This window comes from Nymphaea colorata, chromosome 1 (assembly GCF_008831285.2).
Source record: "Nymphaea colorata isolate Beijing-Zhang1983 chromosome 1, ASM883128v2, whole genome shotgun sequence".
Lineage (NCBI taxonomy): Eukaryota > Viridiplantae > Streptophyta > Magnoliopsida > Nymphaeales > Nymphaeaceae > Nymphaea > Nymphaea colorata.
This window is the reverse complement of record NC_045138.2, coordinates 27,110,681-27,221,421: the sequence shown is the minus strand read 5'-3', so window position 1 is coordinate 27,221,421 and position 110,741 is coordinate 27,110,681. Positions and strand designations below refer to the sequence as shown.

General features: G+C 39.7%; 10 protein-coding genes across 19 annotated transcripts; 2 read left to right on the top strand and 8 right to left on the bottom strand.

The window, feature by feature from the left end:
* Nucleotides 1–5,627: 5,627 nt before the first annotated feature.
* LOC116256044 (casein kinase 1-like protein 2) lies at nt 5,628–10,811 on the bottom strand. The gene is made up of 14 exons (XM_031632187.2): nt 10,293–10,811; nt 10,169–10,209; nt 8,576–8,645; nt 8,285–8,433; nt 8,104–8,199; nt 7,965–8,035; nt 7,759–7,820; nt 7,554–7,617; nt 7,380–7,464; nt 7,175–7,301; nt 6,935–7,017; nt 6,786–6,849; nt 6,417–6,556; nt 5,628–6,218 (listed from the first exon to the last, which is right to left on the bottom strand). Exons 1-14 carry the CDS (start codon nt 10,366–10,368, stop codon nt 5,925–5,927), a joined length of 1,422 nt encoding a protein of 473 aa, XP_031488047.1. The 5' UTR covers nt 10,369–10,811; the 3' UTR covers nt 5,628–5,924.
* Nucleotides 10,812–17,433: 6,622 nt separating this feature from the next.
* LOC116261349 (pentatricopeptide repeat-containing protein At5g01110) lies at nt 17,434–23,774 on the bottom strand. Of its 4 annotated transcripts, XM_050080623.1 has the most exons (4): nt 20,966–23,774; nt 20,377–20,464; nt 19,002–19,258; nt 17,434–17,875 (listed from the first exon to the last, which is right to left on the bottom strand). In XM_050080623.1, exon 1 carries the CDS (start codon nt 23,696–23,698, stop codon nt 21,389–21,391), a length of 2,310 nt encoding a protein of 769 aa, XP_049936580.1. In that variant the 5' UTR covers nt 23,699–23,774; the 3' UTR covers nt 17,434–17,875; nt 19,002–19,258; nt 20,377–20,464; nt 20,966–21,388. The 4 variants fall into 4 exon arrangements, with proteins under 4 accessions (XP_049936580.1, XP_031495939.1, XP_031495954.1 ...); XM_031640079.2 differs by having other exon boundaries at nt 19,002–20,464; XM_031640094.2 differs by lacking the exon at nt 19,002–19,258 and having other exon boundaries at nt 20,386–20,464.
* Nucleotides 23,775–24,574: 800 nt separating this feature from the next.
* LOC116246260 (probable magnesium transporter NIPA9) lies at nt 24,575–33,243 on the bottom strand. 2 transcript variants are annotated; one of them, XM_031618034.2, is made up of 10 exons: nt 32,955–33,082; nt 32,492–32,838; nt 31,717–31,815; nt 29,611–29,740; nt 28,846–28,934; nt 28,190–28,246; nt 28,029–28,087; nt 27,319–27,439; nt 25,883–26,031; nt 24,575–25,198 (listed from the first exon to the last, which is right to left on the bottom strand). In XM_031618034.2, the coding sequence occupies exons 3-10, from the start codon at nt 31,798–31,800 to the stop codon at nt 24,976–24,978; spliced, it is 912 nt and encodes a 303-aa protein (XP_031473894.1). In that variant the 5' UTR covers nt 31,801–31,815; nt 32,492–32,838; nt 32,955–33,082; the 3' UTR covers nt 24,575–24,975. The 2 variants fall into 2 exon arrangements, with proteins under 2 accessions (XP_031473894.1, XP_031473893.1); XM_031618033.2 differs by lacking the exon at nt 32,492–32,838 and having other exon boundaries at nt 32,955–33,243.
* Nucleotides 33,244–34,725: 1,482 nt separating this feature from the next.
* Nucleotides 34,726–40,387, top strand: LOC116246423 (cytochrome P450 711A1). The gene is made up of 5 exons (XM_031618291.2): nt 34,726–35,044; nt 37,294–37,446; nt 38,081–38,825; nt 39,085–39,180; nt 39,457–40,387. Exons 1-5 carry the CDS (start codon nt 34,779–34,781, stop codon nt 39,796–39,798), a joined length of 1,602 nt encoding a protein of 533 aa, XP_031474151.1. The 5' UTR covers nt 34,726–34,778; the 3' UTR covers nt 39,799–40,387.
* Nucleotides 40,388–40,516: 129 nt separating this feature from the next.
* On the bottom strand, nt 40,517–42,738 carry LOC116246424 (uncharacterized protein ycf20). Of its 5 annotated transcripts, none has more exons than XM_050075677.1 (3): nt 42,482–42,738; nt 41,219–41,287; nt 40,517–41,150 (listed from the first exon to the last, which is right to left on the bottom strand). In XM_050075677.1, exon 3 carries the CDS (start codon nt 41,136–41,138, stop codon nt 40,674–40,676), a length of 465 nt encoding a protein of 154 aa, XP_049931634.1. In that variant the 5' UTR covers nt 41,139–41,150; nt 41,219–41,287; nt 42,482–42,738; the 3' UTR covers nt 40,517–40,673. The 5 variants fall into 5 exon arrangements, with proteins under 5 accessions (XP_049931634.1, XP_049931635.1, XP_031474154.1 ...); XM_050075678.1 differs by having other exon boundaries at nt 42,495–42,738; XM_031618294.2 differs by having other exon boundaries at nt 40,517–41,154; nt 42,495–42,735.
* Nucleotides 42,739–45,330: 2,592 nt separating this feature from the next.
* LOC116246077 (protein IQ-DOMAIN 6-like) lies at nt 45,331–48,513 on the bottom strand. 2 transcript variants are annotated; one of them, XM_031617765.2, is made up of 5 exons: nt 48,258–48,513; nt 47,873–48,097; nt 47,139–47,366; nt 46,374–46,478; nt 45,331–46,263 (listed from the first exon to the last, which is right to left on the bottom strand). In XM_031617765.2, the coding sequence occupies exons 1-5, from the start codon at nt 48,321–48,323 to the stop codon at nt 45,589–45,591; spliced, it is 1,299 nt and encodes a 432-aa protein (XP_031473625.1). In that variant the 5' UTR covers nt 48,324–48,513; the 3' UTR covers nt 45,331–45,588. The 2 variants fall into 2 exon arrangements, with proteins under 2 accessions (XP_031473625.1, XP_031473626.1); XM_031617766.2 differs by having other exon boundaries at nt 47,873–48,094; nt 48,258–48,512.
* A 3,672-nt stretch (nt 48,514–52,185) lies between these two features.
* On the bottom strand, nt 52,186–56,566 carry LOC116246076 (IQ domain-containing protein IQM1-like). The gene is made up of 10 exons (XM_031617764.2): nt 56,328–56,566; nt 55,141–55,742; nt 54,928–55,042; nt 54,748–54,813; nt 54,511–54,599; nt 54,321–54,408; nt 54,080–54,226; nt 53,642–53,734; nt 53,358–53,459; nt 52,186–52,908 (listed from the first exon to the last, which is right to left on the bottom strand). The coding sequence occupies exons 2-10, from the start codon at nt 55,647–55,649 to the stop codon at nt 52,504–52,506; spliced, it is 1,614 nt and encodes a 537-aa protein (XP_031473624.1). The 5' UTR covers nt 55,650–55,742; nt 56,328–56,566; the 3' UTR covers nt 52,186–52,503.
* A 20,134-nt stretch (nt 56,567–76,700) lies between these two features.
* On the top strand, nt 76,701–89,482 carry LOC116245721 (uncharacterized). The gene is made up of 8 exons (XM_031617237.2): nt 76,701–77,348; nt 80,278–80,571; nt 81,661–82,505; nt 84,275–84,353; nt 86,110–86,209; nt 86,571–86,848; nt 87,843–88,699; nt 89,073–89,482. The coding sequence occupies exons 1-7, from the start codon at nt 77,331–77,333 to the stop codon at nt 88,677–88,679; spliced, it is 2,451 nt and encodes an 816-aa protein (XP_031473097.1). The 5' UTR covers nt 76,701–77,330; the 3' UTR covers nt 88,680–88,699; nt 89,073–89,482.
* A 30-nt stretch (nt 89,483–89,512) lies between these two features.
* LOC116265263 (BTB/POZ domain and ankyrin repeat-containing protein NPR1-like) lies at nt 89,513–95,656 on the bottom strand. Its single transcript, XM_031645820.2, has 4 exons — nt 94,305–95,656; nt 92,709–93,456; nt 91,343–91,507; nt 89,513–90,017 (listed from the first exon to the last, which is right to left on the bottom strand). The coding sequence occupies exons 1-4, from the start codon at nt 94,845–94,847 to the stop codon at nt 89,752–89,754; spliced, it is 1,722 nt and encodes a 573-aa protein (XP_031501680.1). The 5' UTR covers nt 94,848–95,656; the 3' UTR covers nt 89,513–89,751.
* A 12,241-nt stretch (nt 95,657–107,897) lies between these two features.
* LOC116265433 (glutaredoxin-C1-like) lies at nt 107,898–108,614 on the bottom strand. Its single transcript, XM_031646028.2, has one exon. The coding sequence runs from the start codon at nt 108,525–108,527 to the stop codon at nt 108,096–108,098; it is 432 nt and encodes a 143-aa protein (XP_031501888.1). The 5' UTR covers nt 108,528–108,614; the 3' UTR covers nt 107,898–108,095.
* Nucleotides 108,615–110,741: the final 2,127 nt, after the last annotated feature.

Below are 110,741 nucleotides of genomic sequence, written 5' to 3'. Positions count from 1 at the left end.
TATATATATATATATGATGCTGACAGATCCTTTTAATAAAAAAATAATGCTCCAAAGTCCAAAGTGAAAACACTTTTGAAGGCTGCTTAAGGGAGGATAGTTTGAAGCCGGCCTAGGGGATGAGGATGCAGGGGACCGAAGAATTAGCATCTACTGATGTGGGGAGCGTCAGTTATGCCTTTTTCATCGGTGGCACCTTCACGTTCCGGTAGTGCCACCGGCATTGATCATAGAAGCGGTTGACCAGTTCCTACTCTATATTTGTCTCCGTTCTTAACTAAAAGCCACAGAAATTGATTCTTAAATGCAAGTAAACAAAAAATTGTGATACTAATAATAATTATAAAAAAGAGATAATAATTATAATTAATAATATTATTATAATAGAAAGAGAGAGAGAGATGGAGAGAGAACAAAAGAGAAGAAATATTTCTTCCACCATTGCTGCACCATGAACAAGCATGGGTAGGCCCATTCCTCCACAACCAGTCACCCTCCACAACAACGCCATCATCATCGCACTCGTCCATGGCATCCTGACGGTGTCAGTCCTCTACACAACACTGGCCATCGTCTTCTTCCTATGCGGCCCTAGGCCCCGGAAATCATCATTGCCGCCACCATCTCCACCACCAAAATCATCATCATCGTCGGCAGCGGAGCCGAAATCATCGTCCCCACCACCACCACAGCCGTCGTCGTCATCATCCTCACCGAAAGCACCACCGCTGCCGCCTTCTCGGTCAATGGTCATCACACATGTCAAAGCCAACAAGGAACCCACCTTGAGGATTGGAGCCGATCATAAGGATGGTGCAGGTGGGAGGAGGAGGTTGATGATGAGCTTGAGCCAGAAGCTGACGCGGAGTTGGACGTTGAAGAAGGAGGCTCACAGGGCGAGGGGGAAGTCGGCGTCGACGACGTTCGACGAGGGAGATTTGATATGGAAGAAGCAGATAATATTGGGGGAGAGGTGCAGGGTGCCTCCCAGTGGTGGCGAGGATGAGGATGACGTTCCTGTGTATGATGAGCATGGCTTCAGGATCGCTCCATATCATCCCAGGACGCCAAGGTCTCTGCCTGTCTCACGTACAACTTCTGTCATTGACATGTCTGCTATCAATTTTTCATAGAAAACGAAGATCTCTCTCTCTCTCTATCTCTGCTCTTCGGTATATGTTTCCTAGTTGTAGGTTGTTTTAGAGGCTTGTGAAGGATTGACTGGTCGATTCCATTTTCATTTTGGTACCATGAAATTGGTTTTTGAGTCTTGATCTTTTGTTGGTTTTCTACTGAACACAAGAACATTCGGAATACGCAGATTGAAACTTTTATAGGAGTCATGCAAGTGTGTAGCTTCTCTAAAATAGCATGCCAGTGAATGAGTAACTTTTCATGATCGATTTTTTATTGAGGGTCGGGTGCAATGTGATCGAATAGAAAGTCCTCGATTTCCGTTTGTGATGTTCATGGTTGGTAATCGGAACAGTAGATATAATTTTTCAATCTGCAATGTTTCAAATGTCCTTAAATCTTCAGTTTCCATTAAAACCTAGCTTCCGCATTCGGATGAAGCCATCCGAGAGGGAATTTACAGGCTCAGCCTGTGAAGATGACATTTATGAGGTTAGAGTTTGCACGGAAGCCATTAAAGAAATATGATTTTTAAGGTGCCAACACGTGAAGAGAGGCAAAATCAGATTATATTGATATTCTCCATTCAAAATTTCCTATTGGAAAGATTTGAAGAGATTTGGATCGAGTACTCGTATATATTATGATCATAGGGCCTTCTTTTTTTCTTTGTGGTCTGATATAAACTTTGAAGTCGATTTCAAAGAATAAGGGGAAGCATAAGATCACAAATATCATATGCATTATGACTTGTTCCTGGCTCCTCTTCATGTCATTCATGACATCCAAAACGCTTTTAAGCTTATTTTTCATTTTTTCTATTTGGCTTGTTCATTAATCCTTTCAATTCTAATGCCGCTCACCTAAAGCTTCAACGATATGAAAAAAAATATTCGAAAATGACATACAATTCAATTGCTTCGTTGGGCCATTAATACAATTGGTTGGTATTCTCATCTGTCTGAGTAACGATACGATCAATGTTCTCTTATGATTTCTGATACGACCAATGTTCGGAGGGTTGAGAAACCAAATGATCAAGAGCAATTTTTTCACGCAGTAGTTTTTTTGGAGTTGAAAATGAAATGTGTGTTGAATTATAGTGGTCAATGTTTGATGACAAACCATTGAAGTTGTTTGATAGCTGAACCATAGGACAGAACAAACAAGACGTCATGTCTATCACACCATTGTTCAGTCCATTGTTTGACAATTTTAGGAATAAACATCATGTTCCTTATATCCAACGGTTGTTTTATTTGTATTGTCTATCTTATTCGGCCTGTCCGATGTTTGTTTCTTGGAGTCTCTTGTTTCATTATGAGAATATTCAAAAGAAGTGTGTGAATAGCCAAAATGAAGTAATAGTTTCTCTCTCTCTCTCTCTCTCTCTCTCTCTCTCTCTATATATATATATATATATATATATATATATAGAGAGAGAGAGAGAGAGAGAGAGAGAGAGAGAGAGAGAGAGAAGATCAACTCATGAAAAAAAACAACTTTTGCTATTTATACAAAAACAATTACATTGTTCATCAATCATCAACTTTTCATAATTGCAAGTACAAGTATAAACAACCTTCTAGCTACTTCATTATATTCTTAATAGTGGTCTCCCCATTTCTATACTCCTTTTTTCTATAATAGTACTATACAATGGCCATCAAGAGTCGACTCATCATTTCAGTTCGTCTTGTAAACTTGATTTGGCCCATGTATTTGCTTTCTGCAAACCATAAAAATTGAGCATTTTCATATTAATTTAATATTAAAAGGTGAAATATGGATAAAAGAAAGGGAAAAATAGCAAACCATCTAAAGTAGACCAACAATAATAGAAAGCGTATTGAACTGTCCTCGTTGAGCTCAAGCATGCTACAAATCAAGCAAAATATATAGCAAATGAGTGAGAGAGACACAAATCAAGCAAAATATATAGCAACTGAGTGAGAGCGATAGTGAAAAGAGATCATACTGTGAGTAAAATGAGTGATTTAGAGGAAAGCCCCACCACCATAGAAATCGAGCTAATGAGGAGATCAACTGAGAAACTGAGTGATGGATAGGAGAGAGAGCACATGAGAAGGGACTGCAGGAAGAGATGGAGAGGGCGAAGCTGAACCAAGAAAGTCGAGAGTTTCGATGAGATTGCAGAGAGAGAGAGAGAGAGAGAGAGAACTTGTGCGCAAGAAATCGAGGGTTTCGAGTGTGTTTTGACTTTTGAGCGGGTTTCGAAGCCGTTCCATGGTAAACCATGGAACACCATTTCATTTTATACTCATTGTTCTTTGTCCTAGCCGTCCCATGTGTTACGTTTCCGACATTTGAGTCGGCTTCCCATATACAGAACGTGGCTGTTTTGTTCTGTGGTGTTATTGCAGATTCAAACGACCTCTTGAGGAACATTGCCCCGGCGAAAGAACTAAATAGCCATATAACCGATCAAAGAGATACATGCTAATCGATGCATGAAATTGTCTCAGATTTGTGAAGATGAGAATCTCCGTCTCGTACGTGTGCCAAAGAAGCATTACAGCAAAATATAGATCTTCACTTTTTAATAGTCAAGCTAGATGATTAGTCATACCGCCAGATTACGCAAGAAGCGCATTTCAAATGCTGAACTGTTATGCTCCTGCGGCCTAAAAGGTCTTAATTTTTAACGTCCAACAGCTTAAAGTTAAGCTTTAGCCATTTCACCATCATTTGTACTGCCAAGTCTTACAACACCAAGAAGATGCTCCAGTAGCAAAGTCTTCGGATTCCCTTTTGCCATTTCACCATCATTTGTGGTACAGGGGGAGGAAAAAAAACTTCCGTAAAAAAACTACAAAGTCCCACCTATGATAATAATTTTCTTTTGTTAGTCATTTTTCTTTTGTTCTACCCTTTCTTGCTTGTCAGAAAGAAGGCGTTCGTCCTCTTTTACTTGGTAGGTATGAGGACGCACTTCAATGCAAAACTATTTCCAGTCTAAAGACCCCAGTCGACCAATGAGGAGCTCACTGGCTGATAATATCTGGTTTCCTCGCCCGCCTAGGTTCACTTTTTGTTAATTGACTATACTCCATGGGGATGATAACTGCACCGGTGGCCAAATTGTCATACATCTCGAGGTCTTAAATTTTCTGCATTCCAAAACTTTCAAGCTCACAAGGTACCACGCGGTCCCGTGCTGTACCAACAAGAAAATTTTGGCTTTCTTCACGGCGTCGTATCATAGAAAACCACATTGACATTTCCAAAGTTGTGACAAATTCCACACGTGCAACAGACAATCATTCATGCAGATCAAGAAACGAAAACGGAATCTGGGAAAATGGGTGACTCGTGATAAAGACAAGCTCACCAAGGGTCCGCTACCAAGATATTCTATCCATTCATGAGAGATTTCCGCGGTCAGGTTATTTTTCCCTAGCAGTACGCTTCAGGCAGGCTCGACCCAAAAGCAAACCATCAGTTAAAATATTGCTTGAGAAGCTAGAATAATAGTCAGACCGGTCAAAGCCATCTCTACGAACAAAGGGACACAGACAGCCCATCCACTACACGATATATGGATACTCGAATTAGCAATGGAAGCACGTTTTTAGATGCGGCCACGAAGGGCAACAAACAAGACAACACTTAAACGTACATGGAGTTAAAATGTGGCATTTCAGGTTTAAAACTATCAGCTCGGCTTCCAGGCAACAGTTCATTCAAGCAACATGGTTTAGCGAAAACACAAAGCACGTTGAATTTTCTTCTGTAGACCTACTTTCAAGAACTGACTGGGCTAAACTAGACCAGCAGGGTGGAAAAAGTGTGAGGAGATGTTTGGCACAAGCACTAACAGAGCATTCCTGTCTCATGAATCTTCCATCAATCTACCCTGTTTTTTAGGATCAAATTCATGAAACAGTAACAATGTGTTATTGCTGCAATAACACATTGATACTGTCTCATCAATCTACTAAAAAAAATGTGACATTCATGAAACGCTGGACCAAATGTTCCATGCATTTCTCTATCTTTTGGAGCAAATAAATGGGACAGTAACAAATGCGTTACACTGGCCAAATGACCCCTAAAGAACACACTGCTTTTCAGATCCAGATTAAATATACCTTGACCCAGTCCCCACTCCCCAATAGGGGAACATGTAAGCGCGGTTAGTTTAAGACTGAAAGAAACAAGAAAATGGCTATCGATCAATACTCCAAGTCGGTCCATGCACGAAATGCTCATCCATGAAGAGTGCACCTTACACAAGTCGGCACAACCAGGATCACACCAGCACACAGCTAAGCCGCCTGTTACATCCTTTTTTCTTAATACAGATCTTTTCCAAATGTTCGTTTGCATAATCTGCATTCAGATATAATCTAAAATAGTGAATACAACACATTAAGAGGTAGTTCATGATATTCAAATATCAAGAAAGACTACCTAAATTTTAATCGAATAAAATAGAAAAAGGTGGTCCAAGAACGTGCTAAAACCGGAGCTAGACTAGAAGCAGTAGAAATTATGACTAGTAACAACAGTATACATGCACAAGCTATCCTTGATTGGCTCACCAGACCTCTTTCCGTTTTACATCTTTATTGCATACCAGCCTAGAGAGCCGAATTAATTAATCCTGTGTTTATCTTCAAGCCACCCCCTCATCATAACCCACTCAGAATGAGAAGAAATTAAAGAAATTAAGAGAGAAAAAAAATACCACTCTGTGGGTATAGTACACCAGTAAGATTTACAATTTGCTTCTGCAGAGAGCTGAAAGTGCTGATGAGAAATGGATGCTAGAAGATCCTGTCCTCCGTATCGAAATTCAGACATTCAATGCCTTTGAGAGTTGACTCATAGTTCTTGATGTTAGATGGATTTCTGCCTGATGATGAACGCCTCTGTTCAGACGAACCAACAGGAGAGCTTCTCTGCCCACTCACTACCTTACGGAAAGCACCTGGACTTGCATCTGTGGCTCTAGGACGAGAAGAATCTACATCACTGCTTAAGAGTGCCTCTCGAGTACTTGAGATAGCAGCACGTCTTGAGGAGCCTCCTGACCTGCCTATGTAGGCAGAAGTGGCCAACTGCAAGTTAAAAATGAAAATGAAAAATACAGTTGGCCATAAGTAATACAAAAGACAACCTGATCGAGCACGTAACATGGCTACATCACCTCGATGCACATTAGTTAAAAAAAAGGGAAAAATTAGACAAAAATAAATATCTTTTCCATCGAGTCACGCTTAAGTAAAAAAGCATAGACATCACTCTCACAAACTTACCATATCTTTAGTCACCACGGCATCACTTGAAACAGGATTCTTCTGTTTCAGTAAGCTACCAGAGTTCACGGCAAGTCCTGACACTCGGCGACGAGAAGGGTCAAGCCCAGACCAACCTGCTGTTCTTCCCTCTTCACCACCTGATCAAGACAGAAAAAAAAGAAGGAAATATACTTAGATAATAATAGACCCATCAAACTCAATGCCCAATAATACACTATTATTGGAATACGGGATCTGGGCTTTGGCTATCAAAAATGGAAAGCAAAACTCATCATGCAAAAATGATTAATTGAAAAATGCCAACATGTTCAATTTAACGAAATAGACCGTCGAATTTCCTGTAGGAAGCATATCAATAATTTATACCAGATTGCTTATCAGCATTAATTGCACCAGGAGTCACTCCAGAGCTTGTCCCTGCACCTGGGCCCTGAAGTACAAGAATAGAACAATAATGTAAAATCTAACATCCATAATACAATGATAGTTGCTGTTCAAGCACAAGTTACACTTACGACAGCACGAGGAGGAGCACTGGCAATCTGCGATTGCTGATACTTGAGAATCGTCCAGTCAAAAACATAGTCAAACTGAAAACCTGCAATATCAGATGACAAAATAGAGGAATTCTTTGATCAACATATGTTCTTGTACTAAAATCCTGCAAGAATCAAGTACCAAAAGTTTAAGGCATCAGCCTTTCATGAAAAAGCAAATCAACAGTTCGGAAAGGAACAAAAGGTTATGCCATAAACCTTCACGGATAAATAGATCACGGAATATTCTTTTGAGATAAGAATAATCTGGCTTGTCATCAAATCGCAGTGAGCGGCAATAATGAAAATAGGAAGCAAATTCTGTAGGATAGCATCTGCACAGAGACTGAAAAGACAATCTAATTTTAATGCTTCATCTATTTTCTCAATATCCGACACTCAGCAAACGTTTTAGCACATATACCTCAATAGATGTAGAAACTTTTTTCTCGCTGATTTTCTCATATTTTTGCTTCTTAGTTCCTGCTTTAAGACCTTGCCATGGAAGACTGTAACCATACATGCAACAGAATTAGGTAATGTAAAAAGATATTCCCAGTTAAAGGTACCCAAAAAGAATTCTTTGAAGAAAACGCACCTCCCCCTCAAGAAATACATGAGGACATATCCCAGAGATTCAAGATCATCCCTTCTACTTTGTTCTTTGAAAGTCAAGACAGAAGAAAATGAATTAACACCATAGACAGTACAAAATATGTTTGGGATTTCATCTAACAGAAACAGTTAACAAATCAACACTTGGTTGATGAAATAGAGAAACCCATCCAAAAAGGTATGCTTACCAATTCCAAGATGGGTATTCATGCTTGCATATCTTGCTGTCCCAGTCAAGTTCTTATTCTCTCTACATTGACCAAAAGATTGAATCATGAGGCCACAGCAGAAACAGAAGAACAATTAGAGAATCAGCAAAGTTTTACAATAATTACTCATCCACCAAATTTCAGCATTAACATTGGAAATAGTTCCCAAACATTTATTAGCTTACCTGTAAGGGATATGTTGGTGTGTTGTAGGATCTCTATACTTCTTCGCAAGGCCAAAATCAATAATGTATACCTGACAGCAATAATGTGTTATTTCATCCATTTGAATAAGGAATTGCAGAAGTTTTCTTAATAGTCTACCTGATTGGCACGCCTTCCCAACCCCATAAGAAAATTGTCAGGCTTTATATCACGGTGAAGGAAACTCTTGGCATGGACAAATTCAATCCTGTTGATCTGTTTCACAAATAAAAAGTTAAAAAGCAACAATTGGTATAAAAGGAAAAGTTTTCAACTTTGAAAAATTAGACTGAAACCATACCATTTGATCAGCAAGCATCAAAACAGTCTTCAATGAAAGCTTTCTGCTACAAAAGTTGAAAAGATCTTCAAGGCTTGGTCCCAGTAGGTCCATCACGAGGACATTATAGTCGCCCTCAACTCCATACCATCTAACATTTGGGATTCCAGCTGAAGAAAAATAAAAACATTTCAGGCACAAACAAGTATAACTGAATGTGTGTGTGCAAGATATATATATATATATAGAGAGAGAGAGAGAGAGAAAGAGAGAGAGAGAGAGAGAGAGAGAGAGAGTAAATGTTTTTATTACTTCCTCCCTGAAGTATCCTGTACAATTTTGACTCATATAGCAGTTGAGGATGCTTTGTCTTAACATTTTCCTGTCAAAGAAACAAGACAGTTCCCATCAGCGATGTATCATCATTATGACATTAGGCTGTTAATCCAAGGTGCAGCTGATACTTGAAAAGCAGCTGCACCAAAAAGTTGTCATAATAAAAACCAAAAGTACCAAAGTGTGAAGCACTACCCCTAAAGTTCAGGAGAAACAAATTTTTCTAGTTCACTTGCAAACAAACACCATAGTGGCAGCAGCTCATGTTCATCAAAGTCTAGCAATCAATTTAAAAATGGAACCCAAATATGAGATGTTATTATCCAAGAGTTTTTCCCTTTAACAATTCAAAACCATCATTACGGTTAATGATTCTGATCTACAAATTTCTCAAGATACTATGACAAATATGTTGACTATGTTGGGAGAGTAAAAGCAGCTTCCCCAAGAAAATGACTACTTTTTCAACAAACACTTAGACACTTACAAAGGCAACATAGGCCACCAAACATATGAAAGACAAAGCTCTAGTCGGTTGTTCTCTTTCGGATGTTCAACCTCTCCCAAACACCATTAAATTACCTAATGCATGTAAACCTAATTATGCCAACGGCCAACCGTACGTATGCAATAACACTCAAAGCTAGCAGTTCATAAACAGTGCACATATTGGATAGTTGGAGTATAAGTCTCAAAGGGTGCAGAAGCACAAAGATGGTGATATAAAATCAGAGGCATCAAAAGTGTTATATATAATAATATGTACATTTCTAACATGGGAATAGCACCATTTGAACAAGCAAATTTCATGGAAGACCATGTGAATGTACATATTTCATAGAAGTAATCTTTATTTGCTTCCTAATTAAATTTGTGTTATTTACCATTCGAAGTCTTCTTATCAGTTTTATTGTGGCCATATAGAGAATCTGGTTCAGAAATCAGCGTACTCCATCATTCCTTTATCAGCTTGTTCCTCCAAGCAGGAACCACACTAACAAGCTCAATCCAATTTCAGCAATCAATATTAAGCGTTTACCCCATACACATTCTTCTCGGATACAGCCGTGGATAATATTCCTTTCTTTTAATGGGATCATTCAACAGAGTCAAGCACGACAATAATAATACGTCGTGATGGCAAAAAACGAAACAAACAAGGGTTTCTGCTGAAGGTAATACGTTGATTACTACAGAAACCTAACCTATTGCTCAAGCGAACCAATTCACCAACAAAAACAAGGAGTTGAAACGCTAATCAACTGTGCAATCGAGTAGTGTGCAGAGAACAAAAAATCGAATACTGATCAACGTCAAAACCAGGAAAAGGATAAATTTGTAACTTAAAAACTACACCAACTCATCATCAGATAACCAATAACCGCAAAAAAAAAAGAAGTATGAAGTAGAAGACCCACAAAATGGAAATAGATATTTCATACAAGGAAACACGAGAAGTACACAAAACGAGACATGCACATAACTCGCAACAAGAAAGGCAAAAAAAAAAAAAGGCATCCGACGTTACGCAAAAGACCAGACTAAAACATTCAATTAGCAAAAACCTACAAGCTTGATGGCGACTTCTTCATTGGTCTGGATATTCGTCCCTGGAACAAAGAAACACAAAATCAAACCCCTACACCCTTACAGCAAAATGGGAGAATCAAAGCAGAAGGTTAAAGATACAAACCTAAATAGATCTCTCCGAACGAGCCGCTTCCGATCTTTCGTCCAAGACGATACTTGTTTCCCACGCGAGGCTCCATCACGGTCCCCCAGCCAAGCGACGTCTCCTCGATCGAGAACCCAACCTTAGCCCCAACCCCAAACCCAAACCAACTCCAAAAACCTCAGGAAATGGGAGATATATACGTGTATCTCTACTTCTATATAGCAGCTGCCGAGACCCGCGATGAAGATGAAGCCCGAAGGACAACCACCGAACTTTCAGACCCCGACGAGGCCAAAAACCCTATCGGAGTGAATTTCCGCTGAAGTCGTGCCAAATGCGACTCGACCGGCGCCCATCGCCTGAGGATTGGAAGAACCACGCATTAAGAGGGACCACGAGGCGATTAAGGGCCGCAGATCAGGCCCCGAAATGGGGGATCTAGGGTTTCGCAAAGCCGACCGACCAGAGCGCCCGCCTTCGATCGAGTCGAGCGATGGAGGCAGGAGACGGGAAATAAAAAAAGGAGATGGTCACGATGATGGATGATGATGATGACCAATATGCATGATGATGGTTGAGTGGATGATGATGATGACACGGTTGTCTCCAACTCCCTCCCCGCCCCGCCCTCTCGAGAGTGAGAATCTTCCACACTTCGTTGGAATTTTTTCGGGGTGTCTTTACTTTTTTACTGCAAGTTCGCCCCTCTTCGCGGCAAGAATTACCAAAACGCTACCGCCGTTAGTTCCCGGTAATTTAGGACTCGCGGGAACGTGGAGACCGGGAGACGTGGGCCCCACGTAATAACCCCCCCCCCCCAGTCTTCGCATTTACGAAGAGAATTTTCTTTATTCCACTAAAAGGGACTGTGCTTTTAGTTTTTCTTCACTAGGAGCTCATATTTTTATTTATAATTTTTTGGTGCATAATTTTTTCAAAAGAAACTGTTCTGAATCTAGTCCCCGTCCCCGGCTTTTTCTCTGCTGAGTTTAAGTGGTATGTTGTTTGCGTTTCTTGTTTCTATTTTAAATGAAAAGAACTTCTAATCTGAATAAACCTGTTATAAGAATCCGTGTATGAGCTGTGCTTTTCATAAAAAGTATCAAAGAACACACATTTAATCAGCTTTTTCAACCCCCCATGATTCTTGGAAAATGTGATCCTTCATAAATTATGTATTCGCCTTTTAAAAGCTCAACACCATTTTCACGAAAAAGTTGGAAGCATCTTTATCTTTTTGTTCGACATAATTGACATGTAGTCCGAGTGGAGCAGATAAGAAAGGATAACTTCTTCTTCTTTTTTCGCAGTTCCGATTCTGGAATTACACACAAACATCCGGTCATTACTTGAATCCATGTCTTCTCATGTTCTTTCAAAGTACGGTTGGGATTTGGATCAGATCCGAGCCGAATTCGATAAACTGCGAAAAGGCAAACGGGTCGGATACTGAGAATTTGCTTAGGATCCACTCAGAATGATGTGTCACAGGCGTTCTCTTGACTTTGTCCCAGATCCAAATCCAAAGCAAAAGTTAGCGAAGCTTCAATACGATCATTATCTTGTGATTTGTGAAGATGTTTCACATCCGAGTCAATGAGCCGGATCTGGATCTCAGGATGGATAATCTGGATTTGGGTTAGGTTTGATTTGGATCCATTCGACCCGACCCGTTATGGTGGCCTGCTTTTTCATTATGTGGGTCAAAACTGAGTGGACCGAAAGTGAAGGAAGGTTTGGTAAAAAGTAATGATGAGCATGCTTCACCCCATCATGCGCGCCACCACCCATGGCCAAAGAAAGCGTGGGCCCCACCCTTGAACGAGATGTAACGATAAAAAAATTTTGGATCTTGGTGATTAGTAAGGGTCCAGATCCGATCCGAAATGTTGTCGAGTCATATTCTCTTGGCCGTTTTTGGAGATGGCGTTTCTTGGTTTCTTCAAGTTCGGATTCAATTCTTCATCGGATGTTAAATGTTAAAACTTTGAAAAAATATCCGATCTGAATTCCATCTTTATAGAATTTGGATTAAGGTCCGATCTACCACTTGCCAAATCTGATTGAACCGGATCTTCTTTGATATGAATATGAGTTGGAATTGGATCAGAATTCCGACTTGAAATTTTGAAATCAAAATCTGGATAGGATAAGGGGTGGATTATGAGTTTTTATGTTTAAGTGAGTCCAAACTATGTTGGGGTTTGGATTGGTGTTCAATTTCAGAGTATTTGAACCGCATACTAAATTTAAGTTGAATTGTGATTTGGATCGTTCTAGAACTACCGGCTCCAACTGAATATATACCCTCGAACTTCTTGATTCATTTATACCCTCTGTTATTTTTAGTGAGCAAAAAAGCCAAAGTTTCCACTCAATCTATCATCTCTTAGGTACACGGCTTGTGTTGGTGCTTCAAGATGCCGTTCTTGTCACGCTTCAACTTACATGTCAATAGTCCCCTCATTTGCAACATAAACAGTTGACCTTCAGGGAATCGAAGAAAAGATTCTCGCTGCGAGCTCCTATTCAATTCTGTTGGACCAATCCCGACCCCTTAAGCAGTGGTGGAGCTAGAAATTTTTCGTTACGAGATACTGTTATACAAATTCTCATTTTTGAAGGAGCACAACATATATAAATAAGTAAATAATTATAATAATTCTATATAAAAATATGTAAAAATAAATAAAAATTTTGTTGTTGACATAGGCAACTGCCTATGCCAGCCTAAATGTAGCTACCCTAGTGCCCTTAAGGATTACACCCAAAAAATAAGTTCGTATCTTTTTTTCCCAACTTCTTTTTCTCCTTTCTGTCGAGGAATTTGGGTTTGGTGGAGGTTCCTTGGGACATACAGAAATTGCGTCTCTCCTTGGTATCCTGCTTATAATGGTAACAGAACTGCTCATCTTTTCCAGGCTAATGTGATCCAAAATGAGATATGAAGATTCAAAGTCCGGCCTCTCTTCTCAGATTCTCAGGTTGGACTTCAAGTATGAGGACTTTTTGCTGCTTAACGTGGATTCAAATTCCATCGTATTGAAACCGGTGTTTGTTTATATCATTGTTGCAAAAGTTTTTACAGCAAGATTTTTCTCAGATAGTTTTCGACAAGGTTGTTTTTCTAAAAAAAAAATATTAGGAGAAATTTGAAAAGCTTTACAAAATGAAAAAAAACAAATAGATAGAAATTAAATAAAATCAACAACTAATAAGAAAACATAAATAAAACTAGATAAAATGGATGCTTTAATGAGATAAAAATGATGAAAAAAATTAGTTTAAGCTCAATTTTTTTAAATATCGCAAATTTTCTCTTTTTTTGTTTCATCGTTAATATTCTTATATTTTCAAAATATCATGACACTTAACTCTTTAAAACTTTTTCAATAGTTTGAATAAACATTCTTAACTTCCAAAACGATAAAATAAGTCCCAATTGAATTTCTCCTTTAAAAATATCGTAACTACCAAACGTTTGTTCTTTTTAACTTATATTTAGCTGATTAATAACTGGATTCTAGCCCACCTTGGGCATGTTTAGCTTTCTTAGGAAACTCATTCTCTTTATTTTTGGTTCTTTGAGCGCCAATTTTTCTCTTATCAAGTATTTGGTGGCTTGAATTTACAAGCGGAGCATTTGTGATAATAAGGGACTTAAAATTAAAGCATAATAAAGTGTTAATTTCATATTCTTGAAACAGTGGGGCCAATTGATTATCCATTGTCCGCTAAGGACCAAAGCATGAATTTTCTATATAAATCTATTCGTCGGCACATATATGAAACCTTTCTACTTCAAGTTCTATAAGAATTCCTCTCACACAAGGTTACATCTCTTCGAATTCTTAGGATTCCTTTATCATTTCTCATCCCGAGGGGCATAGCATAGTTAGTCAAAATGGTAGAACGGTGAAAGACCGGCTCATGGGCTCTATTTCCCTTCATTGCAAATGGTAGGTACACAAGCGCTTAATTGATAGGTGTTCTGCTTTCTACCCAGATCCCGAAAAAGCATTAGACCTTGGAAGCATGAGTAAAAAGGGAGAGGCTCCCTCCCTCCCCTCTTGTCACTTCTCAGATCTTGTGTAACTGCTTCGAAGTCTATAGATGTCAATAGTCACATCAATTACAATCCTCAAAGGTTCCCATTTAAATTGACTACATGCAGTTATCATTGTAAGGCTTTGCCACTCCTGCTTGGGCCAATTGTAGATAGGCAGCTGGTCGCTAGTTCAAATCTCAATGGTACCCTCTCCTCCCTCGAGGAAGCCTGTGCATGCACTCCTGCTTGGGCCAATTGTAGATAGGCAGCTGGTCGCTAGTTCAAATCTCAATGGCACCCTCTCCTCCCTCGAGGAAGCCCGTGCATGCCAAGACCATAGGCACGGAGGGAATAGCCTTGGGGGTTTTACACCCAGTTGTGCAGCAAACCTAACATGACCTAACTCTAGCTTCGGCCACCTGGTGTGATTTACCCCGGGTATGCCTGCAGCCTTGCGCCCACCCTTAATTCCGGGACAGACCATGTTATTGGTAGGTACAACTGTACTACTAGTATGTCAGTTTCCAATGTTTGTGTTGAACAAGACAAATATAGGCAGATCTCTTCTCATTGTTGTTTTGTTCTTTTTCCTTTCCTAATAATGCAAAGGTCCATCCCTGTGTCCCACCACTTCATGAGAAGTGCCATTCTGTTGTTCTTCAGCATTTGGGTGTGTTTGAAGGCATAAAATTAGCGACAAAATTAATATTATAGGCTTGCTAATATTCGCGTTCCAAATTTCAAATGCTAAATCATCTTAATCTGATCATGCATCGGATAATGCTAGATCTCCTTACTTCAATTATTCTCAAATGTGTCATCGGCGAGTTGAACAAGTTCACATTAAATCAAGTAGAGTTCATGTCTTCAAAATTGTTTACTATGCTTCATGTGAACTTTTTTAATGTATAAAGAAGAATATTTTTAGATTTATGTGATATGGATGGGTAACCCAACACGTGGATATAAGGCACGACACGCTCATAATTTGAGGGAATTTTTACCCAGAATTTTGTTGGGAAGATTTGTAGACACACGTCTAAAGTCTTGATGGTAATCCCAAAGATCACTAAGTTCAAAGTATTCTTAAAACTATGCTTCAATTTTCATGGTTACTTTAAGTGAGTAGGAAGGCTTGCAAACCAACCACCCAAAAGAAGACCTGAGGAGTGAAGACCCTCTTATTCCTTTTGCCTACAGGGTTCAGCGCTACGTCGCAATCTACACAAGAGATGGTACACTCGTCAACTCGAATATCATGATCCCACCTTTAATGGTCCAAGGGAGTAGTTACCATGGGCGAAATATCATTTTTCAAATTTTTTATATAAAACAAGTAAAATTTTTTAAAATATACTTGTAAATTAAAAAATAAATTGACGTAGAGTCAGGGCCCATGCGGGTCCTACCTTAGATCTGCCCCTTAAATAGTACTTATAAGAATTGAACAGATGATATGTACTCATCTGCTCGATCAGCTATGCTGCACCTTTTGACACTTAAAAGGTTCATATGTCTCGATATTTTGTCAAATCTGCATCTTGAGTGATACATTTTAACTCATTGGATGGACTAAAAAACAATTAAAGATTCAATACAAGCAGTAAAGAGCTATTAGATGTATATTGGTCATTAATTTTAAGCATTAATTAAACTCAAGTCATTGATAACCTTCAAAAACATGTTTTGGATAAACAAAGCAAAGAGTCGAGCAGATCCCCAAAAGAATTTTAGGGTATTTGATTAATTTTTTTTTGAAAGAACAAAGAAGGTTAATAGGACAAGTTCTTGAGGACAGGACATGTGGGTAGGGATACATAGGCTTTGAAAATGAGGAGATGGAATAAGAAAGAGAAGAAAAATTAAGTACATCGATGGAGACCAGCTGCAGCAGAATTGAAAGTCTTGCACGTCATAGGTGGTAAGCTACTATGAACAAGTCGACCTACCTCATTATTAAATTCAAGGTTACTGTACAAGTTGATGTGCAGTGTGCAGGCATATCCACGACCACCAGGCATCGAAACAGCCCTAGATCATGAGGGCAGGAAGAAAATGAGGCTTCCGTTCTCGCTCAAGCGGTAGGATTCTCTTCCTGCTTACCGGGAATGATATTGTAGTAGGGCAGGCGTGATTTTAGGCAAATTTCACACCAAACTTGGACTGCCAAAGCACTTTGCTAATGCAAAACAATAAAATTTATTTATTTTATTTTTTAAGGATTTATGTTTTATATTTTAAAAATCAGTTTAAAGTAATTCAAATCGTTGTTACTAGACGTGCATGCCTCATTTCATGAGCCCTTCTCTCTCTCTCTCTCTCTCTTTCATTTTTCAAAATTTATGCGGGCATATTGTTAAATATACTAGTTTTTTCTTAGCATTTTGTTTTTGACGGAGCTTACTTCCTCTCTTTCTATGAGATTTTAATTTTCAATCCATTGTGTCTCCAAGTAATTGGCTATAAAAAGGTTCGTAATCCTTGTAGTTTTCTTTTCTTATTTATTTCTTGATTCTCAATGTGCTCATCTATATAGTGCATTAGATAAGTAGCATAGCCCAGGTATATATATATATATATATCATTGAAGGATGATGGTGATGGTGAACCATTAACGGTGTATAAGTCTCACCCTTTCAATTTTTTCCCCGTTTGGTCAAGTTTGGAGGGCGGAAAAGTCCAGCAGCCAAACACAACCAAGAGTTGATATTTCAATTGGTGGGTCTCCTCTTGGTTGGCCTCCTATCTCTTCTCATTCCAAATCTTCATTAAATTCCATGCCCGCTAGCGTCCTGTCCTTATTGATTACCTATTAAATGGTGTTTGTCAAGAGCGGAGTAAGAAAGTTCTGGGCAAAAGGTATATAGGTGTAATTTAAAATTTTTAAAGAACATATAAAGTGAAAGAATGATATGCAATATGGTATATTTATCTCCGAGTTTTCTGTCACAAAGCCACTTCATTAAATGTTAAAATAGCAAAACAATATGAAGAATGTGATTTCTATGGCTTATTTAACGAATAATAACTTTTGAAGCACATTACTCTATGTTGTAATCAAGAACAGACAATGTATCAATATTTGAGTAGGATTAAAGAATCATGATCATGTTTTAGGAAACTATGTTGAATCTATTTATACCATTAAATCAACTGAAATTATTTTATAGTATCTTATAGAGCGCATGGGGAGCACGCCAAAGCTTGTGTAACAACGTTCAGTTCATACATATTTACATATACATGCCAACCAAGAACATCATCCACCTGACAAAGCGAAGAGGCAAGAGCATCATCCACCCGACAAAGCGAAGAGGCAAGAGCATCATCCACCTGACAAAGGGCAGAGCCAAAACTTCCAAATTTAGAACCAATCCTGAAGAACATGTGGGCAACAACCGTAGCCTATGGACGACTCCCTGATGGCAAAACCGGATCAAGCCTCTGTAGAGAAATGCTAAGACTGGCATGGCTACTGAAATCCTCCGAGTATGCCGAGTGCCCCATCTCCCGAATAACTGGAAAACCCTGAGGTCCATATACTGCCTCCCATCTGTGAAGAGCACCAAACCAATTGTACATCAGACCATGGTGAGATGCAATCTCCCAGTAGCTTTCTTCAACACCTTATCCATGTCTGTAAATGCCCCAAAATGCAAGAAGACATCCAACAAGCAAATTTTTCATGAAAACACAGATTTGAGTATTTGACATGTATCTTTAGTTCGATAAACTCTAGATTTAGGTACAAAGTTCGTTGTTTGTCAATTCTTTGCATTTAATTGAGGCTCTTAAGTAGGTGCCATAAATATTTGCACCTGAATCTGGTTGTCACAATAAAATTTGTGTTTCCACTTTGAGACTATTAGAAACTTAGGGTTCAATGCCCCTGAGTTTGCGGTGGGACACATGCGGTGTTTTGATGAAACTATTACATGGGATAAGCAACTAATCTTATCTACTCATTCATCGATCAGTATAATTGATCTTATAGGATGCCTATGAGTATGAACGAGCTACTCCATCATAATATAGCAGCACCAAGTAGCCAACATGAGCTCTATCTACCTGGCTAGAGGCCAGTTTGGACTGAAGACCTTGAAGTTGAGGGAGGTCAAGGACTCAATACCGTGTTTTCTGCATAAACTAGTATCGTTCTGAATGTGGGGCATGAACCAGTAAATTAACCTTGATCGCTGTTGGAAATGATCTAAGACAGAATAACATTCATCAAGAGAGAAACCTTTTTGAAGAAAAGAAAGAGAGAGAGAGGAAAGAGAAGAGTCAATGGCAGGTCCTCACTCTGGGCAGGGTGAAATTCCAGCTGGTATATGGCATTGGCATGCCCTCCATATAGGCAGCAGAGACATACCCTATAGGAAATGGCTGCTGCCCATCTCGGAGTCTGCCATGACTCCCAGTTCAAGTTCATTTCATGCCCCACCCACATAAGTTCCTACCTATGACCCCAACAACAGAAACCTTGCAGATTCTAGTGGGAGATTTTCAAAATCTCGATCAGTTATCACTTATCACTATCTACCAGGAAATCTTTGACCAAAAGAATGAATATATAAAAGAACAAAAGGAATAACCATCAACACATGTAAAATAACTCATTGTGATTTTTTCCAGCACAAGTCAAATGTATCATGGTGAAGTCACAGTATATTGCTTACCAAAAAAGCTCCTCGATACTTCTATCAGACATGTGAAACATAACCTGGGATTTTCAAATATTATCAAAGTGAAAAAAAAAAAATGACAACTTGTAACAACAAGCAGTGAATGATGACGAGCAATAATGTACAAATCTCCTTTTCTATTTAATTTCTCGTGCAACGCCATCACTTTGACAATTTAAAGAATCTTGCCACTGAAAAGACCTCAACAGTCTCCAGAAGCAGGCTGGCTTTCACACACTCCAGTTTGGTATCTAACAAGGCAGTCAAGAAGATTCGTCCTAGCTCTAAAATAGAATTTCATCTCATCTCAATATACTTAGTTAGTTACAATTCAAAATTGCTAGAATTACTGTACCGCCATAGATATCAAAAGAACTAAAAATTCCCCAAGTACCACAGAAAGAGGCCAAAGGACTCCAGATTGTGTCATGATACTTTAGAATCTTAGATAGCTAAATCTATGAAGCTTCAAGAGACAAAACAAGCATTTTCACAGTAACAGCTCCCCCACCCTGGGTTACTTTCTATGCCGTAACGGTATTAGTCTATTAGAACACAAGGACAAGAAACAATTTAAGAAGCTTCAATTAGCCAAAATGACCTTTTAACTCCACAAACTCCTCAACCTCGAGGTGGCAGAGAAACTGAGATAGGCAGTCTTTTCTTAATTAATTGCCCATACTCTTCTAATGTTATTATAAATTAGTAGAAAATTACTTAAATAATGATCCTATGCACCAGCATCCAAATGAACGTGCCCATGCATGTCTGCACATACCACCAGGGACACGGAGCCATAATTGATGTACTAGTAGTAAAGGACTGTATCTACAGGTATACAGGTCGAAAGGGCTAAATCATGAGACCACATTTGCATGTGTCTTGGTTGATTAAAAGAACTTAATCAACTAATTGATGCAAAAACGTTTTAAAACCCAGTGATTTGGCATGATTGTCCTTGGGTCCTGACTTGTGGCCTGACAACTTGGCGACTGGGCTGGGCCATGAGAGCTTTATTATATAGAAAATATGCAAATATATGTAGTATGCTTGTTATACATTTTATTACTAGTATAGTATATAACTATATATAATGTGCATCAGAGTATATTCACATGTAATATGGTGATTCTGGTAACCCTGTATATGTTTATTTTGTGTATTAGAGTATATAACATATAAATTGGTGATTATGTTGACTCTGCATATGAGCGTGTGAGAGACTTATATTCTGTTGGTCGATATAACCTGAGAAATTCCAACTGATAACAGGCAAAGAGTGAGAGTTTAATGGATGCAAAAGCATAACCCCACAAGGGAACAAGACAAAAGGTACGTGATAGAAATATAAGCTAGCACAGCAGGATACGGGCTATACTCAACAAAATCGTGAAGCAGTACTTTCAAGTGTCTCCATTCTGTGAATGAAAATCTTCTTTGCAAGGACTGCTGTTTCGCTGCAGGTAGAGTACCACATGTTAGTCAGTATCATAAATAGAAAATATCTTTTAACAAGAGCTCAATCTCCTCTAATGGTTGCATGGCATATCCAAGGAACATTAAGTTGAATAGAAACAGGTCAAGGATCAGTTCGTGGGAAAAGAAAGATCGGAAAATTGACAACCAAATAGGGAATCAATTCATAATTCAGAAGCTGCAAAAAGCGGATACACAATGCATAGCCGTAGATCGTATTTCAAAGAAAATTGCTGAAGTGCCATGGTTTACTGGACCATGAAAGAATTATGATGCTATCCTCATATATTGAAGAAATCATCGATTTGAAAATTCTGGGTACCAATCCAATAGAGAGCCTATTCATAACTAAGCAGCTACATATTTGTAGATTGTACTTGAAGGATAATGGTTCAAGTGCCATGCATTACTGGACCAAGAAACTTTATGATGCTAAAAACTTCATGTATTGTAAAAGTCATCCATTTGAAAATTCTGCGTACCTTTCACGAGGATCGGTCATGCAGTAGCTAACTCAGACAATTTCTCTTAAATGCTGTTACTCTTGTTACTGATAGTGGCTTCAGTCTATATATACTCCTACTCACAAGCTAGAACTTAGCTGCAATGATCCACATGCGCATAACTAGTTGATTCCTGTGCTTGAAAAGTTGGAAACATTTGGTTCCAGAATTCTCCAACATTTAGCAGCTGACTCATCCGACAGTCACTGTCCCCTACTAGAGTTACAACCTTGCAGGTTGCTAGTGGCAAGAATGAGACTGGTGAACGCTGATCATGATCTTTTTTCTGAATGCTCTGTTCTTTTGTATATTCAGTATAAATGTTTCTTAAAGGCAGGGAGTTTCCCCTGCAGTCTTGATTGAAAAGAACGTCAACACAAACAAAGGAAGAAAATGAAGAGGTCAGAACTGGTCTTCAACTAGGAATCCTTTCCTTAGCATCTCATCGTGAAGACGGAATGCCTTCTTCAAATTGTTTGAAGCAACATACCCATTCATCAAAAATGTATATGTTGATTTGTCCGGCATTATGCCTCTATCGGTCATTATTCTGAAGATAGACTCAGCTTCTTCCAGTATACCTTGAGTACAGAACCCATTCAAAAGCACATTATACGTAACAATGTCAGGATGTATCCCTCGACTGTCCATCATATGCACAAGAGCATAAGCATCTTGGACCTTTTCTTGTTTGCAATACGCATGAATTAGTGTATTATATGTTATCTTGTCCGGAATGATACCTTCTGCACTCATCTGCTTCAAAAGGTCTTCTGCCTTGTTCACACTTCCTGACCTGCAGTAGCCTTTAATAATAGAATTATATGTTACAATGTTAGGTTTAATACCTTTATTAATCATTTCATCCCATAAAAATAATGCATCAGTTATACTACCCTTGCTACACAATTCGTCAATCAAAATGCTATAGGTAATGTGATTGGGTGAGATGCCACACGAGATCATAGAATTTAAAAATTCTTCTGCCTTCTCGGTATCACCTTCCTTGCAAAACCCATCTATCAGAGTATTGTATGTCACAATATCAGGCTTGATATTCTGTTCCATCATTCTCTGGAACATATTCACAGCTTTTTCTATATACCCATTCTTGCAGTAACCATCTATAATGGTGGTAAATGTACAATAGTCCGGGACAATTCCTCTTTCAACCATCTCTGTAAGCAATTCGTCAGCTTCTTCTAGTCTTCTCTCCTTACAGAATCCATTCATGATTGCATTGTATGTAACACTATCTGGAAGAGCACCTCTTTGTACCATCTCGTTCCGGATATTTAGAGCCTCAGTAGTTTGACCTGTCTTGCAGAATCCATCAATCAACATCGTATAAATGACGCTGTCAGGAACCAAACCGGCGATCTTCATATCTTCAAAGTGCATTAATGCAGTATTAAGATCTCCTTTCCTAGAAAAGAAACCGATGAGTAAGCTGTAACTGACAATATCTGGTACAAGGCCATAAGATCTCATCTCCTTATATATTTCAGCAACTTCAATAGCATTGCCTCTCTCATAGCAGCCACTAATCAAAATATTGTATGTTGATGTGTTCGGAATCAATCCAGCTCTTAACACATCAGCTACAAGTTCTTTTGCCTTCACGTACTCCCCTTTTCGACAAAGTCCATTAACGAGAGAATTGTAGGTAACAATGTCAGGCCGCAATCCCTTGATGGAGAGGACATCCAGCAATCCAAATGCATCCTGAACAAGACCTTCACGACAGTGCGCGTCTACCAACGTATTATATGTTACAATATCTGGAGGAACTCCCTTGGTTTCCATTTCAGATACGAATTCCATAGCTTTCCCAATCATCCGATCCTTGCACAACGCGTTAACCATTATGTTAAACGTAAAAATGTTCATCCCCACTCTGCTATCAAGGACCTCTCTGTATACCTCCCACGCCATATCCACCCAATGTGCTTTCACTAAACTTCCCAAGAGGCTATTACAAGCATGAATTGATGGCGACACGCCTCTACTTCTCAGATTTCTAAATGCCTCCACTGCCTCCCTCAATTTCCTGGATTGGACGTAAGTCTTAACCAACAAATCGAACACCAATGGGTTCGACTGACAATGTTTGTAAGTACCTACCAAGCTTCCAACAATGGCAGGCCTCGTAACCCCTCGTCTCCGCACCATCCTCAGAATCAAAGCCTGTGCATCCGAGAGCCTTCGGCTCCGAACCAGGATATGAATCATGGCGCTCAAGGAATCCGAAGAGTGCCGGATACCCGACTGTTTCCCCAACCAATCTATGAATTTCTGTCCTAAACTCAAATCCCCACTGCACTTGTACAAAACGCCGACAACAACCGATGGGGTGAGATCAGAGACGCAGCATCGCATATAATTCCAAGCGCCATTCTCCAAGCCGCGGAAGACGTCGTCGATGACGCCGCGATCGGAGGTAGAGGCACCGGAACCATTCGCGGGAAAAGGTGGTCTTAGCGCCGTAGAGCGATGCGAACATGCTTCCGAGAGCTTGGAAACAGCTCCAGCAGGTTTCCCGCGTCGTAGCGAAGACTCTTGCAGCCTTTCGCCGGAAAAGACATCTGGGGACGCAAAATCACGAAGTCGTGCCCGGAACTCATACCTGAACCAACGCGGAACTCCAGACGGACGAGGCTTCCCGACCGTTGCCATGCCTACAACGCTCGCTAGGTTGCTTCTCCTATTCATCAGTTCTTTCCCCGCGGGAGGACTACATCGTGTCAGGGTCAATGCCACCGGGTTAGATTTAGGGCCTGTTTGGTTGGAAGGAAAGGGAGGGATTCAGCAATCCCTTTTATGTTTGGTTGGCTAATTAAAAAGGAGGGAAAGGAATGGAAAGAGAGAAAGTCTGTTTGGATGGGAGGGGAGGGAAAGGAAAGGAAAGGAAAAGATTGTATAGTGTAAATTCAATCCCTCCCAAATCGGACGGATTGGAAGGGAAAGGAAAGGGAGTAAGTACAAAAGTGTTGACTGCCCACAATACCCCTCCACGTTTTTTTTCTCCCTGCCTCTCAACCTTTTGACTATTGAGGGTATTATTATAAATTGTATTGTTTTCTTTCCATTCCATTCACTTTTATCCAAACAAGCTTTTATAATCACCTTTTTCCATTCCATTCCCTTCCCTTTCCCTTCCTTTCCCTCCATTTCCCTCCATCCCTTTCCCTCCAACCAAACAAGGCAGGGGCTACAGCCTGCCGCCCTGCGGTGGTTAGCGATGTCAAAATGTTCGGTTCCTGTTGAACGTATCCATGATCCGGAAACGAATATGGAATCATGGTTCGCAATATGCAGCGTATATTAATCTGTCACCCACTTTCAAAATCTAATAACATACACCCTCAAAAATAACGTCAATATAGGCCAAAGTTGCGAACATCTTTTTTTTTTTGTCTCATAAAAATCTTATTGATCGATGCTGCAAATATCGGTTTCTATCTCATCTCAAGAACATGAACGAAATACAACTAATTTTAGAACCATACACAACTCATCAAAATGATAACAGTACTCATACCAGCCAATAAGCATGCAATGCATCGATGGTTTCAGGCACTTTCAAAATGACAAAGGAAACAAATTGTTACAACTTTGTGCAAATGTTGGTCAATACATCATTAATCAGTTTATACAAGTCAATATGGTTCGATTGGTTCCACATGGGCCCATACTTGAAATATTTGAGAATCCATATATCAGTAGTCACTGTATTCCCAGCATCTTGTGGTGGGGGTCTGATGCAATGCATATTGGCCGATATCCACATCGTCATAACATTGATCCAGGTAATGATAAGAGCAGCAGAACTCGGGCTAATCCTTAAGTAAAAGGCCCCAAGTCGGGCTACACAAAATATACAATCCGGGATCTCATCTTACAATTTTCTGCCATTTGGTTACTTACAGAAAGAATTTCAATAACGACGGCACCAAGCGAACAATTATTTTCTTCCGGTATATCTTCTGTCAAGGCTTCGCTTTTGCAGGAGAGGCTTTCAAATGAAGCAATGGGTTTGTTGGAACAAGAGAAACAGGATTCGGCTCCCAACCATGAACAGAACCAGACTTTCTAAAGGAAGCATTCCTCTCAGTAGCTCCAGTGGGGAGACGTCGTCGCAATGATCTAGGCAGAAGAGAGCGTAGCCTTCTTGAACATACCAGCAAGACCACACCAACAATGATCAGCAACCTGTGTGCAGAAAATGCAATGCCGGCGAAATTTTAGGATGTTATAAGATGCAACGAATAAATAATACTGGATAAAAATAGACCTCCTGAAAAAAATTAAGAAGTATGCTCAAATACTTGGAAGGCTGGGCTCCATAAGTCTTGCATGTGAAGTCCTAGACATTAGATAAAAAGGAACCTATCATCAATATTGGTCTCCGTAAGCTTTTCTACTAGGGGCTTCCGCCGCAGCTCGCAACAATTTGTTTTTCTCTTAAAAATGCAGGAAAATTTAAATGATTCAAAACTTCAAATAGAAAAAATTATTTTAAGGAATAATAAGTTTTAGGAAACAATTTTTTTATAATATTTTTTTACTATCATATTATATATATATATATATATCACTGCTAACGTTTTAGAAAATATAAAATAAATCTCACATGTATCGACTGTCAGAAAAGCCAGTAATATCATATGACATATCAAAACATAGCCAATTCTAGTGAGTGGTGAGCAATCTAGGAATCTTCAGGAATCACATACACAGAAATATGCTTCTATAACCAGGAACACATAAATCATAATAAAGAAATTAATGTGATTAAACTAATCGAATACATGAAACAAGCAACAGGTGGTTCTATAGAAAGAACTGACACGAGGTGATATGGACTCCCAAAAAATGAATTGCAGAAATGTATACCATCCAACCAAAAGGACAGTGCGGGCCAATGATCCCGATGGCAACTTCTCCCCTAGTGCAAGCATACCAGCAAGTACGCCAGTTAAAATTGATGCCACAGCTGCACAAGTTGACACAACAATGGCCCTCCCATGCTTTAAGCCTCGAGTCTGCACAAGATGATCAGCATGCATTTCTAAGAAGAGGTGACAAGTACCATGAAATCAGCAGAAAGAGAAGGACAAAGGGTAATGGCAAGCTCTTAGCAGCATGAATGAGTTACTAAAAAGATGTGATAAATTAATTACTTCTCAGCCACTACGGTCTAGTATCAGACAATCAAATTTCTCATGAAATAGCCACTCTTTAATGGACCAAATTAGTGGTGGAAATTGGAAACAAATCAGCGGAACTTTAGTTGTGAAATTTGTTCTCATCTAGTGAACATGCTTCACAGTATATGCAGTGACCCGTAACAGACACTAAGAGATGTTAATTACTTCTCAGCCACTACGGTCTAGTATCAGACAATCAAATTTCTCATGAAATAGCCACTCTTTAATGGACCAAATTAGTGGTGGAAATTGGAAACAAATCAGCGGAACTTTAGTTGTGAAATTTGTTCTCATCTAGTGAACATGCTTCACAGTATATGCAGTGACCCGTAACAGACACTAAGAGATGTCCAAGGGGTATAAAAAGACTTACTGACAAGCTGGAACTGACAATCAAAACTTACGAGGAAAATAAATGGTGACACAACTATGTAAGATCTGTTATATTCCTGCTGAGCTAATACGAAAAGCACTTGGCTTCACTGTGCATGAACCTTCCTGGAAGACTTTATGAAATATCAGTTTACTACCAAGCGGCCAGCTGGACTTGATCGTGGAACACTAAAAGTATCTGTATATCACCAAGTTGGCAGCTAGACTTGATAGCAGACAGCAACACTGACATTAGTTGAACTGCCTTTTCGCAGCCTGCAAGAAAGGCAGTGGCAGATGCCTACTCCCTTCATTTTTATCTTCCAGTAATTATTCAAAAGCAGTTTGCAAACGCTTTCACACACATGCTTTGGGTGCTTCTACTGCAGGTTTCCATTTAGATTTTCCCTGGAAAAGCCAACACATGATAGGAATTGCTCACATTTCATAACTCAGGAACCACCCTTCTCCCACACCAGCTCCTATTCCTACACTTTTCCCCAACCCTAACCGTTTTCTTTTCCCCTTTTTCCTCAAACCTTAGCAACTCAAGAGATTTCATCAAAACCTAGCAATTCAATAGCCTTCAACCAGAAAAAAGGATACAAACTTTAAAATTATTCAATGGAGCAAGTTTAGACATCATCCACTTTTCAATTACATGAACTGCAGAAAATGCTAACATTTAATATTAAAATACAAAACCCCAGGGGGGGAACTGAACATTGAATGTCTGTATGTCAAAGGTACCTGATAGACAAATCCGATGGCACTGCAACACACACTGACAGAAATGCATAAAGGAATAAATATCCTTGAGAAACCTTGTTCTGTAAATATAAAACCCATCTTTGATATGACTGATGCCATCCTGCAAACAACACAACAAGGCAGCACAAATTACTATCAACCAAACATTCTCTGAAAAATTTAGATTGTAAACAGAAAAAGTTGAAAAGTAAAGATGTGGTAAAATTATGCTTTTACGCACGTAGGCTGCATTGCATTCTGCTATTCAAATATCGTAGGATTTACATAACCAAAATCAAACTGTCTACGTCTGAAAAAATTACTTGAGAATATAAATGAAAACAATGGAGTCTCTTGTGCCCATCCAAAAGTCATCCACATGAAAATTCAAAACTTCAAATGCATGATGCAAGGTGACAAGACAAGTACGATCCCTTGGGTAGTCTTATGTATTGCGGTTGCATATATGTAAGATCCAATTATGAAAAGCTAAACCACTTCTATTTTTTAGTTCAATTTGGTGTCTTTGTTGAACCAACCAATCAGAGATAGATATGAGCTGGATATCCAACAGCATATGATCCATATAGATCCTTAATATTGTCTAGAAGGAGGTAAACGAGGTCATGAACAACAATAGAGCAGAAAAGGATGATTGACATAAAGAGTAAATAGCTTATCCGGTGGAACAAAAGGGAACAAAGAGATACCCAAACAAAATTCCTGCTTCCAAACCAAATATGATCTCCTCCAGAACATCAGAGTGACCCTGTAAGTAAGTAATGTGTTTACCATGAGAACAGAAATTCCAGATAATAAGACGTGACGAACAGTAATATTAATTGCTTATCAGTATTATGAACAACATTACCAGCTCTTCATCTCGGCGCTGGCGCTTTCGTATATGAAGCCAACCATTTAGAAGGACCTAAGGCAATGAAAACCAAAATGGGCAAAACATGAAATATACAATGTAATACAGTAATACAGGGAGTATCAAAAGATAAGAAGACTGGAACACAGGAGAATTCCAGGTAACACAGCCACCATATGGAAGACAGCTATGCCAGCCAGATGAGGCAAATAAGAATTTTCTAAAAAGGAAGAAGAAATGGCAATCAAAACCAGTACAAGCTAAAATAGTGAGTGTTGATAATAAAGATCACTCTATAATCAGTACAAGCTAAAACCAGCAGTTACACCAGCCAACTGGATTGCAGTTCTAACTGAGCTTTCAAAGCTTGCAGAATCAAAAAAGCAAATTAATTCTTTAGAAATCCAAAACTAAAGACAAACAAGCAAAAGCCATGTTCAGAGGGCATCCTCCATTAAAGGAAAAGATGGTAGACTGTAATTAATTCACAAGAAAGGGAGCATTATAATAATACATTCCAAAGCTAAGCCATTCTACAGAAGATGAAATAAAAGAGAAGCAGATAAGAAAAATCCACCGCTAAAAATAATGAAGCATGATAAGCAACAAACATCATAGCAATTACATTATGTTGCATAGAGTTTGATACCTACAAACAAGATGGCAACAACAAAAACGAGCCACGGCAAACTGAAAAGAGATATGTTGGAAAGTTCTTGCTCCTCTCCTCCAATACCAACACCTATAAAAGAACAAAAACACTCAAGAAAATCAATAGGTCATAATTCCTTTTTTTTTCCAACTAAAATCATTGAAACTAACAACATAAGAATTATCACATTAATTCTTTATTTCTTTTCTTCCTCTTTCCCTATTTCATATACTGTTTGAAAGCTCACACTAGTGGCTGAACAGCAGCTAATATGAGTGATCGAACTAGTCATTGAACAGGTTTCATTTGGCAGTGGATGGGCTAGACCCGAAACCATATTGTCATATTCTACATCTAGATAGTAAACAGTGTAGAGAATTCCTTCATCAATGTCCAGTCATCAATAATTATATATTGATTGATTTCTTAAAAGTTGACCTCCAGGGTCAGGTCTTCATGATATTAGCTGAAAAAAAATTAAAGATGAAAAGACCAACAAGCAGATAACCAGTGACTGGCACATAGAGTTAACAGGGAAAAGGGTGTAATTGTTGAGATTGAAGGGACTATATCTTGGTTAGAGGTTAAATCCTACAGATAGAATATTTAAATTTAAACCAACATGGAACAGATTAAGAATTAGAAAGGATGGTCAATACTCAATAAATATTATAGGCAAGCATGCAAACCAGTTCTGCCGAACTCCAAATTATTTGAAATCTTAAGCGAACCAGAAAAATGAAGTTTTTCTCATAACTTACATTACCTATTGTGCCAAAGCCAGCCAACGTGATCCCCACCCAATCAAGAGGATCCATGATCTCTTTCAAATAAAAGTGCGAAAAAACACATAGAATCGCTAGTCCAGATCCAGAAACAGGTTGTATAATAGACACCTGAACAAAGAGGACATAAAAGTGTATTAATGCCTTGGAGTTAAAGCAATAGCAGTTGAAATGCCATTCTGCAGCTAACAACACCCTTTAACTGTACTCAGGACATCCTAAACAATGATTAAGAATCACAATCCTACAAAGACTAACACAAAAAAAAGACCATTATAGAACAAACACCTTTGAGTAAGACACCAAATCTGACATTTAGCAACAGTATAAAAGTATCTCACCATAGCAAGAAATAAAAAAATAATCCAGCTTGAATTTTTCATGGCAAGAAAAGCATAACAAGAGAAATTTACTAATGAAAATCCACAACATTTTTTGTTAAACAAATGAAACAATCGTAATGAATGCATTGAAGTGAAAAGGATGAATGAACAAATTTGATTGGTTTCTGAAGTTCCCATTGACTGTTCAAGGGGTCAAGCATTTTTCTCTCTCTTTTCTCAAATGGTCAAACCTACCATGACAACGATAACACCAATTTTGACATGGTAGAGCTTCTTTGCAAATTGTCTATCTGGCATGTTCAAAGTTTTGGATTTTTATGATTGGTTTTAAAGCTTTATTTGGAAGGCCAGCAAAACATGTATAGTCTTCTTAGACTAGAAAAGTAGACAAATGAAAAATACAAATTTTGGGACGGACAGATTAAATGAAAAGCAAGTAAAGAGAAACTAAAGAGACCTTTGACAAAAGAAAGTATGAATCTACATAATGTGGAAAAGATATCATTGTTGCTGGCAAACAAAAGAGCTCGAGAAAATGTGGAGATAGGAACAGCTCTTTAAAGGCTTGCCTAGAAGTGGTTCATTTGGTAAATGAGACAAGCTGTTGTTTAAGTTAACCAGTTTTATTTACTTAAAGAAACTACGTCAGTTTAACCATGGAAAAACCTTGATAAGCATGTGTGTTTTTGTTAGAAATATGAAAAAGCAAGTTTAATTACAAGTTTTGCAGTAGTAAATTTTGCTCTACAAGTTTTGCAGTAGTAAATTTTGCTCTCAGTAACTTTTCAAGAAGGTTTCTCTTAGAAGCCTTTGTGATTCTCTTATGATAATCTCGAGAATCCAGAAAATGTAAAAGATATAAGGAACAACCAAAAATATAAGGAATAACAGAAAGTTTTAATGAAATTATTAATTTTTTATTGATTTTCTCACAAAATATTGTCTAACAATCAAAACTGTTATTAAAATTGTAAAAGAAACAAAAAATTGAAAAACATAGACTTAAAATTTTTAAATACATATGAATATAGGAATTTTAAAGGAAAATACCCTGATATGATATCAACATGATCTTTACCTTTTGGCAATATTTTAATAATATTGCAACATTTCCTCAATATCATTGTTTTGCCCTTCTCCACCAATAAAATCATGATATTTTCAAAACATCACATTTAGGTAGCATTTAACATGGACATTTTAGAAACTATTCAAAATGAAAGGTCGTTGAAATATTATTCTTCAATCTAAACAAAGTTGTATTGTATGTGGTGCTATTAGCGCATTACAATTTTTTTCTGTATATACTGGATTTTAATGAAACTTCAGACAGAACATTAAATATATAACGTCCTTGAAACTGTGCTTCTCAGTTGGGGAAAAAGTGATTCATTTCCCACTCAAGGTTTTAGACGACCATGAAATAAATATATAATCTTCTAAGGTGATAAAGTTGTATCCACCATCAAAGATTCAAAATAACTTTTGCATGCTTGGAATGGACCACAAAATACTTGTTCCCATAACTAGAACCATATTCAAATTTCAAAGGCAAATCATTCTCAACTAACAGAATCACAAGATTTTACCAAAGCAGCTACAAAGAAATATGAAAAAGCTAGTAAAAAATCAACAGCACAAAATACAAACACAAAATTAACCCCAACGAACAGATGTCAAATAAGAGTAGAAAAGTAATAATAGCATGTTGACAATTTAATTGGTAAAGGTCGAATAACTCACAGGAGCTTGAGATAAAGCACTCAGCATCAATACTGCCCCGGCAATATCAATCATAAAGCCAGTAATCCATGTCTTGTTCGTCATGTATGCGCTTATCACCTGAAAAATTAAATTAATTTCAGATTAAAGAACATATCAAAACGGCTACAATAGCTCCAACTTAAGTCCTACACCTAACACTGTAAAATTAATAGTCATAGAGAAGTTTAAAGATCATTGTCCATTGATCAATTATAATCTCCAGGAGATGACTAAATCCAATCAGATCAGATTTAGTGTTGTGAACATTGATATGTATAGGTTTCGGCACCTTGTAGATGCAATGTGGGGCTAATATGAACCCCTTGAAAATCACCCAATAAGAGGTTGAATTGGCTCATATTGGCTGATAAAGGCCAATATATTGATAAAAAAAAATCTAAAACTTTAAGAAATTTTTAAAGGTCGATAGCGCCTGATAACAATGCACTTCGCCATTGTTCATTGTTTTCCAAGGTTCCAGTAAGAGCCGGAGACCTATATTTACAACATGTCGTATTACATCAGCAACTCGGCATTGCTGTTTTGGCGTCTGATTTAAGTCCAAAACAATAAAGAGTGAATTATGAACCCATTTGTTGACAATTGACATTGCACTTATCATCCAACAATAAAACTAGGAAGTAGGAAATAAGAAGTATAGGCCAGACGCAGTTTCTTTGATCATCAAGTGAAAATAAAACATAACATTCGAATTTCTAAAGAGATCTGCCTGCAAATTGGCCATGTAGAACACCTTTTAGTTTTTCAAGAGCACGGTGACAAGTCCCTTCGGTCATCAACCGAACAGAACATACTGTGGATCCAACAAGATGATGGCCGTTCCCAATCTCCAAAGAAGATTTTCCCGTGTGCCATTGCACTATCCCATCCGGTGGCAAACTTCCATCACCGACATGAGCGGATCCTTACAAATAGATACTATGCGAACACCATCCTCGGCGGAATCCAACAATAAGAGAAAAAATGTTCTCATAAGCAGTCAATAACATGAAGATCGCCAATTTCAAACCTAAAGCAGCTGATCAACGCCGAAGGGAAAAAGGGGATTCAAACACGTGATCATGCTAAGGTACAAAAAACCTGCCCCCGGATCAGTAAAAAAAAAAAAAAACAAAAAAAACAAAAACAAAGCAACTTGAGAAAGAATGAGAACGAAACAAAATGAAAAAAAAAAAAAAGACTTCCTAATCACAAACCTTCAATTTCAGCGAAAAAGGAGGCAGAAATTGGGTGCCCTTCTTCTGCAGCACCTTGCCGACGTTATTGCCGGCCGTGGCCACAATCGTCAGGAAGATGGCTTGCCACATGATAATGATGATTAACGATGTCAATGATAATGATGATGATGACTACGATGACGATGTAGATGATGACTATGGTGTGTGGCGATTCCTTCTCCTTTCTTTCTTTTCACCAGGGCCTGTTTTTGGCGCAAGGCTCCTGTCCCTTCCCCTCTGTCACACATATTCGCAACGGAGCGAAAAGACGGGAGGGTTTTAAAAAATGGGCCTACTTGCTTTTCTGATTCCCATCGAATCTATGTAGATCCGGTTTGGACTCTTTTCCCTCCCGCCTAGAATCGGTTCTTGAAGCAGTATCCTGTCGGACCTGAGGATCTGGTTCAGGTCATTGTCAAGGGTGATTGGTTTTCCTGAACCTCGTTTGCGAGAAACTGTGCAAATGGATCCGTCACAATCAATATTTGATCGGATGCTGAATCTCAGCTCCACTTTTCAATTAGGATTAATCTCATTAATCAAGAAAAAATGGAAGGCCCCCTCATTGTTAAGGTTTGAATTAAGGTATTGGATCGAGTAAAAGTATAACAGGCGATTAAAATAAAACCAATATCTTATTTGTCACCAAAAGATTGTTGATATAGAGTGTGGTTTGTAGACTTTCAAATTTCTATCAAATAAAAAACACCCACAAAATTTTCTTTTCCTTTTTCTTTTTCACAACTAAAATATGATCTAGGCGCCTAGTAAATTATGCGCTCTAAGTCTTAAAACTTTTTAAGATTCTTCAACTTGAAAGACTTAAACACTGTTATTGTTAAATGAAAACGATATATGAAGAAAGGTCTCCTGCGATAATAGAAAAATATGAGCACTTGCACGGATCGAATTTAATCATCTGATTTTGTCATTGGATACTTATGACAACTACCAATTCAAAAAGGAGAATTAATCGAAAAAGGCAGCTGACATTTTGAAAAAAAAAAAATAATACTTTGTTATGTTTACATTTGTGAATTATTTGACAATGTTGATAAGACAACTCACGTTAGTGCATGATAGTGCGTATGTTTTTTAGTACTCATATTTTGAGAGCCTCCCAAAGAGAAAGCATACAAGCAAAGGCTTTCAAAATATTGCATTAACATGGATGAAGAGACTTTTCAATGTTTAAATCTAGGGTTCTTGTCTTAATGCACTACTTATATCAAAAAGAGGCTCTCCAATCAAAGCCCATATCCTCAGCCAAGTAACAGAAATTTTTGGTAAATGTTGAATACAGACCAGCATAGATGCTCTCTCTCTCTCTCTCTCTCTCTAGTCTCTCTCTCTGACGCAGGCAAACGTATTCAAAGCATAATGGGCGTTGCACTGTTGAGCCAACAAAGGCATGGACGGCTCAAAATTGGACTAAAGTTTTCGAAGGGCCCCATGTTTGCACCTTTGTCTGCAAGTGCTACCCAGGTCATAGGGATCTTCGACCAGCATCTCCTTTGAATCGACTGCTGAACAGTACGGTAAGTGGAGTCTTTTATGGCTCTATTTTCAGCAGACAAATGCTTTCCATATGCATAAAACAATTGATCCTTAATCCTTAGGGGAATCTAAGCCAGAAAGGTTCCTTACTTCATTCTAGAGAGAAGGACAAGTAGAGAGAGAAAGTGCTAGTGGGTGTCCTCCCCTATTTAAGTATTGGCCTTCAAGAGTTTCCTTGCATCAGATTCTGCAGATCCACTCTCTTTTGATTCCTAACTTGGGAGTTGCTCTTAGTTGAGTGCGCTAATGGCAACCATGGGGTACTGTGTCTTGGTGACAGTTGTAGGTGCATGGTTAGGTTTGTTGATGGCCTTTGCTCAGTTTTCCTTTCTCTTCACTGGGCTGGCCTTGTTCATATGCACCCTCTTTGTTTACTTGTATGCTCCTTCATGGAGAGTAAGGCATGTCCCTGGTCCTCCTGCAACACCTATCCTTGGGCATCTGCCTTTACTTTCTAAACATGGCCTTGGTCTGTTCTGCCTCCTTAAGAAACAGTATGGACCCATATATAGGTATGGGAGTTCTTATTGCTTTTCCCTTTCATCGTTGATCTTTTAGCATTTGCTTTTTGGAGTTTTGAAGAGGAAATCATGTTTTAAATCCTTTATTTCTCGACAAGGTAAGAATTTCACAGATGTCATGTCATTAGCTCAAAGGAGAGTTACCGTCAGTGAAATTGCAGAACTTTTAATAAACAAATCTCTGTCAAAGTCAATTATCACTATGCAGTATGCACACATGCTTGGATCAAATATGTGCACAAAGCATCTTTAATTCTTATTGGTTCCAAATATTTATGTATATTTTATCAAAATGAATGGGGATTAACTGTGGTCAGCTTCACTAGAATTCCCTGGTTTGATTCCCTGATTGCCGCTTGCATCATGGCATCATTATGAGGTGCTATGTCTTCAACTTGAGCTTTTAAATGCAAATAAGTTAACGAAAACATTTTGATAGTAATCATGCTAATACTAAGCCATCTGCATGCATGCTCTTCAGGTATGGATCTTCATGTTTTATGCCAGTCCATCCTTCGGTTGAAATATGATAACATAAATACCTTCTTTCTATCCCTTCTTGTTGCATATTAAATATTATTGAATGAACTCATACTGTTATTCAGCAAATATATTTGACATGGGTGCACTCATTCTCATCCCTTATGCATTCATCTCATAAGATTTTAGAATTAGTGGATATAAAAGCTAGATTTTACCTAAGAATTTTTGCTAGCTGCAATTGGCTAAGAAACTAGGTGCTTGGGAGAAAGAAAAAGAATATCCTAAGGTAGATCTTTTGGTACAAGCGTTTCATTATTTGAGTAATACAAGTCATGGCATGCAGGTCACATACAAGTTCATAACAACACGCTCTTTGTGCTCATGCATTTGCAGGTCCATATGCTTCACTCTTTGCTAACTATAAACTGAGATTCACCAAAAGATTAATTCATTACATGAAGAATTCATACCGATCAGGATGACAAACTTAGGCATGCTGGTTTAACTGTTGTACCTGTGGTTGTTCTCCTGCAACAAAATTAAATTGTATCTGCATGCATACCATGACCTGTAAAGCACCTGTAACTTGCCCTCTAAGTGCCTCCTACTTTAGTTTGCAGAAGGGGTTAGGCGGTTGCTTACATGAATACTCAAACTTAGGGAAGATGAGATATCCCTGTCCATGAGCCTAAGGACAAGAGACCGACCACTTGCTGCAACTTTTAAATGCCATAATGTTTTATTTTCATTTCAAAGGAGAAACCAATTATCAGCAGTCATGCTGGCAGAGCTCCTAGTAAATTAGAAAAAGTGGAAAGCAGCTAAGTTGTTTGAAATTTCAAGCAGCACCTGGGCCAATTTCTGAATAATTCATCCCTTGGTGAAGCAAATGCTGTCCCACTGTTGATCCTTTGACTAGGTTCAACTTACCAATCACTGAAGTAGGGATCCTAGAGACATTGATTCAAAGAGGTAGGCCGAAAAAGCAGCCACTAGATGTCTACTACTTGAAGTTTTTGTACCTTTTTTGGTTCCGCTTCAATTTCTTTCCAGCAAATCAACTGGGCTATAGTGGAAGAAGCATGATTTCACTGACAGGCCGAAATGCCATGCTGCATTTTCTGATGCTTCCTCAAAGACAAGCTTTGCACAAACAGACAGCATAATTTCTAATTTTTTTTCAATTTAAATGCAAAAAAATGATTTTCAATAGAACTTATTTGTGTGCCTGCCTCTCTCTCTCTCTCTCTCTCCACACACACACACACACACTATATATATATATATATATATATATATATATATATATATATATATATATATATATATATATATATATATATATATATATATATATATATGTACGTCTATATGTATACATATTATACGCACACACACTGTGTGTGTGTGTGTGTAATCTCTCCATACATACCCTAAAACATGAAATCAGTTACTGGATCAAGTTCTAATGACTTGCTAATAAAAGTGTGCAAGTCATAAAGTTCAGAAAGTTGATTTCGAAATCCTTGTAATTTTCATATATAAGAAAAAAGATAACGGGTTTTTGGTCATGGGATATGTCTATATGTTTGTAGACATGCATCAATGTGTCTGCGTGGAGGGGGAGAAGAAAGAAGCGCACGCATAATTCACCTGGCACAGTCGCATACTATTAGGAAAGTTAGCGTTTATAGATGAAGTATCCTTCAGTCTAGAGAGCCGGAGTGATCTTAAAATAATATTGCCACTTTTTGCAGATTTCAATTGGGAAGGCAGCCGCTGATAATTGTGGCCAGTGCAGAACTGTGCAAAGAAGTTGGCATCAAGAAATTCAAATCCATGCCCAATCGAAGCATCCCCTCCCCACTTGCAACATCTCATCTGCATCTCAAGAGTCTCTTTCTTACCAGGTGTGACTTCAACGTGTACATATTCCTTTGACATGCACCATCTCTTGAGGCAATAAAGTATTTTCAAGATCGAGCAACTACGTTTGTCAGATTGCATGTTCGAGAATACCTGAGAAAACGGGTCGTTCTTTTAAGATCTGAGTAAATGAATCCAACGGAGAAAATTTCTCTCCTGTGCGCAGATTCTAAAATTGAAGATGCATTTTGAGAAAGTTGAGGACGCTCGACTTGATAGATCGATACCCCACTGGAAAAAGTTGGCCAATTGTGGTCCGACCACCCAGGACCACAATATTAATTTATCAGTTTTACTCGTTCTTTACATATATTACTTTTAAATCAGTACTTTTTACTTCGAAATCATTACAATTACGTCGTACGTTGCATTTACAGTCACTTCTTGAGACCATAGTTCCGACAGGTTAAAGCAAGATTTTGAATTTGATCTGCTTTTAGGATTTACCACTGTAGTTGATACCAAAGTCATGTTTTGAATTTTATGCAAGAACTGGGTTCTTGGGTTCCTTCAGATCAGTTATAAGCAGGGACGCAGTGTGGTTTATGGCTGAACGTTATGCACAAGTTTTTTAATTTCCCAGTGAACAATGCTTCAGTTTCAATATTTTTGGCCTAGGAATGCAAGATGGTCTACAATGAGAAGCGCGATAACCAGCATCTACCAACCCTCGCACATCGCAAGCTTAGCACCAGAGATGAACCACATTATACGAAATGCTGCACTCAGTTTCACCAACAGAGAAGATGAGGACATAGATTTCTCTGATTTCTCGCTCAAGCTGGCCAATGATGTTATTGGGAAAGCTGCATTTGGAGTAGATTTTGGTCTCACAAGCAACACCCCTGACGCTGAGAAAGAAATATCAGATTTCATAAACAAGCACATCTACTCCACCACATCACTCAAGATGAACTTGAATGCAACGTTTTCAGCCTTCTTAGGCCTTTTCCTTCCAATTATGCAATGGCCAGCCAAACGGATCCTCGAGAGGATTCCCGGGACAGCAGACTGGCAATACAGGTTAACTTACAGCTGCCTCAGTCAGCATTTGAATAACATTGTGAAGAAGAGATTAAGGAGCCAGAATTTGGAGCGCAAGGACTTCTTGTCAGTGCTCCTAAGCAACAGGAAGTTTGCAGATGATACAAAAGTGTTCACACCAGACTACATCAGTGGTCTTACTTATGAGCACCTCCTAGCTGGGACAACCACAACTGCGTTCACCTTGTCCGCTGTAGCATATCTGGTTGCAGCTCATCCAGAGGTGGAAAAGAAGTTGTTGGCTGAGATCGACTCGTTCGGGCCTCCTCATCGGGAGGCAGCTGCAGAGGATCTTCACAAGTTTCCTTACCTAGATCAGGTGAGAAGTCCAAACTCTCCTTCATTGTCTGCCCAACTCATGCACAATAGTCATACTTAGTTAATAAGGATGAAGCAAAAGTTTATCATTGAAAGCTGGTTTTTCAAATTATGTTCATTCATCTGGTGATGAGTCACGTGTAGGATAATTTGCTCTGTTTCCTCTCCTTTCCTTTATCTGTCTATGGTGAGTAATTTTCTGTATATGTGCAAGATTACGAGAATTCTCAATATACAACCATGTGAGTTTTGCCTTGCAGGTTGTAAAGGAGACCATGAGGTTTTATGTTGTCTCCCCACTTATTGCTAGAGAAACATTGGAAGAGGTGGAGATTGGGGGATATAGACTACCTAAGGTATGAACCAATGTCTGAAAATCCATTTTTCCGTAATGATTAATTCTGAAAATAGCGAAAAAAAGTCAAGAAAATCCAATTGTTATAAAATGTTAAATATTCATTGTGAAGCTTGGATTGCACTACTCTAGAGATCTCATATCATGGAGAATGAAACATGTTATAATTGCTCCTGATGACACTCTTCTGTAACTGTTGTTTAGGTGAGATGAAGGAAACAGCTATTCCTGATTGTGAAGTATGCTTCTTTGCTAAACTTTTCTATTAAAATTGCAGGGTACATGGATTTGGATGGCAATACATGTGCCGGCTCAAGATCCAGAAAACTTCCCAGAACCAGAAAAATTCAAGCCTGAGAGATTTAATCCTGGCTGTGAGGAGGAGAAGAAACGGCATCCATACGCACTCATTCCTTTTGGGCTTGGGCCACGGATGTGTGTTGGCTCCAGATTCACTACACAAGAGATAAAGCTTGCATTGATACATCTCTATCAGAGGTTTGTTTTCAGGCACTCCCCTAACATGGAAAACCCTCTGGAATTCGACTTTGGCATCATTATGAACTTCAAGTATGGAGTTAAGCTTCGAGCCATAAAGCGCTTCCCCACTCGAGTTTGAGAAACTGCAAGCAATGTTGTCAGTTCCTCTGGGATATGTACAGCAGGGAGACGTAGTCTCTTCAGTATGTAAATAATAAACTAAACTGGTATTAGCGCATGAATAACTAGAAAAAAATGTTTATGGATCTCTCTCTCTCTCTTTTTCAAAATAGTCAAGCAGAAGTTTCAATGCATTCTGCCTGGATCATTGACAAGAAATAAGAGAAGTTAGCACTTGCAAACAGTGAATACTTGGTCTCTCTGTCCAACAATCAACTACATGTCAGATCCCGCAATTATAATGTGTGGATAACAAAATTCAACATCAGCAACTAATGTGGTGAACAAAAGGCTCAATCGGTCTAAAATATTTTGCTGAAAGAAATTGACCCTATTGGCAAGTTTTTCAAAGGCACTATAGATTAATGTAAAACAAGAAAAAGCATAAAGAGGAAAGGCAAAGGACTGTGACTGGGAGCTCGGTGGCCTAGCTGCACAATCTTTTTGCCTTGATGACACGAATAGCAACAACTCCTTGACGCAGTGATTTTTGGTAAAAGTTGAAACAACTAAAGACAGGCACATAATGGCATAAACGTAGACAGCGAGATGACCAGAATATGAGCAATATAGACTACAATAAATATGAACATGACCGGACAAGCCACTCATACAGGACAAACCTTAACATGGAACATGATGGTGTCGAATGACGATCGACGAGAGAGAGAGAGAGAGAGAGAGAATCGACCATTCATTTACTAAGTGGAGTCATGTCTACATATATTCAAGTATAGAGCTGGAAACCAACAATGAAAATGCCGTCAAAGAAACCCACTTCGAGAGTGCTGGGAAGTGGGAAAGGCTAGCCTAGATAAACAAGACGGCAAATACTTAACTAGCCAGCTTGAAAGCATCAATAAAAAGGCCATAGGTGAAGCCCATTTTGAAGTTGTTGAGAAGAGCCACTGGAAAGGTGACTTTGGTTCGAGTATGATAGAACTTAGTAACATACTCAGTAAGGAGAACGCATATTACTGCAGCAATTACGTCATTCACTCCTAAAGCACCAAAAGACAGAGAAATTGTCTGTGCCACATAAAAGCCGCCCAACAATGAGATGCCCCCAAAAAGTGCCCTCCGAGGGCGGCTTCTGAAATAGTTTCTGGACAGTTCAGGGATAAAGCGGATGATATCAACCAACCGCCTTCGATCGCCATTATCCTGAACTGCTCTTACAATGAGACTTGGTCTTGGTCTTGGGGGAAAGCTTCTCCAGCTACCAAGCTGAGACTTCTGAATAGCTGCCAAGCCCAGAGCAGATCTTGAAGCAGCAACACTCAGAATGGATGATGCCATTCCAAGGGAGAACTGACTGCAGGATGTCAATCAGCGGACATGTTGAAGAGCTAATAAAAGCATGAGTAAATGATGAGCACCTGCTTGACTTTTTATCACACTTTCACATTGCTGATTTTACCGGTGAGATCTAGATTCTTGTCATATTGCTGCAAATATCATACAAACAGGAAACAAGTATGAGGAGGAAAATAACAAAAGAGTAAGGGAGGGAACGAAAGTCAAAAAGTATCGTGCATTTATATTGTAAAAGCGGAAAATCGGTTGCACCAAATAAATTGACGTGTTGCATCTAAACCTGGAACCATTACTTAATAACGGTAGGCAACACTTGTCTGTCCGGCAAAGGTTGAATACGAGGCTACATACAAGACAGTAGATTTCCTGAAGGTATCGCGCATTGTGTGTTCGATTAATCTGTCTCTACTGCCACTGGCATGGGAGTATTCACTTTGACGAAACTCACAAAACACTTGCTACTTATAGTGTTAAAGCGAATAATAACATAGCACACTCAATAACCTCTCCAGTTTATGAATTTGGAAGCTGTAAAGAGTTCAGATTGTAACAAAACCCGTTTGGCCGAAACACCCCAAAGCTATACTGTAACTAAGCCCTCGATGCAGCGCCATTATAATTAAGAAAGGATCTCACTTTTCGGTTTCTTAGTTACATATGGCTATAATCAAATATCGACCCCTTTCATCAACCTACGCACAATCAGTCTTCTATACACGAAACCAGTCATAGATCACACATGTGAATATGGAAGGAAAATCTCACCACATGGATCATCAGTTCAGCGACAAAAAAATGCTCCTAGTCTATGCGCAGCCTTTCTCACATGCATGTGGTCACATCAACACTTTCTCATTGAAAAAGAGAAGATAAAAATCACAAGCAAATGAACTACTATTCCACTGAGAACCAATTACACCTAAGTTTTGTGCCATCGCTCACGTTTACATGCAATGAATCATATGAATACTCTCATCGAAAAAGAGAAAAGAAGAGTCACGAAAAAAGAACCATTGTCATACAACAGCGAAAAAACCCTGTCAGCCACCTAAAAGAGGCAGTCCACCAGACTGACAGAGATGAAAAAAAGCAGAAAGAAAAATCTTCCCATTCAAGCATTTCCACAAACAATTGGCATGTCCATCAATCTTTTCAAGTGCTTTTACATCTAAGGTGCGAATTAAAAGCTGGGTCATCAAATTTTCTTTTGAATGAATTGAGTGGAGGAGAGACATCAATTACGCATTCATCAAAAGGGTGTCTAGCATTGTCGGTGGTGAACCTTAAGCAAAACAATAAATAAGCACGCAAAAAACTGGTAGTACCTTGGTGACATACTTAGTTGGAAGGAAGCACCAAAATTTGATTCCACAATTGGCTGGCCGTCACGCTTTTATCATTTCCCTCTTCTTCTGTCGGTCATATATCTCTAACCCGCCTATGCTGGGAGAATGGAGATTGGAGAGGAAGCGATGCCACAAATGGATCTGGACCACTCATTCTAGAAGGGGTGCAACCGGTCCGGTTTTTCCCGATAAAAGGAAACAGCGACAGGCTTTAGCTAATCCGGATCTGGATCCAAGCGTGAGACGGCCATTTTGTGTTCGCAGAGGCCAACGGCACATGATCAAGCTTTACGGATCTTATGTCAAATAGGTTCAGTTCATATGTGACCCGAGATCTTGATGACGGAGTTTGTGCTTGGAGCAGCCACGCTTGATCCAGACCCGGCACAGAATAAAACCGGAATGGTGATGAGGCAGGATGCCTTGATTTTTAGGGTAGGTGTGTGGGTTACTTTGGGGCTCGTTTGACAAATGAAACATTGCAATTTTTTCATGAATCTACTTACAATTTGAGATAGATTCATAAAAAACACTCTTTAAGGCGTTTCATAGATCTGCTTCAATTTTTTTTGTCATATTCATAAAATAATTACATATTGTTTCATTTGTCAAATGGACTCTCAGGATAGATTCATGTTATTGTTACCAAACAACCTCAAGGATTTGCATGTGGATATTGGTTTTGTCTAAGACTCATCATCCTCATAGTTCCGAAGTTAAGGGCCTGAAACAAAAATGTATCAGTTGTAAGATCAGCCATAGATGCAGGAATTTGCGAGGAAGCCCATGTCTAATTCATGAAAAACCAATCCATCTCTTGTGCAGGTAGAGATGTATAAATGAAGTCTCCGGGCAAGTGAACTGTGGAGTATGTATCTGGTTTCATGCATGACAAAATCATCCCTTAATATGCAATTACACAATCTACTTCAAGAATCTTCACCAATGCTTTCAGAAATTTGACTTATGTGGATGAAAAATCGGATAGGTCTCGTACATTCTGTTGTGCCACACGGTCTTTGTTGGCCCTTAAAATGATTGCATTTGGTTCATTGGATACTGCCAACATTTTCAACATTTCATAGTAAAAGCAATATTTCTTCCACCAAAACAACACCTCCTTTGTGCCTTAATAGTTGAGCTACGGACCTGTAAATAGGCAGGTCTGTAGTTTGATTCCCGTAGGCACTATATCTTTGTGTCTTAAGTAGTGGGTCACAATACAAAAGTTGAAGAGTGTGTCATTGTCATTGCTAACACCAACGCATCTTAGGACCCTAAAGGTAGGAAGAATGGAGAGGCCTTCAAACCTCTTTTCTAAATAGTGGGTTGTTAATCTCTTACACAGCTGAAAACCGGAAACAACACCCCCTCTTTATGTTGATTCCTGTACTTATTTATGAACCAATTTAGACTTGCTGATTTAGCAAAAAAATTTACAAGCGTATTTTTTCAAAGGTGTCTAAAATGGTTAACGATGACAATGATTCTAGCGCCAATCCTTACCTATGAGAAGGACATTACCATGTCAAGGTAGTCAAACAACTTAAGTTCACACGGTGAATTTTGATATGAAGGCAAGACTGCTAGTGCTAGTACCATCAATTTCCTTTTTTTTTTTTTGAATGGTGACTTTGACAAATCCCTAAGAGGGTTGGTGCAACTATTGAGGTTGAGGATGGTAGGCAGTCAGTTTCTATTTTGAACTCCTGCGGTGTCAGCCCACTCTACTGTAAAAGAGAGGGCACCAATATGCAAATAGTGCATAGAGGGATGCCTACCTCAAGGCACCACAAAGCAGCTATGGACCCTGGGGGGATGAAAGAGGGAGGGTGGGGGAGACAAGCTTTGGCCTTCACTCCAGTTGTGGGATTAACCTCTTACTCACCTAAATGGTGACTTTGGCAATTTGAAATCACCGGCTCAGTTATGAAGGCCGTCTGACCCACTATAATGAACAGTTAAAATAAAACAAGAGAACGAAGTATGTAATCAGACTAGATGATCGAAAATGTTTATCACCCTTTTTTTATTGGTTTTCTCTCAACTGTCTATAATCATAGAACAAACAACCGTAATGAATGGAGTAACTTTAGATAGCCAAAATCATCATTCAATTTTCTTCAATTACCATATCGTAGATTTTAATCTGATTTTGCATCGAACTATAGAGAGAGAGAGAGAGAGAGGTCCGATGTCTCACGGCAAGAAATAGCGACACTCACAACGCATACAAAAATTCTAGTACATACACGGCGCCATAATTCAAATCCTAATGTTCAATATGCGATTGCACATGCATACAAGAATCAGACATTGATTATCCTAGAGTGCGTGCCTTTCACGCGAATGCTTGACCCGTAAAATCCATGAACAATTACAAATCTTCTGTACAACTAAAGCCTCTTCGGTTCGGTTCACTTTAAAGGACAGAAAGCAGACTTCCGAAGTCAATGTTTAATCGGCACTTTTTACAAGAAATATGGTGTTAAAAATTGCAACGAGTTTTAGGAATTGGCCAACTTTGGGAGGAGCAATAGTTTGGAAGGTCTGTGGAGAAAGAAGCCGCTTTGTCAAAGTTCATTAAAGTAAAACCTCTATTCCCATTAGTCCGTTGGAGAATAAACCCAGCTTCAACTTCATAAAGGGACCTTGATAGAAGTTTGGATTTATGCACATTCAGGCTCAAGAAAGAAAAAGGGGGAAGGGACATCTTTAGATCCACCATTCAGTGTACACATCCTCAGAGAGAGAGAGAGAGAGAGAGAGAGAGAGAGAGAGAGAGAGAGAGAGAGAGAGAACAAGAAGAAGAAGAAAAGGAAGAAAAGTGAGAAGCATAAAATATTGCATTTATCTTCCAGAAAAAATATTAACAGAAACTGCATTTTGTAAGCCAACGTTCAGGTATGCTTTCAAGAAGCTGCCATTCCTACTAAAATTTAAAAACAACACAGCTCTCACGACAACCAACTGTAGTACAGGACAACAAGCTGTTGAATTTTGAGACAAACAAAAATCACACATCACGAGAAACACAACCACTATCCACAACTCAAACGAATCCCTTTAGTTTGCTTCATCAGGTTCTAGGACCAGCCAATATTTGTTGAATCTCCATCCACAGAAAGAAAAGATTTCTTATATTGCTGAAAATCCTCAGAGCCCTGTCTTCGTGTACGATTAGAGCATGACTTCTGCTTTGCTTTCATCGATTCTGTCAAATTCATGTAACTAGGCCTATTAATGCTGCTTTCTTCTGACCCTGCGGCAGTGTTACCTGAAATGGGAGTAGATGTGGTTGCTGGTGAAGAAGCAGAGCTTTCATCATATTGGAGTTCAGACCTTGGACTAGATAAAGGCCGAGCGCTTGAGCGGTGCCCATTGGATAAAGCAGCTGGAGGTCTAGCCGAAATCCTAGTAGTCATATTGTTCTTTTGAACAACAACTGATAGAGGCTCACTTTGCTTTGTAAGCTTTTCCATGTGAAGCTTCTGTTTTTCAAGATCCTCTTTGCTTTCATCATCATGCTTCAACAGTGCTCCAGACTGATCAATGTAGCTCCTAGAGCGAGGGGTATCAACAGAATCCGCAGGGCACTGTTCCATTAGCCTGCTTTCCCATGGCTTAGCAGCCATCCAACGTTCTAGCCAACTCCATTCCGATATCCCTTTGTCAGGTTCGTATTGAAGGTTGCACAGTGATAAATTTGATTTACAATTCATTTTAGCATTTGTAATGGAATTGGAATTTGATCTCCACGACTGCAAATGAGTAAAAGATAACTATGAGTTGTTGATCAGAGTATAGACTATAGAGAGAAAAAATCATTATAGTTGAGCCATTAGCCCAAGATTTGATCAAGGGATCAGACCTGCGAGTAAGCAAGAGTCCTTTCCCTCTTGACGGCCCCCTGTTGCCTCATGTGTAGCCTTGCTTTGACTTCCGCAAGGGTTCCCTGTCTGTCACACCATCCTTCCTGCAAGCAAGTAGGAAGCTCAGCTCAAGCCAATAAAACTAAGGTAGCATTTGGTTGACACCTTGAAAAAGTGATTTTTGTTAACATCTGGTTTGTGAAAACTACAGCAGGCATGAGAAAACTAGTTTTGAGTAAATAACATGAGAGGGGGTAGTTTTTCCGCTTGGCGTTCTCCGAGAACCAGGTTTTCTAAAACGCCATTCTCAGTCCATCCAAACAAACAGAAAACGGCGATTTGGAGGCAAAATGGCGTTTTACTTCTAAAACGCAGTTGTGGGCGTGCATCCAAACAGGTCCTAAAACAATTGATGGTAATGAAGACTGCCAAGCGGCTTCTTCAATAGTTTAGGTGCATTATACTGGCGTTTTAAATGTTCAACTGAAAACAGTCATCTAAGTGATCCACGTTCCAAAATTGACTCCCCCCTAATGTAGATAACATAATCCCTAGATCCTTTCCACAAACGCTAGTTGCTATTAGAGTGTCTGGTGCTTCTGCAATTTGGTTTTAACAGTAAAAGATATTTACATGATATACCAACATATTAGACAAATTGAAGCAGCAGTCTAGACCTCGACTAACAATGTTCAGATGCATTTATTGATTATGCGATCCAAACATTATAAAAAGGAAAGAGAAGAACAAAAGAAACATGGCACCTCTGCTTGTTTCAACGGATTGCTTTCTGTGCGGTGTTCATCCAACATCTTTTGTATGGCCTGTCCTTCGGATGACATCCTAACGTGCCTCGCCCTTATGCGTGCTTGTACCCTAACAAGTGCTTGCATGCACCTCAGAGTGACTGCTGCTTGCTTCCTCACTCGACGGCCTCTGAAAATTGCTTGGAGGCGAACAACAGCCCTCAGTGCTCTGAAGGCCCTTCTAGCCTGCACATGAGAAATCAAGATCCTTAAGCTCGCCTTAGTCATTTCCTTGCTTGCACTTGAAACACTATAAACGAACTACAATCACTTGCACATCATAATCCATTTCTTTTAGAGTTGGAATATTATCATTCAAAGTAAAATGTTACTCTGTGAAATAGAAAATGGACATGCAGTATTTCTGATCTATATGCACATATCTGAGACAGACGAGAGTAGAAAAGCCTCTAGTCAGTACTGACTACTGACCCAATTAAGTAAATGGAATAAACTGAGACAGAATCTCAGGGTCCAGACTAACTAGCCTATTTGTTTTATCTATTTTCTGGGTAATTTGGTGTAGACGTTGTGGAAGTACCATCTTGGTTATCATTAAGAAAAATCAGGCAAAAGGAAGAAAGGATGTTTTTTATCCTAAGCAGAAAAAGCCCCAAACCCTTAACTTGGAAGACAAATTTAAAGGAGTTAAACATGGAAGAGTTCAGAACGGATTTCAGGAACCACAATACCAGAAACCCCCGAAATGCAGTCTGTATGCGAATTGCTGCCCACTCTTCTCTCACCACCCTAAAATCCTTGGCCGGTGCACGAGCGATGGTTGCGATCACTGCATTGTAAACGTCTTCGGCCATGGTAGGCGAGCAATCGGACGCCTCAGAGGGCGCCCTTGAGGAGGGAGTCCGGTTCTTCCAAATCATCCATTTCCGACTCCCTCTGTTCCCCTGCTTCTCCTGCTTTAGCCACCCATTAGCAGAACCATTAAACAATCAAAATCCTCACACACAACAAAAAGGAAAGAAGAAACTAAAATGTAAGACAAACTATAAGAAACAAGCTCCTCAACAAAAATTTCTCCCCAAAACAGAGGACAAAAAGCCGAGAGAGAGAGAGTACCAGTTCCTCTTTTTCACGTTTCTTGCTACCGATCAAAGACTTGAGCCATTTCCCTGAAGCACCCATTTGGGAGAAAATACCGAAAAAGGAATTCCTTTTTCCTCCTCCCCTGCTTCTTCTAACTCTTCCTTAATTTCTCTGAAGATTTCTCAGAGTATGAAAATGAAGGCGTGGGCGGAATGTTGGTTAATTTTTTGAGCGCCGACGGATATAGAAGGATGGGTCGGACGGATAGCCGTTTGAAGTTTGAACTTCAAATGGGAGGAAAAAAGGTTTGCTTTTGGCTCGCCCAAGGCGACGTGCTTCAAACGTACCCTCCTTATTGCCCGCCCTTCACGAAATATTTACGCAAATGTCGTCCGCATTAATTCAATGCGAGAAACTGCAATTCTAGATTTTGAAACATGCCATACACATTGTAGAAATTACATGCATATCCATTTCATTGAATATATCGTCCGGTGTATTTTTTTTACAAGGTGAATGGTTCTTTTTGCCGGCCCTCATGTGACTTTCACCTATGGAATTTAACAGAGCATGTTTTTGAAACTTTTTAAGGTCTACATGAGTAGCACATTAGGTTATGAATCACAGAATTTGTAACTTAGATAGTTTTAATGTGATCACTTTGTTGCTTAATTCGATACAACCTTTTTAAGGTATCTCACTACTGTTTTTTTTTTTTTGTTAACAATCCACTACCCAGAAAAGAAGCTCGAAGTCTTCTCTCATTCTTCCTATCTTCGGGATTTTGGATTGCTTGAAGTTTTGGGTGGGGTATACTTTTCAAGAAGCATCTAGATCTTACTCTTTACGGTCTCCGAAAAGTATCACCGAGCATTTACATCTTACCTTTTATGGTCTCCGAACAGTATCACCGACAGGAATCGAATCAACGCTGCACTGCCTACCCAACATGCAGTGCTACCCTCATTGAAGAGAAGAATAGACACAAATCTGCAGACCTCATAAATTTATCTTGGGTGTTAAGAAGACGGGCTATGTTTGTTTGATGGTTGTAGAGCAGTAAGTCTGTCACTTAGAAATTTGACCAAATATTCGCAATATTGTGCCAAATAAATACTCTTTTACACGTGTTTGTAGTTTTTAATAGGTTAGCCCTATAATTTTGTGCAAGGAAGATTATTCTCAACCTGTAATGAGGTATCCATTAAAATGAAGCCATATATATTCAGCATCTCGTGTGGATTATGATATTGCTGATTAACTAGTACTGTTTTCTGTTTCACTATTTATTTTTCGCCACCACGTTGATTTCAGTTGTGGACAATGTTGGCGGCTAAGGATTGAGTGCACTTAGTTGGGTCAGTGGTGGTAGACAGCTAGTTGTTAATTCAAATCTTAGAGGCACCTGACTTTTTACCAAAGCCAACACCTGCCCAAACCATTGGAGTAGGAAAATGGCCTTGAGGTTTTACAACCTGAGAGGGCAGGGGCGAAGCTAGGATTTTTTACAGGGGCGAGCTAAATGGTCTGTGGGTCGGGTCAAAAGGAGCGACGAGTCGGGCCAAACTAAAAAAATTTGAAAGCTCTCTCAGCTCAATTAGGTAGTTTCACCGAAGTAAAATATGCTATGTATTTATTTTGAACATTTTGACCATGGGAGTAGATTTATAGAACACAATGTTAGAATATCTTATGAATCTGCCCCAATATTCCAAGTAGATAAATATTCCAATTGCTATTGTCGAATGACCCCTTAGAGTACATTTACTTGCCCTACAAAAGCAATGTATAGTTATTCAGTCCCCTTCACAATAATTGATTAGACCTACCACACATGATTATTGTGTTATTAAAGAAGGAAAAGGCACCTGAAATACTTACTTGATGTCACGTAATTTTCTTCTGTATTTCTTCGCATTAATGGCGAGAGAGGTCTACCTCATCCCAACTCAATTATCAAAAGAAAAAAAAAAATGAAGCGGGGACTATAACAACCCGACCCACTCCCGGGCTCGGGCCCCTGGTTCGACGGATCCCAACCCGTCCCCTAGCAGTTTCGGTTCCAATCCTAAAAAGGCTAGGAACCAGGACAATCATCTCATTAAAGCCTCCATTTATAAGCCCTTGAAGATCCCTCACAATCTTCGATACGGGACTAAACATCTGGGGTGTTACAATCCACCCCCCTTAAGGCACACGCGTCCGCGCGTGTGGGACCCTAGGTCCGAGTGTTGAAACTGCTCGGATACCACTATAACAACCCGACCCACTCCCGGGCTCGGGCCCCTGGTTCGACGGATCCCAACCCGTCCCCTAGCAGTTTCGGTTCCAATCCTAAAAAGGCTAGGAACCAGGACAATCATCTCATTAAAGCCTCCATTTATAAGCCCTTGAAGATCCCTCACAATCTTCGATACGGGACTAAACATCTGGGGTGTTACAGGGACTTCCTCTTTCCTGTAATTTATTTGACATTTATGAAACCCACCAAAATCAAAGACTCTGATATGAACACATCTACAAATCTCTCCCAAGTTTATGGGTTGCATACCTTTCATTAGGGACGTCATGTCATATTAATGTATTCTGAAAGTTTAGTTTTTGTTTAAGGGTCGACGCATTTTTGCTGTTAGAGTTACATAGAAAAGGTCAGAAGTTACCTTAAAAAAAAATTCACTAGTTATATAATTTTAAATCCTTAGGAAGCTTCTGTATGTAATTGAGAAAAACTATCATGAAGTTTCAATATAAAAATAAACACTTTTTACTGGCCCATGGAACAAGAACCCATACCAGGTGTGTCACACCTGCCTCCGACCCTAGGAAGGGTGGTGCATTCTTGTATTGTATGCATGAAGACTATGAACGAGGACTGGTTTTAGTATGATATGAAATGATATTCGTGTTTATAGTAGCAGTGAAACTTGGTTGCATTTGAGGGCATGAAGTGCTATGCACGCTGTTTGACATTAGCTAGAAATATTCAGTGATGAATAATGAGGTCCAAAGAACTAATAAACGCACATCAAAGGTGACCTTGCTTTTTGATAAAATGAATGCACAACATTGTCTGCATCATGCCAATAGTCTCTTTCGCTATCTCTCTCTCTCTATATATATATGTTGGTTGAGTTTTCTCCATCAACTGAGCTGCAAGGTGACATGAAAATTTTGGATGATGTCGTGTCACTCTTCTTATGGGTCATGTTCACAAAATATTAGTACTCTGTACGTCGAGAATTTTAATGGATCTTCAAGTTTATTAGTGCCCATTATTGCCTGCAGTCCTATCTGCAATCAGGTACCTGTTCTAGGCAACAGTTATTTGCCCTTTGAGATATTGAAGTCAGTGTGAAATTTCATAAAGGTCAATAAGTTCCTTGGCATATTCATGGCGTCAAATGAATGTCACTCGCTTTTGGGCATGTTAGAGAAGAAAGAATACAGGTCAAGAAGTCTTTTCGGCATTTGATTGTTTATTTCTGTATATGGTTTTGTTGAGCATGCAAGTTCAAAGGCCCTTTGTCAACCTATCTTATAAAAGTGATCCCTTTTGTTTTTTAGTCTCTCTCTGTGGGAACTCGAGACTCGAGAGCCATTTTTCTATAGACGTCTCTTCAACTACTGAAAGACCATGTGCTTTGAGAACAGATGTTTAAGAAATTCTGAGTTGACGGAAAAGTGCAAATCTTTTCTGCTAGCTTTTCGAACATATATTACAAGGACGAGTTGGCACGTCAATGGTCTTAATTTTCTTTCTCCTTTTTGTAGCATCTTTCAATAAGAGTTGGTATTGCAGATTCTATTTTCTACTAAGATTGTGGGCCTCAAAACAATATCTCTCCCTCTCCCTCTCCCTCTCTCTCTCTCTCTCTCACACACACACATACATACGGAAGGGAGAGAGAGAGAGAGAGACAGAGACAGAGACATTATCCAAAACAAAAAAGCAGCATGCTGGTGATTGAACTGCCCTTGACAAATGAATCATTAAGCTAAGGAATAATGGGTGCAGCTTTGGATACTATAGATACATGCCCCTTGTTTTTACAAGAATGAACGAATATCTCGCAAAAAATTATGTTACTCTAAGTGGACAACAATTAATGTCCAAAATTCTATAGGAAGATAAAGAAGAGGATGAAGATGAAGCCCAAAATGTTTAGGCCTCATATGAAACAATTTCTATGACATTCTTTCAAACGACGACTAGAAGCCAAATATGCCCAACTAAATTGCTGTTTGGCAGCGCAAGGACGTTGAACTGCATTTTAATTGATCAATCACTATAGAGTGGGACTCTAGGGCTGGGGATGCCTATGCCAGAGAGTCTAGGAGAAAGTCTCACCCTTGGACTAGGACGAGGTGAGGGAATTGGACCAGAGGTGCCAAAGGGTGAAGGAGCGAGCTTGGGTGACAGGTGAACTTGTTCAAGTGCCCTGCATTGTAGTTCAGCAGGATAGTCCCTAACACAGCCAATACGAGGACCGGCACCAGTTGTCCACTTGCAGGATAGCCGGTTGCCCAATGGCAGCCCTCCTTCTTCTTCTTCCTTGGCTTTGTTTGCAGATGCAGCTTTTGACACCAGATCGACAAATGAGCTGCCACTTGAAGATGAAACTTCTTTCTTCTTGATCTTGGTCTCCTTTTCAAATGGAGGACTATCATCATCAGTAGCACGCATCTGGAGGTCAAACAAGGGATGCTCAAACGTCAGATTAGTTCGGAAAGTGCCAATGCATCTATAACAAGCACAAACTGCAAAATGAAGAGCCTGTCAATTGCTCATGCCAAAGGAAGATGTAGTTTCCAGTTTATGGATCAAAGTCAGGCCTCCCAGGGCAACTAATAGCACCATGATGATAAACATGGAGATTAAGGGTTCATGAATTTAACTTGGTTGGCATACATCAATTAGATTAAAAATGCTGCAGCTTTTGGAGTGCAGCAAAAAACCAATGCAAATGAAGCAGCAATTAGTTGCAATTTGGCACAATCTTTTTCTCTGTACTGAATATGAATTCCAATAAAATAATATTCAACAGTCTGTGAATGGTAAATTGGAGGCTGATGGTTACAGGAACAAGTACCCCAATTAAATTTTAAAGGAAGACAGAATATGCAGACTGTTACCTCGACGTTAGTTAGGTCCACATTGTTTTCTGCAAGGAAGCTAATAAACTCATTAAAGTTCTCCTCAGTTGGATGGTAATGACCACTATATGGCCAAATAGCCTGAAATATATCATAAATATGTTGATCAGAAAGAATAATTTAAGAATTAACAGGAACATATCCTGAAACAATAAAAACCAAACGTCAATAGCAAAAAGAAGTACACTAATATGTTTTAGATTGCCTTTTTTGTAGCAGACACATAAGCTAATGGTCTAAACCGGTCTTACATGAAGTCATACCTTGAGACCCCCACAATCAACCACCAGCCTTCCAGCTGATGAAATTGCACCTCCAGCAAGAAAACTTGAATGCTGAAAGACCCCCTTCTTCTTCTGCAGAACATGCCATCCATGTACAAGTGGGTTAATTTTGGTGGAACAAGTCCTAAAAGAGTTATTTTTTTCTATGCTACTGTTGGTGCTTTAGAAAAACACAGCAGAGCAAATGAAAACTTCAATGCGTTCAACAACTTCAAAACCACGATGAAGGTATGACTGGAAGTCCATATACTTTTAAGAAAACAATTATAAAAATCTATGCATATTTAAAGGTAAGTAGGAATTATATTATTCTGAAGGAAAAACATTGAACCATTTTCACTACCTGCTACTTGACTCAAATTATAACAGCTTTGCACAAAGTGAAATTCAGAACGCCAGCATTTCGTAGATGTATACCTGCCCAACATACAGTGTCCTGGATGTGCTTAGAACAAAGATCCACTTAGTCCCTTTATCATCTTTAACTGTGTCAACAAAACTCCTGCTTTCTTTATAGATAAGCTTCCCATTCTCCACCATCACTTCATAAGCTTCTCTTTCTTTCTGTAAACCAAAAGTTGAGAATATCAAACTGTTAAAAGTCTGAAACTACAATTATGCTAATGTTTGAAGGCCATCTCTCATCTGTGAAACTCACCGGCCCGAGGTATTTGATACATTGACGTTGAAGAACAGTTCTTGAACACTTCTCAAGATTAATTTCCTTGCCATCTCCAACGTCCAACCTATGGTTTCAAAAGCAAATGAAAAGGGAAGAAGATTCAGTTATACCTTGGTAATCACATAATAGCCGAAGCAAAGGACCAAGTAATTTGTAAAAACTTTACCAATAAAAGAAGGGCTGAGAGCTTTCACTATCAAACCATATATCATAATAGAAATGAAGGTTGTGCCCATAACGATGTCGGGGATCAATCTGAATAGCACAAACATATAATAACAATTTAACAATTTTGTATTCAAAATTTTGACAAGATTATCTGGAAACAAGTAGAACATAGGAGTTAATTCTCTATATCTTCATCATGGCCTCAAAGGAACTAAAGCAACCACATCAGACTTACAGCTTCAAGCCAGTGTTGCAAAGCCAATTTCTGGGCCTTCTCATCCTTCGATAAACCTTTACCAACCTGTGCACAATGAAGCACAAAAAATTGAAAGGTCCATTATTTCATGATTTTTTCTTTTTAAACATACACACAAAAGAAATTGGCTTGCTAGCATCAAAATGGTTAAACTAATACCTTTGCAGCTCTTGTTCGAGCTCGAGACCAGCGTGAGACTGCAGTTTCCTGCTTTTCAATATTGTAAAATGAAACGGAGCTTCGCTTCAAAGCAGCAAAATCTAACGCCTTCCACCTATTTCAAACATCATCATCCTCCATATTAAGAAACAGATGAAAAACCAAACAAACAAAGTCATCAATCACAATGAGACAAGCTTTGCGCAGACTAACCAGAGCTCCTCAACCACGACTGCACAATCTGCAAGATTTCTTCGTGTTCTGTAACTTTTGTACACTTTCTGTAGCTTCACTGCTGCTGCGTCCCTTTCACATGGGGAATGTATTGAATGTTCTCTAAAGAGTTGTTTGCTCGAATCACTCGATGCATGCACCATCACAGAATTACCATCACTGTCAACTCTGAAACTGAAAGATCCAACATTTTCTCTCAGTTCATTTTGGATCCATGAAGGAACTGCAGTTTCAACTGTAAGGTTCTTGTGTTCCCATCTCTTGAAACTAGGTGATGTTTCGATCACCAATTTCTTCGGCCTTTCTGGACGTGTTGGTATCTCTAGGTTCTTGAAACTTACTGATCTCAATATTTTCTCCACATCCTTTCCATTGAAACTGACAGACCTCACTATGATGCTTCCATCACAGTCCGTTGAATCCAATTCATTCTTAAGGTCCCCCATTTTTTCCCAGTCAGATGGTACCAGAGACCGAGATACACCCATTGGGAAGAACTCTACTACTCACTAGTCAGTGAGACGACAAAAGCTGAAGTTGGATCAACAATTATTGAAACTTGAGGAAAATCTGACTGAAAACTGAAAAGAAGAAGACATATTAGTGCCCCTAGATAGCCAATAAAGTAGAATTTATCTGTAGAATAAGAGAACATTAAAGGGATAACTGGATCAGACCATCTTCAGCAGAAACAGGGAAGAGTATGAAGCCTGACTTCTATGACAGAATGACAATGAACATATAATTCCAAACAAATCTCAAAAGTTGGTATTACAAAAAAAGAAGAAAGAGTGACCCACCAAGAACTTTGGACATCTTATTGGTTTCTTTTTCGGTTTTTCTTTGAGGTTGGCTCCTTCAATTGGTTTTAAAAATAAAAAAACATGAGGGAATTAACAGAGTGCCATAGGTCCTGAGTAAGAAATGGCCTCCGTTCCAACCAAAAGATTCTCAGTTTATGTAAAAACCAATTTGTGCCAGAGAGAGAGAGAGAGAGAGAGAGGCACCAATCCAGAAGGAGAACTATAAACATTAAAACAGAAATGAAAGATGGATTCCTAAAAGGCACCCGTCTTTCTGCCGTCAGAATCTCATGACCAGTGAGCCTAGAACCCAAAGGAGCAGAAGAAACACCGAAAGAAAGGAAAAACAGACATGGTACGAACCAGAACCGCAGAATGAAGATCTACAGCTCTTCAGAGAGCTTCTTCTGTCAGTTTTCGCCACAACTAATCGTCCTCCCAGTGCTCACCCTTAACTGCTCTCTTATACACATGCAAAGAAACCGGCAACATAGAAAAATCAAGATGTCCAGCGGACCGACGTGGTCTTCGCAACATTTTCTCATGTCAAACCTTCAAATACGCATATAAAGGGAAAAGAACAAAAGAACTGTGCTGTTCTCTCTCTCTCTCTCAGTGAACAAAATGGGTGGGGTTGTTGGTTTCTTTATGTAAAATGGGTTGGAGAAATCTTGACCGTGTAGAAATGTAAACGCATGGTATTCCGGCTCGAATCTCAACTTTTTGTTTGTTCAAAGACATAAACCTTGGCCGTCAAAACCGTCAGTTTTCATTCCTTGATCTCAGTCTTTTACTTTTCTGGCTGTAACATTTTCTTGTGTTGAACGGCTCAACTCCCCCCGTCGATTGTCGGACCCACGATCGACTGTTTGCCGCAGGAGAACGGGAGAATAACACGGTAGTAGGTGCTTCTTATCTAAATCATCAAAGGTATTCCTGTAGATATTTCTTAATACCATCCCTCGGATGAAAATTCACAACACAGTTATTAGAATTTGTTTCAAGCTCAAAATAATTGAAGCTCAAATTCTCCAAAGAGTGTTTAGTAACATCTCATTTCTCGTTCGATTCTGATCCAAAATCCATTTCATACAGTCGATTTTACTACTATGTGAAAAGGAGGATTTGAGATCCTTGGATTATGGCCAAAACACTAAATGGAAAAGGAGCTTCTTACCTTAAATTCGTGGATGTGAGATTTTCAATGATCTTAAATCACTTCGGATCTGAGATCTGAGACTGTGAAACCCGCCCCCGATAGTTTTGAAACCAATTGTGGGGTATTTTAATATACATTTTTATTTCGAATGTTTGTTTTATAGAACTTTTAGGACTATTTATCCAATAATCTTTAGATTCAAAATTAAAGCTTGATGGCATGCGTTTATGTACTCTAAGAAAGCATGGTCAAGTTCAAGCTAAGTTGAGAAACTTACACAGCCATCACCATTACCAACTAAGTTGAATATATAAGATGTCATTTCAAAATGAATTACAAGATCAAGCTAAGCGACTCGGAGCAGCCGAGCCAGCCTCCGAGTGGGACAGAACCGGACGTGTTTGAGACGGACGCGGTCAATCCAAGACAGTCCTGGTTCTGATGCAACATTGTTGAGTTTCTATTCGTCACTTGTCTGAAAGAAAGCTTGAGCCAAGCAAATCTCCGTATCTTACGTCGTTCAAAATATTTTTCGTTTTCTTCTGTGGAGTGTGTTGCCATGGACGGACGATACATCACTGTCGCCCTTTGGTCAAGATGGTTCACTCCGGCAACTTCCACCCAGTTTCTTACAGACCTTTTGCCAGAGTTTGGTGCTTATTTACTGTAAAAGTAATGAGAACGTATTAGAAGGGATTGGTGAAATGGGAACATATATGTATACAAACACACACGCACATATGCATGTGCGTGCACACACACACACACACACACATAAAGGAAATTAGGAGGATTCAGTTCTTGATCTTTTCCAGAACAATGTTTGAGAGAAAAATAAAGAAAGATGATGGGGCATTTTCATCCTCCAGTGTTAGTTTATGCCTTTTTTTCTTTGTTTTTTGTCTAAACCAAGATTAATGGCTGAAATTGTTTCTTATCCATTTAGCATATAAGTGTTTAATACACACACACACACACACACACACACATATATATATATATATATATATATATATATATATATATATATATATATATATATATATATATATATGAGGTGGGTCAGTTGACGTAATCCAATAGGGATTTTGCTTAACCCCACTTCATGTTCTTTTCCCAAAAAACATATTGTGATTAAGAATCTTGTTTTAACTTCAACAATTATAAGCTGGACATAATCACTCTACAATCATGAATATAACGCTTTGAAACATGTGTTGCAAGAACATAATATTCTTCTTATCAAATATCTTACAATCAGAGGTACACTTCGTTCCGCTTGCATAAGGAGTTGATGCCCATGGCGACAGCCCTAATGGCTTTGGCCTACTCTTACTATACTAAACCCTTTACTTATGATTAAGTAAAGTATAGTTTTTAGTTGTGCATTAACAAGGTGTTCTTATTTCCCTATAAAATGCATCTGCTAATTTTAAATAAACAAAGAAGCTCCTAGTTGGAGGCAAAATGCAAATTGAGAAAAAGGATTTGAAAGTCACCCTGGTAAAAAGCGATTAGCAAATTCAACTTTGCCTTATGGTAATTGCCTTCATCCCTTTCATTTGCACTTCTATGATAAGTTCACTTTAACTATGAAAGTTAATGTACTAAGTCAAATGAGCTTATTTGTATGTTTTCATCATTTTATTTAGCCGATTCGTTCTTTTCTCATTTTTATGTTTAAAGTCACGGATTAAAAGAGGCGACAGAAGGCTTACATATGGGAGAAGTGTGGTTTTCAAATAGGATTAGAGATGTTCTTTGGATGTCAAAATCATACATTCCTTCCAACATACATTCTTAGGCATTTTCCTTATCAAAAAGTTCAATATGAATTAGTTTAGAATGCTTAAGGTAAAGAAGCTCAGGTGTTCGATAAGAATAACATGGCGTTCTTGGAATGTATGTTGGTAAAATACATTATCCGAAAACACTATGCATGTTTGTTCCACAAAAGCGAGATATATGACCATGGGTTGTTGCTTTTAAATTGACCCAATGACCAAACATTGGGTGCAACATATTTCTTGAAATTAACAAGAATGTGCGTTCTTACAAAAAGGTATTATATATATGAACATTATTTTTCAAGTAGCTTTTTGAGATATTCACATATTCTGATTTGAATATGAACAAAGAAAAGTTATTTCTGAATTCGAATATGAAATCCAATTTCAGAATGTGAATTCAATCTGAATCCCGATTTTTGTTTTCATATCTGAATCTAAGTGTGAATTTTGAACCAAATCTGGCCGATTTTCAAAATGTAAGAGCATTTGGTATAGAGTATTTATTTAAAACTAAATCCAATCTGAATTTGCGATCGGATGTTATTTCTTAATTCTAAATCCGATCTAATTTCTTAATTGGATATTAATTTTTTTTCCATATTCGATGTTTTCGGAATGGTTTGGTTGGATATTTGGCCCAAATCGAATCTATTGACATCCAAGAATACAATGTTCTTGTCACCAAATGCCCTCAAAGCTATGAAATTCTCAAGTTAGCTACAAAGTAGGAGTGAATATGGAGATATGACGATCTTAAAGAAATTGCATGATTCACTAAATATAATAATATGGGTAGCGTGATTTGATCACTCATTTGACAAATCAAGACGAAATCCTACTCTTAGTGGCACCTATGACCATGGACCGAACCAATGTGCACCTGTCATTTTGGACTTTGAAACTTAACGGACAAGACTTAATGCAAGCAAACAATGAAAGCATGGTCATCATTTGACTGGACCAATCCTGTTGGGATAAAAAGTACAGTAGTCTCTTGTTTGCATGTGCCTTTTTCCCCTTGTTTTGTCTACATACAACAACGGGCAGATTAGACTCTCAATCCTCACATTCGTTCTCTCACGGAAAAGTTTTCGAAGACCAGTTCCCTCCCCATGTGGCTACAGCCTACGAACACGAAGAAGACGAAAACTGGTCGAGTTTTAGAGCTTGGGTAGCCATTTTCTCTTTCTGAGAAACTACGAATAAAGCAGTTCTTTGTCTTCCATAACATGCAAAAGAAAATTCCAAATCCACATAGGCATGGTGCATTTGCCTAGTTACGCTGATTTAACTTTGTCAACTTAAGAAAGTTTGAATTCAAAGTTCTCTCAAGTTCAGAAGAGAAAAAAAGTGAATTCGATGATCTTTAGACGATTTCAAAGGAGCATGCAACTCACGAAGGTTTTCTTTCAAGTTCTCGACGCGTGAGAATTTTAGTTTAACTTATATATATATAAAACTACTTTGACCTATATTAAAATTTTGAAATTATAGTTTGATCTCTACAATAAAATTTTTTTATTTCGGCCCTGCAATTAGGGGTAAAACTCGGCTCGTGAACGAGTTCAAGCCCAGTCATTTGCTTAACGAGTCAAGTTCGAATTCATGAGTCGACTCGTTCAAATAACCGAGTTGAGTTCGAGCTCAACACGTAATTGCCGAGTCGAGCTCATGTCTTAATCGAGCTTGTCGAGCCTTAATCAAGTCGATATATTCAAACGAGTTTGTGAGTTTGTCGAGCCTTAATCGAGTCAAGATCGAACTCAACACGTAACGATGAATATCAATTCTATTCAAACGAGTTTCTAGAGCCTTAATCGAATCGAGCTCGAGCTCGAGCTCAACATGTAACGATGAATATCAATTATATTCAAACAAGTTTGTCGAGCCTTAATCGAGTTGAGCTCGAGCTCAATATGTAACTGCCGAGTCAAGCTCGAGCTGCTTCCATTGAGTTATTATCGAGCTCGAGCCGAGTCAAGCTCGAGGTTTCATTATTAGGAGTTGAGCTTGAGCTGATTGAACTCGGACTCGATTCAGACTAGTGTTGTCCCCTACCTGCTATCTAAGTGCATTTCTTCAAAAGAAGATGCGGAGATGCACATCCAAACACGACCAACGAAAAAATGAGTTTGCAAAATCGATCAAGTTTTTTTGAAATCAAGTTTAACCTATCGGAAGCATTAGACGCACTTAATGGAAGATAACAGAGGATTCACCGAAGACATAGGAGGTGAATAAACATTCCCTACAGTAAGAACTTTTCAGTTTTTATTAACAAGTGGAGGATGACCATTACGCTTCTTTTTGGTCAAATTAAGTACCACGGCTTGACATAGGTTACAAGGAGTAACTTTGACGAAAACGTCAAATTATCATATAATATAATAAAGCCAACACAAGGTGGACAAATGGCGCATCATTGCGGTTGTAGTTAGAGAGAAAATCAAATGTAGAAATTAAGCTGTAAATATATAAACTAAGTTTAACAGTTTCGAATACCCTTCAAAGGAGGAGAGAGTGAGCAAGAAGGAGGAACAGACTTTTTTTTTTTTTTTTTTTTTTTTTTTTTTTTTTTTTAAACAAAACTCATTTTCCAGGTATTTGGACTACTAAATAATAATTTGGTTTTTTATATTTGCAACTTAATTGCCATCATTTGATATCAGTAAAATCAATAGCCTAAATGATTTCTATTAAATTTTGGCATATGAAGGTCACAAAACTATTAAGAGTTGAGATTATTCTTTATCTGTTCTAACATATATATATATATATATATATAAAAGGCGGCACATCAAACGCGCCATCATATGTTGCTAGGCAAATTTTGCTGCTGTTTTAAACAGAAAGTGACGCCTGAGGTGACATGCATGATATATGGCATGCTTTTGATGAATATATGTTTGTAAAAGATAGTAATCCCATCAATAAACTGTTTCCATTGATTCATATATATGTTATTATTTTATTTTGTCTTTAATAATTTCTCTCTAAAAGACCACATCTCTGTAATAAAACTTTTCTAATTGCCCAACGGCATAAAACTTCGAGGTCAGCGCTTAACCAGTGGGTTAGCACCTTTGTCACTCAAACCAGAAACTAACCGCCTATCATTTTAACGCTCTTCGGACTCAAACCAGAGACTAACCGCCTATCATTTTAACGCTGTCGGGGCTCAGGTGTTGTTGCCAAATTCAGCTTTAACAAAGATGGTCAGCAATTGGACTCAAGTTTCATCACCAAATTAAATCCAAGGAATTCAAATCAGAGTTAAGTTAATTTCTTCACTAAATTAAATCAAATGAATTCAGACTCAGATCAATAATTGGATGTACTCCACTAGTGGACTTTCAAATTAAATAATTGACACAAATAAAATAAGTTAGCACATTTTTTTTTTTACTTTTTTCTTTTTCATTGCTCAGTCATGGATCCGCTTCACTAGCTGGTGAAGCAGACGGTGGACGTAGAGAATAAAAAGTAACGGTGCCACTTTGGCAGCTTGTGGCTTCTACATTAATTTAAACATTACGAACAAAGGAGCACCTGTAGCTGGTGTTGCACTTGCACCTGCACTCCAAGTGAGTGCTCCAACAACACAACTCACTCATTCAATCAGCAGGCGCATCTCAAACATGCTTCATAACTTGTGTGCAAACAAACCGAGGAACTGGCAGTAAAAATGGTAGGAAGCATTACCCTTGCCCCCGGGCGGAGCCAGGATTTTTTCTAGGGTCGGGTTAAGACGATTCATGGGCCGGGCCAGGGTCGGGGCAAGAAGAGCGATGAAGAGCGAGCAGTTGGGCCAAACTAAAAAAATTTGATTTTTTCAATGTAAATTTTTTTTTCTTGCGCTCACCTGGGCCATGGCCCAGGCGGCCCCCCCTCCCTCCGCCCCTACCTTGCCCCCCTCTCTCTCTCTCTCTCTCTCTCTATATATATATATATATATATATATATATATATATATATATATATATATATATATATATATATATATATATATATATATATATATATATCGCTTTTTGTTCGATATTGGAGATCTCATTTCAGAAAGTGGTAGATAGTGGTGGAGCCAAAAATTTTGGTGGGGTGAACCATAAAAATCCGAAGTTGATTCGAGTGAGGAGTGAACCCAAAGTATAGGGTTGAAGTGGGGGTTGATTTTAGTGCCATGCCTATGACACAGTATTTTTATATAAAAAAAAAATGAAATGGTGACTTTGGCTTTTTAGAGTCACAAGTCATCTACTAATTAGAACCGTCTGATCTATCATGATTGTTGGTTGAGAAAGAAAAAAAAAAATGATGAACATTTTCATATAATTTAGTAGTAGTTCCCATCTCTTTCCTCGGGTTTTCTCTCAAACATCCTTCGGCAACATCAGGTGGATGGACTTGATTAGATGGGGGATGGCTCGTGCATTAGGCGCTGAACTGGTAAATGGAATGCCATTCAGCGTGTTTAGCTTTCATGACCAAATCCTCGTTTCTCTTTTACTTCTTTCATGGCAACCAGTCTTGCAATTTGTAGATATCGGTCAATCTCTCTCTCTCTCTCTCCCTTTTTTTTTTTTTTAAAAAAAAAATCTTTTTTAAAGAAATAACTAAGCATCAAAATCGGATTAGAAAGATCAGAAGAAACTTTTTCCCGTTTACTAATCAAACACAAACAAAGTCCACCAGACCAGATGAGTCCACAACAAACTGATCATAGAGGTGGACTAACTACGCATAAGAGAAAGTGAAACCAGTCAACAAGGGGAAACTGCCCTTAAATTTCAGAGAAGAATATGCGAATTGCATGTGTTTTTGACAAGGAAGAAGCAAGGTGTGGAATAGCATGTGCAATAAAAACTCGGAAGTAAGGACCATAAATGTTAAAAGCGGCCGGCCTTGACGTCGTAGTTGGCAAACTTGTCAATCCAAGTCGTCCTTGTTAATTATTTTCTAAATTATGAAATATCACAAACTTTACTAGTTAATTGATAAAAAAAACAAACATGAAGTCTCAATATAATTTCTTTTGTCATCTATTCATAGAAAAAAGCATTATAAAAATTTATGATAGCCAAGTTACCGAGTCAACTCCCTCTCTGACCCAGTGAAGCTAATCTTCAACCAATCCGAGTCATGGGTTTGCTAACTATACTTGACATAATGAAGCCAATTAAGAGCAAGGCATGGCCCGATGCTATGTCACCAGAATGCGGGTGCGGGTGTGGGTGCCAGTGCGATACATCTCAAAAACTTACGGTGCGGCGAGGATATTTATTATTATTATTAATTTATTATTATTATATATTAATAATATCAAATTTGATAAAAAAAAAACTGAAATCAATAGGGTGCAGATTGGGTGCGAATCTGGGTCGCACCCGCACCAGCACCGGCATCGCGTCGACGAGGGTGCGTCACCAGGGTTGCCGCACCCTGGTGACATAGGCCCGATGCGTATAATCAATAAACCATATGAATTTAAAGGCCAATACTCATTCACAAGCACACTGTTAATGAATAGGTGATTAAAATCTAATTGAATGCACAAACATGGATGCTTCTCTCTCTCTCCCTGGTGGATTAAAGCCAATAAACAATTGTATAGGTCATGGTCTGCGTGGGTGTGGGTTCATTTCCTTGAAAATTTCAAGTCCACGGGTTTGAGCTTGACATAGATGTATTGTCTTTTGACACGAAAGCAACAGGCGAACTTTTATTATTCACATATATGGGGTGCCCATTAAGGCTTTTCTGCTTCAAGTGGCAATCACACTACAGTGAAACCTTGCACCTTTCAGGTTAGCAAGTTGGATTCTCTCTCACACAGAAACAAGCTACACAACGACTTGTTCATTGAGGTCGACAGTCGATTTTCATCAGTTCACTGCCATTCGAGTTGATGGAATGTGTGGTTAAGCTGCTAATTAAGTAATACACACGTACAAGTTCATGACTTGGTCGCAGTTAGACACTGTGAAAGGTGACACTCGATCAATGTAATGACTGTTGATCGGGCCTAGTTGTTTATGTCCTAATTGCGAGCGTGTTTGAAAGGTAGAGGTCTTTCTACCTTCCGTTTCCGTCACATTTACGAATGCCGCTCGCATAATTAATCAAATAATGGGTCATTGTTTTGTGAATAAGAGCGGAGACCGACCTTCTGGTTGAAGGCCGAAGGTTGCATTCAACCCCTTGTCTCCCTAGAGTACAAGACCTGCTTTTAGTGCTTTGGAGTGTCGTCCTTGCCAAACTTCAACCTATGTGTCGATTGTCCTGCTTTTACAACACAAACAATTAACACCCTACGAATTCAAAAAGAAAACTGGCTGCCTACGGCCCCTCCTCATTCATTGTGCCAACTTCCTCGGGGACCAATGATCGGTAACACTGACATATAATATAGGCTGCTACCCTCGTTGAAACAAGGTACACAATCCAATGCAAATCTCCTAATTTTTCTTATCTTATGATGATTTAATGTTCAAATAAATTTAAGGACCGATGAGTTTGGTGGAAAACATATTCCACTTGATGTGAATACCAATGTTGATGTAACATATGCTGATTGGGAGCGCCGGTTGGTATCATTCTTTGGAACTCAGAAGATTTCATTAAACCAGCTGAGGCCAAGATCAAACTGACCCCTCTAGAGGTCGCGTCGCCTTATAAGACATAAGAGGGGAGAGCGTGAGGGGATTTGAATTCAAATTCAAATACGAGAAAAGAAAATTATATCTGAATCCGAATGCTAAATCTGATTTCGCTATCCAAATGTAATTCAAATCGATTTTTACATTCAAATTCAAATAGGGAAAAAAAAAATCAATGTATGAATCCGGAAGCAAAGTCTGATTTCACTACCCAAATGTCATGGAATCTATTTTTACATTCATATATGAATCTGAATCTGAATCTGAATTGTGGACCGAATCTAAACTATTTTTAAAATGGTAAGGACGTTGAACATAGGATATTCATTTAAAACTAAATTTGATCTGATCTGAATCCAAATGAATACTTATGTATATATCCGAACCCAATCGGATGCTGCTTCTAAGATTTGAAACTGACCGGATTTTTGTTGGAATTTTTTTTCAAATCCAATGGTTCCATCATATAAATTGGCATCCGTACATAAAATAAAGCGGGCCAAAAGACGGTAGGAAAAGAGGTGGGGTTGGGTGGGAGCTTTTATCTGGGTTAGGCCGGGACCTTTATTGATCCAAAAAAAGATAAAAATGATGTACAATGTGTCCTATACAGAAACATATATATTATAAAAATGAAGTGCGTCCCAATATATATATATATATATATATTAGAGGATGTTTTTTTTAAGTTTTTTTTTCCATTGACTGCCATTTTTCTCAACTCAGATTGGACAAACCAAAAAGGTTTTTTCAATGAAGCATAAAACATATAGTTAACAAATTTTTAATTGGTCATGCGGCAGTAACTCGAGTCTTATGAAGCAGCCCCATATAATATAATTGAAGGAAAGTCCAATAGTTAAATTAAGCTGGAGACCCCACGTATCTATGCCGTACCTAATTATAATTTGTTAAATGAGAGTTGAATGGTCCATTGAAAATGCGTCAAAGGGACAGACCTGTTTCCATAGATCAGAAAAGAAAACGGCCGTTTTTGGAGCTGCGAGTCCTTTCAAAGGGAATTGCAGTCAATGCGGCGTAAGAGAAGGCATCTCAATGTCAAAATTAGGACTTTCAGTCAAACCAAAACTTATACGTGACCAAGGGCAGGGGTGGAGCGAGGGGACCCATAGGGACCTGGCCCCCCTTTCAAAAAAAAATAAACACATAAATTTTAGCAAATTTTACTTATTTTATATAAAAATTTTAAAAAATAATATTTCGGCCGTATCAAAATTTACAATGGCCTCTCTCATAAAAAATTTCTAGCTTTCTGAACCGATGTGCAATCGAAAGGCCAAATTTTTTGAGAAGCACAGCAATTGAACATATTGGGAGGTGGACGCAGTGACTCAAAAATATGTCTTTTGTTGAAAAAAATATCGTTGATTGTCGAGTCTAAAGACATATGGGCCACTTACAAGTCATTTAGTGAGAAAAACCTATATAATGTTACCATAACACATGTTCCTACAATTCGTGGGTTAATTAACAATACAAGGTTATTGTTCTACTGTGACATTATGTTTAGCTTTTGGCTCTTAAGTTTAAAAAATAACATTCATAGTCGCACCATATTTCTTGAAACGTTCTTTAAACATATGATCTGAGAACATGTATTCTAATTACACAATGTTCTTCCTCCTCTATGTGCATGGGCACATAACAAATATCCAAACAAGGTTTAATCTTGGTGGATAAGTATATCATAAGGCTAAAAATGTGTAGAGACTTGATTAGGATCTGAATTAACTAGAGGACGGTCAAAAAGAAACTAGTAAAATTTAGTGGGTTCGATGGGCTTCGGTCTATGGGATGCGTGGAATCAAAGAACTAAGTCAAGCCCACAGCTACTTCATAAACTTTGAACACATAAATCGATCAAAATCACAATGGTTTTGTCATCACCGTAAAATAAAAGAAACAAGGAAAGATATGACCGATTTTTTTTTTAGGTCCACCACGTTTTCTTGAGTAGTCAAGTAGTTGGCTCCCATTTACGATTTGCAGATTCTAAATTTTGACTAGGGGTTGAAATATCATTTTTCAATTTTTTTTTATATAAGACAAGTGATTTTTTTTTAAATTTACATGTAAACTTTTAAAAAATTGATGTGGGGCCAGGGCCCAAGGCGGCCCTACCTTGACTCCGCCCCTCAGCAAATTTCACTATCAAATAACTTACATGATGCATTTTGTCGGACACAACCCGGTCGAGTTCTGCCTAACCCTAACTTGCCTATGGAAAAAAATACTAATAAAAAAAAGAAAAAGGACTCGTTCAACCTTATTAGGGACCATAGAAATTAACAATTGGACAATTGGGTTGGACTTTTAAAGATAATGTCCTTTTAGATACATTTATTTTGCTTTTGAGTTGCTTGGCTTGCTACCTAAAAGCTTCTCGCTGGTTCGTTCTAGTGTAATAATATACCTGCTTTTTCGTCCACATGTCCCTCAAAGCAATGGTGGGTCTAACCTTCTCTTTTTATTTGGGGAAAAAGCCGGCCACAGGCAGAGAGCAAGTTGAGAGACTTTGTTGTTTGTATTTGGCGTAAAACCCGCAAGGTCATTCTATCACCCCTTGATCCGATTGTACTTTTGTGACTCAAATCCACAGTGCTAGCCACTAGCCCAACCAGTTGTGCAAATAACAATTCTTCACTACACATTAAATTAAATTGTGTCGACTTCATTTTTATAATATATATGTTTCTGCCCACCCACGTGTGGTGAGGGAAGGGAGAGAGATGTAGGAAACTTTTAGGGGCCGTTTGATGCATTGAAAATATGGAGTTGAAAAGAAGTTTTCAAAAAGAGACATTTTAAGAATTGATGAAATCAAAACAAAATCTAGATTTCTAAAACCCTTTTGTATTTGCTAGACTTGGGTTTATATTCGAGTAAATAAATTTTTCATTTTGATAGGAATGAAAGAAGAAAAAAGAGAGAAGAAAAAAGCAAATTGTTGAATTAAGGAACGCTTTGAGAGTTCAACGGTTACTTTTTTCATCCTAGAAATTTCTCAAAACCAATCAAACAGTAATTTTTTTCATCCAAAAAATTTTTGAAAACCAACCCAACGATTATTTTTTCATCTCAAGAAAAAAATTTAAAAATTTGAATTCTATTTCTAGTGCAGAAAATGTCATGCCCATCAAACGGGCCCCAAAGAAGAGCGAGACAAAAAGTTACAAGATCCTTGAATCTTATATCCAAGGGTTGTTATGGAACTCGGCCTTAAATCAAGAAAGGTTAGTGTTGTCGGGTACAAGAATGGTAACAATTGATCAAGTTGTGTGACCATGAGCTCCCTCAACATAATCCCAAGCATACGCAGGCTCTTAAATGGCACTTGGCAACAAGAATGCCTAAAGATTAAAGCAGCTTTTTAATACAATGTTTAATTAATTAATTAATCCAACTCAATATTCATGACCAGCTTGTTAATGTTCCCATTTACTGAACACCCCCCTGATTAGTGATAATAACCAAGAAGTTTCATATAATACTTGTATAGTAATACAAAATATTATCACAAGTTGCACCATTGGTCATTCACTTCAAACTCTTGTTTGGTCGTTTATTTCAAAATTTTTTTTTTTTTGAATGCCTCGATCGACCTTGAGAAGAATGCTGCAAGGATCATGCGCAACCCGCCTCCTCGTGAACATGCACCACTAAGTGCAGACTCCAAACCTAATGAAGACATTGAAAGTTTTCTGATGGAAGATTCTTTTATGCAAATATATAAAGTATGCCCATAAAAATACTTCTATTTAGCGATCATAATATTACTTCTAGACTTTGTTATTCCAATAAAAGACTAGTGGCTTTTTTAAAACTGCTACAAACAGAGTACTCCTATCTAAACTCTGTTCAAGAAAACTAAGGGTACCTCTTCTGCAGAGAGGCTCGCTCTTCAATGGCACAGCTGCATGCTTTGATGGGAAGGATCTGATTAGAAAGGAAGGCGCCATTTTTAGCGGGTATATCTGATTAGAGAGATCACGTGCTACTGTCACTCACTGAACTCTTCTCTGACTTTTCATGAGCAAATTTTGCGTTGCGAGCTCCAAATCTATTTGTGACAAAAGTTACAGACTTTCTAATTTATGATAAGGCAATCTTGGAACGGAATATATCCATTTCCATGAAAACAAGTTGTATGTCCCGCTGATGTTCCCCTTAGAACTATACTGTTTGAGAAAGTGAATATTGCAGACTTACCCAAATGGTACTTTAGTTACACCAAAGAGAGAGAGAGAGAGAGAGAGAGACTTGCTATTAGTATCTTACAAGCCGATGTACCATAAAATTGCTTCGTCAACTTGTTTATCACTCTCTAATCTCTTTGGCAGGGTCAATCTAAAGACAGTAGTCAGTATAAAACACGGAGAAAAAGTTTATTGCTCGCTTAGTTAGTATTACAGAAGTTACATAACCGGAAATATAGTCTATGGGGGAACTCAAAATCGATAACATGCAGCTATGGCAACGGACAAAGTGAAAGCGTCCAGAACATGCTCGATCATGATGTTATGACCCAAAAGATAAATTATCTCACGGCCATGATGTATCTGCAGAGATTCCACGCATGTCTTTTGCCACAGTATACATACTATATAATGAACTTTTTTATACAGAAAATTGATGCTTGGCATGGTTCTATGGATTGAAGAAAGAAGCTCCGCACTTGCATTTCCATCCTTCAGGCTCATAGTTTGCATACTCTAGTCTTTCTCTCACAGTTGTCGTAGGTACCTGTGTTGCTTCACATGGCCTGCATGTCCCACACCTGTTCTCGCATCTGGGTGGTCTTGAGCCAAGGGCGCCACCAACTGCATTTGTTCCTTCTAAATGGTTTCCCATCCAATCCGCCTACATCATTGGAAGCAAGATGGATAAGAGATCAGAGAAAAGAGAGAGATAGTGAATGAGAAAAGAGAGAGATGCTTACATGGAGAGATACCCAACTGTTATCCATGGAAGTACTTGAACTTCTGCCTGCATGTAATCCACAGAAAGAACCAGTTGGTTACGGTGGCTAATTCATCAAGGCATCATCCGTTAAACAGGTTTTTTCTTTCTTGGGATAATAATGGAACTGTTAGTGAGAACAATAAATAAAGGTTAGAACTCACCGTTATGCTGGAGATTGGTGAGGATCATGCGGCCGCATGAGACAGGAAGAAAGAGAAGGCTTTGGGAGACGGTGAGAATGATGATAATAGAGCAGACAATGGCTCTAAGCTGCAGCTGACTAGGCGCCATGATGAACAAAGGGAGACAGCTCTTTGCAGGGGCTAATGAGATGGTATAGTTTGTGACGATGATGGGTTCTGGTATTATATATCATCAACAAATCATGCTGTACAGAACGCTATTAGTGAATAACTTGGGAAGAGGAGGAAATCTTGTACAGTCGCAACATTCTGTACCCATTTGATCTTCCTTCTCAGACAAGCGATTTCTACATCTGTTTGACAATACAGCTGAAGTCCATTTCATTGGCCTCTTCACTCTCTCTTTCTCGTTTCCATATTTCTTGAAGGACAAGCCAACTGTTTCCCTTTTTTCTGAGTTTTCAATGGATTTAACTGGAGAAAGAGAGGGGGTGATGAAAAATTAAGGCCAGTGTTACTGCCACAAAATAGTTTAAAAATATGAAAAAGTTAGACTGGACTTCTGTTGTGTCAGCAGACTCAGACTGATTTTACAGTTTACACCCGTATGACAGCACTGTAATTTTCTTTTCTAAAGATTTGTAATGCTGAAGTGTATTCAATAGTTCTGGTTTTCACTTTCTCCCAGAGAAACGCCAGTTTTTCACTTTCTCCCAAAAAAACGCCAGTTTCAAGGCTCTCCAGAAACTGGGTCTATCTGTTTTGACACTGCAATCTGAATGCCACATGGATCGGTCGCTTCCTCGCTAGTTTCTTTTCTTTGAAACTAAGAACAGATTTCTGTTTAAAAGAGGTAGGAAAGGCCCTTCAAGATGTCAGTGGAAGCCTTTCCAACACCTGTTTAAATCCCTCTGCAGCACACATACCTATGTGTCTGCTACACTTAACACCCTGCACCTCTGGGAGGCACAGTGTGGCCAATGATGCTTCTTGTCATTGAATCTCCAAAGAGAAGACCGCTAATGCAGTAACCTGACATGTTTTCAAATTTCTTGATCCCTGAAAAGATAGGAAAAAAGAAAAAGAGCTTTAATGACGGTACCAAGAAGGTGACTCTAGAAACTCACATTCTCTTGAAAGGTTGATACTGGTCGAGCCTCTTTGGCTTCTCATTGTACAGGCAGTGCAGCTTTATCAGTCCTGAAAATTTTCAATCTCTCTCTGCCTGCTTCTATGATGTGCCCTTCCGATGCATTGGAGGCAAGGCCTCCCAGAAATTAGCTGCACAAAACAAACAGGACCTCGAATAAGAACACAGCACTTTTAGATAAAAACACAGTGCCGAAATCTATTCACATCAAGACTCAAAAAGGGACCAGCCGAGGCATGTTAGACAGCATTGTGCTTTGTAATCCGGAGGGTTTCCCAAATGCGAAGAGGAATGTGATGATATACACAGCTTCAACATAATCTTTTTTTATAGATGACGTTCTGAATCATAAACGAGATTCTTCGACTCACCAAATTTGATGTATTACGAGCCTTTTAATTGTATGCCCATGATTTTTCTTTTTAATAATAATGCACCTCGAATGCTGTCGTTTTACTTGAAAAAATTGTGTAAACCACTTCAAATTATTTTGGCTAGTTGACCACTTGATCGAGGCGGTATTGTCCCCAATTTTGTCTATACTACTCCAGCAATCATAGGATGGATGAGTCCATTTCTACAGAACCGTGAAACTTGTGAAGCCGCTCAAATAACAAGCCGGAAAAAAATGCTGGAATCAAACCTATACAAGTTTATGCATGAAGACAAGGCTTTTTAAATTCCAAAATCTCTGTTTTCCCAAAGAATATAATGCTGGTCTCATTCTAAACTGAATTTTAAACTTTCTGTGCAAAAATGGTAGTTCATAAAACCGCCGGTGTTTGTCCCTTCATGGATATTGACCCGGCCGAACAGCCAAGCTGTTCATCGACAAATAGGTTTTTCTAATGCAGTTTATCGATCTCTGGTACACAGGGAAATGGTGAATCTGAATCAGAAATGAAAGGTACGCACGTAGCCCAAAGTCAAAACTAATATCGTACAATCTATGCCTGTGAAAAGAAAATCGCTCGAGAAACCAACAGAAAGAATGGGAACTTTTCGAAAGATATGGCACAGTTGCAGAAAAATGGCACAGTTGTAGAAAATTACAGCTGAAATTCTGCAAGCTTTCTTTTCTGCTTCTTTTCGTAGGTACCTTCTTCAATAGGCCTTGAAACTCGAAATCTCGGGGTTTGTTATCTCCAAATTCAAAGCCTGTTATAAATAGAGCTACTCCAACACTGAAAAAGTTCATCCCTTAACCTTTATTACTGGTAAAAATTGAATGCCAACAAGAGCAACATTGTGGGAGATGTCACAGGGTTTGTCACAAACAAATGAAGGCAATTAGAACCTGATGACGCTGAATCGTGAAACTAAAGCCTCAGGCAATTACTTCCGGCTCAGGTTAGGCTGCAGACCGGATCTCCTGGCCCAAGAGTTTGGTATCCAGGGGACTTCTCAGCATAATCTGATAGCGTCTGCATAATCTCATACCATGATACAAATGCCCTACCTGTTGCCGCATCCGACTTGTAAGTCTACTTGAAGTTAAATTTCTGGTTAGCATGCTCTAAATGGAAATAAAAATTTCTTAGTATATAATTAATCGGATTCCGTGTGTTTCAATTTAACCTCTAATCAAATTCAATTTTCTTATCATGTTTCTGATTTTAGCAATTGGCACGAAAATGGCAGAACTAAAATTCAAAATATACTGAAGTACCATGTCTCCAATAAGATTAATTGATGGCAAAACTTAGAACCATAGTATTTCAATTATGATAGTTCTTATCTGGTTCACAACTTTGAGAATTAAATGTGTGATTTATGTTGTTGAGTAACCCGAAACAAGTTGATTTGATCCTTACTTATATGCAGCCCACTTCTTTTGGCAACTATTGAAATTGAAAAGAAGGTTTTCTGTTCCAATGTTGTTAAAACTGGTTTCTGAATTCAACTCGTCAGCAAAAACATTCAAGGAATGCTCTGGATCAAATAGGAGTTGAAACATTCAACGGTACTGGTCTTTCTTTTTGTCTCTACATCCATGGTAGATAGCAGATACAGTATCAGAAAAAGCTAAAAAAGCCTCTTACTTCTGCAACTGCACAATCACCTCCCTTCCCATGAACGGCATGGGATCTTAAGAATCAAACACTAAATAGCCAAATAGAACCTATTTTATGAGCCCTTGCTCTCACCTATACCGTGAAAGACCACTGCCATTCTTCAGAAAGAAGGAAAAAAGAAAAGTGTACTGGCTTTGATCTTAATTACCGATTCCTAGCTTTTGTGCCTGGTTATTATCATCACTGCTATTTATGAACAGATAGTGAACAATATGCCTGAGGAAAAGCCTCATGCCATTGAAGTATGTCCTTTGGATATGCGGTTAAGTTGTTTACGTGGGAGAGCTGCCCAGTACAGTTTCAGTCTGTCGCGTCCCTTCACTTCAATATTCTCAATAAAGTTATAAAACTGATGGGCAAAAAGAACATTTTCCTCTTATCCATAACATAGACCCAGTTTGCTATTTATTTCCATTTTTTTGGCATCTTTTCGTTATTAAGCAGGGTTTTGGCAGAACTTCGTCAGATTTATCGAACAGATGTGTCAAAAATCCAGATTATCCAACAGATGTGTCAAAAATCCATTTTCCTTGTATTGGGATAAATAAACCAGTTTTGTAGCCTTTTTGTCAATTTAATTATTGTCAGTCTCTGCTTTAGATTTAAAAAAATATATATATATATATATATAGATCATGCCCATTAAAACATATTAACAATAGAAAATCATGAAAAACGAAAACTTTTAGCAGCCTTTATGGTTTTGGCTTGCAGTTGATGAAGTGTCTGCTGGTTGTTTCATTGTAATTTTGGTCCCTGGTTGAGACATGAGTACCCTTTTACCACTGTAGAGCGTCGGACAAGGAATCCAGACCTCCTTCAACTTGAAGGTCCTAAATCGCCGGCGGCCTAATTAAGCAGATGTCGCCGGAGCTTTTTCTGGCAACTCGCGAAGCAATTGCTGATCTTCTATGACTTGTTCATGATCTTTGTTTTACATGGACAAAGTCACAAAATAATCGTCCATTGTTTGGGCTGCGAATAGGTTAGTTGGGGTTCATATTTTATTATGTACAAGATCCCGATATGTAGTTTGGATTCCTTTTTTTGGGTTACTTTTACTTGGTGGATTCCCTTCTATCTCGATGTTAAAACAGAAAAATAGACAAAATAATTATGATAATTGATCTCATCAAAATACACATTATGTTTCACTAAGCAGTTGGTCTCCTGTAAAGATCTAAGTGCACCTGTATTTCCAGGCGGGATTGCTAAAGATCTGCTGGTTCCCAATTATTCAATGAGCCCCAGAGCACAAATCCTTTTCTAAATTTATTCCGCATGCAAAAGAATACTGGTAAATCAGTGGCGGAGTCAAGATTTTTTTTTTTGGCTGAACGACCATTTAGTCCAAGGGTGGAGCCAGGATTTTTTTTAGGGTCGAGCATGCGGGCCGGGCCAGAGTCGGGCCAAGAGGAGCGACTGGTCGGGCCAAACTAAAAAAAATGGATTTTTTCAATGTAAAAAAAAAAATTTCCTGCGCTCACCCGGGCCATGGCCCGGGCGGGCCCCCCTCTCCCTCTGCCCCTGCTTTAGTCACCAACCCCAAGAACCAACGGCACACTATTCAAATGCTGCTTGCATGACCAGATGTCTTTAAGTTAAGAAGTTGCTAACAAGGAAGTGTTCCTATTAAGTCATATTGGAAAAGTTATGTTGGTATAAGCACACCTTTTTTTCTTTGATTTTTTCTGTTTCATTATAGGAACACATCGTCTTCCCCATATCGAAATATTTGCATCATAAAAATTCAGTCTCCTCTTATTTTATACTTTGGTTTTGGGTTCGATGTAACTAAGTATGGTCAATAGCAACCACGTAACTACTACATATTTTGGTTTCCTATTTAAAAATGTCAGTTATAGAAACGTTTTCTCGTTCCTAGTATGCTTTACTTACGTAGTGTTTATATAAGCAGATTAGGTACTTTTACATGCAATCAAGTCGATAAATCCTCGTCGAATCTCCTACTCAATTTTGGACATGCATTACGAGCTACTTATGAATAAAAGGGTGTGTTTCTGCAACATATGTTTTGAAAGTTCATGTTCCGAAGACATTACACATTGTTGTTTTAGAAGATTAGTGTTACTGTATCTACCCGTTTGTTAGATCTAACTTCTAAGAATAAAAATACGTGGTTTAAAAACACAGCATTTTTTTCATAGAAGATCTTCTCAGAATTTCCCGACAGAAAAGGTTCGATGCTTAGTCAACAAATACTTGCACCCATTGTCATCTCTACATGAACATTAACATGAACGACATATATACATATATATATATATATATTATGTAGTGTAAAGACATGCATATTTGACGAAGTTTTAGAAATTTTGAGCTGGAGGACACAAATTTTAAAAATTATTGATCCTTTAAATATATAACTAAATAAATAAAATAAAGCACTGTCAAATTATTTAAAAGCTTTGAGAGGCATCTTATGTTTATGATTGGGTCAACTAGTATGCGAAATGCAGTAATTTTTTAAAAACTCCATGGGCAACCGCCCACACAAAGCCTGCATATTGTTTTTTCTTCTGCCTCGTCGGTGCAATTGTTCAAACGTTGGGAGATAACTGATTATATATTACGGCTTCCTAAGGAACTGCGTGATGAATTGCAAAGGATCAGAATACCCCTGCGTGTTAAATGAATTTTTTTTTCCCTATTGGAGCTTAAGTGAAATTTAAAAATTCTTTTTACTCAATAAATTACCAAAATGACCTTTTGGTAGAAAGAGAAAACATATCTTGCTCATCAATGGACGTATCGCAAAACGCTTTCGAGTTTCGAGTGAGCAAAAGAATGAATCCCTTATCCCCCACTGCCCGAATGAGAGTTGGGGCTTTCTTCCACTTTTAGTTTCCTGATTAACACGTATTTCTTTTTTCCGTGATGAGTCCTCAGAGGGAGTTAATTTCTCCCTGCACATCTACCCGAACCGGAACTGACCTTAACAATTAATGGCGGATTGGGATCGTCAGCAAAAACTGGGGCGGGCCGGCGGCAAATTGCTAAGGAACAAACAGTCTCGGGAATCGGGATCGGTCGCCCCTCTCCTCCAGCCGTCTCCCTGAAGAAGGTTCGAGCGGAGTCAGAAAGCGGAGAAATCCCTTGTCCTGGAAGTTTCTAGCCAAATGTTCAGGCAATCCACGGCGGCGATGCTTCTAGATCTCCATTCTCCTCGATGCGTCCAGAACAAGGAGCGATGACAACTGTGAACGGGATCCAGAAGCCAGAACTAGAAGGCTCCGATCATCTCTAGAAGTCACAACCAGGAGATGCCAGGCCTCTCCTCATTCCTCTGAAATCTTCGATCTTAAGACCGCAGGAAAGAAAAAAAATTAAAGCTGGTCTAGAAGAAAGGAGAAGAACGATCGGCCTCGCTTCCAGAGAGTCGGCCGCGAATGGCAACAAAATCTCAGGTATGCGCTCAGAACCTCTCCTAACTTGCCGCTTGCTAGGGGAAAACGTCAAAAATAAATGTTCATTTGGCGGGCTGCGGTTTTATATAATTTTAATATAGGCTTCGCATTTTTCAATTTTCATATAAGCGCCAACCTCCAACCTTTCTCTTCGAAAATTATAAGTACAGTATTAAAAAAAAAAAGGAACTTTCGGACATTGTTCAACATGAGGCTTCCCTTTCTCTATCCACAAAATGAAGAATTGGTGATCCTTAAATCCGTTTTCCATTTGCTATATTTTATCTTGAAGCTACAATTTTGGATTTTCTGTGTTCTAAACCTAAGTTGCAAGGAACAACATGTCGTATAGCCATTTCGTTCTTGACAACATTTATGAATGTGTGCTCCACACACACACAACACACACACACACTCTGCGACTCTTCCTCTACACCTGCAAAAGAAATCGCAATTCAAGCTTCTTTAAAACACTGTCAAAACTCATTTAAAACACAAAAGCAATCACAATGTTCCACCAATGACAAAACCCTAAAAATTTGAGCAACAAGAAATGCAATTTCATACTGACATTCCAAAGCAACCAGTTTTGTTCTCGTTGGTTTCCTTGTTACTTCTAAGAGAAGCAAAAAAGAAGAAAAGAAAAGAAAACTACTTTAACCTATCCCAAAGGAATTGGTATAGCTAGTTGAGCCAATGCTCTGGAGAGATAAATTTTGGGTTCGATTCTTATGGGCATCAAGTTCTTTGTGCAAGTTTAAATATGCATAACCTCAGGTAGAAAAGCAGGGGTGTAAAAGAGAGTTCTCTTGCGCCCCTTAGTTATGAAAAAATTAAAATTGCCATGTAAAATTTATAAAAAAAAATTTCCATGCGGCATTTGTGAAAATTTTTTATTCAAGTCAGAAACCAAAAAAAAGAAACTTGAGAGACCATATTGGGGGTAGAACACACGCCAGACGACTCATTTTCCCGTTTTGTCTTTGCAGGGGGGTTTTTACAGGATTATTTTCACAAGTGGGGCTTTTCAAAAGATGGGCCGAGTCGGTAAATAAATGAAAGGTTGGGTGCCTTTCGTAATTTCTTCAAAAATATAATAAAATAAATTTGGCAAAAGCAGAAAGTGACAGAACTACTCGCATAAATTATTTTTTCCCTTGAGAATGAAAAAAAGCCAAACGGTTTGAGGCGGAGCTTAGATCCCCAGCCGAGACGCTTGGCCCCTTGCCTTTATAAATGCCAATTCCCACCCATTTCATCTCTGCCGGTTCTGTATGAGATTTTCTCTGCGGAAAGGAAAATTATGAAAAGAAAGAGACGAAAAATTATGACAAGAAAGATCCTTCCCTCTCGGCACTTCGATCTTCTGAGACTTCGCTTCAACCTCATTTCACCGGAAATCGGAGACTTTTCCGGTGATGCGGAAGGATCTTCTCATCAGAAGCGAGAATCACAGGTAATGTTGCTCTTCACTTTCATCTGAAATCTCTGTGAATCAGGGAATTGTGGAAGAAGCTGCGAAACGCTTACCCTTCTTTGTTGTGACTCCCTCTAGGCCACTGCAGGTTTCAAGTTAAGGTGACCTAGCTAGCTCAAGTTGTGCCGTCAGCGTAACTAGATCGGGTGCACTGCAATTGCGAAAACTTTTCATCATCAAAATGCAAAATTTTTAAATTGCTTTTCACATATCCTTTGAGAACTTCCATGAATCTCAAAACCTACAGGTTTTGGTTATTCATTTTTTTGTTCTTGCAGATTAATCGGAGAACAGAGTTTCTGGTTTTTATACCACGCAGTTCAGATTCGTGATGGTTAGAATTTTGGAAAATTAAAACTTATTTAAAAGTTTTTCAAAATGTAATTTGCAAGAAAAATATACACTTTCATTGCGCCTGGTCGCTGCCCCTACTTGATTAATTTGGCTCCGCTTCACCATGAAAAATGTGCTCTGCCATGCTCGCTGCATAAGCAACGATCGATCTGGAGTGCACCTTTTATTTGGTAAGTTTTATTCAGTTAATAGGGTTCAAACTTGTCATATCGAACCCAAACCTGATATATTGTTCAGATTTCTGATTTGGATGCAGAGTCATTTCATGAATCTACCTTAAATTACCTAAACTTATAACGCAACGCCTAAATCCAGCAATCAATCGCTAGATATAACAACACTATACTTTTTTTTTATAATATGAACATGACGTTTCTGAATTAGAAATACAGTATTCCTTAATAAGAACACTTATATTTTTATTTTTATTAGGCAAAGTTTCATGTAGTTAAACCATGTTGTATACCACTAAATTGAAAAAGGAAAAGAATTAAAGGTTTTCTTCTTTCACAAAAATTTGAGATCTCAAGTGAAGAGATTGAGATCAAATATGCCATTGACTAAGGATATTGCTTGATCTGGTTCGGATTTAGCTGAAGCACAAGTCAGAATCGGACATGCGACAAACTTGGTGAAAACGGAAGATCCAATTTCTTTCTTTCTTCCTTTCTTTTTTTTTTTCCGGTCGGAAGCAACTAATTAGACATGAGGGACGAACCCGACCAAGAACGGAAGAAAACAAGAGACCCACAGGTTACCTCTTACAAGTTAGGTGGGATTGTCGTCCAGTCGCCCTCCCGAAGCTTCCGGCGACCGACGGCCAAGACTTCGAGAAACCGCGATCAAAGTATAAAGCAAGGATTCCCTTGGCCCGACCCGTGCGGGTTATCCACACCCAATTCTCCCTCCATTATTATCTAGAAATACTGGTTCCTGAAAATTCCTGGTATTCCTTAGAACAGTTTCGTTCGATATGTTTTCCCGCGAAAAAATTAGGGCATCTAAGAACCTAAAACTAATTCACATTCTCGGGGTCCAGAAACCCTAGATTATCGACTGCGTACTAGAATTCCGGCGAGTTCCGTGTGGTTCTTGCAGGGAGAGATGGATCTTGTTCCTAAACAGGAAGATGAGGAGGAGGAGGAGGAGGTAATGGAAGGGTTTTCGTCAATGCCGCGGCCGATGAAGGGGCTGCAGTTGGCTGAGCCGGCGCCGTTCCTGCGGAAGACGTACGACATGGTGGAGGATCCGGCGACGGACGTGCTGGTGTCGTGGGGGACCGGCCGGAACAGCTTCGTGATTTGGGACTCGCACCGCTTCGCGGCGGAGCTCCTCCCCCGCTTCTTCAAGCACAGCAACTTCTTCAGCTTCGTCCGCCAGCTCAACACATACGTGAGTACGCTCGCTTTTCTTCTCTTTCACTCTTTCTCCCATAAAATTGATCAAAGGCGGAAGCCCCCGAACATCTGCTCACCATTTTCGAATAACGTCTCGGATGACCCCATGGTCAGGGGTTAATCCATGGTTGACTCAGAACTTGAATCGGTGATTCCAACTGGAATAGGCTAAAGACCCGGTCACCGGAAAATTTGACTAAGCGGCTGGGTTATGTCACAAATTTTTATAATGCATCAGATGGCGACAAAATAGTTGACAAGCCTAACTCACTCGGTGACCTCTGACTTTGTGACTCAGTAAATGACAATGATTAATCACAAGTTTGCTAATTATGATTTATGGGTTACTTAGATTGGCACCAATTATAGAGATTAAACTTTTATTTCTCATTGTTGAAACGCCGCATCGCACGCCACTAGTCCTGTGCATATCAGGTATGCATGTGTATTTAAGGTCTCGTGATTGGCTTACTAAGGGCAAGTTGCTGAGCGTGGTGGCTTTAACGATCCTTTCATGGAAGTTGCAACTTTGTGAGCCAGTGGGCTTTGAGTAGCACGCAGACTCGAACCCTAAAAGCACCCATACCTTCTTAATTTTTCTTTTAGTAGTGCTCTTAGTATTATTGTTCTGTGAGTGCATGAACTTTAAAGGAATAAGAAGAACATATACTCGCGCATCTGGAAGTTTCAAATGGACATCTTTGAAACTTGATGCCGTCCCTTTATTTTCATAAAGTTGAGCGTTTTTTCACTAAAGGATGTATTTCAGACTTTCAGTAACAAGTTTGGTTTGGGTTTTTTGTCAACTCACTTCAACTTGGACGTGGTGGAACTCATTTTACGACAAATTGTTGTGCTACATGACACGAGGCAACTCCTCTATCTCCGCCCTTTCTCTATGCAGATAATGCTGAAGTCTGTAGCAGCAGTTCCAAAATTGGACCTAAAGCTTTTGTCTAGTCCCTGTGAAGTGCTATTCATGGCTGTCTTTACCGTGGAGTCCAAAGTCCTGAGGTTCTGACGATTGGGATGTATGTCCTAGTTTTTGAAGACTAAAAGACTGAGGAATGTCCATTGGTGGCAGGGATTCAGAAAAATAGATCCCGATCGTTGGGAGTTCGCGAATAAAGGCTTCCTTGGAGGGCAGAGGCATCTGCTGAAGACTATCACGAGGAGAAGGCCAGCTTCGCAGAACCCGCACCAACATGGAAGAGGGAGCTGCTTGGAGGCGGGAAGGTTTGGGTCCGACGGTGAGATTGAGAGGCTGAGGATGGACCGCAATGCGTTGACGTTGGAAGTGATAAGGCTGAGACAGGAGCAGCAGAAATCAAGGACCCGTATGTTGGCGATGGAGGATAGGATACAGGGTACGGAGCTTAAACAACAACAAGTGATGGCGTTCTTGGCGCGAGCCATGAGAAACCCTGCCTTCATCTGCAACCTGCTTGAGCACCTAGAGCAGGGGAGAGAGATCGCAGGGATCAGCAAGAGAAAAAAAGTCACGCCCAGCTCTTTGATTGGAGTAAAGGTCGGCGACCAGATTGTTAACTGCAGCGGTGAGCCTGATGAAGAAAGCGACCTGTCGTGGGGGATCGCGACCTTTTTCTCTGAACTCCAGAACGAGTCATACCCAAGCAGTTGTTGCCAGCGCAGGGAAAACGAGCTTCACAACGAAACAAGCAGTTGCGGCCAGGGGTGCGAGAACCAACTGCCGTCTTCTGAAAACACGAGGCCTGGTTTGGGAGCCTTGGAAGATGATAATGATGTTTGGGAAGAGATCTTGAATGATGAATTAGTAGTTTTGTGCGGAGGGGAGAGACCATTGGAAACCCGTCTGAACGCAGAAGATCTCGTGGCGTTAAGTTCCAATTGGTGTAATGAGCTGAAGGTTCAGGCTGATCAAATGGGATTCATGGAATCCAAATTTTAGTGGAGTCTTTTGGGTGCTTCAGTGATGCTGCATGCCGCCGGGGCATGGCTGCAATCGTTGGTCAGTTACTCTGTTTGTATGATATGTGTAAGTAGCTTTGCATGTAGAATCAAGAGGTGAAAGTATGGTGGGGATAGCCTCTTTCTCGTTGTCATGCCGGAAGAGTTCTAGCAACAGCTTGCCAGAATCTTCCTTTAGGCTTGCCTTGTGACTTGTTTCCCTTTTCGTTTTCTTTGGCTTCAATCCTATTTACTTGTTCTTTTACTCTGTTTGCGAGTGGGGCCTTCTACTGCGTGAGCTTCTCCTTGCAGGGCTTGCTCAACTGAAAGCGATGCTTTTCTGGTGAGTTATTTTGTTTCCAACGCAGTAATTCACACAAATAATGATGCTTATTTTGAGTGAAAAGAAACCAAGCATCTCAAGGAAACTGAAGAGATGGTGACGCAGCTACCAACTGCTCAGCATGTTAGCGTGCTGCTGGATTTTTTGATTTGTGTGCATGATTTTAACAAAGGACAAATCTTTGACCACAAATAAAGGGTCAATTTATGAGCTTTCAAGTTTCAAGCACAGAAACGTGCTGAAGCGATAGAGTAAGTCAATAGTACTGCTTTGCTTTCGTCGTCCACCCTAATAAATGGTGTCAGCATGTTTGATTTTTCTTGGAGCAGAAAACAAATTTAAAGAGACGTGTGTAAACCAGCAATTTGTTTTTTCATAATTTGTATTGTTTATTTATTAAGAAAAAGAAAGAAGTCCAGGCAGCGATTTGACAAGGCGGGAAAGCGGCAATGGTGCAAGAGGCCCTTTTAACAGAAAAAAAGAAAAAAGTCCCTCCCTATGAGTCCACCTCGTTCGTCCCCAGAAGCTTCCGGCGATCTGGACCCAAACAACCCCTAGAAGCTTCCCTGCAAACCGTGGACGGTATTTCCGGCGCTTCACCCTCGCTTTTGAATCTTCCATAGAAAACAAGAAAGCTAAGAGGATCGAGAGCGGAGAGGACCAGAAACTTCCAACCACAGAACGAGCCAAAACTCCTCAGGTAAGTTGCCTCTGTCTCGAAGTGCGCACCTTCCGCCGTACCGCGAAAGTCCTAGAGCTTTCAGTCCAAGTTTTGCAAGATGGAAGGAACAGTTTCCTTCCCTTTTACCGGATCATCACTTTCCGCCGGTTTTCCTGAATTATCTGGATGAGCAGACCGTCGACGCCCGAAGCCTCGGCCAGAAGCGACGTCCTTCCCTGAGCACTCCCTGCGATATCTGGCTTCTTCATCTTCTGTTCTCTTCGTGATTGACGATCGAGATCGACATCGCGTTTGTTGTTACACATGAGAAGGGACCCATGGATGACACTGGAGCACGTGGTGAACCGAAAGTCGGTAAAACGCAGCAGCACCGCCGGTTCGCGCTGCTCCCGGTAACCGTAATTTGGTGGGGACTCAGGTTTGTTGATAACCTTTTCGAAACCCGGAGTCTGCTGGGTCCGATCCGCATGAACGAAAAGTCTAAAGTACCCTTAGTTAGGCAACTTCAATCTAGCCTCCTTCGATAGCTGTACATTAGTACATTAATTACTGTTTGCCATGTTGTTACAAATTAACCTCCTTAACGCATTGTGCTCTCGTATTCCAGCCTCTCTGCTCTCTGCCGTCTGGTTGTACATGTCAACTCTGTACGCGAGAGGTAGAATACGAAGCATGCCAATTCAACCTCAGGAAGCTCCCTTGTTCACATTTCACAATTCTTTGTTTTCAATTCTGTGTTCTCAGTCCCTGTTTACGCTTTTGTTCTCCTGCTGCAACGCTCGACACCATAAAGCTTCTAACTGACGACTGTTTGCTTGCGCTCGTACAATTGCTTTGATGGGTTGTTTGCAAGCTATGGGTGTCCACAGAGTGAGGAGGTTCATTCAAAGGACACTCCCCCCTTTGTGCTTTCGTGGTTGCGTCGACACACAGAGGTAACAGCGCTGGGGATAACATTGTGGCGGCGCTCTGCTGCATCGCCGCCTTCAACTAATGCCTAGATCAAGTGGGCTTTTGCGCTTTGCAAATTGAACTGTTTACAGATCACCGTCACTGGGTTCTTCATCTTCGGCAGCTCTGGTCATCGCTGTCGTCGGCTTTTTAGTATTTGGCAGCAGCCAGATGGCCTCCCACATATGGCATCGAATGACAGAGAGACAGAGAGAGAGCTCTGAAGCACGGGATTGAATTAAATCCGGTTGTAGACAAATGTTGAGAATGGGGAGGTGAATGGTCTATCAGTCTCTTCCGGTGGGGACATCTACTCTTTCTTGGTCCTCCCAGACTCTAATAGACTGGCCTTCATCCTCCGGCCGCCCGTCGACCGCCACCAACTTGTCGGTTGATCAGGTCGCCTGTAAGTCTCTTCGGAGCTGGTAGCAGTGACCAATGCGCATCAGTGGCAGCAGGTCGGACCTCCTAGTCCCACACTTTTGGCACTTCCATCTTTGGATAAAAATACAAAAAGTTCAGGTGCAGAAAATCGGTGTAATTTGATTGTTCCCTCTGATCCACCCTGTGGTTGCCAAGAATACAAAAGAAACTCGGAGTGCAATGAATTATAAACCAGGAGATCAGATAAATAGAAACACCTATCACCGATATATCTCAATTTGTTGGCGGAAGACTGTGTTCGAGATGATTTCTTGTACTTGAAAAGTTACATGGCCATGGTGAACTCACTCTGCAGCCTTTTTGGTTGATTTGAGAATGACTCTATATCGAAGACGTTGAGCAGATGGAGATTGGTTCTACCGTACGCCTAAGTGAGTTCTTAGCATGGGATGGATGAACTGCTATCAAACATCACCATCAGCTGAAATCAGTTTCTTTCATTCGATAATACACGCCTGCCGGTCACACGGTAATGTCAAACTGTCCTGGTTTGAGTTTGGGGATTGTTCACGCAGCTTGCTTCATTTTGTATTTCAATGTGGGATCTTAAGCGACTCAGACTGGGGTTGGACTTCGAGTTCAACTAATCAAGTCGGACACGGATTGTCTGAGCCTGATCCGAAATCCGCGCCGCAGCTCAGGCACCGGGAAGGGACGGAAGAGCCGTAATGGAGAACAGCCGTGCCAGATTTGATCAGTAACTAAAAGAGATGCTTCCGTCAGAAAGAGGCGACGAACGTCCTGTTCCTCTCCCGAAGCTTCCGGCTACACGAAGTAATTCATTCCCGAAGCTTCCGGCGCTTGCGAGTATAAAGAGGAGATCCCCCGCTCTCCAAGTCCCGCGAGGAGTAAGAATCTCCATCGCCCTCTCCTTTTCCTTCTAGAAGCAAAATCTATAATAATTCAGGATAACTGCCAAACTTTTCGGAACATTCCGGTACTCTTTTTAAGTACTCTCGTCCACTTCCATTTTTTGTTCTTCCTCGTGATGAGTCCATCATCCTAGAGGGCCAAGGCTTACTGTTCCATTATCCAGAGAAGGACCACAGAACTCTTATTATATGTTAGACCATTGTTTGTCATCCATTTCCTTCAATTTCTTCCATTGTTTGTCAACCAAATGCGGAAACATTTTCCAAAGAATTGTATATTTGGTTTCAATTTGCTACGTGCTTTCCCATCAGGACCGTCCGGTTCTTTCGCAGATCAAGGGCAATAAGAATGCCAATCGACTGTCATCCATTTTCTTCAATTTCTTCAACCAGGAAAAAGCACTTGGCCTTGGTAGAGTTTTTTCTTCTTCCCGCGACGGCCAATCAACCAAATGCGGAGACATTTTCCAAAGAATCGTATAGTTTCCATCAGGACCGTCCCGTTCCATCGCAGATCGGGGGCAATGAGAACGCCAGTCGACTGTTCCCGCCCTTGTTATCTAAAAACAGAGCAGTTTCATCAGGACCGTCCGGTTCTTTCGCAGATCGAGGGCAATGAGAATGCCAATCGACTGTTCCCGCCCTTGTTATGTAGAAACAGAGCAGCACTAGAATTCGAAAACTCGTCGAGGAAAAGAGCGAGGAAACCCACCTAGTTTTCGGCGTCGAGGGGTTTGAATTCTGGTGATTTCTAATGCGTTTTGTGCTCGCAGAGATGCACGGTGTGCCAGGGAAGGAAGAGGAAGAGGAGCATCGCGGGTCGCCGCCTGTGCCGCGGCCAATGGAGGGACTGCTGGAGGCTGGGGCGGCGCCGTTCCTGAGGAAGACGTACGAGATGGTGGAGAATCCGGCGACGGACGCGCTGGTGTCGTGGGGTAGCTGCCGAAGCAGCTTCATCGTTTGGGACTCGCATCGCTTCGCGGCGGAGCTACTCCCCTGCTTCTTCAAGCACAACAACTTCTCCAGCTTCGTCCGTCAGCTCAACACCTATGTGAGTGAATCCTCCTCTCTCTCCCACTCTCCTCCTCCTCTTCTCTCGACGCCCAACTACTCGTCGAAATTTCAAAAGCAAGTTTCCGTTTTGGAAAATTAAATATAAGCATCTCTTTTTAGATTCCCTTACAGAAAACTTCATAGGCATACCCCACGACACCACCCTTGTAGGCGAGTGCAGAAGACCCACCATTAACCTCTTATTTCGTCAACTTGCACATATTAATATTCTAATACATTTTAACTCATAATCTCCTTTTACACTATTAAGAGACTCACATTTGAAGTAGAAACTGATTACTTATAAATTTTATTTTTAATTTTATTTTATATCTTGATTCTAAAGTTGCACCAACCCCTTGAAAATGGATACACTTGGCCGCGAGACGTGAGCTGAGAATTTAGCTTGACGATGAATTGCCTCGTGGCATAAAACTTAAAAACTTTTTGAATCGTACCGGTACCGGGCCCACTAAGGCCATCAAGTGGATAAGTTCGGTAAAAGGACCCACGGAGGCACGAGCGGAGTGAGAAGCGATCCGCGCGATCGGTTGGACTAAACTAAAAAAATTTAATTTTTAAAGCCCCTGGCCACGAGAAGAGTGGGGAAGTTCTGAGGGTTCAAACCCGAGTATCAGTGTCTCAGAACGGGGTCCATATCCAGATTTGGGGCCCAATTCCGTAAAATTCAGTTTTCATTTAGACCAAGCGCGTAAAATGGAAACAATTATTATTTACCGGAAGAAAATGTGGCAATATGCGTGTTTGCAATGTTTGGGATGAGTTTTCCTTTTGGGGCTAGAAGGAGAACCCAATTTAAATGGTGGGGCGGTCGCCGGAGGATAACATGAGCTTCTTTGTGGCTTGGTTGTAACTCAAAACAGTCGCAGCGTCGGAAAATTTTGGTGACGGGGACACAAAAATAGGTAAAAACTGTAGTGAGAGAAGGCCCCCGTCTTATACCACTGTCGTGAAAAATAATTGAGTGGCAGGGATTCAGAAAGGTTCATCCGGGTCGTTGGGAGTTCGCCAATGAATGGTTCCAGAGAGGGCAGAAGCAACTGCTGACGAACATCAAGAGGAGGAAGCCGGCCTCACAGAGCCCACACCAACAAGAGACAGGCGCTTGCTTGGAGTTGGCGCAGTTCGGGGCCGATGGGGAGATTGAAAGGTTGAGGAACGACCGCAACGTGTTGATGGGGGAAGTGACGAGGCTGAGGCAGCAGCAGCTGAATTCAAGGGCCCAGATGGTAGCAATGCAAGACCGGATACAGGGAACGGAAAGGAAACAGCAATACATGATGGAGTTCGTGGCTAGAGCCCTCAGGAACCCTGCCTTCATGAGCAACCTGGTTCTGCACCAAGAGCAGAGGAAAGAGATACAAAGTGGCGATAAGAGGAAAAGGAGCCTACCCCTCAACCACATGAGCGAGGACGAGCGGATGCAGCTTTGTGACCACCAGGATGGAGAAGAAGCATTCGACTCGCTCGAGATCACTACTCTCTTGTCTGCACTTGGCGATGGACCCAGCAGCTCTAACCAAGGCCGTGACCGTGACAATCAACTGCTGAGTTCTCCCAACATGGGTAGTGGTGTGGAGGCTTTTGATGGTGATGATGACGACGTTTGGGAAGAGATCCTGAATAATCAATCGGTGCTTCCTTGTGAGGGCGACAGACAATCGGAGATGGAGTTGAACATGGAGGATTTCGTGCCACAGAGTCCGGATCTGGGCGATGATAAGAAGGTTATCCCTGATGTCGAATTCATGATATCAGAGTCCAGAGACATAGGAATATGTTGCTCGAAGTGTTGCTGCCGCTCCTAGACCTTCATAGTTGCTCTGTGGTCTGTACATGTGCATGTTGTTCCAAGTTATTTTTGTTGTTATATGGGCGAAATATAGTGTGGACAATGAGGAGTGCAAGGGTCAAGAGGCTGAAAGTGGTGGTTTTAGTGCCATCACGATCAACTCTTTAATATGTGTGTGGAGTGACTAGTCTGTAGTCATGCATGTGGCGTTAGGTAGTGATGATCAATCTGGGGTGTGCTTGTTTTCTTAGTATCTTCATCTTTAGGACTAGATATTAAGCAGCGGCTTCTGCTTCATGTTATGTTGATGGTTGCTGGGTTTGAATTAGTTTTGCTTTTTTCTTGCAGCTTGCATATGACACCTCTTCTCTCTCCCTTTAAGCTTATGTCTCTCGATCTTCTATTGCAGGGCATGACAAAGAAGTAAGCAACCGAGAAGATACAGAGCGTAAGGGAGAATATTCTGGGGTGGTCGCGAGGTAGGTATTCCAGCAACAGTTGGATAGAATCTCCTGCATAGTGCTCTTTTATCTTTCCGTTAGTTGGTTTTGGTTTTTCTTTACTCAGTTTTAGTTTTTCTTTCTCTAGTGATGAGTTGGAAGGTCATACCTGATACCCATAATATTTGGTAATGAAGAAATAAAATAAGCCTCGCTTCTCACATCTCTCGTATGTTATTAGACATCAGAAGTAGCGAAGAGATGATTTGTGGCTAAGTATTCATGGAGGGTTTTTTCTTTCTCTAGCAATGAGTTACAAGGTCATACCTGATACCCAGAATACTTGGTAATGAAGGAATAAAATAAGCTTCTCTTCTCACATCTCTCGTATGCTATTAGACACCAGAAGTAGATGAAGGAGAATTTATGGTCAAATATACATGGAGCAAGTTTCTCTTTTGGCAGTAATATTGCAAGTTGCCTCGGAATCCCTAGCCTTGCATGTAGGAATTGCAGCCATATCACGTGCTGAATTTTGGCGTCACCTCCACTAATTACATGTTCTGAATCCAAACTATCCTTCTATAATGAGTTTCTGAAATATCATTAGGATTACAAAGGCAAGTCCGCGAACACTATACTTTGGACTTATCTTCTGGATACTCTTGAGCGTCCATGTTCTACAGTGGTTGTGGATGATGACGATGACGATATTGTCGAGCTATTCTGCGCTTTCTTGTCTTCACTAAATGCTTTTGATAGCAGCTCTTGGAGCTCCAGATATCTTTTTCTCTTTCTTAATTGTTCTTCTGTGGTTCCCGTTGTCAAGCAAGCTAGTTCACCCAAATCATCGTCATCCATGATCTTGTTGAGTACCTCAGAGCACCTCGGAAAGAAGCGTTTGCCCAACTCCACTGTTGTAAGTTAAGAGAGATAATTGGACTTAGGATCTTAGGAATCCGGTGGGGCATAATAAATAATGACACGTAGAATTAGAACGAAAAGAAAACATTCACAAAGAAAAACACAGTGGTACACTTATGCATGCACACATGATGGTAGGTTCAAACCCTTTTAATGATGGAAGCTGGACTCCTATAACTACATGGACAGAACTAGCGTGTAGACCCAGCTCCAAAGCACAACAAGAACCAGCAATTCTGCATTTTATGGGTGAACAGGGCGCTGCCATCATACAGGGCACAGACGGTTATCGCTGGGTGTCGATGGCAAAAATGCGTCTTGGAATCCCATTCTTAAAACACTTAATATCGTTCATAAGTGTGAAAATTTACTTATATCTCAATTCTTGTACTTCCATTTCTTATGGGCGATTATCTACTGTAGTCTTTCATCACAAAATCATGTTTAGGAGGTAGAACCTGGAAGCACTAGAAAGGACTAGGAGGACGCGCGATCTGAACTAACTAGCCTGAACCCAACATCTACGAACTATGGTTGTGCATAAATGAAGGCTTGATGCCAAGATGTCTAATAGCTGGTCAGGAAGGTACCTTTCATAGATTACTTTCAGTGGTTTTTGAATAAAAAAGAACAGAACAGAACAGGAAGATGTTTTATACACCTGAGCCAAAGCACTTAGGGGCAGAAGCTTGCTTTGCAGCAAGCAACCAGGGTGTTCATGCTAAAGCTCAACAAAGCTGGCTAAGAAGCCGTTTTGTACAGAGGTGGACTTTGGGCGTGCATATGATCGACACACAGAGAATTTATGACATACATCGGAAGGTCTGTTATAAGTTATATATAATTATGGCTTCGTCATTCAAAGTAGTTGCTCCTCTCAAATCGCAAGGCAAAGGGTGGAATATGTATTTATAATAACATGCATCAGTTGTTAAAGGAGTCGTGGTGGTTTTCATATTTTGGGAAGAAGTTGCAAGCGCTGGTTTAGGTCAGCTTAAGTTACATGGTGATTTGTTGTTTGTGGATGTGAATTTACGCCCATTGCCGCCAGGGGCAAAATAAGTTAAAGAGTAACAGCATTTCTGTTTAGCTCTCTTTCATCAATATAAGCAAGAAACGTGCACACAAGTGAGTTCGACCCTTTTAGTTCCCGAAAGTGTAAACTTGGCTCCCGCACAACTTTATTTGAATAAATTCACTGCAAGATATAGAAGTTTAAATATAAACAGTATACGGATGCGTGTGTGTGTGTTCAAACGAGTGCGTATATATGTATATATATCTAGTTGACATGAGATATATGGAGTTGACTTGCCTGTTTTTGAGAGTGCTCTCAGCCTTGACAGGTGGTCCTCTCTGACTACAAAAGGCGAGTCATTCAAGTCTACTTTATCTGACGAGAATTCTGGTGTACCGTCCACATGCGCGATGTCCATGGCAACTTTGGCCTCCGCAGGGAACAGTAATCTTGCGAGACTGACTGTAGAATAGGCAACCAAATTAGGAAAAATGGAACATTTGGAACAGATAACAAGATCGAGAATGTGTGCATAATCATTGACATAATCGCTAATCTCACTTGTTTGGATGAATTTTTGTTAGTACAGAATTGGCATAACAGAGGAAAGTGGGTCGTAGCTAGATATAATTAAAAAGATAACAGAAATGTGAGCGTAAACAGAACTTGATGCTTTGGTCAGACATCACGTGCAACAGACTAATAGTGAACAGACAACTTTCAAGGAATGCACCCCAAGGCCAAACAGAACCTGCAAGAAGGAATAATACTGACATGGAATTTAATTGCAGGAAGAGAAGAAGGATTCCTGGAAAAACTTGTAAATCTCATAATAACAGAAGACAAATAGCTGATTCAAACCAAAGCTCAAATTTGAATCTGTTTTCCTGTGAACTAGCCACATTGGGATGTATTCAGCTGTCACCTGGCTTTCGATAAAAACAACTATTTTGGATATTGATGTATCACGCCAAATGACCGCTAAATAATGTGTGGGGTCATATTCCCATTTACAATAATGTTCAGCAAGTGTCTGCCATAGTGGTACACAAGTGGGAAAATTGAGAAGTTAAAAAAAATTGCACGATCTTTTGGAAAAGATTTCATGCAATAATTCAGATTCAAACGGACTCACTATAACGTGAATAAATTTTACTGAGCTTCCATGGACGCAGACCAACCACAGGATTCTAGCATGTCGGTGCATCAGTTGAGACGATCTTGAGATTAACAAGTCTCGACCTTATGGAACTGGCACACGACAATTCAAGGGAAATGACATAGGCATCTAAATTCAACTTAAATGCTACGAGAATAAGTCGTATTCTAACATTCACAACAACAAAGAACCTTAGACCTAAATGTTTTTGGTACAAAGTAATGGTGGTTTCAAAATAACAAACTCTCTTGCTAAGTGCTTAAAAAGCTGTGGTAATATTTCTAATGAGAGTCGCTGGCCTAACTATTTGATAAATGCTTTCTGTAAGCCATGTACTTTAGGTGTTCGTGGTGCAGAAAAAATTGCACGTCATTGTACGAAAATGTTGGCAGGAATATGCAGCAATGAAGAAGTATAGTCCCTAGAGCAAAGCAATTGGAATACTAGGCAAATCTGTCTCATTTAGCAAACTGCATATGTGAACAGTAATTTTTTATTTGTTACCTCTACTTTCAAGGTATAACAATCTGGAGCGCAGATCCTCGCCTGCTTTTGCAAGAGAAGCAGAAGCTTCTCCTAGTAGCGGGTCCCTTCTCTCTGCCTGCTCCAGAACATCTATACATAACCTCTCGTTTGGAGAAGCATTTCCTTGTTCAATGGTCTTGTAGTAGTGAACAGACTTGGTTAGTCTCTTTGATACTTGAACTGCTTTCCTTCCATCTGGTGTAAGGTCAGATGGTCTGGCACCCTTAGTTAAGAGCGAAACTATGATCTTGGGCTCTTTCCGCATTGCAGCAACGTGCAGCACCGTGTATCCCCTCGGGTTCCTGTGGTTAACATCAGCCACCCCAATATCGAGAAGTTCTGTTGTGGTCTTGACATCACAATACGCTGCTGCATAGTGCAGTGCACATGCATCATCCAAAGTCGTGTGTCCTTCTTTCAGCAACAATCTTATTAATTCGATGTCGTCTGAATCAATCGCACGATGTATCCTTCTTACATGTTTGTTTGGTGGTACGTTGATTATAGAGGTAGCCATGTCTGAATTTTTCCTTGTCTCCATGATTACTTTGACAACATCTTCAGGCAGTGCTTTCTCCAGTGTAACTAAATCAATATCTGACCTGACTACCCCATCGATGCACTTGTTCAACAACCTTCCATTTTCTTTGTCACACAGGTTTGCAACTGATAGAATTGTCAGAATGTCATCCTTAGAGACCTTGTCTAGCATTTCTAAAAGGCGAATCTGCAAGTAGACAAACACAAGTTATTGAGGCAGTATAATTGTACACAATGTTCATTATGATTAGCTAAGCAATAAAAGAATCTGATGCAGTGCTGGAAGGCAGCTTGAAATACTCTTCAGAGTGCTAAGAAATTGAAAATTCTCGATTAGTCAACCTGGAAATCTTTAGTAAATTTGATTTTTTTTCTTGACTTTTCAGATTGGAGGTTTTATGATGCTTCAAGATTCATCATGTAACTGTTGCTCGTCTGAAGACATTAAACAGAAAGTTATTTGAGGAGACGGGAGTACTTATTCCTTTATGGTGTGCACTTCTAAGCATCAAGCAAGCAGAAATCAGATGAATTTGTTTCGAAGCTCCTAAAGTGGATATCGGTCAGAAGATGAAAAACCAGATTTTCCTTTTTCTATCGAGTCCAAGTTCACATTCTTCATGTCGTCTCCTTAACTTTGGACACTAAATTGAAGCAAGAGAAGGAAGAAGGCAGAAGGCAGACTTGTTCTGGTCATGATAGATAAACTAGATCATTCTCATAAATAGAACAAACAAGAAGTCAGCATCAGCAACAACAAAACAGTACAGATCATTTTGAAATAGCTCTTCAAAAACATGGTTTATGTACTTTATGTGTTGCGTCTGGACTTCATAATTTTTTTTGGTAGATACCGCCTCTCCTCTTTGACTTCAGCGAACTTCCTAGTTCAAAGCCGATCTCAAGCCAAATTCAGCATTACTCTGGCGGCACTAGTATCAGTATATGCCTATACGATGCCCCAGATTTAGTAGTTCCTAGTGATGAACCATAGAATCAGGACAACAGAAAAGTTGAAACTGTAAATTCACTCACCTTCCAAACATCAGCCAGGTCTACAATCTGGAATGCATATGATGCATAGAAGGCCTCAACAGCGAAATCGAGAGCCGGCCTGCAGGATTCGTGAGGGCACTCTTCGTCGATGCAGGTGATGATCTCTGGTGGAGGGGATTTCACCTTCCCACTGTACATGTAGTCCAGGACAGAGGCCAAGGCTTCATATCCTACATGAAATTCCTGCGCAAGCTCCTTCAATTCGTACCTGTCCTTCTCACTCCCCGCCAGAACCTGTTTCAGAAAGGGACTTCGCGCCGCTAGGATACAGCGGTGAGCGCGTGCTTCCAGGCCGCCGTCGACGACGATCTTCAAGTCGCTGTAGAGGTCGAATTCCGGGGACCGGAACAGCGTATCAAGGTTCTCGCTGAGTTTCCTAAGTGATGAAATCTCAGGCGGGGAGAATTCTGTGAAGAGGGTGCCACAGTTTGAGATGCAGGAACTTGTGTTTGGAGGGGAGTCGAGGTATGACAAGGTGGGTTTCTCAGGATCTGCCATGGAAGGTTCAGAGGAAGAGAACATGGACAAAGCGAGCTTCTTAAGGAGCCCAGAATGATGCCATGATTTCGAAGAAAACGGAAGTGGGGAGGTAGAGTTGAAAATGGTGAAGATGAGATCAAGCTGAGGTTAAAGAAGACAAACGCTGGGGTTTCCATCTGTCATCATCATCATCAGCATATGACAACTCGGGCCCAAATATCCGCCATGAGTGACATAACCTCCAATCACATACAATTAAAAACAGAAACCTAAAACCTGTAGATAGAGGAGAGGCGAAGCAAAGTTAGATAGTTGACCCCCCTCTCTCCCTTTCTATCCACCCTGTGATTCAGAAAGATGCTGAAATTTAGATTTGGGACAAGATCCATCCATCCCCACTTTCCTAGCCGTCAAAACGCCCAATTAAATATCCATACGAATTCGAGCTCATGGTTTCAACAAAAAATTCTGAAAGGGCTTCTTTCCTTGATCTCTGGGTCTGTCTCGAACGGTCGGACACAGCTGTCCCGAGAAGGATCCCGTCTGCCGAACGTAGGCCCCATTTCCCGTATCTAATACGGGACGCCGGTGTTCCGAAAATGTGGTACAAAAGGGACACGTTTTTGTCTTCCATTTGATGGAATGCTTCTGCAGCACAAGCTCGTATTCTCCTGCGAAATCTTCTGTTCATGTCTCGTATTTACCAAGGAAACGTGGTTGACCCACGAGGACGGAACGACAAGGACGACCGTGAAACGCTTGTTCAGAAGTGCAGTGGACGGGGGTACCAGTTGCTAGAAAGGAACATCAGGTTACGGCCCAGTTCTCTCTCTCCTTCCTTCCTGTTTATGTTTTTTTGCGTTATTTTTGTTTTTTGCGGATTGTTTTTATATTTAGAGGACCTCTTAATCTTAAATTTTGTTATATATTTCTATTTTATCAGCTCTCTCTCTCTCTCTCTCTCTCTCTCTCTCTCTATATATATATATATATATATATATAAGTATATATATATGAGCCGTACTTGGGTCAGGAAGCACAGGTCTTTGGGCCAGGCCATGCATTAGAATGCCAAACAGTAAGAACGTTCACGCCTGACTTGAGTTATGCAACTTTGTGGCTCCACATCATCGCCTTCTCATAAAGTAAGTATCCCTGATATTCTTGATGATGAGCTTCACGTTGATCTGGCAGCTCTATAGATTCCTGACAGTGGAAGATGCACTCTGCGAGCAGGGCAGGGGTCAAGAGGGGCCATGGCTTCTTTTCAGATTTGTAGATAATCAAAATTTTATATATAAATCTTATATGTTTTTGTTTAACCTATACAAAGAATTTGAGAAAATATATTTCTGCCCCTATTAAAATTTTGACCTGATTAGATATCATTGTTGAATTTTATACAAGTCGAATCGAAATTCAGTTTCAAAAAGCAGGTTCTGAATGCAAGTATGGATTTAAGTCTGATTACAACAAGTGTTTGATTAAATCATATTCAGCAAAATGGGGTTCCAACTCGAATCTGAACTGTTTAAATCTCCACTTTATAAGTTCTTGAAAACCAACTTATAAGTCTCGTGTCCTGCGCTCTTTCCTTCCTATATATTAATTAACATTTTCAGAAGAAAAAGTTAAGCTTGTTAAAAGGCTGTTTGAGAACAGTAAGAGCATACTATTACTAAAATTGGCTAGATTCATTAAACACTTTTTATAAATTTAATCAATTTTTGAATTAGATACATGAAACACTAACATAATGATATTGTTTATGTACGCCTGCCCACAAATTTGAGAAACCAAGGTTCATTCAAGGCTCCGGTGGAGGCGTCGTTTTATCCGGATCAAGATTTGGTCGCGATAGTTCCAAGATTAGATCTCGATCAGGGGTGGAGCAAAAAGTTTTTCATGGGACGGGCTGAATTAAAGTTTTTAAATTTTGATTAGGGCCGAAATACTATTTTTTAAAATTTGTGTATAAAACAAATAATTTTTTTTAAAATTTACATCTAAATTTACAAAAAAAAATTGAAGTGAGCTAGGGCCCATGCGAGCCCTACCTTCGGCTCCGTCCCTGATCTCTACTAACCTGCAACCTCACAAGTCGTTGGGTTAGTTGCAAAATTAATGATACAGGTCACACTATTTATCAATTTCATTTCTGCCCTTTTAATTTTCCTTTGAGAAAATTACAACATTGCCCAAGGAAGCTAACAGCTGTTCCTTTCTGCTTACCAAAGCCAAGTCGACAAAACAGTCCCAAACAGTCCCAATGTCCCATCCTTATCCTCTCTCTGTCCCCTTATATATATATATATATATATATATATATATATATATATATATATATATATATATATATATATATATATATATATATATATATATATATATATATATATATATATATATATATATATATATATATATATATATATATATATATATATATATATATATATATATATATATATATAAGGAGACATAATTTATCCGTCCATCTATCCATCCAGATCTCTCACACATACAGCCTGATGCAATGGGTGTGAGAAAAAAACAAAAAAACAATGAATGGACGGCCGAACGATTCAAACTTATGTATGTTGATTTATCTAGTCATTTGGATGGTTCGGTCTCTCACACACACACAGCCCAGTGCAATCATCCGGATGGCAGGCGGATTTGAGGTCATATATATATGTATATAAACTTTGATTGCCAATTTAAAGATCATACGGCCACGAATTTAAAGTTTTTTGTATTTGAAATGTCACCCTTTACCATAAATTCACCGAAGATCACCCTCTTCAAGCTGAAGTTTCATAAGTTTTAAAATCCCAGCAACTTGCAAGAAATATATGACGGTACAATTTGTAAAGTATGTAATATATCGGGGTCGGATCTGATCATGGCTTTAAGTCCAAGCTAGTGATCTATAAGCTCAGTGATTCCACGTATGGATTCAGATCATGTAACCTTTTGAAACTGAAACTAAGTCTGATAGAATCTGACATTTGGGTTCAGGGTCTTGGATTTTGGCTCAAATTCAGGCTGAGATGAAAGAAGACAAGTATGTATATGTGAAAACTTAATTATCATATCTTTGTTTGTTACCAAATCAGACTCTTCATGTAACACCCCATAAGTTTAGTCATGTATCGAAGGTTGTGATGGATCATTAAGGGCTTATAAAGGGAGACCATTAATAAGATGATTGTCCTGATTCCTAGCCTTTTGGAGTTGGAACCGAAACTGTTAGGGTATGGGTTAGGATCCGTTGAACCAAGGGCCCGAATCCAAGAGTGGGTCGAGTTGTTACAGTGGTATCAGAGCCAGGTTCAACACTCGGACCTGGGGTCCTGCGGGTTGGGATCCGTCAAACCAGGGGTCCGAACCCAAGAGTGGGTCGGGTTCTTACTCTGGTATCAGAGTCAGGTTCAACACTCAGACTTGGGGTTCTACACGCGCGGACGCAGGTGCCTTAAAGAGGGTGGATTATAACACCCCAAAATTGCTAAGGGGGTAGGTGGGATCTGTCGAACCAAGGGCCTCCACTCAAGAGTGGGTCGAGTTGTTACAGTGATATCAAAGCCAAGTTTCGATCATGGGACCTATGGGTTATGGGCCCACCACGCTGTGGATCATCATAAGCTTCAAGCTTTAGGAAGTACACAATCATCTACAACATATATTTGGACCAATTAAGAGATCTAGACTCTAGAAAAGCAAGTTGCATCTAAGACCGGGCTGCAGATCACACCAGACCCAGATTGAGCTCCTTACTAGACTTAAATTGATCAACCATCACTTCAAGAACTGAAAAGCCTTAGGAAAATCAAACCCAAGTCCTAAACCCTGGTGAAAGCAATCAAACACTATAAAGTCAGTATCTAATTTTAATGTTGTGAAGGATTAGGGATGTCAATATATTTGATTGGGGTCGTATATCTGACCAAACCGTTTCAAAAAAATCAGATGTAAAAAAAATGTTATTTGATTAAGAAATAGGATCAGGCTCAGATTTTATGAAATGATGTCCTATCGTAATCAGATTTAGATATATGTAAATAGCCTCTTGGACTCAGATCAATTTTTTTAAAAACAATGCTTTGAAAATCAGCCAAATTCAATTCAAAATTCGGATTTGGATTCCGAAATGAATGTAAAAATTGAATTTGGATCAGATTTTGGATTGTAATCAGATTCGACTTAGGGAATGACTTTTCTTTGTTCATATTTTAATTCACGGCCACATCGGATCTCTACTATTACGAACAAGACAAACACAAGATCCTGACTCTCTATAATGTGGAGTCAAGCAGAACACTAAAAAGCAAAAATTCATAATAATACTCCTGATCACTCTTGGGATCTATGTAAAACAAGGGGAGCTTATTAAATTGGGAAGACTCCATACTCTCACATGAAGTGCCATGTTTTTATAAAATCTAAGAATTGTACATACAGAACACCAGGAATTAAAATTGGTCGGCTGCCAAATATTGCCGGATGGTTAAATATTCAAAATGCATCACCAAAATCTTTAGCGGCAGAAAGTTGGCAATGGTTGATGATGTAACAACAGTTTATGATGTTTATAGTGATGGTTTCATGGTGCTTTTAGTGACAGATTTCAAATATTTAGCCATTCGATAACATCCGATTGATTTCAATTTTCCGATATCATACCATGAAGAAGAGTGTCATTCAAAAAAAAATTTCTTCCACTACTTTGCCCTTACAGCGAAAGACGGCATCCTCATCGATGGTTAATTAATTTTGCTAGCTTTCGAACAAACCACCTACTACTGGGTCCACGACAGTGGGTACAGACTTTGTTGATTGCTTCAATCCAAGATCCAGATGAATGGTTGTTGCTACCTTTATCACTTTTCTTTTGATCATGCATGGTTATCGTTTCTTGTTCCATCAGGATCCAAGTTATGTTGATTATGAAGTATTACAAGAAGAAAGAGGAAGCTTTTTCTGTGTTCTTGCTGTCTTCTTCTTAGTTAGCAAATAGACAAGCGATGCCATATTCAATGTGAACACTTCAATTTTTATATATTAAAAACATGATTGGTCATAGACTATTAAATGAATGAAAAAGTGACAGGTCAAGTCTTTGTTGACTCTTACTGCCTTATCCACTGAACCCAATGCTCACAGTTGTGAATTGGTCTTAAGGCAGCCAAAGTAATCTTCCATTAGATTAAGTAATATCACAGAAAAAGTTAAAAATAAAAAGAAAACTGGGGCACGAATCTGGGGATTCTTTTGGGGGTTACCAAGATAAGTTTAGGTCATTGAATAAGAAGTTAAAACTATGAAGAACCAGTACGGGGATTAACTGAGTAATATTACCAGTTATATAGCAGCTATATGAAATCACCTTCCCTTTCATCCAAGACTATGATTCAAATATATAATATGATGTCCTGTTTGGTTCTTTAGATTTGTAAACCAGTGTTCTTCATGTGTAAAGTAGGGTTTACAGTTAATTTTCGTCAAGGAGTAGTATTTCCTTTTTTTGCGTTTAGTGTTAAATCTTGACTCAAAAGTAATTGAAGAAAAACAATCATTTTGGGACCAAATTTATTACTCTAATCCCAAAGCAAGGCTTTGTTCTTCTATTTTCTTGATACGAACCTCAGGTTTCTACTCACACAGAAGCCTAAAGCTTTGCCTTGTCATCCACTTGAATGGTAATTTTTTCAAGCTGCTCATGTTGGCCTCATAACTTAATTAAATAAAAAAGCATAGTCAGTATAATAAAAGATAAGGTCGTTTTGTACATTTTTTTTTTCATGCAAGTTAGTATCTAATAATAACTATGGTCAACGTCGGAGATAGATGTTGGCCTGTGTGGGCAGCTGCCTATACAGACCAACGTTCATTTTCAATAGAAAGCTGGGACCAATTATACGGGGTGGCCCTTAGACCCTCTCTGAAGCTCTTTTAATTTCTTAGCTTCTCGGCTGAAGAGCTATGGCTCTACAACTGGCTGAGCCACTTTGAGTTTATGGCCCTTATGGACGGAATTGGAAGATGAGCCCATCCCTACCTTTTATCATTGCTCCATCTCTAAGTTACAATTACCTTGGTTCAGTGAACGAAACAGAGATTTTAGTGATAAAAAGCATCAACAGGTGAATCTATAGTTGAGAAAGGAGACTATTGTGCAAATCAGTATGTTTGAATAAAAACTTTTCGAAAAGTCTTGGAAGGGCAGGTGCCACTGGTTAGGTATAGAGGTCTATAGATTCACAGGTATTAGGTATGGTATTTTGTGGTAAAGAAATTGTGACAGATTCTCTCTCTCTCTCTCTCTCTCTCACACACACACACACACTCTCTCTCTCTTGTGTGTGGCTAGATCTGGTTAGGCAGCTTACCAACCAGAGGTGTCAAATCATCTCTCTAGATCTCTCTCCCTCTATCTCCATATATCATATCTATATGGGCTAGATTGAGCTAGGCAGGCTATGAGGAGAAAGCAGTTTAGAGGTTTGTTCCTTCCAAATTCAGGTTCCGTGTGAGCGAGGTTTACAACCCATTGTCTAGAAAGAATGCACCATTCCTTCTACATCCGTAGTTTTGAACTGCCGCGATGGTAGTAGTGTACCCTTCAACTTAGATATTGTACCCCATCAATAAAGATGCAAGAACATGACATCTATAGGAATCAAACTATAGACCTACCTTAAATAGGCCTCTAACGACTATCTATTGTATGCCCTTGGGGCGCTAAATTGGCTATTTATTAATCCTTAAACCAAGGCATGCAAGTTTCTCTACCGCAAAATTATGTGTCCTTCGGTTGTGAACACATTTTCTCTAATCTAAGCTTCTCAGTTCTTCACCAATCCCAACTGATTTCCAATGAAGGCACTTGTCTTCAATCATGTGTCTCACAAGTCTCACCGTCCATTCCAGAAACCAAATTAGCGTGTTTGGTGACAATTGAACACAGTTTACAATCCACACCTCCTTTGCGAGTGCTTTGATCTGCAGGAGCCAAATTTAGTAAGGACCTTGAGTACTGAGAAATCAAAATAATGTAGTCATGGATAATATGCCCTAAGCAAACTTGTGCGCTACGTGTGGATATTACCAAAAATTCCGAGTTGATAATCCACCCAGACTTGCTACAGAGAAAGAACAAGCCAAATGCTGTACTCCACAGGCAGTAGATACGGGCATCTTTCGCATGCAGATCAGTAACAGTCATATTAAAAAATCTACAGAATCAAACAGACCAACTTTCAGTAGACCTGTCAAAAGAAACATTTCTGTACAATGGTTGCTTCTACCATAAGGTTATCCCCAATCACAAGACATTCTTCGTTTACGTGTTGGACCCTTTCAAACACGGGTGAAGAGGTTCAGAATGGCAGGACATTCTTCACTGTAGGTTACTATCCTGTTACTATCTTAGGATAGAATGGCTAATATCTGTTGTAGATAATGCAACCTGTTCATCTCCGCATACTTGATGAAGATATACAATTATGAACAGGTCTGTAATCTTTGAACTATCTGAAGCCCACTTGGCAGGCCAAAGAACTGTTGTAATAAGGGAGGAAATTGTTGTTCAGATCTGGAACTTGTGACATCCATTAAGCCATCATCTAATGAAGCTCTCTACGAAATAAACAAAGCCCTGATGACCTTCTGGACGAAGTGCCAAGGACACACACAGAAAGATCCTGTCTAGAAAGACAAAGCAAAGAAATTTTTTATACTGCAACGTAACGAATTGAAAGTAGTGATGTTGCAATTAAAAAGTCTTGCTTCTCTTTTGCGATTTTCATACTCCAACTGCGGGCATTGGTTGAATCACCGATTCGAACATGCACTCCAAATTTAGCTTGGGAAAACAGTGAAAAGCTGGCAGCTCTACCTGTGTAGCGCGTACTGAACTTAACAGGGAGAAATCTTGGATCAAATCAAACAGGTCATGAATAAAAGCGGGAAATCTCTTGCATAATTTGGCACTGTTTGTCTCTTGCTATATCTGCCAAACCTTGATATCTCAAAATCAATTGGATTCTTGTTTGCCATGGTTGCTCCGTTCTTCACTCTAACAGCAAGAATTCTTTCTCTCCAAACCTTTTCAAACTACTTTTTCAAGAGACAGGAGGGAAATATTTGTCTTTTAATTTTTTGAAGTAGAGATATGAGTCTACGTCGGTATGTCGCTCATGTCGTCGGAAACTGCAGCGAAAACAAGGTCGCTGCAACACATGTTATTGAGAATGGGATATGCACGTGCATATCGAGTGCCAGAACAAAACAAATTCCAGCACAGTATATGGAAAACAGGGTATAAACATGTGACGCGAGCTTTTCCATGGTTTACAGAGGTACTGCTCTCTTACCTTGTTCTGTTTTCTGATAAACTGGAATTCGGGCAGATCTATTTTAATACAGGCAACTAGGAAAAGAGTAATGGAAAACTAAGATTTCAAACTTTATAAATACGATCTACTCGGGTTACAGAGACGGAGACAGCTTAATTTTGTGACACATAGTAGCGCATGATCAACTTCAGTGCTTTCAGTTTCACCTTCCACTTGCCAGGCTTCAGCAGTCAAAACATTCTCTACCCACAAGGTCCAACTCATGTAACTTCAGAAAAAAAAGTGAAAACAAGAGAGAGACTTTGTTCAGACTTCGGCTTTGCTGTGGGGCCTAACGGGACAGGGAGAAGACGACTGAGGAATCGCTTTACAATCACAGGCAATTCTGCCACCTTATGATAAGAAACTCGAGGAACGATAAAAATCTCATGTGGGTGAATTGTCGCTGTCAACAGTCATTTTTTTGAGTGACACTGCAACCTTCCTTGGTGATGCTGCAATGGCAGCACTGTTTTCAGAAGCCGCCAATTTGAATGTAATCGGCGGATTCAATTTGGTGGCCAATTTAAGAGTGCAATGCATAACATTTTAACTAGCTTTTAATACTTTACCATTTCTCTAGTTTTAAAGAACTTCTAGGTTACCAAGATCACGGCCGTAACTTTTTTCACTAGATTAAGGCTAAGCACAAGGGCTTCAACAAGGGATCATGAGGATGAGGAAAGAGAAGCTGCTTTCCCTGTTACTCCTGGAAGAAAGAACAACGGAAAAAATCTATTTGGGGTTTAAGCTTTTGCCCTTCATGCAATTTTTTTCACTTTCTTAATTGGCTCTACAAGGTTTATGTCAAATTGCGAACTTTATTTCATGAAGGAAATTTATAGATTTCGGAGTCTATAAATGTGTTTATTCATTAAAAAAACAGGATTACTTATTATTTTCTTAAATTTAAAATGAACGTTAATTATTTGATTAAGTTTAGTTAATGATATATAAGACCAGCGCCATGTCAAGCAGTCACAAGAAAACTCTTTTAGCCCCACTTGAAGAAATTCATAAGCTGCAGATCCTTTTCTCCAAGTGCTCCTATTCATTACATCATTCATTGAAGACAATGAAGCAGAAGATGTAGTTATCTCCATTTTATTACCAGTTTGCTCATTTTCTGGTGAAGCCTCACTCCTGGTACGATACTCCATCTCATTACTGTATGGGAGCAAGTATACCACCTGCAAAAATCAAGCCACCTATGCTATACCCATTGAGGGCGAATAGTTTGCTCATTCATGACTCTAGAAAACCCATGCAATCACATCTCCTAGACCAATCTTACTACTTTTTTTTTTTGTCTTACATCAAGGACATGCACCTCATGTGCTATTCCCTTCATTTCCCAATATTAAATGCTCTAAAGAAACACCCACCTAGCAAAAGGCATCATGATCATGGTCATTATTTATTTGCAAATGAGAAGCTATTGGGTCTCTCCCTTTGACTTGAGCCCTTCATTTATATATAAAGATCAATGCATTTATTAAATTCACATGGTAATGGCAAGTGCCCATCAGATAGCTGGTGTCAAGGAGGTGGCCAATGCCTGACCAATAATTTTGTAATTTGAAAATCAAAGAAGCCAATTAGGTGAATGTTAAGTCTCACCAAGCAAAGCCAATGAAGATGCTTTTAAAATGAAAATGAAATCTCCAATGAGAGTAGCTGGAATGGGGTTCGGCACATCGCTGGAACTAGTGGCTGGTAAGCTTGCAGTCATTGGTTCAAGTGGCATAGGCTCAAGGCTTAATCATCCTTGTGCTAATAAGGCGGGACCAGTATACAAGCTGACATACGCGGATGTCTTACCAAGCACCAATGCAACCCCGAACCTTGGAGGTAAGAGGAAAGAGGGGAGAGGATAGGCTTCGGCTTTCACTGGTGCAGTGAGATTGTCCTCTTAGTTCACCCCAGATTTCCACCAGGAGTAAACATGCCATTTTGCTATAATCCTAAAGAGAGGTCACTCTTTTTCAGAATTCCCAAATACAGGCCCAGGTTCTTAGCAACTTGATATTTGTATCAAGAATAAACCATTTGAGGGAGCTAATTAATGCATCATCATAAAGTTAAACATGACACAAATAACACAAGTACTCTTTGGCCTTTCTTTTCGAAGCCAGGGAAAGGGCGATCACTTGCTTTCATAATGAGGGGTGGGAAAGAAGATTTAGAAAGCTTTTTTAAGTGGCAATTCTTGCAGTTTGGTCTTTATTGACGACATGATAAAAAGTTGTGCCTGACAGGAAGTATTAGACAGAAGAAGTGGAACTTGGATAAGGTAATCTCCTTTCTGGGGCCATGAAATGATGGGGCCAGAAGCGATCAAGAGGAGCTAGAGTTGTTGCAGAAACTGTGTCATGCTTTTTCAGCTCTCCAAACAGTGAAAATGTGCGAGGTCCTTTGTGAAAACATGGAAATCGAGGCTTGGAATGAAATGGGCACTGTGGCAATGAAAGCTATCCTTTGGCCTAGGGTCATGTTGATTGTGAAAAAGCTGGATTACATAACATTACGAACTGTTTTTTGGTTTTTGTTGCAAGGAACTTTCAAGAAGCTAAAACACCTAGTTGGGTGACAAGAGGAGTATTCTTCCTACTGCGCAACAAAAAAGCAGAAGCCCCCACCCTTTTTTCCATCTCTTTAGGAGTATCAGACCTACTTTCAGTATCTCAAGATGACGCAATGTTATGCTTCAACTAGTATATTGGTCTATTTCCCTCCTTTCTCTCTCTCTCTTTTACTTCTATCATGTCCCATGAGCTAGAAGCGAAAATTAACTGTGTACCAGTCACTACCCTATCCATTGCACCAACCCCTCGAGGACTAGAAGCTAAAACATTTAGTTAGGCTTAGTTAGGCGTCAACTTTAATAGAAATGCAACCATAATGACATCAATATGCACAAAGCTACATTATCATCTTTGTTTTGTAGCTGCTGATAGAAATTTCTAGGCAAAAGATTATAATAATCTATCCACGTGAATATGACCTCCATATTAGAGTTTCAAATGGACTCCTCCTAACGCCAAAAGGTGCATTATCAAGATTACCGACAGCCACCAAAATATGAGCTTTTCTCAAAGCGAAGGAATCTTTTCTTCTAGGTCAATATTTGGTGGTACATATGGCTTGGCATGTACTTGGACAGCAAAAACCTCTTGTGTGACCAAGGAGAGATCATCGTCATGAGTTAAACAAGAGCTCCAACTACTTAACTAATTAAGAGTTAGACATGTAAATCTTCATGATAAGAAATTTCAAATGGTCTTAATATCCCAGAATATGTTACTTGTGCATAGTCTTATAATATATATATATATATATATATATATATATAACGATTCCAAATATTAAATCAATACAAACATTGCTGCTATAAAAGTAACTGAGTTTGTGATGTGCCAAAATGGCAAGGTTTGTGTCACAAAATACATAGTGTTTTTAAGGTTGCTTAAACAATACCGCTCCGCCCATATGGTTTACAGTTTCATAAATATTTTCCCTTTCCCTTGGATTCAAACACTACCATGGATTCAAACACTACCATCTTCTGTTCTTGCCTTTATTCCAAAGTGCAACCAATTATTTGTTTTGACCACGACTGGCTTTCGCGTTGGATTTTACCAATAAGGAGAAATAAAAATAAAATGAAAATAAAATAAAAAAGAAAAAGATCCTCACTTTCCAAAGTTGTCCCTCCAATGCACAACGATATGACGTGACCTCTCTTCCATTATCATCCTCTCTCCAACCAAAATGACCAAAATAACCTTTGTCACAGTCGTATAATAACTTACCATATGCATATATTTGAGCTTGAATACAAAACATTCCCGTCATCAACATCACGAGTCATATCATGTCCTCGGTGCTGCATGTGGCAATATTCTAGAGTAACTACCACCGTCCATCCCAATTGTGGACGGTTAACCCTCCAATAATCAAATGAAGAAAGTAAGATCTCCACTTTCTTATCTTAATAATATATTAATGATATCATCATATCACCATTCAATTTTAAAAGCTCCAAACACTAACAAGTTAGTATTTACATGGCTTGTACACAATCATATATATATATATATATATATATATATATATATATATATATATATATATATATATATATATATATATATATATATATAATTTATTTGACTTGTGTATCTGTCCTGTATACGCAACTACGGGTATTTATTTAGGAATTAGTGCATTTAGATTTGGAGCGGAAGAATATGACGATGGGTATCTAATAAAAATAATAAGATAACGCCCATGTAAGCAAGTTCAGTGTTGAGTAACTAATAAAAGTGAAGAAGCCGACAGATTCACAAATTTTTTATATACAATTCTGTGGGAGACCAAACGCTGGCTTTGGTTTACTATGAAAGGGAGGTGGAGAAGAAAAGACTATTTCTTAGTTGATATTGCTGTGGCAAGTATTCGTGACATTGCAAAAAGAAAGACGATATTTTAAACTAAACTTCGCTACCATCGGCCGAACTTATGTCAACCTTTTGGTGAAACTGTCTTTATAGTATCATGATTGTTAACGTTTCTATGGTGTCTTCTTTGATGAGAAAGAAAGAGAGACCGAAATTTAGCGTCTTACTCTGCTTTTCTAATGAGAAGATTCGCAGATCAAACTCTTCTGTAACAGAGGTCGATACAGAACTGAAGAAGAGAAAAACAAAACGAACGTTCCATATATATATATATATATATAAGACTTGCTCCATACTTGTATGTCTATTTTCATGTACAGACTCATAATTTACTGATATTTGGGCAAGCAACAGGAGGGATCTAAAAAGCGGCAGGAGGGGAAAGCTCCCCAAGATCACGAAAATCCTAATCTTTGTTACACTTTTCGAACTTACATCCAAGCGGCGCCCGCTTCGCTTAACTTGGGCACCAGCTGGCCGCTGAGGTGGAGGGCCATGAGGCTTTCCACGCCGCCGACCAGGCTGCCGCCGATGAAGACCGCCGGCGCCATCTGCCCCAGCGGCACGCCGCCGAACAGCACCGTCGCGGCCTCGGCCTCCTTGTCGTCCAGCTCCACCACAGTTGGGTGCACCCCCAGGGTGGCGAGCAGCCGCTTGACCACGTGGCAGAGGCAGCAGGCGGCGCGGCTGAAGATCACGACCGGGTTCTCGGAGATCAGCCGCCAGACGCGCTTGTCGGGCGACTCGACGGCGATGTTGATCGACAGGGTGGGCGGTGGGGGCGGCGGCACCGTGGCAGCAGCGGGGAGGCGGAGGCTGCCTATGGGGTCGGAGAGCCGCTCGCAGCGCAGCCCATGCATCATCGCGTCGCCGGATTCCGGCCTAAGGGAGACAAAGTGGCCGGAGACCGAGAGTGTGTTGTGCGTGAGCGTGAGGACCTCGTCAGCTGCGGGGATGTTCTTTGGGCGATGCTAATAAGAGGGAGGGGGGGGAATCACATGGGCGATGACGTGGCGACGACGTCATCGTGGCGTCACGCGGTTGGATGACGAGAGTATGGTGCACCGTGGGGCCCGCCAGGCTCCTTCTGTAGCGGCGGGCTGTTCTCCATTTGGCGCCACGTCACCCATGGTCCCCCTGACGTCATTCTCGGGCCCCCCGTGACGTGGGGTCTTCCTGGAAACAGGAATCGGATCGGCATCTTTTTACGGTTCTTAAATCTTTGGTGCCTTTTACTGTTGGATCGAGAATCTGGATCGGGCTGAGATGATAAAGCGATTGCAGTATTTTTTGATATGGTCCGAGATCCAAAAAAGACTAATATCAGAGCTAGCTGAGGCTGGACGTGGATGATAGATAGGGATGTTGTTAATAGATCTCACTTGACCAAACAGTTTAAAAATTTTAACATTTGATTACGAAATTCATACTTTCGTTCGTACTCAAATCTGGGATCGGATCCATTGGCATCCGAATGAAAGCTCCCGTACGCAACGTCACCACCCTCATCATTCTCCGTCCCCTTTCGCTTTTGGCTTTCTTTCTTTGTTTTTTTAATCGCACGCAAATTGGAGGGCATCGGGACAGCCTGGAGACTCGAACCCGGGACCTACCTGGAGACCTTTCGGTGTTGTACAAGCCATCCAATCACAGCTTTCCACGTGAAAAAGAATCTCAAGATGGGGTGGGAAGACTGGATGAGCGGTCCAGGAGCAACCACGTGGACCCAGAGGAAGTTACTTTGACGGGGGTTAAAGCTTCTTGTCTGCCGTTTCACACCAAAAAAAAAAACTTAAAATCCTTTGGAGCCCGCCGGGCTTGTAAATGGATCTGATCTTATCTTCCTATTTAGACCCGACCCGCTGTTAATGTCATATTTGATGATATTCAGTACCTTTGACCACCATGGTAACTTCGCAAGAGGTTCACTTTTTTTTGAGCCTGGTGAAATCCATCTGACAAAGACTGTAAAACAATTAACTACTTTTTACTGTTACTTGTAGTAAGCAAAATACTTTTTCATGTCACTAAAGTTAAGGAACAGAAATGCAACCGATGAAATCCTACGACTCATTGAAATCGAGATGGACGGCACCGATGCACTGGTCAATGGGGAGGTGTTGGCTTACGTCTCCCCCCAAACAAGAGGAGACAGGTGGTGGGGTCCGACTGGACTGGTTTCGCTGCTGCGTGGCAAAAAGAAGACCATTGACTTGCGAAATGACGGTTGCCCAACTCACCCAAGTGCGGGGATCACCAACCAACTGGTGAGGGGATGCGGGTGCGGGTGCGGGTGCGGATGTAGGTGCAATGACAGTTGTCGTCGTCGCATCTCAACCTCAGTAGACCATGAATGCCGCAATGGAATAGCACGATGCTGATGCAATTGTACTTCTAAGACCAATAATGCTTTAAGTGTTGTTTCGGATTTCCTTTCTTGTAATGGTGTGATTATTGGGTTTGAAACTATACTTCTGTTCTCACTCATGATAAATTTCTGGCTCTGCCTGGGTGTTATGCTCTTGATGGTTTAGAATTTCAGGAAACACATGAGGCGGAGGAGAGCAAATGACAGGAGGAGTTGTGAAGGATGCTAGGTTGAAAGCACATATATTAAGTTTCAACCTTGCCATCCTGCAGTCCCACCCACTGAATTCAGAAAAGATATTTTATCCCGAGGACTAGTTAAATTGGAAATCAGATTTCAGTTCTCTTATCTAATTGAGATCAAACCTGAATTGGATAATTGAATAAAAAATGTCCTCATGACTCCAATCTCTATTGTCCCGTTTGCAGAAATTTTTCCCAGAAATTCAAGTTTTTTCTCCATGCACATCAAATGGACCTTAGCTTGTTCCTGAATTCAGAAGGGTCCGACTTCTTTCCATGGATGTTTTGTGCCGATTAGAGAATTCGTCATTTCATCTCTCTCTCTCTCTCTCTCTCTCTCTCAATCTTATCAATTAGATCTCTATCTCTCTCTCTCTCTTTCAATCTTATCAATTAGATGAAGCCATGGACGAGCACGTAAGTGTCCATTGAAAGACCCTCCTTTATGAATGCTAGAAAAAAGCCAT

Coding starts and splice junctions, on each gene's coding strand:
- LOC116245721 (XM_031617237.2), top strand. Junction 82,506..84,274: donor TTCATGGAATCCAAATTTTA/GTGGAGTCTTTT, acceptor CTGTGTTCTCAG/TCCCTGTTTACGCTTTTGTT. Junction 84,354..86,109: donor ACGACTGTTTGCTTGCGCTC/GTACAATTGCTT, acceptor CTTTCCCATCAG/GACCGTCCGGTTCTTTCGCA.
- LOC116246424 (XM_050075677.1), bottom strand. CDS start 41,138: ATGGCATCATCCATTCTGAGTGTTGCTGCTTCAAGATCTGCTCTGGGC.
- LOC116246076 (XM_031617764.2), bottom strand. CDS start 55,649: ATGGGTGTATCTCGGTCTCTGGTACCATCTGACTGGGAAAAAATGGGG. Junction 55,043..55,140: donor GTCGTGGTTGAGGAGCTCTG/GTTAGTCTGCGC, acceptor TGTTTGAAATAG/GTGGAAGGCGTTAGATTTTG. Junction 54,814..54,927: donor CTCGAACAAGAGCTGCAAAG/GTATTAGTTTAA, acceptor CATTGTGCACAG/GTTGGTAAAGGTTTATCGAA.
- LOC116246423 (XM_031618291.2), top strand. CDS start 34,779: ATGGCAACCATGGGGTACTGTGTCTTGGTGACAGTTGTAGGTGCATGG. Junction 35,045..37,293: donor CAGTATGGACCCATATATAG/GTATGGGAGTTC, acceptor CACTTTTTGCAG/ATTTCAATTGGGAAGGCAGC. Junction 37,447..38,080: donor AAGAGTCTCTTTCTTACCAG/GTGTGACTTCAA, acceptor TTTTTGGCCTAG/GAATGCAAGATGGTCTACAA.
- LOC116265433 (XM_031646028.2), bottom strand. CDS start 108,527: ATGATGCATGGGCTGCGCTGCGAGCGGCTCTCCGACCCCATAGGCAGC.
- LOC116246260 (XM_031618033.2), bottom strand. CDS start 33,065: ATGTGGCAAGCCATCTTCCTGACGATTGTGGCCACGGCCGGCAATAAC. Junction 29,741..31,716: donor GTGCTTTATCTCAAGCTCCT/GTGAGTTATTCG, acceptor CTCTTTGTTCAG/GTGTCTATTATACAACCTGT. Junction 28,935..29,610: donor GGCTGGCTTTGGCACAATAG/GTAATGTAAGTT, acceptor GTTCTTTTATAG/GTGTTGGTATTGGAGGAGAG.
- LOC116256044 (XM_031632187.2), bottom strand. CDS start 10,368: ATGGAGCCTCGCGTGGGAAACAAGTATCGTCTTGGACGAAAGATCGGA. Junction 7,302..7,379: donor AAGTTTCTACATCTATTGAG/GTATATGTGCTA, acceptor TTGTCTTTTCAG/TCTCTGTGCAGATGCTATCC. Junction 6,557..6,785: donor TAATGCTGATAAGCAATCTG/GTATAAATTATT, acceptor TGTCTTGATCAG/GTGGTGAAGAGGGAAGAACA.
- LOC116265263 (XM_031645820.2), bottom strand. CDS start 94,847: ATGTTCTCTTCCTCTGAACCTTCCATGGCAGATCCTGAGAAACCCACC. Junction 93,457..94,304: donor ACCTGGCTGATGTTTGGAAG/GTGAGTGAATTT, acceptor GTCTACTTGCAG/ATTCGCCTTTTAGAAATGCT. Junction 90,018..91,342: donor GAGAGCACTCTCAAAAACAG/GCAAGTCAACTC, acceptor AACTTACAACAG/TGGAGTTGGGCAAACGCTTC.
- LOC116246077 (XM_031617765.2), bottom strand. CDS start 48,323: ATGGGTGCTTCAGGGAAATGGCTCAAGTCTTTGATCGGTAGCAAGAAA. Junction 48,098..48,257: donor AACGTGAAAAAGAGGAACTG/GTACTCTCTCTC, acceptor GGGTGGCTAAAG/CAGGAGAAGCAGGGGAACAG. Junction 46,479..47,138: donor ATCCGTTGAAACAAGCAGAG/GTGCCATGTTTC, acceptor ACTTGCTTGCAG/GAAGGATGGTGTGACAGACA.
- LOC116261349 (XM_031640079.2), bottom strand. CDS start 23,698: ATGAATAGGAGAAGCAACCTAGCGAGCGTTGTAGGCATGGCAACGGTC.